This window comes from Salvia hispanica, chromosome 3 (genome assembly GCF_029641045.1).
Source record: "Salvia hispanica isolate PSC_SH4W2 chromosome 3, Shi_PSC_v1, whole genome shotgun sequence".
Taxonomy (NCBI): domain Eukaryota; kingdom Viridiplantae; phylum Streptophyta; class Magnoliopsida; order Lamiales; family Lamiaceae; genus Salvia; species Salvia hispanica.
In genome coordinates this window covers 981,186-1,108,823 of record NC_142694.1, presented here as the reverse complement: position 1 = coordinate 1,108,823, position 127,638 = coordinate 981,186, and the positions used below count along the sequence as shown (strand labels likewise).

At 38.5% G+C, this 127,638-nt stretch overlaps 17 protein-coding genes and 2 pseudogenes across 29 annotated transcripts; 10 read left to right on the top strand and 9 right to left on the bottom strand.

Moving 5' to 3' along the window:
* Nucleotides 1-31,013: 31,013 nt before the first annotated feature.
* LOC148929845 (putative late blight resistance protein homolog R1A-3) lies at nucleotides 31,014-34,356 on the top strand. Of its 3 annotated transcripts, none has more exons than XM_089068641.1 (2): nucleotides 31,014-33,761; nucleotides 34,006-34,356. In XM_089068641.1, exons 1-2 carry the CDS (start codon nucleotides 31,128-31,130, stop codon nucleotides 34,087-34,089), a joined length of 2,718 nt encoding a protein of 905 aa, XP_088924767.1. In that variant the 5' UTR covers nucleotides 31,014-31,127; the 3' UTR covers nucleotides 34,090-34,356. The 3 variants fall into 3 exon arrangements, with proteins under 3 accessions (XP_088924767.1, XP_088924768.1, XP_088924766.1); XM_089068642.1 differs by having other exon boundaries at nucleotides 33,984-34,356; XM_089068640.1 differs by having other exon boundaries at nucleotides 31,015-33,761; nucleotides 34,000-34,356.
* A 394-nt stretch (nucleotides 34,357-34,750) lies between these two features.
* On the bottom strand, nucleotides 34,751-38,458 carry LOC148929844 (putative late blight resistance protein homolog R1B-14). 2 transcript variants are annotated; one of them, XM_089068645.1, is made up of 5 exons: nucleotides 36,250-38,458; nucleotides 35,897-36,132; nucleotides 35,678-35,811; nucleotides 35,271-35,399; nucleotides 34,751-35,156 (listed from the first exon to the last, which is right to left on the bottom strand). In XM_089068645.1, the coding sequence occupies exons 1-3, from the start codon at nucleotides 38,456-38,458 to the stop codon at nucleotides 35,740-35,742; spliced, it is 2,517 nt and encodes an 838-aa protein (XP_088924771.1). In that variant the 3' UTR covers nucleotides 34,751-35,156; nucleotides 35,271-35,399; nucleotides 35,678-35,739. The 2 variants fall into 2 exon arrangements, with proteins under 2 accessions (XP_088924771.1, XP_088924770.1); XM_089068644.1 differs by having other exon boundaries at nucleotides 35,897-38,458.
* On the bottom strand, nucleotides 38,455-41,565 carry LOC148929843 (putative late blight resistance protein homolog R1A-3). The gene is made up of 2 exons (XM_089068643.1): nucleotides 38,794-41,565; nucleotides 38,455-38,708 (listed from the first exon to the last, which is right to left on the bottom strand). Exons 1-2 carry the CDS (start codon nucleotides 41,383-41,385, stop codon nucleotides 38,622-38,624), a joined length of 2,679 nt encoding a protein of 892 aa, XP_088924769.1. The 5' UTR covers nucleotides 41,386-41,565; the 3' UTR covers nucleotides 38,455-38,621.
* A 2,416-nt stretch (nucleotides 41,566-43,981) lies between these two features.
* On the bottom strand, nucleotides 43,982-46,297 carry LOC125210259 (putative late blight resistance protein homolog R1B-14; annotated as a pseudogene).
* Nucleotides 46,298-47,858: 1,561 nt separating this feature from the next.
* LOC125214438 (putative late blight resistance protein homolog R1A-3) lies at nucleotides 47,859-51,122 on the top strand. The gene is made up of 2 exons (XM_089068539.1): nucleotides 47,859-50,501; nucleotides 50,735-51,122. Exons 1-2 carry the CDS (start codon nucleotides 47,859-47,861, stop codon nucleotides 50,870-50,872), a joined length of 2,781 nt encoding a protein of 926 aa, XP_088924665.1. The 3' UTR covers nucleotides 50,873-51,122.
* On the bottom strand, nucleotides 50,991-55,815 carry LOC125214420 (putative late blight resistance protein homolog R1A-3). Its single transcript, XM_089068540.1, has 3 exons — nucleotides 55,585-55,815; nucleotides 51,914-55,514; nucleotides 50,991-51,826 (listed from the first exon to the last, which is right to left on the bottom strand). Exons 2-3 carry the CDS (start codon nucleotides 54,491-54,493, stop codon nucleotides 51,746-51,748), a joined length of 2,661 nt encoding a protein of 886 aa, XP_088924666.1. The 5' UTR covers nucleotides 54,494-55,514; nucleotides 55,585-55,815; the 3' UTR covers nucleotides 50,991-51,745.
* Nucleotides 55,816-55,943: 128 nt separating this feature from the next.
* LOC125214414 (putative late blight resistance protein homolog R1A-3) lies at nucleotides 55,944-60,311 on the bottom strand (annotated as a pseudogene). Its single transcript, XR_016137146.1, has 3 exons — nucleotides 57,660-60,311; nucleotides 56,369-56,922; nucleotides 55,944-56,250 (listed from the first exon to the last, which is right to left on the bottom strand). The product of XR_016137146.1 is annotated as a putative late blight resistance protein homolog R1A-3 (transcript).
* Nucleotides 60,312-61,325: 1,014 nt separating this feature from the next.
* EMB3136 (Ribosomal protein L10 family protein) lies at nucleotides 61,326-62,192 on the top strand. The gene has a single exon (XM_048115426.2). The coding sequence runs from the start codon at nucleotides 61,341-61,343 to the stop codon at nucleotides 62,010-62,012; it is 672 nt and encodes a 223-aa protein (XP_047971383.2). The 5' UTR covers nucleotides 61,326-61,340; the 3' UTR covers nucleotides 62,013-62,192.
* A 1,542-nt stretch (nucleotides 62,193-63,734) lies between these two features.
* On the top strand, nucleotides 63,735-66,458 carry LOC125214282 (protein TONNEAU 1a-like). The gene is made up of 8 exons (XM_048115226.2): nucleotides 63,735-64,020; nucleotides 64,360-64,492; nucleotides 64,823-64,911; nucleotides 64,997-65,119; nucleotides 65,300-65,433; nucleotides 65,525-65,550; nucleotides 65,628-65,784; nucleotides 66,141-66,458. Exons 1-8 carry the CDS (start codon nucleotides 63,934-63,936, stop codon nucleotides 66,175-66,177), a joined length of 786 nt encoding a protein of 261 aa, XP_047971183.1. The 5' UTR covers nucleotides 63,735-63,933; the 3' UTR covers nucleotides 66,178-66,458.
* Nucleotides 66,459-67,469: 1,011 nt separating this feature from the next.
* Nucleotides 67,470-70,123, top strand: LOC125214283 (glutathione transferase GST 23-like). The gene is made up of 3 exons (XM_048115227.2): nucleotides 67,470-67,831; nucleotides 68,717-69,102; nucleotides 69,830-70,123. Exons 1-2 carry the CDS (start codon nucleotides 67,508-67,510, stop codon nucleotides 69,071-69,073), a joined length of 681 nt encoding a protein of 226 aa, XP_047971184.1. The 5' UTR covers nucleotides 67,470-67,507; the 3' UTR covers nucleotides 69,074-69,102; nucleotides 69,830-70,123.
* A 5,126-nt stretch (nucleotides 70,124-75,249) lies between these two features.
* On the top strand, nucleotides 75,250-77,812 carry LOC125214431 (putative adenylate kinase 6, chloroplastic). Its single transcript, XM_048115456.2, has 4 exons — nucleotides 75,250-75,667; nucleotides 76,414-76,554; nucleotides 76,898-77,170; nucleotides 77,366-77,812. Exons 1-4 carry the CDS (start codon nucleotides 75,386-75,388, stop codon nucleotides 77,507-77,509), a joined length of 840 nt encoding a protein of 279 aa, XP_047971413.1. The 5' UTR covers nucleotides 75,250-75,385; the 3' UTR covers nucleotides 77,510-77,812.
* Nucleotides 77,813-77,850: 38 nt separating this feature from the next.
* ELP6 (elongator protein 6) lies at nucleotides 77,851-79,624 on the bottom strand. Its single transcript, XM_048115455.2, has 5 exons — nucleotides 79,286-79,624; nucleotides 79,085-79,157; nucleotides 78,539-78,747; nucleotides 78,309-78,455; nucleotides 77,851-78,201 (listed from the first exon to the last, which is right to left on the bottom strand). Exons 1-5 carry the CDS (start codon nucleotides 79,502-79,504, stop codon nucleotides 78,079-78,081), a joined length of 771 nt encoding a protein of 256 aa, XP_047971412.1. The 5' UTR covers nucleotides 79,505-79,624; the 3' UTR covers nucleotides 77,851-78,078.
* A 4,760-nt stretch (nucleotides 79,625-84,384) lies between these two features.
* Nucleotides 84,385-87,621, top strand: LOC125214288 (putative serine/threonine-protein kinase PBL7). Its single transcript, XM_048115231.2, has 5 exons — nucleotides 84,385-84,643; nucleotides 85,877-86,070; nucleotides 86,162-86,351; nucleotides 86,452-86,843; nucleotides 86,933-87,621. Exons 1-5 carry the CDS (start codon nucleotides 84,559-84,561, stop codon nucleotides 87,197-87,199), a joined length of 1,128 nt encoding a protein of 375 aa, XP_047971188.1. The 5' UTR covers nucleotides 84,385-84,558; the 3' UTR covers nucleotides 87,200-87,621.
* Nucleotides 87,622-88,196: 575 nt separating this feature from the next.
* On the bottom strand, nucleotides 88,197-94,634 carry LOC125214787 (uncharacterized). Its single transcript, XM_048115942.2, has 18 exons — nucleotides 94,339-94,634; nucleotides 93,730-93,799; nucleotides 93,044-93,628; nucleotides 92,818-92,967; nucleotides 92,610-92,723; nucleotides 92,316-92,374; nucleotides 92,069-92,135; nucleotides 91,883-91,934; nucleotides 91,691-91,783; nucleotides 91,433-91,516; nucleotides 90,895-91,283; nucleotides 90,504-90,565; nucleotides 89,976-90,045; nucleotides 89,526-89,606; nucleotides 89,355-89,456; nucleotides 89,073-89,206; nucleotides 88,796-88,883; nucleotides 88,197-88,633 (listed from the first exon to the last, which is right to left on the bottom strand). The coding sequence occupies exons 1-18, from the start codon at nucleotides 94,404-94,406 to the stop codon at nucleotides 88,523-88,525; spliced, it is 2,379 nt and encodes a 792-aa protein (XP_047971899.1). The 5' UTR covers nucleotides 94,407-94,634; the 3' UTR covers nucleotides 88,197-88,522.
* Nucleotides 94,635-97,131: 2,497 nt separating this feature from the next.
* On the top strand, nucleotides 97,132-98,168 carry LOC125214401 (uncharacterized). Its single transcript, XM_048115409.2, has 2 exons — nucleotides 97,132-97,744; nucleotides 97,999-98,168. Exons 1-2 carry the CDS (start codon nucleotides 97,132-97,134, stop codon nucleotides 98,166-98,168), a joined length of 783 nt encoding a protein of 260 aa, XP_047971366.2.
* A 1,517-nt stretch (nucleotides 98,169-99,685) lies between these two features.
* Nucleotides 99,686-102,784, top strand: LOC125215010 (CDP-diacylglycerol--glycerol-3-phosphate 3-phosphatidyltransferase 2-like). The gene is made up of 7 exons (XM_048116286.2): nucleotides 99,686-100,216; nucleotides 100,603-100,700; nucleotides 100,788-100,838; nucleotides 101,093-101,206; nucleotides 101,922-101,978; nucleotides 102,081-102,166; nucleotides 102,259-102,784. The coding sequence occupies exons 1-7, from the start codon at nucleotides 99,790-99,792 to the stop codon at nucleotides 102,377-102,379; spliced, it is 954 nt and encodes a 317-aa protein (XP_047972243.1). The 5' UTR covers nucleotides 99,686-99,789; the 3' UTR covers nucleotides 102,380-102,784.
* Nucleotides 102,785-102,988: 204 nt separating this feature from the next.
* LOC125215009 (putative protein phosphatase 2C 38) lies at nucleotides 102,989-106,091 on the bottom strand. 3 transcript variants are annotated; one of them, XM_048116282.2, is made up of 5 exons: nucleotides 105,969-106,091; nucleotides 105,027-105,509; nucleotides 104,026-104,393; nucleotides 103,533-103,769; nucleotides 102,989-103,451 (listed from the first exon to the last, which is right to left on the bottom strand). In XM_048116282.2, the coding sequence occupies exons 2-5, from the start codon at nucleotides 105,367-105,369 to the stop codon at nucleotides 103,221-103,223; spliced, it is 1,179 nt and encodes a 392-aa protein (XP_047972239.1). In that variant the 5' UTR covers nucleotides 105,370-105,509; nucleotides 105,969-106,091; the 3' UTR covers nucleotides 102,989-103,220. The 3 variants fall into 3 exon arrangements, with proteins under 3 accessions (XP_047972239.1, XP_047972238.1, XP_047972237.1); XM_048116281.2 differs by having other exon boundaries at nucleotides 105,964-106,089; XM_048116280.2 differs by lacking the exon at nucleotides 105,969-106,091 and adding an exon at nucleotides 105,802-105,954.
* Nucleotides 106,092-114,095: 8,004 nt separating this feature from the next.
* LOC125213738 (putative aquaporin PIP2-5) lies at nucleotides 114,096-116,313 on the top strand. The gene is made up of 4 exons (XM_048114447.2): nucleotides 114,096-114,448; nucleotides 114,868-115,163; nucleotides 115,814-115,954; nucleotides 116,039-116,313. The coding sequence occupies exons 1-4, from the start codon at nucleotides 114,160-114,162 to the stop codon at nucleotides 116,162-116,164; spliced, it is 852 nt and encodes a 283-aa protein (XP_047970404.1). The 5' UTR covers nucleotides 114,096-114,159; the 3' UTR covers nucleotides 116,165-116,313.
* A 2,116-nt stretch (nucleotides 116,314-118,429) lies between these two features.
* Nucleotides 118,430-127,373, bottom strand: LOC125216864 (vacuolar protein sorting-associated protein 53 A-like). Of its 7 annotated transcripts, none has more exons than XR_007175477.2 (26): nucleotides 126,881-127,373; nucleotides 126,459-126,553; nucleotides 125,864-125,920; nucleotides 125,560-125,710; nucleotides 125,215-125,285; nucleotides 124,832-124,956; nucleotides 124,321-124,481; nucleotides 124,071-124,212; nucleotides 123,605-123,668; nucleotides 122,971-123,153; nucleotides 122,812-122,853; nucleotides 122,342-122,446; nucleotides 122,203-122,262; nucleotides 121,805-121,882; nucleotides 121,623-121,706; nucleotides 121,447-121,512; nucleotides 120,790-120,867; nucleotides 120,570-120,703; nucleotides 120,400-120,493; nucleotides 120,204-120,281; nucleotides 119,931-119,993; nucleotides 119,779-119,847; nucleotides 119,589-119,684; nucleotides 119,184-119,500; nucleotides 119,035-119,094; nucleotides 118,430-118,724 (listed from the first exon to the last, which is right to left on the bottom strand). XR_007175477.2 is itself a non-coding variant. In XM_048118641.2 (25 exons), exons 1-24 carry the CDS (start codon nucleotides 126,936-126,938, stop codon nucleotides 119,210-119,212), a joined length of 2,445 nt encoding a protein of 814 aa, XP_047974598.1. In that variant the 5' UTR covers nucleotides 126,939-127,373; the 3' UTR covers nucleotides 118,431-118,724; nucleotides 119,184-119,209. The 7 variants fall into 7 exon arrangements, 4 of the variants coding, with proteins under 4 accessions (XP_047974598.1, XP_047974596.1, XP_047974595.1 ...); XR_016137368.1 differs by having other exon boundaries at nucleotides 118,431-118,702; XR_007175475.2 differs by having other exon boundaries at nucleotides 119,035-119,500.
* Between the last annotated feature and the right edge of the window lie 265 nt (nucleotides 127,374-127,638).

The window sequence follows — 127,638 nt, the reverse complement described above, 5'->3', positions numbered from 1 at the left end:
GAGATTTCGAATTTGAGTCCTATTCCAAAAAGGATTTCTTCTGTCTTCTTTATTTAAGTCCTAGTATTCTAGTAAGATCAGCCCACACTGATATTAGAGTACAGTTCGGGAACCAGAGAGAAGATTTGTGGTCTAGTACTTAAAGCTACACGTGGAGAAGTCGCTAGCCATCTTCAATTCTTTGGAGAATTAATTAGGTATTATTCTACTCCGTAGAAAAGCATGTTTTAGGTTTTCAATATTCTTAAAGCATGATTAATTCAAGTTATGAGCATGATACATGTGATAATTACGCGAATAGATTTTGTCTAAATAATCTGCTAAATAGATCTGATTATTATGTGATTTATTTACATGCTCTTCCGCTGCGTGAACCAAGAGTAGGTGTGTCTACTTGATGTCAATCGGTGTCTTCCTGGGTGGGAAGTAGCGATCGATCGGCTGCTCAGCCTCTTTAGAAACCCACGGAGGAGCGGAGTCGACTTTAACGGAAGGATGTCTATTTCCGGCCCCTGCGACAGAACAGGGGTACTAAACACTGTTCACAGATTCGAATCTCTAACCATTGTTGCATTTTATGCGGAGGACGGCTTGAGGGGCAAACCATCCCAAGCGTACGTCCATGCCGAGACCTCCTTTGGCGCCAACCGGACCAGCCTCCCCACCAGCATTACCACCAGCTTACCCGGAGGACGACATGGTTTGTGATTAGTTTGTACGGATTTGTTTATATTTTCCATGGAACGGAGGGTTAACACTAGTATATTAGTATGTTGTTAGGTATTTTGTCCTTTGGAACAGACTGTTAATGTGGGGTATTAGTCGGATGATTATTTACTTTTTTTTTGTCTATTATTGTATGGATTGTTGGATGTTGTAGGCAGCGGCCGAACCACGTAGTAATACTCATAGGCCGGTTATGTATCGAAACCACGTATAGATATTAAGGTAGTAATACTCATATGCCGGTTATGTATCGAAACCTAAAGTTGCAGCGCCCGTTTCCTCTCATAGTTTCTTCTCAACCCTAAAGTGCAGCGCCGATTCCTCTCATAATTTCTTCTCGCGCTTCTCTGCGTCATTCTCTTCTCTCATGGGTTGTTTTACCTCTAAACAAGCTGCTCCTTCTCCTGCTCCTGCCGCTCTAGAATCCTGGGTAAGAACGATTTTCTCACCAATTTTACATTTTCTGCGTGATTATTGATTTAATTTGGTTGTAGGTGTGTCTACTTGATGTCAATCGGTGTCTTCCTGGGTGGGAAGTAGCGATCGATCGGCTGCTCAGCCTCTTTAGAAACCCACGGAGGAGCGGAGTCGACTTTAACGGAAGGATTTCTATTTCCGGCCCCTGCGACAGAACAGGGGTACTAAACACTGTTCACAGATTCGACTCTCTAACCATTGTTGCATTTTATGCGGAGGACGGCTTGAGGGGCAAACCATCCCAAGCGTACGTCCATGCCGAGACCTCCTTTGGCGCCAACCGGACCAGCCTCCCCACCAGCATTACCACCAGCTTACCCGGAGGACGACATGGTTTGTGATTAGTTTGTACGGATTTGTTTATATTTTCCATGGAACGGAGGGTTAACACTAGTATATTAGTATGTTGTTAGGTATTTTGTCCTTTGGAACAGACTGTTAATGTGGGGTATTAGTCGGATGATTATTTACTTTTTTTTTGTCTATTATTGTATGGATTGTTGGATGTTGTAGGCAGCGGCCGAACCACGTAGTAATACTCATAGGCCGGTTATGTATCGAAACCACGTATAGATATTAAGGTAGTAATACTCATATGCCGGTTATGTATCGAAACCTAAAGTTGCAGCGCCCGTTTCCTCTCATAGTTTCTTCTCAACCCTAAAGTGCAGCGCCGATTCCTCTCATAATTTCTTCTCGCGCTTCTCTGCGTCATTCTCTTCTCTCATGGGTTGTTTTACCTCTAAACAAGCTGCTCCTTCTCCTGCTCCTGCTCCTGCCGCTCTAGAATCCTGGGTAAGAACGATTTTCTCACCAATTTTACATTTTCTGCGTGATTATTGATTTAATTTGGTTGTAGGTGTGTCTACTTGATGTCAATCGGAGTCTTCCTGGGTGGGAAGTAGCGATCGATCGGCTGCGCAGCCTCTTTAGAAACCCACGGAGGAGCGGAGTCGACTTTAACGGAAGGATGTCTATTTCCGGCCCCTGCGACAGAACAGGGGTACTAAACACTGTTCACAGATTCGACTCTCTAACCATTGTTGCATTTTATGCGGAGGACGGCTTGAGGGGCAAACCATCCCAAGCGTACGTCCATGCCGAGACCTCCTTTGGCGCCAACCGGACCAGCCTCCCCACCAGCATTACCACCAGCTTACCCGGAGGACGACATGGTTTGTGATTAGTTTGTACGGATTTGTTTATATTTTCCATGGAACGGAGGGTTAACACTAGTATATTAGTATGTTGTTAGGTATTTTGTCCTTTGGAACAGACTGTTAATGTGGGGTATTAGTCGGATGATTATTTACTTTTTTTTGTCTATTATTGTATGGATTGTTGGATGTTGTAGGCAGCGGCCGAACCACGTAGTAATACTCATAGGCCGGTTATGTATCGAAACCACGTATAGATATTAAGGTAGTAATACTCATATGCCGGTTATGTATCGAAACCTAAAGTTGCAGCGCCCGTTTCCTCTCATAGTTTCTTCTCAACCCTAAAGTGCAGCGCCAATTCCTCTCATAATTTCTTCTCGCGCTTCTCTGCGTCATTCTCTTCTCTCATGGGTTGTTTTACCTCTAAACAAGCTGCTCCTTCTCCTGCTCCTGCCGCTCTAGAATCCTGGGTAAGAACGATTTTCTCACCAATTTTACATTTTCTGCGTGATTATTGATTTAATTTGGTTGTAGGTGTGTCTACTTGATGTCAATCGGAGTCTTCCTGGGTGGGAAGTAGCGATCGATCGGCTGCGCAGCCTCTTTAGAAACCCACGGAGGAGCGGAGTCGACTTTAACGGAAGGATGTCTATTTCCGGCCCCTGCGACAGAACAGGGGTACTAAACACTGTTCACAGATTCGACTCTCTAACCATTGTTGCATTTTATGCGGAGGACGGCTTGAGGGGCAAACCATCCCAAGCGTACGTCCATGCCGAGACCTCCTTTGGCGCCAACCGGACCAGCCTCCCCACCAGCATTACCACCAGCTTACCCGGAGGACGACATGGTTTGTGATTAGTTTGTACGGATTTGTTTATATTTTCCATGGAACGGAGGGTTAACACTAGTATATTAGTATGTTGTTAGGTATTTTGTCCTTTGGAACAGACTGTTAATGTGGGGTATTAGTCGGATGATTATTTACTTTTTTTTGTCTATTATTGTATGGATTGTTGGATGTTGTAGGCAGCGGCCGAACCACGTAGTAATACTCATAGGCCGGTTATGTATCGAAACCACGTATAGATATTAAGGTAGTAATACTCATATGCCGGTTATGTATCGAAACCTAAAGTTGCAGCGCCCGTTTCCTCTCATAGTTTCTTCTCAACCCTAAAGTGCAGCGCCGATTCCTCTCATAATTTCTTCTCGCGCTTCTCTGCGTCATTCTCTTCTCTCATGGGTTGTTTTACCTCTAAACAAGCTGCTCCTTCTCCTGCTCCTGCCGCTCTAGAATCCTGGGTAAGAACGATTTTCTCACCAATTTTACATTTTCTGCGTGATTATTGATTTAATTTGGTTGTAGGTGTGTCTACTTGATGTCAATCGGAGTCTTCCTGGGTGGGAAGTAGCGATCGATCGGCTGCGCAGCCTCTTTAGAAACCCACGGAGGAGCGGAGTCGACTTTAACGGAAGGATGTCTATTTCCGGCCCCTGCGACAGAACAGGGGTACTAAACACTGTTCACAGATTCGACTCTCTAACCATTGTTGCATTTTATGCGGAGGACGGCTTGAGGGGCAAACCATCCCAAGCGTACGTCCATGCCGAGACCTCCTTTGGCGCCAACCGGACCAGCCTCCCCACCAGCATTACCACCAGCTTACCCGGAGGACGACATGGTTTGTGATTAGTTTGTACGGATTTGTTTATATTTTCCATGGAACGGAGGGTTAACACTAGTATATTAGTATGTTGTTAGGTATTTTGTCCATTGGAACAGACTGTTAATGTGGGGTATTAGTCGGATGATTATTTACTTTTTTTTGTCTATTATTGTATGGATTGTTGGATGTTGTAGGCAGCGGCCGAACCACGTAGTAATACTCATAGGCCGGTTATGTATCGAAACCACGTATAGATATTAAGGTAGTAATACTCATATGCCGGTTATGTATCGAAACCTAAAGTTGCAGCGCCCGTTTCCTCTCATAGTTTCTTCTCAACCCTAAAGTGCAGCGCCGATTCCTCTCATAATTTCTTCTCGCGCTTCTCTGCGTCATTCTCTTCTCTCATGGGTTGTTTTACCTCTAAACAAGCTGCTCCTTCTCCTGCTCCTGCCGCTCTAGAATCCTGGGTAAGAACGATTTTCTCACCAATTTTACATTTTCTGCGTGATTATTGATTTAATTTGGTTGTAGGTGTGTCTACTTGATGTCAATCGGAGTCTTCCTGGGTGGGAAGTAGCGATCGATCGGCTGCGCAGCCTCTTTAGAAACCCACGGAGGAGCGGAGTCGACTTTAACGGAAGGATGTCTATTTCCGGCCCCTGCGACAGAACAGGGGTACTAAACACTGTTCACAGATTCGACTCTCTAACCATTGTTGCATTTTATGCGGAGGACGGCTTGAGGGGCAAACCATCCCAAGCGTACGTCCATGCCGAGACCTCCTTTGGCGCCAACCGGACCAGCCTCCCCACCAGCATTACCACCAACTTACCCGGAGGACGACATGGTTTGTGATTAGTTTGTACGGATTTGTTTATATTTTCCATGGAACGGAGGGTTAACACTAGTATATTAGTATGTTGTTAGGTATTTTGTCCTTTGGAACAGACTGTTAATGTGGGGTATTAGTCGGATGATTATTTACTTTTTTTTTGTCTATTATTGTATGGATTGTTGGATGTTGTAGGCAGCGGCCGAACCACGTAGTAATACTCATAGGCCGGTTATGTATCGAAACCACGTATAGATATTAAGGTAGTAATACTCATATGCCGGTTATGTATCGAAACCTAAAGTTGCAGCGCCCGTTTCCTCTCATAGTTTCTTCTCAACCCTAAAGTGCAGCGCCGATTCCTCTCATAATTTCTTCTCGCGCTTCTCTGCGTCATTCTCTTCTCTCATGGGTTGTTTTACCTCTAAACAAGCTGCTCCTTCTCCTGCTCCTGCCGCTCTAGAATCCTGGGTAAGAACGATTTTCTCACCAATTTTACATTTTCTGCGTGATTATTGATTTAATTTGGTTGTAGGTGTGTCTACTTGATGTCAATCGGAGTCTTCCTGGGTGGGAAGCAGCGATCGATCGGCTGCGCAGCCTCTTTAGAAACCCACGGAGGAGCGGAGTCGACTTTAACGGAAGGATGTCTATTTCCGGCCCCTGCGACAGAACAGGGGTACTAAACACTGTTCACAGATTCGACTCTCTAACCATTGTTGCATTTTATGCGGAGGACGGCTTGAGGGGCAAACCATCCCAAGCGTACGTCCATGCCGAGACCTCCTTTGGCGCCAACCGGACCAGCCTCCCCACCAGCATTACCACCAGCTTACCCGGAGGACGACATGGTTTGTGATTAGTTTGTACGGATTTGTTTATATTTTCCATGGAACGGAGGGTTAACACTAGTATATTAGTATGTTGTTAGGTATTTTGTCCTTTGGAACAGACTGTTAATGTGGGGTATTAGTCGGATGATTATTTACTTTTTTTTTGTCTATTATTGTATGGATTGTTGGATGTTGTAGGCAGCGGCCGAACCACGTAGTAATACTCATAGGCCGGTTATGTATCGAAACCACGTATAGATATTAAGGTAGTAATACTCATATGCCGGTTATGTATCGAAACCTAAAGTTGCAGCGCCCGTTTCCTCTCATAGTTTCTTCTCAACCCTAAAGTGCAGCGCCGATTCCTCTCATAATTTCTTCTCGCGCTTCTCTGCGTCATTCTCTTCTCTCATGGGTTGTTTTACCTCTAAACAAGCTGCTCATGCTCCTGCTCCTGCTCCTGCCGCTTTAGAATCCTGGGTAAGAATGATTTTCTCACCAATTTTACATTTTCTGCGTGATTATTGATTTAATTTGGTTGTAGGTGTGTCTACTTGATGTCAATCGGTGTCTTCCTGGGTGGGAAGTAGCGATCGATCGGCTGCTCAGCCTCTTTAGAAACCCACAGAGGAGCGGAGTCGACTTTAACGGAAGGATGTCTATTTCCGGCCCCTGCGACAGAACAGGGGTACTAAACACTGTTCACAGATTCGACTCTCTAACCATTGTTGCATTTTATGCGGAGGACGGCTTGAGGGGCAAACCATCCCAAGCGTACGTCCATGCCGAGACCTCCTTTGGCGCCAACCGGACCAGCCTCCCCACCAGCATTACCACCAGCTTACCCGGAGGACGACATGGTTTGTGATTAGTTTGTACGGATTTGTTTATATTTTCCATGGAACGGAGGGTTAACACTAGTATATTAGTATGTTGTTAGGTATTTTGCCCTTTGGAACAGACTGTTAATGTGGGGTATTAGTCGGATGATTATTTACCTTTTTTTTGTCTATTATTGTATGGATTGTTGGATGTTGTAGGCAGCGGCCGAACCACGTAGTAATACTCATAGGCCGGTTATGTATCGAAACCACGTATAGATATTAAGGTAGTAATACTCATATGCCGGTTATGTATCGAAACCTAAAGTTGCAGCGCCCGTTTCCTCTCATAGTTTCTTCTCAACCCTAAAGTGCAGCGCCGATTCCTCTCATAATTTCTTCTCGCGCTTCTCTGCGTCATTCTCTTCTCTCATGGGTTGTTTTACCTCTAAACAAGCTGCTCCTTCTCCTGCTCCTGCTCCTGCCGCTCTAGAATCCTTGGTAAGAACGATTTTCTCACCAATTTTACATTTTCTGCGTGATTATTGATTTAATTTGGTTGTAGGTGTGTCTACTTGATGTCAATCGGAGTCTTCCTGGGTGGGAAGTAGCGATCGATCGGCTGCGCAGCCTCTTTAGAAACCCACGGAGGAGCGGAGTCGACTTTAACGGAAGGATGTCTATTTCCGGCCCCTGCGACAGAACAGGGGTACTAAACACTGTTCACAGATTCGACTCTCTAACCATTGTTGCATTTTATGCGGAGGACGGCTTGAGGGGCAAACCATCCCAAGCGTACGTCCATGCCGAGACCTCCTTTGGCGCCAACCGGACCAGCCTCCCCACCAGCATTACCACCAGCTTACCCGGAGGACGACATGGTTTGTGATTAGTTTGTACGGATTTGTTTATATTTTCCATGGAACGGAGGGTTAACACTAGTATATTAGTATGTTGTTAGGTATTTTGTCCTTTGGAACAGACTGTTAATGTGGGGTATTAGTCGGATGATTATTTACTTTTTTTTTGTCTATTATTGTATGGATTGTTGGATGTTGTAGGCAGCGGCCGAACCACGTAGTAATACTCATAGGCCGGTTATGTATCGAAACCACGTATAGATATTAAGGTAGTAATACTCATATGCCGGTTATGTATCGAAACCTAAAGTTGCAGCGCCCGTTTCCTCTCATAGTTTCTTCTCAACCCTAAAGTGCAGCGCCGATTCCTCTCATAATTTCTTCTCGCGCTTCTCTGCGTCATTCTCTTCTCTCATGGGTTGTTTTACCTCTAAACAAGCTGCTCATGCTCCTGCTCCTGCTCCTGCCGCTTTAGAATCCTGGGTAAGAATGATTTTCTCACCAATTTTACATTTTCTGCGTGATTATTGATTTAATTTGGTTGTAGGTGTGTCTACTTGATGTCAATCGGAGTCTTCCTGGGTGGGAAGTAGCGAACGATCGGCTGCGCAGCCTCTTTAGAAACCCACGGAGGAGCGGAGTCGACTTTAACGGAAGGATGTCTATTTCCGGCCCCTGCGACAGAACAGGGGTACTAAACACTGTTCACAGATTCGACTCTCTAACCATTGTTGCATTTTATGCGGAGGACGGCTTGAGGGGCAAACCATCCCAAGCGTACGTCCATGCCGAGACCTCCTTTGGCGCCAACCGGACCAGCCTCCCCACCAGCATTACCACCAGCTTACCCGGAGGACGACATGGTTTGTGATTAGTTTGTACGGATTCGTTTATATTTTCCATGGAACGGAGGGTTAACACTAGTATATTAGTATGTTGTTAGGTATTTTGTCCTTTGGAACAGACTGTTAATGTGGGGTATTAGTCGGATGATTATTTACTTTTTTTTGTCTATTATTGTATGGATTGTTGGATGTTGTAGGCAGCGGCCGAACCATGTAGTAATACTCATAGGCCGGTTATGTATCGAAACCACGTAGAGATATTAAGGTAGTAATACTCATATGCCGGTTATGTATCGAAACCTAAAGTTGCAGCGCCCGTTTCCTCTCATAGTTTCTTCTCAACCCTAAAGTGCAGCGCCGATTCCTCTCATAATTTCTTCTCGCGCTTCTCTGCGTCATTCTCTTCTCTCATGGGTTGTTTTACCTCTAAACAAGCTGCTCCTTCTCCTGCTCCTGCCGCTCTAGAATCCTGGGTAAGAACGATTTTCTCACCAATTTTACATTTTCTGCGTGATTATTGATTTAATTTGGTTGTAGGTGTGTCTACTTGATGTCAATCGGAGTCTTCCTGGGTGGGAAGCAGCGATCGATCGGCTGCGCAGCCTCTTTAGAAACCCACGGAGGAGCGGAGTCGACTTTAACGGAAGGATGTCTATTTCCGGCCCCTGCGACAGAACAGGGGTACTAAACACTGTTCACAGATTCGACTCTCTAACCATTGTTGCATTTTATGCGGAGGACGGCTTGAGGGGCAAACCATCCCAAGCGTACGTCCATGCCGAGACCTCCTTTGGCGCCAACCGGACCAGCCTCCCCACCAGCATTACCACCAGCTTACCCGGAGGACGACATGGTTTGTGATTAGTTTGTACGGATTTGTTTATATTTTCCATGGAACGGAGGGTTAACACTAGTATATTAGTATGTTGTTAGGTATTTTGTCCTTTGGAACAGACTGTTAATGTGGGGTATTAGTCGGATGATTATTTACTTTTTTTTTGTCTATTATTGTATGGATTGTTGGATGTTGTAGGCAGCGGCCGAACCACGTAGTAATACTCATAGGCCGGTTATGTATCGAAACCACGTATAGATATTAAGGTAGTAATACTCATATGCCGGTTATGTATCGAAACCTAAAGTTGCAGCGCCCGTTTCCTCTCATAGTTTCTTCTCAACCCTAAAGTGCAGCGCCGATTCCTCTCATAATTTCTTCTCGCGCTTCTCTGCGTCATTCTCTTCTCTCATGGGTTGTTTTACCTCTAAACAAGCTGCTCCTTCTCCTGCTCCTGCCGCTCTAGAATCCTGGGTAAGAACGATTTTCTCACCAATTTTACATTTTCTGCGTGATTATTGATTTAATTTGGTTGTAGGTGTGTCTACTTGATGTCAATCGGAGTCTTCCTGGGTGGGAAGCAGCGATCGATCGGCTGCGCAGCCTCTTTAGAAACCCACGGAGGAGCGGAGTCGACTTTAACGGAAGGATGTCTATTTCCGGCCCCTGCGACAGAACAGGGGTACTAAACACTGTTCACAGATTCGACTCTCTAACCATTGTTGCATTTTATGCGGAGGACGGCTTGAGGGGCAAACCATCCCAAGCGTACGTCCATGCCGAGACCTCCTTTGGCGCCAACCGGACCAGCCTCCCCACCAGCATTACCACCAGCTTACCCGGAGGACGACATGGTTTGTGATTAGTTTGTACGGATTTGTTTATATTTTCCATGGAACGGAGGGTTAACACTAGTATATTAGTATGTTGTTAGGTATTTTGTCCTTTGGAACAGACTGTTAATGTGGGGTATTAGTCGGATGATTATTTACTTTTTTTTTGTCTATTATTGTATGGATTGTTGGATGTTGTAGGCAGCGGCCGAACCACGTAGTAATACTCATAGGCCGGTTATGTATCGAAACCACGTATAGATATTAAGGTAGTAATACTCATATGCCGGTTATGTATCGAAACCTAAAGTTGCAGCGCCCGTTTCCTCTCATAGTTTCTTCTCAACCCTAAAGTGCAGCGCCGATTCCTCTCATAATTTCTTCTCGCGCTTCTCTGCGTCATTCTCTTCTCTCATGGGTTGTTTTACCTCTAAACAAGCTGCTCCTTCTCCTGCTCCTGCCGCTCTAGAATCCTGGGTAAGAACGATTTTCTCACCAATTTTACATTTTCTGCGTGATTATTGATTTAATTTGGTTGTAGGTGTGTCTACTTGATGTCAATCGGAGTCTTCCTGGGTGGGAAGCAGCGATCGATCGGCTGCGCAGCCTCTTTAGAAACCCACGGAGGAGCGGAGTCGACTTTAACGGAAGGATGTCTATTTCCGGCCCCTGCGACAGAACAGGGGTACTAAACACTGTTCACAGATTCGACTCTCTAACCATTGTTGCATTTTATGCGGAGGACGGCTTGAGGGGCAAACCATCCCAAGCGTACGTCCATGCCGAGACCTCCTTTGGCGCCAACCGGACCAGCCTCCCCACTAGCATTACCACCAGCTTACCCGGAGGACGACATGGTTTGTGATTAGTTTGTACGGATTTGTTTATATTTTCCATGGTACGGAGGGTTAACACTAGTATATTAGTATGTTGTTAGGTATTTTGTCCTTTGGAACAGACTGTTAATGTGGGGTATTAGTCGGATGATTATTTACTTTTTTTTTGTCTATTATTGTATGGATTGTTGGATGTTGAAGGCAGCGGCCGAACCACGTAGTAATACTCATAGGCCGGTTATGTATCGAAACCACGTAGAGATATTAAGGTAGTAATACTCATAGGCCGGTTATGTATCGAAACCTAAAGTTGCAGCGCCCGTTTCCTCTCATAGTTTCTTCTCAACCCTAAAGTGCAGCGCCGATTCCTCTCATAATTTCTTCTCGCGCTTCTCTGCGTCATTCTCTTCTCTCATGGGTTGTTTTACCTCTAAACAAGCTGCTCATGCTCCTGCTCCTGCTCCTGTCGCTCTAGAATCCTGGGTAAGAATGATTTTCTCACCAATTTTACATTTTCTGCGTGATTATTGATTTAATTTGGTTGTAGGTGTGTCTACTTGATGTCAATCGGTGTCTTCCTGGGTGGGAAGTAGCGATCGATCGGCTGCGCAGCCTCTTTAGAAACCCACGGAGGAGCGGAGTCGACTTTAACGGAAGGATGTCTATTTCCGGCCCCTGCGACAGAACAGGGGTACTAAACACTGTTCACAGATTCGACTCTCTAACCATTGTTGCATTTTATGCGGAGGACGGCTTGAGGGGCAAACCATCCCAAGCGTACGTCCATGCCGAGACCTCCTTTGGCGCCAACCGGACCAGCCTCCCCACCAGCATTACCACCAGCTTACCCGGAGGACGACATGGTTTGTGATTAGTTTGTACGGATTTGTTTATATTTTCCATGGAACGGAGGGTTAACACTAGTATATTAGTATGTTGTTAGGTATTTTGTCCTTTGGAACAGACTATTAATGTGGGGTATTAGTCGGATGATTATTTACTTTTTTTTTGTCTATTATTGTATGGATTGTTGGATGTTGAAGGCAGCGGCCGAACCACGTAGTAATACTCATAGGCCGGTTATGTATCGAAACCACGTAGAGATATTAAGGTAGTAATACTCATAGGCCGGTTATGTATCGAAACCTAAAGTTGCAGCGCCCGTTTCCTCTCATAGTTTCTTCTCAACCCTAAAGTGCAGCGCCGATTCCTCTCATAATTTCTTCTCGCGCTTCTCTGCGTCATTCTCTTCTCTCATGGGTTGTTTTACCTCTAAACAAGCTGCTCCTTCTCCTGCTCCTGCTCCTGCCGCTCTAGAATCCTGGGTAAGAACGATTTTCTCACCAATTTTACATTTTCTGCGTGATTATTGATTTAATTTGGTTGTAGGTGTGTCTACTTGATGTCAATCGGTGTCTTCCTGGGTGGGAAGTAGCGATCGATCGGCTGCGCAGCCTCTTTAGAAACCCACGGAGGAGCGGAGTCGACTTTAACGGAAGGATGTCTATTTCCGGCCCCTGCGACAGAACAGGGGTACTAAACACTGTTCACAGATTCGACTCTCTAACCATTGTTGCATTTTATGCGGAGGACGGCTTGAGGGGCAAACCATCCCAAGCGTACGTCCATGCCGAGACCTCCTTTGGCGCCAACCGGACCAGCCTCCCCACCAGCATTACCACCAGCTTACCCGGAGGACGACATGGTTTGTGATTAGTTTGTACGGATTTGTTTATATTTTCCATGGAACTGAGGGTTAACACTAGTATATTAGTATGTTGTTAGGTATTTTGTCCTTTGGAACAGACTGTTAATGTGGGGTATTAGTCGGATGATTATTTACTTTTTTTTTGTCTATTATTGTATGGATTGTTGGATGTTGAAGGCAGCGGCCGAACCACGTAGTAATACTCATAGGCCGGTTATGTATCGAAACCACGTAGAGATATTAAGGTAGTAATACTCATAGGCCGGTTATGTATCGAAACCTAAAGTTGCAGCGCCCGTTTCCTCTCATAGTTTCTTCTCAACCCTAAAGTGCAGCGCCGATTCCTCTCATAATTTCTTCTCGCGCTTCTCTGCGTCATTCTCTTCTCTCATGGGTTGTTTTACCTCTAAACAAGCTGCTCATGCTCCTGCTCCTGCTCCTGCCGCTCTAGAATCCTGGGTAAGAATGATTTTCTCACCAATTTTACATTTTCTGCGTGATTATTGATTTAATTTGGTTGTAGGTGTGTCTACTTGATGTCAATCGGTGTCTTCCTGGGTGGGAAGTAGCGATCGATCGGCTGCGCAGCCTCTTTAGAAACCCACGGAGGAGCGGAGTCGACTTTAACGGAAGGATGTCTATTTCCGGCCCCTGCGACAGAACAGGGGTACTAAACACTGTTCACAGATTCGACTCTCTAACCATTGTTGCATTTTATGCGGAGGACGGCTTGAGGGGCAAACCATCCCAAGCGTACGTCCATGCCGAGACCTCCTTTGGCGCCAACCGGACCAGCCTCCCCACCCACATTACCACCAGCTTACCCGGAGGACGACATGGTTTGTGATTAGTTTGTACTGATTTGTTTATATTTTCCATGGAACGGAGGGTTAACACTAGTATATTAGTATGTTGTTAGGTATTTTGTCCTTTGGAACAGACTGTTAATGTGGGGTATTAGTCGGATGATTATTTACTTTTTTTTTGTCTATTATTGTATGGATTGTTGGATGTTGTAGGCAGCGGCCGAACCACGTAGTAATACTCATAGGCCGGTTATGTATCGAAACCACGTATAGATATTAAGGTAGTAATACTCATATGCCGGTTATGTATCGAAACCTAAAGTTGCAGCGCCCGTTTCCTCTCATAGTTTCTTCTCAACCCTAAAGTGCAGCGCCGATTCCTCTCATAATTTCTTCTCGCGCTTCTCTGCGTCATTCTCTTCTCTCATGGGTTGTTTTACCTCTAAACAAGCTGCTCCTTCTCCTGCTCTTGCCGCTCTAGAATCCTGGGTAAGAACGATTTTCCCACCAATTTTACATTTTCTGCGTGATTATTGATTTAATTTGGTTGTAGGTGTGTCTACTTGATGTCAATCGGAGTCTTCCTGGGTGGGAAGTAGCGATCGATCGGCTGCGCAGCCTCTTTAGAAACCCACGGAGGAGCGGAGTCGACTTTAACGGAAGGATGTCTATTACCGGCCCCTGCGACAGAACAGGGGTACTAAACACTGTTCACAGATTCGACTCTCTAACCATTGTTGCATTTTATGCGGAGGACGGCTTGAGGGGCAAACCATCCCAAGCGTACGTCCATGCCGAGACCTCCTTTGGCGCCAACCGGACCAGCCTCCCCACCAGCATTACCACCAGCTTACCCGGAGGACGACATGGTTTGTGATTAGTTTGTACGGATTTGTTTATATTTTCCATGGAACGGAGGGTTAACACTAGTATATTAGTATGTTGTTAGGTATTTTGTCCTTTGGAACAGACTATTAATGTGGGGTATTAGTCGGATGATTATTTACTTTTTTTTTGTCTATTATTGTATGGATTGTTGGATGTTGAAGGCAGCGGCCGAACCACGTAGTAATACTCATAGGCCGGTTATGTATCGAAACCACGTAGAGATATTAAGGTAGTAATACTCATAGGCCGGTTATGTATCGAAACCTAAAGTTGCAGCGCCCGTTTCCTCTCATAGTTTCTTCTCAACCCTAAAGTGCAGCGCCGATTCCTCTCATAATTTCTTCTCGCGCTTCTCTGCGTCATTCTCTTCTCTCATGGGTTGTTTTACCTCTAAACAAGCTGCTCATGCTCCTGCTCCTGCCGCTCTAGAATCCTGGGTAAGAATGATTTTCTCACCAATTTTACATTTTCTGCGTGATTATTGATTTAATTTGGTTGTAGGTGTGTCTACTTGATGTCAATCGGTGTCTTCCTGGGTGGGAAGTAGCGATCGATCGGCTGCTCAGCCTCTTTAGAAACCCACGGAGGAGCGGAGTCGACTTTAACGGAAGGATGTCTATTTCCGGCCCCTGCGACAGAACAGGGGTACTAAACACTGTTCACAGATTCGACTCTCTAACCATTGTTGCATTTTATGCGGAGGACGGCTTGAGGGGCAAACCATCCCAAGCGTACGTCCATGCCAAGACCTCCTTTGGCGCCAACCGGACCAGCCTCCCCACCAGCATTACCACCAGCTTACCCGGAGGACGACATGGTTTGTGATTAGTTTGTACGGATTTGTTTATATTTTCCATGGAACGGAGGGTTAACACTAGTATATTAGTATGTTGTTAGGTATTTTGTCCTTTGGAACAGACTGTTAATGTGGGGTATTAGTCGGATGATTATTTACTTTTTTTTTGTCTATTATTGTATGGATTGTTGGATGTTGTAGGCAGAGGCCGAACCACGTAGTAATACTCATAGGCCGGTTATGTATCGAAACCACGTATAGATATTAAGGTAGTAATACTCATATGCCGGTTATGTATCGAAACCTAAAGTTGCAGCGCCCGTTTCCTCTCATAGTTTCTTCTCAACCCTAAAGTGCAGCGCCGATTCCTCTCATAATTTCTTCTCGCGCTTCTCTGCGTCATTCTCTTCTCTCATGGGTTGTTTTACCTCTAAACAAGCTGCTCCTTCTCCTGCTCCTGCCGCTCTAGAATCCTGGGTAAGAACGATTTTCTCACCAATTTTACATTTTCTGCGTGATTATTGATTTAATTTGGTTGTAGGTGTGTCTACTTGATGTCAATCGGAGTCTTCCTGGGTGGGAAGTAGCGATCGATCGGCTGCGCAGCCTCTTTAGAAACCCACGGAGGAGCGGAGTCGACTTTAACGGAAGGATGTCTATTTCCGGCCCCTGCGACAGAACAGGGGTACTAAACACTGTTCACAGATTCGACTCTCTAACCATTGTTGCATTTTATGCGGAGGACGGCTTGAGGGGCAAACCATCCCAAGCGTACGTCCATGCCGAGACCTCCTTTGGCGCCAACCGGACCAGCCTCCCCACCAGCATTACCACCAGCTTACCCGGAGGACGACATGGTTTGTGATTAGTTTGTACGGATTTGTTTATATTTTCCATGGAACGGAGGGTTAACACTAGTATATTAGTATGTTGTTAGGTATTTTGTCCTTTGGAACAGACTGTTAATGTGGGGTATTAGTCGGATGATTATTTACTTTTTTTTTGTCTATTATTGTATGGATTGTTGGATATTGAAGGCAGCGGCCGAACCACGTAGTAATACTCATAGGCCGGTTATGTATCGAAACCACGTAGAGATATTAAGGTAGTAATACTCATAGGCCGGTTATGTATCGAAACCTAAAGTTGCAGCGCCCGTTTCCTCTCATAGTTTCTTCTCAACCCTAAAGTGCAGCGCCGATTCCTCTCATAATTTCTTCTCGCGCTTCTCTGCGTCATTCTCTTCTCTCATGGGTTGTTTTACCTCTAAACAAGCTGCTCATGCTCCTGCTCCTGCCGCTCTAGAATCCTGGGTAAGAATGATTTTCTCACCAATTTTACATTTTCTGCGTGATTATTGATTTAATTTGGTTGTAGGTGTGTCTACTTGATGTCAATCGGTGTCTTCCTGGGTGGGAAGTAGCGATCGATCGGCTGCTCAGCCTCTTTAGAAACCCACGGAGGAGCGGAGTCGACTTTAACGGAAGGATGTCTATTTCCGGCCCCTGCGACAGAACAGGGGTACTAAACACTGTTCACAGATTCGACTCTCTAACCATTGTTGCATTTTATGCGGAGGACGGCTTGAGGGGCAAACCATCCCAAGCGTACGTCCATGCCGAGACCTCCTTTGGCGCCAACCGGACCAGCCTCCCCACCAGCATTACCACCAGCTTACCCGGAGGACGACATGGTTTGTGATTAGTTTGTACGGATTTGTTTATATTTTCCATGGAACGGAGGGTTAACACTAGTATATTAGTATGTTGTTAGGTATTTTGTCCTTTGGAACAGACTGTTAATGTGGGGTATTAGTCGGATGATTATTTACTTTTTTTTTGTCTATTATTGTATGGATTGTTGGATGTTGTAGGCAGCGGCCGAACCACGTAGTAATACTCATAGGCCGGTTATGTATCGAAACCACGTATAGATATTAAGGTAGTAATACTCATATGCCGGTTATGTATCGAAACCTAAAGTTGCAGCGCCCGTTTCCTCTCATAGTTTCTTCTCAACCCTAAAGTGCAGCGCCGATTCCTCTCATAATTTCTTCTCGCGCTTCTCTGCGTCATTCTCTTCTCTCATGGGTTGTTTTACCTCTAAACAAGCTGCTCCTTCTCCTGCTCCTGCCGCTCTAGAATCCTGGGTAAGAACGATTTTCTCACCAATTTTACATTTTCTGCGTGATTATTGATTTAATTTGGTTGTAGGTGTGTCTACTTGATGTCAATCGGAGTCTTCCTGGGTGGGAAGTAGCGATCGATCGGCTGCGCAGCCTCTTTAGAAACCCACGGAGGAGCGGAGTCGACTTTAACGGAAGGATGTCTATTTCCGGCCCCTGCGACAGAACAGGGGTACTAAACACTGTTCACAGATTCGACTCTCTAACCATTGTTGCATTTTATGCGGAGGACGGCTTGAGGGGCAAACCATCCCAAGCGTACGTCCATGCCGAGACCTCCTTTGGCGCCAACCGGACCAGCCTCCCCACTAGCATTACCACCAGCTTACCCGGAGGACGACATGGTTTGTGATTAGTTTGTACGGATTTGTTTATATTTTCCATGGTACGGAGGGTTAACACTAGTATATTAGTATGTTGTTAGGTATTTTGTCCTTTGGAACAGACTGTTAATGTGGGGTATTAGTCGGATGATTATTTACTTTTTTTTTGTCTATTATTGTATGGATTGTTGGATGTTGAAGGCAGCGGCCGAACCACGTAGTAATACTCATAGGCCGGTTATGTATCGAAACCACGTAGAGATATTAAGGTAGTAATACTCATAGGCCGGTTATGTATCGAAACCTAAAGTTGCAGCGCCCGTTTCCTCTCATAGTTTCTTCTCAACCCTAAAGTGCAGCGCCGATTCCTCTCATAATTTCTTCTCGCGCTTCTCTGCGTCATTCTCTTCTCTCATGGGTTGTTTTACCTCTAAACAAGCTGCTCATGCTCCTGCTCCTGCTCCTGCCGCTCTAGATTCCTGGGTAAGAATGATTTTCTCACCAATTTTACATTTTCTGCGTGATTATTGATTTAATTTGGTTGTAGGTGTGTCTACTTGATGTCAATCGGTGTCTTCCTGGGTGGGAAGTAGCGATCGATCGGCTGCGCAGCCTCTTTAGAAACCCACGGAGGAGCGGAGTCGACTTTAACGGAAGGATGTCTATTTCCGGCCCCTGCGACAGAACAGGGGTACTAAACACTGTTCACAGATTCGACTCTCTAACCATTGTTGCATTTTATGCGGAGGACGGCTTGAGGGGCAAACCATCCCAAGCGTACGTCCATGCCGAGACCTCCTTTGGCGCCAACCGGACCAGCCTCCCCACCAGCATTACCACCAGCTTACCCGGAGGACGACATGGTTTGTGATTAGTTTGTACGGATTTGTTTATATTTTCCATGGAACGGAGGGTTAACACTAGTATATTAGTATGTTGTTAGGTATTTTGTCCTTTGGAACAGACTGTTAATGTGGGGTATTAGTCGGATGATTATTTACTTTTTTTTTGTCTATTATTGTATGGATTGTTGGATGTTGAAGGCAGCGGCCGAACCACGTAGTAATACTCATAGGCCGGTTATGTATCGAAACCACGTAGAGATATTAAGGTAGTAATACTCATATGCCGGTTATGTATGGAAACCTAAAGTTGCAGCGCCCGTTTCCTCTCATAGTTTCTTCTCAACCCTAAAGTGCAGCGCCGATTCCTCTCATAATTTCTTCTCGCGCTTCTCTGCGTCATTCTCTTCTCTCATGGGTTGTTTTACCTCTAAACAAGCTGCTCCTTCTCCTGCTCCTGCCGCTCTAGAATCCTGGGTAAGAATGATTTTCTCACCAATTTTACATTTTCTGCGTGATTATTGATTTAATTTGGTTGTAGGTGTGTCTACTTGATGTCAATCGGAGTCTTCCTGGGTGGGAAGTAGCGATCGATCGGCTGCGCAGCCTCTTTAGAAACCCACGGAGGAGCGGAGTCGACTTTAACGGAAGGATGTCTATTTCCGGCCCCTGCGACAGAACAGGGGTACTAAACACTGTTCACAGATTCGACTCTCTAACCATTGTTGCATTTTATGCGGAGGACGGCTTGAGGGGCAAACCATCCCAAGCGTACGTCCATGCCGAGACCTCCTTTGGCGCCAACCGGACCAGCCTCCCCACCAGCATTACCACCAGCTTACCCGGAGGACGACATGGTTTGTGATTAGTTTGTACGGATTTGTTTATATTTTCCATGGAACGGAGGGTTAACACTAGTATATTAGTATGTTGTTAGGTATTTTGTCCTTTGGAACAGACTGTTAATGTGGGGTATTAGTCGGATGATTATTTACTTTTTTTTTGTCTATTATTGTATGGATTGTTGGATGTTGTAGGCAGCGGCCGAACCACGTAGTAATACTCATAGGCCGGTTATGTATCGAAACCACGTATAGATATTAAGGTAGTAATACTCATATGCCGGTTATGTATCGAAACCTAAAGTTGCAGCGCCCGTTTCCTCTCATAGTTTCTTCTCAACCCTAAAGTGCAGCGCCGATTCCTCTCATAATTTCTTCTCGCGCTTCTCTGCGTCATTCTCTTCTCTCATGGGTTGTTTTACCTCTAAACAAGCTGCTCCTTCTCCTGCTCCTGCCGCTCTAGAATCCTGGGTAAGAACGATTTTCTCACCAATTTTACATTTTCTGCGTGATTATTGATTTAATTTGGTTGTAGGTGTGTCTACTTGATGTCAATCGGAGTCTTCCTGGGTGGGAAGTAGCGATCGATCGGCTGCGCAGCCTCTTTAGAAACCCACGGAGGAGCGGAGTCGACTTTAACGGAAGGATGTCTATTTCCGGCCCCTGCGACAGAACAGGGGTACTAAACACTGTTCACAGATTCGACTCTCTAACCATTGTTGCATTTTATGCGGAGGACGGCTTGAGGGGCAAACCATCCCAAGCGTACGTCCATGCCGAGACCTCCTTTGGCGCCAACCGGACCAGCCTCCCCACTAGCATTACCACCAGCTTACCCGGAGGACGACATGGTTTGTGATTAGTTTGTACGGATTTGTTTATATTTTCCATGGTACGGAGGGTTAACACTAGTATATTAGTATGTTGTTAGGTATTTTGTCCTTTGGAACAGACTGTTAATGTGGGGTATTAGTCGGATGATTATTTACTTTTTTTTTGTCTATTATTGTATGGATTGTTGGATGTTGAAGGCAGCGGCCGAACCACGTAGTAATACTCATAGGCCGGTTATGTATCGAAACCACGTAGAGATATTAAGGTAGTAATACTCATAGGCCGGTTATGTATCGAAACCTAAAGTTGCAGCGCCCGTTTCCTCTCATAGTTTCTTCTCAACCCTAAAGTGCAGCGCCGATTCCTCTCATAATTTCTTCTCGCGCTTCTCTGCGTCATTCTCTTCTCTCATGGGTTGTTTTACCTCTAAACAAGCTGCTCATGCTCCTGCTCCTGCTCCTGCCGCTCTAGATTCCTGGGTAAGAATGATTTTCTCACCAATTTTACATTTTCTGCGTGATTATTGATTTAATTTGGTTGTAGGTGTGTCTACTTGATGTCAATCGGTGTCTTCCTGGGTGGGAAGTAGCGATCGATCGGCTGCGCAGCCTCTTTAGAAACCCACGGAGGAGCGGAGTCGACTTTAACGGAAGGATGTCTATTTCCGGCCCCTGCGACAGAACAGGGGTACTAAACACTGTTCACAGATTCGACTCTCTAACCATTGTTGCATTTTATGCGGAGGACGGCTTGAGGGGCAAACCATCCCAAGCGTACGTCCATGCCGAGACCTCCTTTGGCGCCAACCGGACCAGCCTCCCCACCAGCATTACCACCAGCTTACCCGGAGGACGACATGGTTTGTGATTAGTTTGTACGGATTTGTTTATATTTTCCATGGAACGGAGGGTTAACACTAGTATATTAGTATGTTGTTAGGTATTTTGTCCTTTGGAACAGACTGTTAATGTGGGGTATTAGTCGGATGATTATTTACTTTTTTTTTGTCTATTATTGTATGGATTGTTGGATGTTGAAGGCAGCGGCCGAACCACGTAGTAATACTCATAGGCCGGTTATGTATCGAAACCACGTAGAGATATTAAGGTAGTAATACTCATATGCCGGTTATGTATGGAAACCTAAAGTTGCAGCGCCCGTTTCCTCTCATAGTTTCTTCTCAACCCTAAAGTGCAGCGCCGATTCCTCTCATAATTTCTTCTCGCGCTTCTCTGCGTCATTCTCTTCTCTCATGGGTTGTTTTACCTCTAAACAAGCTGCTCCTTCTCCTGCTCCTGCCGCTCTAGAATCCTGGGTAAGAATGATTTTCTCACCAATTTTACATTTTCTGCGTGATTATTGATTTAATTTGGTTGTAGGTGTGTCTACTTGATGTCAATCGGAGTCTTCCTGGGTGGGAAGTAGCGATCGATCGGCTGCGCAGCCTCTTTAGAAACCCACGGAGGAGCGGAGTCGACTTTAACGGAAGGATGTCTATTTCCGGCCCCTGCGACAGAACAGGGGTACTAAACACTGTTCACAGATTCGACTCTCTAACCATTGTTGCATTTTATGCGGAGGACGGCTTGAGGGGCAAACCATCCCAAGCGTACGTCCATGCCGAGACCTCCTTTGGCGCCAACCGGACCAGCCTCCCCACCAGCATTACCACCAGCTTACCCGGAGGACGACATGGTTTGTGATTAGTTTGTACGGATTTGTTTATATTTTCCATGGAACTGAGGGTTAACACTAGTATATTAGTATGTTGTTAGGTATTTTGTCCTTTGGAACAGACTGTTAATGTGGGGTATTAGTCGGATGATTATTTACTTTTTTTTTGTCTATTATTGTATGGATTGTTGGATGTTGAAGGCGGCGGCCGAACCACGTAGTAATACTCATAGGCCGGTTATGTATCGAAACCACGTAGAGATATTAAGGTAGTAATACTCATATGCCGGTTATGTATCGAAACCTAAAGTTGCAGCGCCCGTTTCCTCTCATAGTTTCTTCTCAACCCTAAAGTGCAGCGCCGATTCCTCTCATAATTTCTTCTCGCGCTTCTCTGCGTCATTCTCTTCTCTCATGGGTTGTTTTACCTCTAAACAAGCTGCTCCTTCTCCTGCTCCTGCCGCTCTAGAATCCTGGGTAAGAATGATTTTCTCACCAATTTTACATTTTCTGCGTGATTATTGATTTAATTTGGTTGTAGGTGTGTCTACTTGATGTCAATCGGAGTCTTCCTGGGTGGGAAGTAGCGATCGATCGGCTGCGCAGCCTCTTTAGAAACCCACGGAGGAGCGGAGTCGACTTTAACGGAAGGATGTCTATTTCCGGCCCCTGCGACAGAACAGGGGTACTAAACACTGTTCACAGATTCGACTCTCTAACCATTGTTGCATTTTATGCGGAGGACGGCTTGAGGGGCAAACCATCCCAAGCGTACGTCCATGCCGAGACCTCCTTTGGCGCCAACCGGACCAGCCTCCCCACCAGCATTACCACCAGCTTACCCGGAGGACGACATGGTTTGTGATTAGTTTGTACGGATTTGTTTATATTTTCCATGGAACTGAGGGTTAACACTAGTATATTAGTATGTTGTTAGGTATTTTGTCCTTTGGAACAGACTGTTAATGTGGGGTATTAGTCGGATGATTATTTACTTTTTTTTTGTCTATTATTGTATGGATTGTTGGATGTTGAAGGCGGCGGCCGAACCACGTAGTAATACTCATAGGCCGGTTATGTATCGAAACCACGTAGAGATATTAAGGTAGTAATACTCATATGCCGGTTATGTATCGAAACCTAAAGTTGCAGCGCCCGTTTCCTCTCATAGTTTCTTCTCAACCCTAAAGTGCAGCGCCGATTCCTCTCATAATTTCTTCTCGCGCTTCTCTGCGTCATTCTCTTCTCTCATGGGTTGTTTTACCTCTAAACAAGCTGCTCCTTCTCCTGCTCCTGCCGCTCTAGAATCCTGGGTAAGAATGATTTTCTCACCAATTTTACATTTTCTGCGTGATTATTGATTTAATTTGGTTGTAGGTGTGTCTACTTGATGTCAATCGGAGTCTTCCTGGGTGGGAAGTAGCGATCGATCGGCTGCGCAGCCTCTTTAGAAACCCACGGAGGAGCGGAGTCGACTTTAACGGAAGGATGTCTATTTCCGGCCCCTGCGACAGAACAGGGGTACTAAACACTGTTCACAGATTCGACTCTCTAACCATTGTTGCATTTTATGCGGAGGACGGCTTGAGGGGCAAACCATCCCAAGCGTACGTCCATGCCGAGACCTCCTTTGGCGCCAACCGGACCAGCCTCCCCACCAGCATTACCACCAGCTTACCCGGAGGACGACATGGTTTGTGATTAGTTTGTACGGATTTGTTTATATTTTCCATGGAACGGAGGGTTAACACTAGTATATTAGTATGTTGTTAGGTATTTTGTCCTTTGGAACAGACTGTTAATGTGGGGTATTAGTCGGATGATTATTTACTTTTTTTTGTCTATTATTGTATGGATTGTTGGATGTTGTAGGCAGCGGCCGAACCACGTAGTAATACTCATAGGCCGGTTATGTATCGAAACCACGTAGAGATATTAAGGTAGTAATACTCATATGCCGGTTATGTATCGAAACCTAAAGTTGCAGCGCCCGTTTCCTCTCATAGTTTCTTCTCAACCCTAAAGTGCAGCGCCGATTCCTCTCATAATTTCTTCTCGCGCTTCTCTGCGTCATTCTCTTCTCTCATGGGTTGTTTTACCTCTAAACAAGCTGCTCCTTCTCCTGCTCCTGCCGCTCTAGAATCCTGGGTAAGAACGATTTTCTCACCAATTTTACATTTTCTGCGTGATTATTGATTTAATTTGGTTGTAGGTGTGTCTACTTGATGTCAATCGGAGTCTTCCTGGGTGGGAAGTAGCGATCGATCGGCTGCTCAGCCTCTTTAGAAACCCACGGAGGAGCGGAGTCGACTTTAACGGAAGGATGTCTATTTCCGGCCCCTGCGACAGAACAGGGGTACTAAACACTGTTCACAGATTCGACTCTCTAACCATTGTTGCATTTTATGCGGAGGACGGCTTGAGGGGCAAACCATCCCAAGCGTACGTCCATGCCGAGACCTCCTTTGGCGCCAACCGGACCAGCCTCCCCACCAGCATTACCACCAGCTTACCCGGAGGACGACATGGTTTGTGATTAGTTTGTACGGATTTGTTTATATTTTCCATGGAACTGAGGGTTAACACTAGTATATTAGTATGTTGTTAGGTATTTTGTCCTTTGGAACAGACTGTTAATGTGGGGTATTAGTCGGATGATTATTTACTTTTTTTTTGTCTATTATTGTATGGATTGTTGGATGTTGAAGGCAGCGGCCGAACCACGTAGTAATACTCATAGGCCGGTTATGTATCGAAACCACGTAGAGATATTAAGGTAGTAATACTCATATGCCGGTTATGTATCGAAACCTAAAGTTGCAGCGCCCGTTTCCTCTCATAGTTTCTTCTCAACCCTAAAGTGCAGCGCCGATTCCTCTCATAATTTCTTCTCGCGCTTCTCTGCGTCATTCTCTTCTCTCATGGGTTGTTTTACCTCTAAACAAGCTGCTCCTTCTCCTGCTCCTGCCGCTCTAGAATCCTGGGTAAGAACGATTTTCTCACCAATTTTACATTTTCTGCGTGATTATTGATTTAATTTGGTTGTAGGTGTGTCTACTTGATGTCAATCGGAGTCTTCCTGGGTGGGAAGTAGCGATCGATCGGCTGCGCAGCCTCTTTAGAAACCCACGGAGGAGCGGAGTCGACTTTAACGGAAGGATGTCTATTTCCGGCCCCTGCGACAGAACAGGGGTACTAAACACTGTGTTCACAGATTCGACTCTCTAACCATTGTTGCATTTTATGCGGAGGACGGCTTGAGGGGCAAACCATCCCAAGCGTACGTCCATGCCGAGACCTCCTTTGGCGCCAACCGGACCAGCCTCCCCACCAGCTTACCCGGAGGACGACATGGTTTGTGATTAGTTTGTACGGATTTGTTTATATTTTCCATGGAACGGAGGGTTAACAGTAGTATATTAGTATGTTGTTAGGTATTTTGTCCTTTGGAACAGAATGTTAATGTGGGGTATTAGTCGGATGATTATTTACTTTTTTTTTTTGTCTATTATTGTATGGATTGTTGGATGTTGAAGGCAGCGGCCGAACCACGTAGTGCCATGCCCCCGCGCCAGCGGGGGCATGGCCGGCACCTAACCCAGAAACCCCTTGCACGGTCCTCTTCCGACCAGTCTCCGCCCCCGAGCTTGAGGCCTTGAACGAGCCCTCACTGCACCTAACCCAGAAATTCTGAAATTGAAACCACCTAACCCAGAAACCGCCAAGTTTTGGGCCAATAATTTGATTGTTGGGCTTTCTTTTACTTTTAGATTGTTTGGTTATGAACGAACATATTATAAGTAGATGATCAGATTTTTTCACAATAGAATAATTAAACATAAATCAAAATTTTAAGATTTTTAACCAATTTTTCAAAATTGCAAAAAGAACAAGAATTTGACTAACTTCTTTCTTGCAATTTTCCGCTTAAATTATCGTCTAAAACTGACGTGGGAGCTAACACGTAAATTAATATCGTGAAACATGAAGTTTTTAAATAGTGTAAAATTGGTGAGGGTTAATTGTCAAAAATGAAAGAAGACTACTTTTATAAATGAGCTAAAATTAAATAATAGAACTAGTAAATTATAATTGATAAAAGGATGGAACATAAATTATTGAGTAAAAGCCAAAATTGGTGTTGAACATTTGATCATTTTGCGATTTTGATCATAAACTTTATCTTTTGAATTTTTTGGTCCTGAATATTTCAAATCGGATCACAATTGATCCTAGACTAACTGTTCCGTTAAAACCTAATGGTCAACGGGTTTAATCCCAATTTTGACCAAATTAGACTTTTAATTATGATTTTTTACTCCTAATTAATTCCTTAATTATTTTAGTGTATTTATTTAAAATTAGAAATATATATTATTGCCAATCCTCACTCATTTCATTTCATTTGTAGGAAAGCTGAAAGTAGAATTAAATCTCTCACGTGACTATAGAAGAGGTAAACAAAACCAGAAATTTAAAAAAAAAAAAAAAAAAAAATTGATTTTTGCATCAAACAAAAGAAGTGATTTTTCACAACAAGAGAGGGAGAGGGAAAGGGGGGCACATCACAACACATGGAGCAAAACTGAACACAAATAAAGAAATGATCTTCTTTTCATGTTTTCCTATTGCATCCAACAAAACTCACAAGCACAGAGCCCTATAGACCTCAAAAACATTGTCCATGAAAAGCAACTGTAAAATATGATATGTTAATTTCAGGAGAAAGCATGCCTCAACTTCATATTGTATTTTCTGTTATGGCCTCATTTGGATGTTATTTGATGGACCTGCAAAACACATGATTCATCCAATAATGTCACCCCATGTTTCTTTTGCAAATACCAGCTCCATGTAACATCATTATACAGATAAATGTTCAACATTTATTCTTACAGATAATTTAATTGTGATCCTATCTTTGAGCGTGGTGGATTCTTTGTTACTTGCGTAACGTTTTACTATTATGTTAATTGTTTTAATAAAGTTTATTGCAAAATTATGTTGGATGTGAAAGCACAATGGGGATAAATACCAAAAGAAGTGGACTTTAACAGCTCCTTATAACAAAAATGAGAAATTATTACGAAACAATTCATAATTGAAATATTTTAGGAAATAAAAGCCCATACGAGTCGAAACAGAGATGAAAACAGTCCAGGCTAGAAAAAGTTTCTTTTAAAGACCTAGGAATAAGCCCACGACTAATATATTAGGCTTAGTTGTTTGACCAAACTTTTTAAGAAACTACCTCAAACCTATCAATTCTAAAAACTCAAACCTTGTTATGAGAAAACTAAAAAATTAATCTGAATTTGGACTTCATTGTGATTTTTAGTCCAAACTAAAATAATTACAATTTACATTTAGAATATGATGTGTATTAATTCTCATTATTCACTAATTAACATGTGTCATAATTTTCAAACAATTTAAGTGGTTTACATCTTTTAGGTAACTGAATATGGAAAATTCACCTTCAAATATCTAAACTACAAAAAAATCAAAGTATATTACTATATTTGTAATAAAGTGAAAATTCGAACTATTCCAATAATTTAAAAAATCAGAATTAAAAGTGTAATTTGATCAAAATTGAGATTAAATCCGTTAACAGTTAGTTTTTAACGGAACAGTTAGTCCAGGACCAATTGTGATCCAATTTGAAATGTTCAAGACCAAAAAATCCAAAAGATAAAATTTAGAACAAAAATCGTAAAAGGACCACATGTACGGGACCAATTTTGGCCTTTAAACTAAATTATTACTCCCTCCGTCCAACAAAAGATGTCACACTTTCCTTTTTAGTTTGTTCCACAAAAGATGTCACATTTCCATTTTTGGAAAAAGTTCTCTCTCACATTAATATAAAAATTATATATTCTCTCTCCATCTACACACAAAACAAAACCTCATAAAATCTCGTGTCATCCCACAAATATGACATCTTTTGTGGAACGGAGGGGGTACAACAATGGCAAATTCTATAAATTTCGCCGACATAATCTTGATAGGATGTTTGTGCTACCAAAATCAAATTTGAATTCACATAAAATTTTAGTAGCTTAAGCTTAAAAAAGACAAAGTTTAGGAAGTAAAAAAGAGGTTTACCGCGGCTGCTACTGAATTGAATTCGTACAAGAGGTGAAAGATTATTGTATGTATGTATTGATATTTATTATTGTAATTTAGGAAAATTGTAATAACGTTTTTGGAAGGAAACCGATAGAAAGTTTAGGAGATTCTAATTTTATTCTTTATTCATTATTTCTTACCAAAGTATTATACATATAGAGTGATATAGATACAAATATATGAAAATAAAAAATCAAATGAAATCCTACCAAAAATAAATAATAAAGTGACGGCCAAAGAAGAAATTTATACATAGAATTAGGATAATGGAGTAATAACAAAAATATGAGTTTCAAATAAAATTATTATTCTAATCATATTTGTAACATAGGCACCAAATAATTAGAACAATAAAACAATAAAGAAGGGAAAAGAAAGGTCCAATCAAACATGCCCACTTTTACTGACTAGTTTTCTTTAATATTTAAGTTTGCAAGAATTTCTTTTGGGAGTTAATGAAAGTGTTGCCTCCTTCATTGTCTAATTAATTGTTTGTGTTGAACGTGTATATATAATACATATGATTGTAATTAACTTGAAAACATATGGTTCGAGTAAGAATTTGAATTGAAATCAAATCCCCCTTACATTTTTTTCCTATTATGTTAGTATTATTGTAGTCATATTTGCCCATAATTAAGGAAATAAGAATCGCAGATACGAAAACGAAAATTAAATTGTAAAGAATAGAGATATAAAAGAGAATGGATTTTATTTCTCTATTTTATGAATCTCACCTTTTCGTGTATTTATAATGTAAGTAAAGATTCTTATTCCATATAATAATTAAGAATAAGGGATATTTGAAATTTCTACATGTAATAACAAGTCTAGAAAGTTCACATATACTTGAGGACATTGTTCCAAGTTTGCCTCCACACCTAATGGGCTTTTAAACCCTAATCGCACATTTTTTTTTCTATGATTATTAAACAGTAAAAAATAAATGCAAATTGTAAGAAATTGTAGGATTTTGAAACATTATTGTGCTCTAAAAGAAACATGGAAGATGAAGATAACAAAAGAAGTACGAGCTGAAAAATGAGCAACAAATATTTTCTAGATAGTGAAAATAATTGATTATGTAAATCCAATGTCTTTAGTGTCCTCAATTTTTTTTTTCATAGTTGTCTTTGATACTAAAAAAAGGTAATAATCCAAAAATCTAGAAATATAATAAATAATACCTAAAAATTTAAATAAATACAAAAAAAAAATACAAACCAACAATACAATAATATTCATATATGGATAACAGTGATGCCAAGTGTAGTAGGTCGGACTAGTTTATGTTAATAATTTTTTAACACAAAAATAGGTGTTCTAACTTTAGCAATTTTTTTAAAAAAATTGAGTTTTAAAATTGAATTCCATTTTTCCTTTTTTTGGCTAAAAAATATTCAATGGAATTTCCAATACTAATTGATCTTGTTGTGACTTTTTGGTTTATAATGGAACAACTAATAAATTATTCACAAACAGGTTAAAATTGTATGTTAAATGAATTGTTACATAAATTTGTTATAAAGTTAAATTTCTATCATATGAAATGATATTGTATTTGTATAAGTTCTTTAGGAAATTAAAATCAAACTTATCATGTCCTACTCATTGTAGTTAGTTCATCAAAAATGGATTGGAGAAATAATTGTAGATTCAAAGTATCACAGCTTATACATTTTATATACTTCAGAAAACAGAGCTGGCAAATCTAACACTATTTAAATCTAAAAATTACTCGATGTTTCAAATCATTTAATTTTAATTCAAAATTAATTCAATTAAATTTATTAGTATATTAAATTATAAAAAATAAAAAAGAATTATAATCTAGTTTCCAGTTAGGAACCGATCGGTTCCGGTTCCGAACCAGAACCTATTTTATTTAAAAAGTTAGAACCGATACCGAAACCGGTTTTTTCGGTTCCGATTCCTCAATTAACCGGTCGGTTCTGGTTCCGATTCTAGTTAACCGAGAACCGGGGGACCGTTTAAGCACCCATACAAACAACCATGACATGTATGTGATCACTTGAGTTATTGTTTGATTTAGGAGCCTTTAAATATTGCATTCTTTTTTCTGTGTTTAATTTGGTGTTATATGGGCTTTTATATCATACAAATTGTCCAAAATCATTAGACAAACCAATTGTAAGAAATTGAAGGGCTAGGACTTAAATTAGAGGAGTGTTGTGCTCTAATATTCACACAAGAAATCGAAACATTTTTGTATTCTAAACATGGAAGATTAAAATGTATGGTAAAGAATTGAAAATGTTAAAATACATGTTGCAGGGCCTTGCTTCTTGTTTAAAATGGCTCAATGTCAAAAGCCCAAGCCCAAGCCCAAGTAGTTTTATAACCATTCTTTAAAATGATAATTATTCAAGCCTTCAAATCTGTTAAACACAACGAAATATTTCCACATGACTCACTCTGCATACAGTGAGCTCATTAGCCTTCTTCTCCATCTTCACAATCTCCCCAATCTCCGCATACAAATTACTCCCTCCGTCCGTAAGAGTCCCATTCATGGGCGACACAAATTTTAAGAAATGTTAAGAAAGTGGGTGGAAAAAAGTTAGTGGAATAGGGATCCCACTTATATATATTAGTTTTAAATGAAATGGGAGTGGAATGAGTTAGTGGAAGGTGGGACCCTATTACCATTTATGGTAAAAGTGAACTGGGACTCTTATTCGCGAACGGACTAAAATGGAAAAACGGGACTCTTATTCGCGGATGGAGGGAATACAATCTAAGGCTTCATTGATCTCACCTGTTTGTGAATAGCCAGTGATAAGCATCGTATATATACTACTCCCTCCGTCCCGCTTAAGATGATACGTTTTTCTTTTTTGTTTGTCCCAACTAAGATGACACATTTCTTGTTTTGGTAACTTTCTCTCTCCAATTAATATACTCAGCCACTTTTTCTCACTCCTGTTAAAATATTCATCTTTCGTTATCTCTCTACTTTAATACTTACATCCACCTTCTCTCTCCAATTAAACACTTTAACCAATAATTTCTAAAATCCCGTGCCGGCTAAGCAATGTGTCATCTTAGCCGTAACGGATGGAGTAGTATATTAGATGTCATATCCTGTTCAGTCATTTCACCGAACACTTTGCGTGCACTCTCCATATCAGTACCAACGACGGACGGAGGTGGACCCCACCATCGATCCAACGGAAATCCCTTTCCTTTCGGTAGGTGAATGCATTTTATTTTACACAAATAGCAAGTCTTCCACTAATACCAAAGTCTTCTGTGACTCACTCACAACCACAATCCTATCACTTTCCTCCCCTTCTCTCACATCTCTAAAATACCAAATCGAGCTCCGGCCATCGCCCAGTAATGGCAGCTTATGCCGCTCTTGCTTCCCTTGCTCAAACTACAACTCTTTATGCAGAGCATGCCAAGTCTCAGTTCTCTATGGATGCAAAACAAAAACTTGGATCCATTCACGACTATGCAATCATGTTGCTTACCTTACTCGAAGATTATTCAGAGAGATCCAGCCGTTGGGAGGGCAAGCTGAGGGATTTAGCTCATGAAGCTGAAGACATTATCGAACAGTATATGTCCCAGCTGCCGTATAACAGATGGATTAAGCCATCAGATCGGAAATTTGAAGACCAGCTGAGTAATGTGACTCAAAAATTAGGTTTCATGGCTGGAGATCTGATGGAAAATCGACCTGCTCACTCTCCTCTTGATGTCTCATCATCATCATCATCATCATCATCAAGAGCTGCATTTGCTGGAAAAAGTAAGGTCGTTGGTTTAGATGGCGATGTGATAGCGGTGAAGGAGCGACTGTGTGGGATGTCATCAAAACGAGAAGTCATCTCCATACTGGGAATGGGTGGTATTGGTAAGACCACTCTGGCTAAAACTCTTTACAACGATTCAGTTATCATGTATCATTTTGATATTCGTGTTTGGACCACAATATCACAAGATTACAGTAGGTCTAAAGTCCTTTTAGGTATTCTAGATTCAATAAATTTGATGGAACAACGATTGTGCTCAAATGATAAATATGATATGGAATTTGAAGAAGAGCAAATGGGTAGTGACGAGACAGATGATTTTACAAAAGTGTACCAAAAGTTAAAGGGCAGGAGGTATTTGATTGTAATGGATGATGTTTGGAGCTCAAAGATTTGGGATGATGTGAGGAACATATTACCGGATGATAATAATGGAAGTCGAATCGTGATAACCACAAGGCTAGCAGATGTAGCTGCTTATCCGGACTCCACTTGTGCTCCTTATGAGATGAGGTTCATGAATGGTTCTGAAAGTTGGGATTTGCTTAAGGAAAGGGTGTTTGCAAACAGCGATTGTCCACCTGAATTGGAAGATGTTGGGAAAAAGATTGCGAGAAGTTGTGGAGGACTACCCCTTGCTGTTGTCTTGGTTGCTGGAATCTTGTCTGAAGTTAACAATGATCCATCTTCTTGGGATGATATTTCCAAAAATGTAAACCCAATTGTTGGTCAGGAGCTGGAGGGGATACTATCTTTGAGTTACAAGCACTTGTCTCATCATTTGAGGCCGTGTTTTCTGTTCATGGCAATGTTTTCTGAAGATGAAAATATCCGTGCTTCAAGGCTTATTAGATTATGGTTAGCAGAGGGCTTCTTGAAGCATCACAGTGGAAACAGTAAAAGCATAGAAGAAGAGGCAGAGGAGTATTTGGAGGATCTAGTCAAGAGAAATCTTGTAATTGTAACTAGTAAGAAGAGTGATGGTAAAATCAAGTCTTGCAGCCTCCATGATATGGTTCGAGACTTGTGCATAAGGAAAGCTCATGATGAGAAGTTTCTTTGTGTTATCCATGATCATGTTGTTCCACAAAGCATGATAAATGATCGACGCATCGGTTTGAGGCTTTCCAGTATAGCTGACATTTGGTGCCCAACCGCCCATTCCATGCTATGCTTCGAAATCCAGGGTTTCCCTAGCTCGCCAAACTTTCTAAGACGTTTTAGAGCCCTTAGGATATTGGATGCTGGGAACAAAGCATCCGAAGAGCTCCCTTCCCAAGTATTTGAGTTGTTTCATTTAAGATATCTTACTTTAATTTGTACTTCTCATGTTTCCTCAGCCATAATTAATCTTGTGAATCTTCAAACCTTAATCATTCTTCCACCTTCTAACATGCGTTCAACCTTTCACAATGACAATCCTAGAATCAAGTATAAAAGGAAAAGATATGGGTTACCTGATTCACATGTATCTAAAATCTCTCTGCCATTAGAGATTTGGAGGATGCGTCAATTAAGGAATCTTATTTGCCATGGTCCTTTTATCCTACCTCATCCCCCAGATAGATCAAACCTTCCTCTAGAAAATATAGAAACCCTTGCCTGCATAAAAGATCTTGTGTGGACTGAAAGGATCTTGGAAATGATTCCAAATGTCAAAAGATTGGGACTTGTATACGAAATTTATGGAAGGTATCAACTTCACCTTCTCAAGCATCTGCATCAACTTCAAAAGTTGACACTATATGGGATTTGCGGTTTTCCTTGGATGGCACATAACCTACTTACTTTGCCAAGGACACTTAAAAAGTTAACCTTGCAGGGTGGTGTATTTCCTTTTGAAGATATGAGTATTATTGGTTCATTGCCTAATCTACAAGTGTTTAAGCTAAGAGATCAACCATTTGGTGAAACGTGGGAAACAACTGACGGAGAATTTCCTCAGCTGAGGTATTTGCTAATTGAGAAATCAGTTCTCCAGCACTGGATAACTCAGAGCAATCACTTTCCTAGGCTGAAGCACTTAGTGCTTGGTTATTGTGAGAATTTAAGGGAGATTCCACAATGTATAGGAGAAATACCAACACTGGAATTGATTGAAGTGGATCTTGGTAACAAGTCTCTTGTTGAGTCAGCGAAGCAGATAGCTGAGGATCAACAGAGCTATGGAAATTATGATCTTCATGTTCATGCCTTCTATTTCAGTCTTGATGAGGTTAGATATCTATCTAGCCTTGGATAATTAATACTAATTCTTATGTATATATGAATGTGACTAGGATTTAAGCTATACAAATAACTTATCAAAATAAATCTAGTATTCGAAGCAGTTCCGTCATGTCATTTTGTAAGTTGATGACTTGGTCAGAATAATTTTATGTGGAACCGATGTGGATTCATATCATATTTCCTATAACCAACAATTGAAATTTAGTAGTATAATCTTATTGTAGCTGCAGCAGAGGGCGCAGGCGCAGCGGTCGAGTGAGATGTTGCAGAAGCTCCGGGAGACGCTGCAGGAGGAGTGGGAGCAGCAGCAGTAGTGGCAGAAGCTTTTGTGGAGACATACAAGGTTGGCCTAGAAAATTTGGATTTGCAGACATAAATGGAACTGAAGCTCTTCTATTTGTAGCTTTTGTTTCTCCCTTGGTTGGATTTCTACACAAATCCTCTTTCTAAATACATAAGTAAACATTATTATGAGTGTATATTTGTTTGGATTATTACTAGGATTTGACAATAATGACTGATTTGGTTATGTATGGCTTCGACATCTTATGATATTTAGGCAGGTGGATGATTGTCATTAATTCTTTTGCCTAAATGTCTGTCTTTTAGCAAAGTGATGACTTTTTGTATTTTATGCTGAGAAAAATAGAGGCAAATGTATAAACTGAGTAACAAAATACTAAGGGGTTTTTTGGTTTTGTAATAATGTGCTGATAGACACTTCTATCTGCACACTGCAACTGTTTGTTTTTCATGTTTCCGTTTGTTGTAGTAGCATACGGCATGTTTTCTGCAGAGGTGGATCAAGCCCTTGATGGTTAGCTGGTCAATCCGACTCGCAAAATTTGATAGGTGTGCATCGTGATTTTGAGTGTTTTTATCCGCGAATCAACATTATCTTTTTTTCTGGTTTTGATTTTTTTTTTTTTATTTCACCCTTTACTCCAATCTGTAAATTGTTTCTGATGAGGGAAATCAACCAAAGTATTTTTGCGTGGACATACAATGCATTACAAACGTATGATCATTACACTTCAACTAGATCACACACATCTACCACTAGATCGGGTTTGTAGTCGCTACAAGAATAAATGAAGAACCATTATTAATACCTTTCAAGAAGTTGAGTAACATCCAACTGCTAGTCATTTGGTGTATGCTGCAGCATAGAGTGGTGCAAGTTTGTTCCGAATAGTCCTACACCTATGCCTCGGCCACTACTTTCGAGAAACAACAATTGGTGCCCAGTGTACAATGTTATCGAACAACAAATAATTCGAAACCATAACGAAACAGAGAAGGCCAACTTGTTCTATTTTTCCAAGCAAGTCCCTGCAGATTTCCGGCACTCACTTGTGGCACAACATTGCCTTCTTTAAAGCTGCAAACGAAATGAACCATTATCGGACATACAGTGCACTACAGACATATGATCATTACATCTCAAGTATTTATCAAGCCGAAATTCGAGGATACTGAAAAGATTACCAATTACCTCTTTGGTTGGTTGTAGTCATGATAGATTTCCTTGAGGTTCAAAACCAAATCCTCATTTTTGATAAGAATGTGGTACAAAAATCAAATCTCAGATAAGATTATCAGAGAATACCTTCATAGCGAATTCCTGCAAAATAATTAGAAAACATAGCAAAACTGTATAAGGCCAAATGAATCACTAAAAAAGTTCAACTATATTTAACTCTCTTTAAGATTATAACTGAAGCTAAATTCAAGTAGGAAAATGAAAACAACACACTTCCCGCCCAACCAATAGGTCGAATTTAATTATGATCAAACTGCTAGCCTTTGGTGTATGCTGCAGCATAGGGCCAACATGTTTGAATTTCATCGTCATATAAGTGATTACCGTGGCAAAATATGTGACCAGTTTCTCATCCATACCTTTTAAGCAAACAACGCAGCTTCCTCGTATATTTAAGCCAAAGCGCCTACCAATACTATCCTCAGCTTTCTACAATGCTCCATGAATCATCTTGGCTTGGATTTGCAGCCTTCTTCTTGTAGAAACCGCTAATCTGCAAAGTATTAATACACGAAAGATAAACACAGATCCCACCAATAAGCATACATATATAATTCAAGAATGGCCAAAACTCTGACCTCATGAATATGGGTTACACGAATATGAAGACTATAATTCCCATAGCTCTCTTGATCCTCCTTTATCTTCTTGGCTGAACTCACAAGTGACCAATTATGGTAATCCACTTCAATCAGTTCAAGTGTCGGAATCTCTCCTATACCTTCCGGAATCTCCCTAAACATATGGAAAGAATGAAGCACTAGGCACTTGAGTCTGGGGAAGTGGCTGCTATCAGTTATCCATTGCTGCAGCCCTGAATTATCAATAAGCAAATATCTTAGATCAGGAAATTCTCCATCAACTGTTTCCCAAGTTTGTCCTCTGCAAGCGTCATCTCGTAGCTTAAGCACTTGAAGATTAGGCAACGAACCTATCACACTCATATCTTTCCAAGGGAGTCCTACACCCGCCAGGGTCAACTTCTTTAGTGTGCTAGGGAGATTAGGACTTTGCCTCTGCCGATTAAATCCACGATGACCATGTATTTCCAACTTTTCAAGTTTATCCAGATGCTTGAGGAGATTGAGGTGAAACTTTGTATTAGTTTCATACATAAGTCCCAATATTTTGATGTTTGGAATCATCTGCAAGATGGTTTCATTCCATACAAGATTCTTGATGTATGAAAGAGTTTGGAGATTTTCGAGAGGAGGATTTGATCCATCTGGGAGATGTGGTAGAGTATAAGGCTGGTGGAGTAAAAGGTGCCTTAACTGAGGCATCCTCCAGATTTCCAATGGTAGTGAGAAACAAGACGAACCTCGCCAGTATCTTCTGCTAATATAATAGGTTTGATCAATGAGAGAGGTTGGATGGATGATCAAGGTTTGAAGATTCGTGAGATCACATATGGCTGATGGAATAGAATAACAAGTTAAAGCAAAGTATCTTAAGTGAAATAACTCGAATACCTCTAAAGGGAGTGAAACAGAGTTTTCACTCACGGCATCCAATACCCTAAGCAATCTATGGCATCGTAAAAAGGATGTTGAATAAGGAAAGTTCGGAAGATATAAGTACAGAATGGTGCGGGTGGTTGGAGCCCAAATGCTATTCATATGAGACCTCCCAAAAGTGATATGTTGCTCATTCATGAAACTGGTGTGCCTCTCATTTGTAACGCCTTGTCCAATAGCACGATCATCGAGCACACGAATAAACTTCTCATCGTGAGCTTTCCTTATGCACAAGTCTCGTACCATATCATGGAGGCCGCAACACTTGATTTTCCCATCACTCTTCTTACTAGACACAGTTACAAGATTTCTCTTGACTAGATCTTCCAAATACTCCTCCGCCTCCTCTTCCAAGCTTTTACTACATCCATTTTGATGCTTCAAGAAGCCACAAGCTAACCATATTCTAATAAGCCTTGAAGCACTGATACTTTCATCCTCAGGAAACATTGCCATAAAAAGAAAACACAGCCTCAAATGATGAGACAAGTGAGTATAACTCAATGATAGTATGCCTTCCAACTCTTGACCAACAATTGGATTCACCTTTTTAGAAATTTCCTCCCAAGAAGATGGATTTTTATTAACTTCAGATAGGAATCCAGCAACCAGGACAACAGCAAGGGGTTGTCCCCCACAACTTTTTGCAATCGTTTTCCCAACATCTTCCAATTCAGGTAGGCAATCGCTGTTTGCAAACACCTTTCCCTTAAGCAAATCCCAACTTTGAGAATCATTCATGAACCTCATCTCATGAGGAGCACTAGTGCAGTTAGGATAAACGCCTAGATCCGCTAGCCTTGTGGTTAGCATGATTCGACTTCCATTACCATCATCCGGAAATACATTCCTTACATCATCCCAAACCTTTGTGCTCCACACATCATCCATTACCACGAGATACCTCCTACCCTTCAAGTTTTTATACACTCTCTCTTTCAAAATCGAAATATCATGTTCTTCTATCAATTTCATCGAATTAACAAGACCTAAAAGAACTTTTCGTGCACTGCAATCTTGCGATATTGTAAGCCAAACACGAATATCGAAATGATACATGATCACTGAATCGTCATAAACAGTTCTAGCCAGAGTGGTCTTACCGATTCCACCCATCCCCAAAATGGGCACAACTTTGAGTTTGGATGAAAGCCCACAAAGCCGATCCTTCATCACCATCACATCTTCATTCAAACCAATCACCACACCATCGCCAGTAGCTGCAATCCTTGATGCTGCTGCTGCTGATGATGATGATGAGAGGGAAAGAGATGAGTAAGGAGGTCGCTCTTCCATCACATCTCCAGCAATTAAACCGAATTTTTCGGTTACAATTCTGAGCTCCTCATCAAATTTCAAGCTTGATATTTTCACCCTTCCGTAAAAAGACTGCCTCCACATAAATTGTTCGATGATATCTTCAGCTCCATGAGCTAAATCCCTAAGCTTTCCTTCCCAACGGCTGGCTCTCTCTGGATAATCTTCAAGAAAGGAAAGCAAGACGATGGCATACTCCTCATATACTTTCAATTTTTCAAGTTGATTGAGATGGTTTAGGAGATTTGAGGTGAGACTCTGTATTGGTTTCATACACAAGTCCCAATTTTTGATGTTTGGAATCATTTGTAAGATGTTTTCATTCCATACAAGATTCTTGATGTATGAAAGACTATATACATGTCACCATATTATATATACAACCGACTAGTTTACCACAAGTCTGAATTTCAGCGATACCCTTTGAGTAGACAACGCAGTTCCTTGTAAATTTGAGCTGAAGGGCCTACTAATCCTCACCTTTCCTCAACACTCCATGAATCATTTTGGCTTTGATGGCCCCTCTTCTATTGGTGTGTAGTGAATCCCTTCGTATCTGCAAAGCATTGATACACCAATATAAACACAAAGCCACTAATAAGCATACATATATATAATTCAAGAATGGCCAAAACTCTGACCTCATGTGAATGGGTTACACAAACATGAAGACCATAATTTCCATAGCTCTCTTGATCCTCCTTTATCTGCTTGGCTGACTTCACAACTGATCCATTACGGTGATCCACTTCAATCAGTTCAAGTGTCGGAATTTCTCTTATACCTTCCGGAATCTCCCTCAACTTTCGACAAGAACGAAGCACTAGGCACTTGAGTCTAGGGAAGTGGCTTCTCTCAGTTATCCATCGTTGGAGCTCTGATATCTCAATGAGCAAGTATTCTAGATTAGGAAATCCTCCGTCAACTGTTGCCCAAGTTTCTCCCCAACAAGCGTGATCTCGTAGCTTAAGCACTTGAAGATTAGGCAACGAACCAATAACACTAGTAATATCTTCCCAAGGGAGTCCCCCACCCACCAGGGTCAACTTCCTCAGTGTGCTAGGGAAATTAGGATTTTGCCTTTGCCAAGAAAAGCCGCGATAACCATGTACCTTCAACTTTTCAAGCTGATCCAGATGTTTGAGGAGATTGAGGTGAGACTCTGTACTGGTTACGTACACAAGTCCCAATCTTTTGACGTTTGGAATCATCTGCAAGATGTTTTCATTCCATACAAGATTCTTGATGTATGAAAGAGTATGGAGATTTTCTAGAGGATTTGAATCATTTGGGGGATGAGGTAGAGTGTAAGGCTGATAGAGTAAAATATGCCTTAACTGAGGCATCCTCCAAATTTCCAATGGTAATGAGATATGAGATGATGGATCACAATCACTTAGCCAGTATCTTTTCCAACTATAAAAGGTTGGAGCAATGAGAGAGGTTGGAAGGATGATCAAGGTTTGAAGATTCATGAGATTACATATGGCTGATAGAATTAAAGAACAAGTTAAAGCAAGATATCTTAAATGAAACAGCTCATATACTTCTGAAGGGATTGAAATAGAGTTTTCACTCACGGCATCAAATATCCTAAGGGATTTATAGCATCGTAAAAAGGATGTCACACTAGGAAAGTTCAGAAGATGGAAGTATAAAATGGTGTGGATGGTTCGACTCCAAATGTCATTCTTATGAAACTGCTGAAATGTAATACGTTGCTCATTTATGAAACTTATGTGTCTCCCATTTGTGACGCCTTGTCGAACAACACTATCACTGAGAACACAAACAAACCTCTCATCGTGGGCTTTCTTTATGCACAAGTCTCGTACCATATCATGGAGGCCGCAACACTTGATTTTCCCATCACTCTTCTTACTAGTCACAATTACAAGATTTCTTCTGACTAGATCCTCCAAATACTCCTCTGCCTCCTCTTCCACACCTCTATTTTCATGCTTCAAGAAGCCTGAAGCCAACCATAATCTAATAAGCCTTGAAGCACCGATACTTTCATCTTCAGGAAACATTGCCATAAACAGAAAACACGGCCTCAAATGATGAGACAAGTGAGTGTAACTCAAAGATAGTATCTCCTCCAACTCCTGACCAACAATTGGATTTAATACATTTGTGGAAATTTCATCCCAAGAAGATAGATTCTTATCAACTCCAGACAAGAATCCCGCAACGAGGACAACAGCAAGGGGTAGTCCCCCGCAACTTCTTGCAATCTTTTTCCCAACTTCTTCCAATTCAGGTGGGCAATCGCTGTCTACAAACACCTTTCCCTTGAGCAAATCCCAACTTTGAGAACCATTCATGAACCTCATCTCATGAGGAGCACTAGAGGAGTCGGGATAAACGGCTACATCCGCTAGCCTTGTGGTTAACACGATTCGACTTCCATTACCATCATCCGGAAATACATTCCTCACATCATCCCAAACTTTTGCGCTCCACACATCATCCATTACCACGAGATACCTCCTACCCTTCAAGTGTCTATACACTTCCACTGCCAACACTGAAACATCAACCATCTCCCCAGACATGTGTTCATGAATCAATTTCATGGAATGTGCAAGGCCTAAAAGAACTTTCAGTGCACTGTAATCTTGCGATATTGTAAGCCAAACACGAATATCAAAATGATACATGATAACTGAATCGTCATAAACAGTTCTAGCCAGAGTGGTCTTACCGATCCCACCCATCCCCAAAATGGATACAACTTCGAGTTTGGATGTGAGCCCACAAAGCCGATCCTTTATCACCATCACATCTTCACTCAAACCAATCGCCACACCATCGCCAGTAGCTGCAATCCTTGATGCTGCTGCTGTTGCTGCTGATGATGATGAGAGGGAAAGAGATGAGTAAGCAGGCCGCTCTTCCATCACATCTCCGGCAATTAAACAGAATTTCTCCGTAACATTTCTGAGCTCCTCTTCAAAATTCAAGCTTGATATTTTCGCCCTTTCATAAAACGACAGCCTCCACAAAAATTGGTCGATGATATCTTCAGCTTCATGAGCTAAATCCCTAAGCTTTCCTTCCCAACGGCTGGCTCTCTCTGGATAATCTTCGAGGAAGGAGAGCAAGAAGATGGCATACTCGTGGATGGATCCAATTTTCTCTTTTGCATCGATAGAGAAGTGAGATTTGGCATGATTTGAACTACGATTGATAGTTTGGGCAAGCGAAGCAAGAGCGGCATAAGCTGCCATACTCAGCAACAGGCCGATTTTCAGAGAGAGCTGAGTCTGAAATTTTTGGAAAGTAATTTGTTGAAAGATTAGGTATGAATTATGATGATATTGATGGGGTTCTGACTTCTGATCATCTACAGTTTCAAACTACTTTGAAAATTGGGAAAAAAAAAAAAAAAAAATCAACAAACAAAGAGTATCAGAGATCTTAGAGCACTCCCAATGGCGTCGGCGAAAACTCGGCGACTTTTCGCCGAAAATCGCCGAGTTTTCGCCGACCAATGAAAGGAATTCGGCGAAAAATCGGCGATTTTTCTCCCGATTTAACGCCATCCGGCGATTCATCGCCGAAAAATCGCCGAATCATCGCCGCCCACTGTGGGCGCGATTCGGCGATAATTCGACGTTTTTTTATTTTTAACGGCTAAATTTGTAAAAATGAAATGTTGAGTTAGGGAGAAATAAGGGAGAAATAAGGGAGAAACCATTGGAGCAGTTGGCTAAAAGTTGGCTAAAAACTGGGGATAAATTATGGTGCTGATGTGGCGCTGATGTGGCAGAAATAAGGGAGAAATAAGGGAGTTTTAAGGGAACCCATTGGGAATGCTCTTAGACAAAAATTAGATGGTCCCCAAGATTTTCAACTGGCATGTGTGCAAATATTGGTGGGAGTTGAGAACCAAAATCTTACATTGACAGTTGGGGGTTTGACTTATGTGCTAAAGTTTATCTATGACCTTTATAATTTGACTAATGGTAGTTCCCTAAGCTTCGGTATTTTGTTTCTCTGTTTATACATTTGGATCCATTTTTCTCAGCATTAAATACTAAAATCACCACTTAGCTAATAAATCAAAATGAAACTATAGCCAAAGGCATGTCACAAATAAAACATCCACCTAAATCATACAAAATAAAATGTCGAAGCCAGGATACATACTAAATGAGTTCCTTGCATAAAAACCAGTAAAACCAACCATACATGCATATCTCATAAGAATAGACACTTCCTCAATTCCTCCGAAAAACATTCGCAGGAAATTTGACAGCCTGCTGCATACCACACACACCCTCATTTTCGTCTCTGACCACATCTAGTGTTTCGTCAGTTTCCTAGAATCCGCGATGGAGTGTGGAACTATCCTATTTTTACCATGGGACTAGCATGAGAAAATTGCACCATAACTTACTTGAGTATGGAAGGATAACCACAAACCTTTCCACCTCTTCAGCTACTTATTGTTTGGTCAACTGGAGCAAAGAACGCTAGAATAAAGGAAAAGGAAGAGTTATTTGGTAGAGCATTCAGTTCAAATGAAATACTATTACACGAAAGCATCAATTTCTGCTTTCCTGTAATGAAGAAAATCGAGTATTTCAGATTTTTTGTTTCAAAACAGAATTATGGCTTAAATGCTATTCAAGAATCTGTTTAGAACTCTAACCTTGTAGATCTTGCAATGAATTTAAAGAGTATATACTTACTTCCTGCATATGAACCCTAACTTTCATCTCTGACCGCATCCGGAGTTTTGTCAGTTTCCTTTGCCGCATTAGAACTAGCAATGAATTTCCTATTTTTACCATGGACTAACATGAGAAAATTGCACCAGAAACTTACTTGAGTGTGGAAGAATAATCACAAACCTTTCTAGCTCTCTAGCGTCTTGGAAATAAGAATCCTGGAAAAAGAAAACGGAAGAATTATTCAGTAGATGTAGATCATTCAGTTCAAAATAAAATATTACTACACCAAAGCATTTGTTCTAAAGTAGAATTTAATCTCTTATTCCAATATTATGTAGGACACATAGCGAAGTGATGATTTTTATTGTATAATGGAGGCAAATATATAAACTGAGTAATGTGCTGCTGATAGACACTTTATCTGCAGACTACAACTATTTGTTTTTCACGTTTCCGTTTCCATTTTGTCTCATCGATACCTGTTGAGCATGCAACACAGTTTCCTCTTATATTTAAGCCGAAGCGCCTACCAATACTATCCTCATATACTTTCAGTTTTTCAAGTTGATTGGGATGGTTTAGGAGATTTGAGGTGAGACTCTGTATTGGTTTCATACAGAAATCCCAATTTTTGATGTTTGGAATCATTTGCAACATGTTTTCATTCCATACAAGATTCTTGATGTATGAAAGACTATATACATGTCACCATATTATATATACAACCTACTAGTTTGCCACAAGTCTGAATTTCAGCGATACCCTTTGAGTAGACAACGCAGTTTCCTTGTAAATTTGAGCTGAAGGGCCTACCAATCGTCACCTTTCCTCAACAACACATGAATCATTTTGGCTTTGATGGCCCCTCTTCTATTGGTGTGAAGTGAACTCCTTCGAATCTGCAAAACGTTAATACACCAAGATAAACACAAAGCCACTAGTTAGCATCCATATACTGCATATTATTCAAGAATGGCCAAAACTCTGACCTCATGTGAATGGGCTACACAAACATGAAGACCATAATTTCCATAGCTCTCTTGATCCTCGTTTATCTGTTTGGCTGACTTCACAAGTGATATATTACGGTGATCCACTTCAACCAGTTCAAGTGTCGGAATTTCTCCTATACCTTCCAGAATCTCCCTCAACTTTTGACAAGAACGAGCACTAGGCACTTGAGTCCAGGGAAGTGGCTTCTCTCAGTTATCCAGCGTTGGAGCTCTGATATCTCAATAAACAAGTACTCTAGATTAGGAAATCCTCCATCAACTGTTCCCATGTTTGGCCTCTGCAAGCGTGATCTCATAGCTTAAGCACTTGAAGATTAGGCAACGAACCAATAACACTAGTACTATCTTCCCAAGGGAGTCCCCCACCCACCAGGGTCAACTTCCTCAGTGTGCTAGGGAAATTAGGATTTTGCCTTTGCCAAGAAAAGCCGCGATAACCATGTACCTTCAACTTTTTCAAGTTGGTCCAGATGTTTGAGGAGATTGAGGTGAGACGCTGTACTAGTTACATACACAAGTCCCAATCTTTTGACGTTTGGAATCATCTGCAAGATGTATTCGTTCCATACAAGATTCTTGATGTATGAAAGAGTATGGAGATTTTCTAGAGAAGGATTTGAATCATTTGGGGGATGAGGTAGAGTGTAAGGCTGATAGAGTAAAATATGCCTTAACTGAGGCATCCTCCAAATTTCCAATGGTAATGAGAAATGAGATGATGGATCACAATCACTTAGCCAGTATCTTTTCCAACTATAAAATGTTGGAGCAATGAGAGAGGTTGGAAGGATGGTCAAGGTTTGAAGATTCATGAGATTACATATGGCTGATGGAATAAAAGAACAAGTTAAAGCAAGCTAACCTTGAATGTCTACACCAAAGCTTCAGCTGCTATGTTGCCGCTGCAGCTTCCTCAAAATCTACAATAAGATTATAATAAATTTCAATTATTGGTTATGGAAATACAAGCTAGAATATGATACAAAAAAGGTTAGATATAGCTCTAACCTCAAGAAGATTAAAATTGATGACACAAACATGAAGATCATAATTTCCATAGCTCTGTTGATCCTCAGCTATCTGCTTTGCTGACTCCCCAAGAGACTCGATACTAGAATCCACTACAATCGATTTCAGTGTCGGTATTTCTCCTATATCTTGTGGAATCTCGCTTAAATTCTGACAAAAACGAAGCACTAGGCGCTGCAGTCTTGGAAAGTGACTGCTCTCAGTTATCCAATGATGGAGACCTGATCTCTCAATTAGCAAATATTTCAGCTGAGGAAATTCTCCATCAGCTGTTTCCCATGTTTCACCAAAGGTTTGATCTATTAGCTTCAACACTTGCAGATTAGGCAATGAACCAATAATACTCATATCTTCCCAAGGAAATTTGCCACCCTGCAAGGTTAACTTCTTAAGTGTCCTGGGTAAAGCAAATAGGTTGTACCCCATCCAAGAAAAACCGCAAAGCCCGTATAGTTCCAACTTTTGAAGTTGATGCAGATGTTTGAGAAGATGGAGGTTACACCTTTGATCCATTTGGTACACAAGACCCAATCTTTTGACATTTGGAATCATTTGCAAGATCTTTTCAGTCCATACAAAATCTTTTATGTAGGTAAGAGTTTGGATATTTTCCAAAGGAAGGTTTGATCCATAGGGGGGATGAGGTAGGATACAAGGAATATAGAAAATAAGATGCCTTAATTGAGGCATCCTCCAAATCTCCAATGGAAGAGAGAAATAAGTATTAGCTGTCCAATGTCTCTTCCATCTGAAAATGGTTTGATGCCTTATAAAGTCTGGGAACATGTCGGGAGTTGGAAGAATGAGTAAGGTTTGAAGATTCATAAGATTAGATATGGCAGGGGGAACACTAGAAGAACAAATTAGAGTAAGATATCTTAAATGAAACAACTCAAATACTTGGGACGGGAGCTCTACAGATGTTTCGCTCACAGCATCCAATATCCTAAGTGATCTAAAACGTCGTAGAAAGGTTGGAAAGCTAGGGAAACGCTTGAGCTGGAAGCATAGCATGGTATGGGTTGGACACAAAATGTCATCAAAATCAGAAAGCCTCAAACTGATGCGCCGCTCATTTTTTATGCTGTCTGGAATAACACGACCATGGATACAAGAAGAAACTTCTCATCATGAGCCTTCCTTATGCATAAGTCTCGTACCATATCATGGAGGCTGCAAAATTTTATTTTCCCATCACTCTTCTTACTAGTCAGAGTTGCAAGATTTCTCTTGACTAGATCCTCCAAATACTCCTCTGCTTCCTCTTCCAAGCTTTTATTGCATCCATGTTGATGCTTCAAGAAGCCCTCAGCTAACCATAATCTAATAAGCCTTGAAGCACGGATATTTTCATCTTCAGGAAACACTGCCATAAGCAGAAAACACGGCCTCAAATGATGAGGCAAGTGAGTGTAACTCAAAGATAGTATCTCCTCCAACTCTTGACCAACAATTGGATTCACATTTTCGGAAATTTCCTCCCAGGAAGATGGATGCTTATCAACTTCAGACAGGAATCCAGCAACCAAGACAACAGCTGCAACTCTTGAAGCTGATGATGATGAGAGAGAAAGAGATGAGTAAGCAGGCTGCTCCTCCATCACATCTCCAGCAATTAAACAGATTTTTTCCGTTTCATTGCAGAGCTCCTCTTCAAAATTCAATCTTGATGATAGTTCCATAAAAATATAAATATTTAGGAATCTAGGACAATGCAAAATTTAATACCACACAGGTAAAATAAGAGAAAAAAAGAAAAAAAAAATAATTATAATAATATTAGTGCAAAATGAGACTTACTTTGTTAAAGAAAATTACCAAAAATGAAGAAAATGTCATTATCTTTTATATTTAAATACGAGTATAAGAAAATGATTACGATGAAATGGTCTTTGGACTGAAAAATTGATGCTATGTTCTAATTTCCAAGTGTAACAATTTTCTCCTGCACATATGAATTTATATAGCATTATTTAAGGTGTTCAGTAAATAAAGAATAAAATATAGAGAGTAACAATCATATTTTAAAAATAATTTATTTTGAATAAAGCATTCAAAACAGAAAAATGTACTTTGAATGAATCGATATGGAGTAATTGATAAATTTACCCAGACACAAGAGTGTATTCCATTTTATGTTTATTTTAATCATTAAATTAATAAAATAGGAAATAAAATAATCTACTGATTGAGTAGGGCGAATCAGATTATTTGGCTCATGTTATTTAAATGAAATTTATTTTTAAGTTCACTATACTCCCTCCGTCCTGCTTAAGATGACACATTTTCCTTTTTAGTTTGTCCCATGACACATTTCCTTTTTTAGTAACTTCATCTCTCCAATTAATACACTCAATCAATTTTTCTCACTCCTATTAAAATATTTATATTTTTTTATCTCTCTACTTTAATACTTACATTCACTTCATCTCTCTCCAATTAAATACTTTAATCAATAACTTCTAAAATCTCGTGCCGCTTAAGCAATGTGTCATCTTAGTCGGGACGAAGGGAGTAGGTAGCTACCCTAACACACATTTTTAGTCTACATCATCACATTGCAATTCAAAATGTATGGTAAAATACGTTTGGGCCTTTGCCCCTTGTATAAAAAAGGCTCAATGTCAAAAGCCCAAGCCCAATTAGTTTTATAACTACTCATCCAAACAGATAAACACAACACCATTAATCTCTCTTCTTCTCCATCTTCACCATGTCCTATCCTGTTCAGTCATTTCACCGAACACTTTGCGTGCACTCTCAATACGGACGGAGGTGGGGTCGCGCGGGGTCGGCCGACCCCACCGTCGATCCAATGGAAAATCCCCTTCCTTTCATTAATTTAATGCATCATATTCTACCTTGTTTTACACAAATACTAGCAAGTCTTCCACTAATACCAAAGTCTTCCATGACTCACAATCCTATCACTTTCACTCACATCTCTAAAATAACAAATCGAGCTCCGGCAATCGCCCAGCAATGGCAGCTTATGCCGCTCTTGTCTCCCTTGCTCATACCACGACTCGCTACACAAATCATGCCAAGTCTCAGTTCTCTATCGATGCAGAGCAAAAAATTGGATCAATTCACGACTATGCTATCATGTTGCTTACCTTCCTCGAAGATTATTCAGAGAGATCCAACCGTTGGGAGGGCAAGCTGAGGGATTTAGCTCATGAAGCTGAAGACTTTATCGAACAGTATATGTCCGAGCTGTCATATAACAGATGGATTAAGTCATCCGAGTTGAATTTTGAAGACCAGCTGAGTGATGTAACTCAAAAATTAGGTTTGATGGTTGGAGATCTGATGGAAAATCGACCTGCTCACTCGCCTCTTGATGTCCCATCATCATCATCAAGAGTTGCACCGGCTGGAAAAAGTAGGGTGATTGGTTTAGATGGCGATGTGATAGCAGTGAAGGAGCGGCTATGTGGGATGTCATCAAAACGACAAGTCATCCCCATACTGGGAATGGGTGGTATTGGTAAGACCACTCTTGCTAAAACTATTTACGATGATCCACTTATCGTAGAGTATTTTCATATTCGTGTTTGGATCACAATATCACAAGATTTCAATTGGCCTAAAGTCCTTTTAGGTGTTCTAGATTCAATTAACTTGATGGAACAACAATTGTGCTTAGATGATAAAGATTCAAAGGAATTTGGGGAAGAGCAAATGGGTAGGGGTAGTAGGGGTAGAGAGGAGACAGCTGATTTTACAAAAGTGTACAAAAAGTTAAAGGGCAGGAGATATTTGATTGTAATGGATGATGTTTGGAGCTCAAAGATTTGGGATGAAGTGAGGAACGCATTACCGGATGATAATAATGGAAGTCGAATCGTGTTAACCACAAGGTTACCGGATGTAGCTGTTTATCCGGACTCCACTTGTGCTCCTCATGAGATGAGGTTCATGAACGGTTCTGAAAGTTGGGATTTGCTTAAGGGAAGGGTGTTTGCAAACAGCGATTGTCCACCTGAATTGGAAGATGTTGGGAAAAAGATTGCGAGAAGTTGTGGGGGACTACCCCTTGCTGTTGTCTTGGTTGCTGGAATCTTGTCTGAAGTTAACAATGATCCTTCTCCTTGGGAGGAAATTGCTGAAAATGTAAATCCAATTGTTGGTCAGGAGTTGGAGGAGATACTATCTTTGAGTTACATGCACTTGTCTCATCATTTGAGGTCTTGTTTTCTCTTCATGGCAATGTTTCCTGAAGATGAAAATATCCGTGCTTCAAGGCTTATTAGATTATGGGTAGCTGAGGGTTTCTTGAAGCATCATAGTGGATATAGTGAAAGCATAGAAGAAGAGGCAGAGGAGTATTTGGAGGATCTAGTCAAGAGAAATCTTGTAATTGTAAATAGTAAGAAGAGTGATGGAAAAATCAAGTGTTGCGGCCTCCATGATATGGTTCGAGACTTGTGCATAAGGAAAGCGCATGATGAGAAGTTTCTTCATGTTATCCATGGTCATGTCATTCCACAAAGCATGATAAATGAGCGACGCATCAGTTTGAGGCTTTCTAGTATAGCTGACATCTGGTGCCCAACCGCCCATTCCATACTATGCTTCGAACTCCAGAGTTTCCCAAGCTCACCAACCTTTCTAAGACGTTTCAGATTGCTTAGGATATTGGACGCAGTGAGCCAAAGATCAAAAGAACTCCCTTCCCAAGTATTTGAGCTGTATCATTTAAAATATCTTACTTTAGTTTGTTCTTATAATGTTCCCTCACCAATATCTGATCTTGTGAATCTTCAAACCTTAATCATTCTTCCAACTTCAGACATGCCTTCAGCCTCTACCAAGCCTAAAATAATTTATGCAAGGAAAATACATGGAGATTGGGAGGATGTCTCAACTAAGGTATCTTATTTCTATCTGCCATTGGAGATTTGGAGGATGTCTCAATTAAGGCATCTTATTTCCCATTGTCCTTGTATCCTACCTCATCTCCCAGATGGATCAAACCTTCCTCTAGAAAATATCCAAACTCTTGCCTACATAAAAGATGTTGTGTGGACTGAAAAGATCTTGCAAATGATTCCAAATGTCAAAAGATTGGGACTTGTGTACCAAATTTATAGAAGGTGTGACCTCCACTTTCTCAAGCATCTCCATCACCTTCAAAAGTTGGAACTATTTGGGCCTCGCAGTTGTTTTTGGGTGGGGAAGTACAACCTACTTACTTTACCTAGGACACTTAAAAAGTTAACCTTGCAGGGTGGTAAATTTCCTTTTGAAGATATGAGCATTATTGGTTCATTGCCTAATCTGCAAGTGTTTAAGCTAAGAGATCAACCATTTAGTAAAACGTGGGAAACAACTGATGGAGAGTTTCCTCAGCTGAGATATTTGCTAATTGAGAAATCAGGTCTCCAGACCTGGATAACTGAGAGCAGTCACTTTCCGAGACTGAAGCACTTAGTGCTTCGTTTTTGTGAGAGTTTAAGGGAGATTCCACAAGGTATAGTAGAAATACCGACACTAGAATTGATTGAAGTGGATTCTAGTAACAAGTCTATTGTGGAGTCAGCGAAGCAGATAGCTGCGGATCAACAGAGCTATGGAAATTATGATCTTCATGTTCGTGCCTCCTATTTCAGTCTTAATGAGGTTAGATATCTATCTAGCCTAGGATAATTAGTACTACTAATTCTTATGTATATAATAACCTGTCAAAATAAATCCCATATCCGAGGCAGTTCCTCCATGTCATCTTGTAACTTGATGACTTGGCCAGAAATATATTACTAAGTCACTTTTATGTGGAACCGATGTGGGTTCATATCATATTCAATCGTGTTTCCCATAACCAATAATTGAAATTTATTTTAATCTTATTGTAGATTATAAAGAAGGAGCGGGAGCAGCGGTGGAGGGAGCGGGAGCGGGAGCAGCAGCAAAGGCAGCGTGCGGCTGCAGAAGCAGAAGCTTCTGTAGAGACACACAAGGTTGGCCTAGAAGATTTGGATTCGCACACATAAATTGAACTGAAGCTCTTCTATTTGTAGCCTTTGTTTCTCCCTCGGTTGGATTTCAACACAAATGCCTCTTTCTAAATAGTACTTAAGTACACATTATTATGAGTGTAACAGTTCTTGGTTATTTTTTATTGATTTGCATTATTAGCTTGGTATATTTGTTTGGAATATTACTTGGACTTGACAATGACTGATTTGCTATGTATGGTTGGATCTGTTTTACTAATGTATACAAGGAACTCTTATTTTTGTATTTAAGTGTTTAGCCTGGCTTGGACATCTTATGATATTTAGGCAGTAATTTGCCATTAACTCTTTTGCCTAAATGCCTGTCTTTTAATGGAGAGTTTACCCTGATCCACTGTGGAATAGGTTATCTTTTCTACTAACATAGCGAAGTGATGATTTTTTTGAATTTATGCTGAGAAAAATGGAGGCAAATATATAAACTGAGTAATGTGCTGCTGATAGACACTTTATCTGCAGACTACAACTATTTCGTTTTAATGTGTCCGTTTCCGTTTTGTCTCATCGATACCTTTTGAGTAAACAGCACAGTTTCCTCATATATTCAAGCCGAAGCGCCTACCAATACTATCCTCGTATACTTTCAATTTTTCAAGTTGATTGGGATGGTTTAGGAGATTTGAGGTGAGACTTTGTATTGGTTTCATACACAAGTCCCAATTTTTTATGTTTGGAATCATTTGCAAGATGTTTTCATTCATACAAGATTCTTGATGTATGAAAGACTATATACATGTCACCATATTATATATACAAGTGACTAGTTTACCACAAGTCCGAATCTCAGCGATACCCTTTGAGTAGACAACGCAGTTTCCTTGTAAATTTGAGCTGAAGGCCTACCAATCCTCACCTTTCCTTCAACACTCCATGAATCATTTTGGCTTGGATGGACCCTCTTCTATTGGTGTAAAGTGAATTCCTTCGAATCTGCAAAGCATTAATACACCAAGATAAACACAAAGCCACTAATAAGCATCCAAATATATATAATTCAAGAACGGCCAAAACTCTGACCTCATGTGAATGGGTTATAAAAACATGAAGACCATAATTTCCATAGCTCTCTTGATCTTCCTTTATCTGTTTGGCAGACTTCACAAGTGATATATTACGGTGATCCACTTCAATCAGTTCAAGTGTCGGAATTTCTCCTATACCTTCCGGAATCTCCCTCAAATTTCGACAAGAACGAAGCACTAGGCACTTGAGTCTGGGGAAGTGGCTTCTCTCACTTATCCAGTGTTGGAGCTCTGATATCTCAATAAGAAAGTATTCTAGATTAGGAAATCCTCCATCAACTGTTTCCCATGTTTGTCCTCTGCAAGCGTGATCTCGTAGCTTAAGCACTTGAAGATTAGGCAACGAACCAATAATACTAGTAATATCTTCCCAAGGGAGTCCCCCACCCACCAGGGTCAACTTCTTCAGTGTGCTAGGGAAATTAGGATTTTGCCTTTGCCAAGAAAAGCCGCGATAACCATGTAGCTTCAACTTTTCAAGCTGATCCAGATTTTTGAGGAGATTGAGGTGAGACTCTGTACTGGTTGCGTACACGAGTCCCAATCTTTTGACGTTTGGAATCATCTGCAAGATGTTTTCGTTCCATACAAGATTCTTGATGTATGAAAGAGTGTGGAGATTTTCTAGAGGAGGATTTGAGCCATTTGGGGGATGAGGTAGAGTGTAAGGCTGATAGAGTAAAATATGCCTTAACTGAGGCATCCTCCAAATTTCCAATGGTAATGAGATATGAGATGATGGATCACAATCACTTAGCCAGTATCTTTTCCAACTATAAAAGGTTGGAGCAATGAGAGAGGTTGGAAGGATGATCAAGGTTTGAAGATTCATGAGACTACATATGGCTGATGGAATAAAAGAACAAGTTAAAGCAAGATATCTTAACTGAAACAGCTCGAATACCTCTGAAGGGATTGAAATTGAGTTTTCACTCACGGCATCAAGTATCCTAAGCAATTTATAGCATCGTAGAAAGGATGTCGCATTAGGAAAGTTCAGAAGATGGAAGTATAAAATGGTGCGGATGGTTCGACTCCAAATGTGATTCTTATGAAACTGCTGAAATGTAATATGTTGCTCATTTATGAAACTTATGTGCCTCCCATTTGTGACGCCTTGTCGAACAACACTATCACTGAGGACACAAACAAACCTCTCATCGTGGGCTTTCTTTATGCACAAGTCTCGTACCATATCATGGAGGCCGCAACACTTGATTTTCCCATCACTCTTCTTACTAGTCACAATTACAAGATTTCTTCTGACTAGTTCCTCCAAATACTCCTCTGCCTCCTCTTCCACACCTCTATTTTCATGCTTCAAGAAGCCTGAAGCCAACCATAATCTAATAAGCCTTGAAGCACTGATACTCTCATCTTCAGGAAACATTGCCATAAACAGAAAACACGGCCTCAGATGATGAGACAAGTGAGTGTAACTCAAAGATAGTATCTCCTCCAACTCCTGACCAACAATTGGATTTAATACATTTGTGGAAATTTCATCCCAAGAAGATAGATTCTTATCAACTCCAGACAAGAATCCTGCAACGAGGACAACAGCAAGGGGTAGTCCCCCACAACTTCTTGCAATCTTTTTCCCAACTTCTTCCAATTCAGGTGGGCAATTGCTGTCTACAAACACCTTTCCCTTGAGCAAATCCCAACTTTGAGAACCATTCATGAACCTCATCTCATGAGGAGCACTAGAGGAGTCGGGATAAACGGCTACATCCCCTAGCCTTGTGGTTAACACGATTCGACTTCCGTTGCCATCATCCGGAAATACATTCCTCACATCATCCCAAACCTTTGCGCTCCACACATCATCCATTACCACGAGATACCTCCTACCCTTCAAGTGTCTATACACTTCCACTGCCAACACTGAGACATCAACCATCTCCCCAGACATGTGTTCATGAATCAGTTTCATGGAATGTGCAAGGCCTAAAAGAACTTTCCGTGCACTATAATCGTGCGATATTGTAAGCCAAACACGAAGATCGAAATGATACATGATCACTGAATCATCATAAACAGTTCTAGCCAGAGTGGTCTTACCGATTCCACCCATCCCCAAAATGGACACAACTTCGAGTTTCGATGAAAGCCCACAAAGCCGATCCTTTATCGCCATCACATCTTCATTCAAACCAATCGCCACACCGTTGCCAATAGCTGCAACTCTTGATGCTGATGATGATGAGAGGGAAATAGATGGAGAAAAAGTTTGCTCATCCATCACATCTCCAAGAAATAACCGGAATTTCTCCGTTACGTCTCTGAGAGCTTCTTCAAAATTCAAGCTTGATAGTTTCTTCCTTCCATAATACGATTGCTTCCACGTAAAATGTTCGATGATATCTTCAGCTTCACGAGCTAAATCCCTCAGCTTGTCTTCCCAAGGGTTGGATTTATCTGGATAATCTTTGAGGAAGGTAAGCAAGATGAGGACATACTCATTGATCGATGTAATTTTGTGATTTGCATCGATAGAGAAGCGAGATATGGCGTGATTTGAATTGAGAGCTGTGGTTTGAGCAAGGGAAGCAAGAGCGGCATAAGCTGCCATAACTGTTGGGAGAGATAAAGAGGAAGACAGAGGATTGTGAGAGTTTGAAGAACAGAGGTTATTTCTTTCATCTCCATTTTTAAGAACAGAGGATTGTGTGTTTTCAGTTTCAAGTGTATTTTATTCACTACACTATATAATATTGTGCCACGTGTTAGATTGGGGCTCATGTTTTCTAAATGGAATTTATTTTTAATTACTCAATTATTGAGGCGGCTAAATATACCGTTTTGTTTGACTGTAAGAGATCCTACGTTATTTACTATCCCTCCGTCCCATAAAGATTGTCCAATTTTTCATTTTCATTTGTTCCATAATATTTATTTTATTTTACTTTTTATCATTTTTAGTAGTGGACCTCATATCACACTAACTCATTCTTACTCACACATTATTATAAAATTAATATATAAAAATAGGGTTTAACTAACTTTTTTTAACTCACTTTTCATTACATTTTTTTAAATTCGTGCCGAGTCAAAATGGGACTATCTTCGTGCGACGGAGGAAGTACTATCTATTACTACCAGTAATAGTGTAACATAGAAAAATAGAGAAAAGTGAAACACTATGAATTATGATTATGACTACTGATTTTTTTTCCTAATTTGTTTCTATTTTATTTTTTCCATTTTTATTTATTGATTTTGTTTTTTTACTATTATTATGTCTAGTTATATATACACTTTCAATATCTTGGGTCTCTCTCTCTCTCTCTCTCAGAGACAAACACACACACAAAAAGAGTTCAATTAAAAGACAAACCTTTAGACAAAAAGAGTTCAAATGCAAATTACATACAGAACATCCACCTGAATATCATAAAATGTCCAACCCAAGTTAAATTACTACTACTTGACACAAATAATAAGAGTTCCTTGCATAAAAATCAGTAACACAAGAGCTGCACAAATCCAATCATGCATATCCAAATATTCTAATAATGCCAACCTTGAATGTCTAAACAAGAGCTTCCGCCTGCCTGCCGCAACTGATGCTGCAGCAACCGCTCCCTCAAAGTCTACAATAAGATTACAATTAATTTCAATTATTGGTTATGGAAAAACAAAAAGGCTAGATATAGCTCTAACCTCGAAAAAAGCATATTTTTTGACACGAACATGAAGATCATAATATTTCCATAGCTCTGTTGATCCTCAGCTATCTGCTTTGCTGACTCCCCGAGAGACTCGAAACTAGAATCCACTTCAATCAATTCCAGTGTCGGTATTTCTCCTATACCTTGTGGAATCTCCCTTAAATTCCAACAGTAACTAAGCACAGTATCCTCTCCAACTCTTGAGCAACAGTTGGATTAATTACATTTTCGGAAATTTCCTCCCAAGAAGATGGATTCTTATCAACTTCAGATAGAACCCAGCAACCAGGACAACAGCAAGGGGCAGCCCCCCACAACTTCTAGCGATCCTTTTCCCAACATCTTCCAATTCAGGTGGGCAATCGCTATCTGCAAACACCATTCCATTAAGCAAATCCCAACTTTGAGAATCATTCATGAACCTTATCTCATGAGGAGCACTACTCACGTCAGGATAAACGGCTACATCCTCTAGCATTGTGGTTAACATCATCCGGAAATAGAGACCTTACATCATTCCAAACCTTTGTGCTCCACACATCATCCATTACAATAAGGTACCTCGTACCCTTCAAGTTTTTATACACTTTCTCTGCCAATATTGAAACTTCATCCATCTCTAATCTAGACACATGTTCTTCCATCGGTTTCATCAAATCTACAAGACTTAAAAGAACTTTCTGTGCATTGTAATCTTGAGATATTGTAAGCCAAACACGAATATCAAAATGATACATGATTATCGTCAAAAATAGTTCTGGCCAGAGTGGTCTTACCAATGCCACCCATTCCCAAAATGGGTATGACTTGGAGTTTGGATGATAGCCCCTGACAAAGCCGATCCATTATTTCCATCACATCTCCATCTAAATCAACCACCATTGTTGGCAGTAGGTGCGACTCTTGATGCTGATGAGGGAGAAAGAGATGAGTAAGCAGGCTGCTCGTCCATCACATCTCCAGTAATCAAACAGAATTTTTCCGTTTCATTGCAGAGCTCCTCTTCAAATTTCAATCTTGATGATATTGATTGTTCGATAATAGCTTCAAGTTTACGAGCAACGTCCCTCAGCTTGCCTTCCTAACAGTTGGCTCTCTCTGGATAATCTTCTAGGAATGTTAGCAAGAAGATGGCATACTCGTGGATGGATAAATGCTTCCTTTTGCATTGATAGAGAAGTGAAATATGGCATGATTTGTATCAAGAGCTGTAGTTCGAGCAAGGGAAGCAAGAGCGGAATAAGCTGCCATCTCATGTGGAGGGAGTTGGTGATGCTGATTCTCCCTCTGATTCTTCCTCTGATTCTTGGAAAATCAAAAGGTCCTAGAACTGAAAAAAGGTGATACTCATACATTCAGTAAATAGAGAATAAAGAATAAAGTATAGAAAGTAATAGTGATTTTTTTTAAAATAATTTATTTTGAATAAAGCATCCTGAAAAGGAAGTGTAAATGGAGTAATTGATTGATTCACCAAGAAACAAGAGTGTTTTCCATTCTAAGTTTATTGTAATCATTATAAACTAATTAAGTGGACCGAGTCATATTAATCACCATAGGCAAACAGTTTTTCAACTGTTTGCCGATTTAGATTATTTGGCTCATGTTATTTAAATTAAATTTGTTTTTAAGTTCTCAATAATTTAGGTAGCAATCAACGGATGAGGGATACAGGTACCCCTCTCACACAGGTCACAACTTATAATACTATTTCAGTAATTTACTGAAAAATTATAGCCACGATGAAAAAGACGGGTAGCCAATATTTCAGTGATTTGAGAAATTATAGCCACGATGACAAAGGCGGGTAGCCCTTCCAAAACTCATATATATAAAGGCAACTACTAAAATCAAATACTAAAATAAGCATATTTATGATTGATATGATTGTACCTGTATCGCTCAAATACTAAAATAAAAAATCATATCAATTACTGTATATGATTTTTCATTATTTTTCATATTTGGGAAACCGAATGGGTTCGTATTAATACACTAAGATAAACACAGCTCCCACCAATAAGCACATTTTCATATATATAATTCAAGAATGGCCAAAACTCTGACCTCACGAGAATGGGTTACACGAACATGAAGATCATAATTTCCATAGCTCTCTTGATCCTCCTTTATCTGCTTCGCTGACTCCACAAGAAACTGGTTACTAGAATCCACTTCAATCACTTCAAGTGTTGGAATCTCTCCTATACATCCCGGAATCTCCCTTAACATCTGGCAATGACGAAGCACGAGGTACTTGAGTCTGGGGAAGTGGCTGCTCTCAGTTATCCATTGCTGGAGCACTGATCCAACAATTAGCAAATATCTTAGATCAGGAAATTCTCCATCAACTGTTTCCCAAGTTTCACCTCTGCAAGCGTGATTTCGTAGTTTGAGCACTTGAAGATTAGGCAACGAACCAATCACACTCATATCTTTCCAAGGGAGACCCCCACCCACCAGGGTCAACTTCTTCAGTGTGCTAGGAAAATTAACACTATTCCTCCAATAATTTGTGTAACCAGCTGTTTTCACCTTGAAAAGTTTATCCAGACGTCTGATCTCAAATGTGTAACCAGTTTCTATTACCAACTTTTCAAGTTTATCCAGACGTCTGAGGAGATCGAGGTTAAACTCTACATCGATATCATACACAAGTCCCAACCTTTTGACGTTTGGAATCATCAACAAGACGTTTTCATTCCATACAAGATTCAAGATGTATGAAAGAGTTTGGAGATTTTCTAGAGGAGGATTTGATCCATCTGGGGGATGCGGTAGAGTAACAGCGTGGTGGAGTAAAACGTGCCTTAACTGAGGCATCCTCCAAATTTCCAGTGGCAGTGGGGAATGAGACCATGCATTAGTCTCACCTACCCAGTATCTTCTGTGATCATTGGCTGAAGCAAACCGAGAGGTTGGAAGGATGATCAAGGTTTGAAGATTCATGAGATTAGATATGGTTGATGGAATAGAAGAACAAGTTAAAGCTAGATATCTTAAATCAAACAAATCAAATACCTCTGAAGGGAGTGAAGTAGAGTTTTCACTCATGGCCTCAAATATCCTAAGAAATTTATGGTTTCGTAGAAAGGATGTCACACAAGGAAAGTTCTTAAGATGGAAGTATAGAATGGTGTGGATGGTTGGAGCCCAAATGTTAATCATATCAGAATGCCCAGGAGTAATGTGTTGCCCATTTATGAAACTAATGTGCCTCTCATTTATGGTGCCCTGTCGAACAACTCTATCACTGAGAACACGAATAAACCTCTCATCGTGGGCTTTCCTTATGCAAAACTCTCGTACCATATCATGGAGGCCGCAACACTTTATTTTTCCATTACTCTTCTTACTGTTAGTCACAATAACAAGATTTCTCTTGACTAGATCCTCCAAATACTCCTCCGCCTCCTCTTCCAAGCTTTCCATTTTGATGCATCAAGAAGCCCTCAGCTAACCATAATCTAATAAGCCTTGAAGCACGGATATTTTCATCTTCAGGAAACATTGCCATAAACAGAAAACATGGCCTCAAACGATGAGACAAGTGCTTATAACTTAAAGATAGTATCTCCTCCAACTCTTTACCAACAATTGGATTTAATACATTTTTGGAAATTTCCTCCCAGGAAGATGGATTTTTATCAACACCAGACAGGAATCCAGCAACCAGGACAACAGCAAGCGGTAGTCCCCCACAACTTCTTGCAATCCTTTTCCCAACATCTTCCAATTCAGGTGGGCAATTTCTGTCTTCAAATACTTTTCCCTTGAGCAAATCCCAACTTTGAGAATCATTCATGAAGCTCATCTCATGAGGAGCACTACTCGAGTCAGGATAAACGGCTGGATCTGCTACTCTTGTGGTTAACATGATTCGACTTCCATTAGCATCATCCGGAAATACACTCCTTACATCATCCCAAACCTTTGTGCTCCACACATCATCCATTACAGCAAGATACCTCCTACCCATCAAGTTTTTATACACTTTCTCTTTCCAAGTTGAAATAGGAGTATCATTCATCTCTAATGCAGACATGTCTTTTTCTATCAATTTCATCGAATCTACAAGCCCTAAAAGAACTTTCTGTTCACTGTAATCTTGCGATATTGTAAGCCAAACACGAATATCAAAATGATGCATGATTAATGGATCGTCATAAACGGTTCTAGCCAGAGTGGTCTTACCGATTCCACCCATCCCCAAAATGGGAACAACTTCGAGTTTGGATGAGAGCCCACAAAGGCGATCCTTTATCCCCATCACATCTTCATTCAAACCAATCGCCACACCATCGCCAGTAGCTGCAATCCTTGCTGCTGATGATGATGATGATGAGAGGGAAAGAGATGAGTAAGCAGGTCGCTCTTCCATCACATCTCCGGCAAGTAAACAGAATTTCTCCGTAACATTACTCAACTCCTCTTCAAATTTCAAGCTTGATATTTTCGCCCTTTCATAAAACGACAGCCTCCACAAAAATTGCTCGATGATATCTTCAGCTTCATGAGCTAAATCCCTAAGCTTTCCTTCCCAACGGCTGGCTCTCTCTGGATAATCTTCGAGGAAGGTGAGCAAGAAGACGGCATACTCGAGGATGGATCCAATTTTCTCTTTTGCACCGGTAAAAAAGTGAAATTTGGCATGATTTGTATCAACTGTAGTTTGAGCAAGGGAAGCAAGAGCTGCATAAGCTGCCATATTCAAAGAGAGAAGAGACAAGAATCGATTTTGCAAATAAAAAATGGTTAAATTATTTGTAGGCATATCAAATTGGGTACCCGCGGATACCCGATCCGAAATTTTCGGGTACCCGACCCGAATTTTATTTCGGATACCCGGATACCCGACTCGGGTATCCAGTCCCAAAAAATCGGGTATCCAGTCCCAATTGTGATTTTGATATTTTTTTATTTTTTAAAAAAATTAACTATAAACTTTTAGAATTTATTTAATATTATTTAATTCAAATTTTATACAATGTTGAAGTACTAATATTCAAGTAAAAATAACTACAAACTTTTAGAAATACAAAATTCTTATAGTAGCTCGAATTTAAGATAAAATAACTAATTCTTGTAGTAGTTCGAATTTAAAAGAAAATAACTACAAACTTTGAAAAATACAAAATTCATAAGTCATACATATTAACATCTTTCATTCATCTACAATAAGTCAATAACCATCAAAATTCATAAATTCAAACATTCATCCTTTATAAATATCGCAATTCAATAATTCATAAAAATCAAGATCTAACAATAATATCATCAAAAAATTCAAAATTATAAATATCACGAGTCAATGAGATAATTAAAAAAGTAAATTACATATCTTATATGCTAACTATTGAGTATTAATTAAATTATAGTTAAGAAATTATATTACATTTAATTATAATAAAAATATATTTTATTAATTTTAGAAAATAAATCGGATAATTCGAGTATACCCGATCGGATATCGGATAATCCGTTACCCGATAATCCAAAATTCTCACTATCCGATCCCAAATCCGATACCCGAAAAATCGAGTTTCGGGTATCCAATTATCCGACTTTTTCGGGTTTGGATATCGGGTATCCATTCTAACTTAAATATGAGAAAATTAATTAAATCAGAAGGAAGAACAGAGGTGAAATCCCAAGAGTACCCCTCACCACTGCAACTGAGATAAGGAGACTTCACTCTATCCATTTCCCTCACTCTTCTTCTCCACCATTTCTCAATTCCCCCCAAAAATGGAAGCTACTCTCTTCACCCTCCCCTCCTCCTCCCTCTCCCTCAAATCCCACTTCCGCAACCCCTTCCTCACCACCACCCACCTCCCCCAAGCCCTCCGCCCCCAATCGCCGCCCCTCCCCAAAATCCACGCCGCAATCAGCCGCACCAAGAAGGAAGAGACCGTCGAGAAGGTCAAGCAAGAGCTCGATTCCTGCCACCTAATCGCCGCCATCAGCTACAAAGGCCTCACCGTCTCCCAATTCCAAGAGCTCCGCACCCAATTGCCCGAAACCACCAAGCTCCTCGTCGCCAAAAATACCCTAGTTTACAAGGCAATCGAGGGCACCAAGTGGGCGGCGCTGAAGCCCTGCATGAAGGGCATGAACGCGTGGCTCTTCGTCCACAGCGAGGAGATCCCGGCCGCGCTGAAGCCGTACCGGACCTTCCAGAGGGAGAAGAAATTGGAGGATAACGACTTCACCGGCGCGGTTTTCGAGGGGAAATTCTACGGGCCCGGTGAGTTCAAGGCGCTCGAGAATTTGCCCACGAGAGCGGAGGTTTATGCCCAGATTTTGGGGTCGATAAAGGGGCCGGCTTCGGCGGTGGTCGGGACGATTCAGGCGCCGGCGAGGGATTTGGTATTAACATTGAAAGCTTATTGCAAGAAATTGGAGGAGGAAGGCCAATGATGGTAATGTAATGGTTTTTTTGTGGGGGGGTTTTGGTTAAAGGGGAATTGTAGCATAATTTGTTTGTATAATTGATGATACATTTGATGGTATTTTGCTTGTTTGAGGTATTATGCGAAATGTGTATGTGATTTTTGGAGATTAGCTATGCTGTATAATGTCAAAAGGTTTGAACTGTTATAGCGTTCGTGTTGCTTTTCTTTGTGATTAGTATGCTGTATGATGTCGAACGATTTGAGCTGTTAGAGTGTTCGATTTAGAACCAATGTTTTATAATGTCGAAACTAGTAGTAATGTTTTATAATGTCGAAACTAATGTAGAATTAATGCTCGAGCTCCATTGGTTCTCCTGTTTTCTTCTGTGAACTTAGCAGCAAGTGTAGTATTGCATAACCATTGTTCTCGCAGAATCTAGCTCTCTTGGTCTCTAAAGTGTAAAGGTTTAGGCGTAGAGAATTCTTTCCTTAGTATACAACATTGCCTAACTCTTTTAGTTCACGTTTACTTAATGATGAACCCCTGTAGTTGTTTGAGTCCTGTGCTGCATTGGCTGAGATCGGGTGAACTTGGTTCGTTTTTCTGCTCTCTATGGCTTAAATGCCTTCCAGATTTTGCATTAATTATCACATTGAGATGTCTGTCTAAGTCTTGGCATCTCTTTTCGAGGGAGGTGCAGAAATTATACATAGGAACGAGCTCAAGAGTTGAGTGTCATCCTGAGTAAACGTAGAAATGTTCATTCTGCAATCTGGGATTATGTTTACCTCATTGGCTGATTAGAATCTTCTGAGCATTTCTGAGCTTGATTTGTAACTTCTTGACGTTAAAAAGTTTATCTCCACCATTCCCATTCACCCTATATACTTCGTCCCGGCTGTGGATCGTGTTCTTGGCCGTTTTTTTTTTCCTGATCCAAGAGCACATTTTTAGTTTCATTAGTTTACTTGTATTACTCATTAGCATTAGCTTACCCTTGTTCTATTGAGTCTGAATCTATAAACTTTCTTGATTCTACCATACTGTTTGATCTTAAACATTGAAGTTCTCTGTTTCTTGATTCTACCGTACTGTTTGATCTTAATTCTTGAAGTTCTCTGTTTCTTACCTCATTCATGGAATTCACCTTTTCTACTAGAAAAAATCACAATCACAGGTGTTTTATTTATAATCGGTTTGTGGGAGTTTCATCGATTACGAGATGGTTTAAGATCCTTGTTGATCCGTTGTAAAGAGGGTGCAACGTCTATGTCAAGATTTTGAGTCCCTTGTGATCAAGTACTTACATTTAGATGAGAATTTTGCAGTTGATTTTTTGTCGTATTATGTCTATACGTAGACAACACGATCGGCTTCCTTGTATCCGGGATTTGTTGCCTATGATAAAGAAAAAAAGGAGTTAAACGATAACTTAAACAACACAATTTTATTAACAACCGATTCAAGTCCAACAACCATAACAATTAAGCTTTGCTTAATGTGATTTCTTAACCATAAATAAACCATTTATGCAAACATTAATTTGGCGTAAATTTATGATAACCCATTTTCTCAATACCCAAAATGCTTGCACAAAAAAGAGAGAAAAAATTAAATTGAAGCTACACAAAGCAAGTGAAAATCGTAGCCACTCCTTTGCCATAACGCGCGGTTTTATGCATTACAAACAAAAGTCGCATTTTTCTCTTCGTTATAAAGCGCGATTTCACACGATTTGACCTACGGTGAAACTTCACCGAACCGGATAGAAAGTTCGCGATTTGTGAATCAAGCACTCTTTATCTTCAACACTTGCACAAATCCATCAGCATTTGCACTTATAGCTTCAAATTCAGCAAAATCAAGACCGAATAAGCTTGAAGAATAGCTTGGCGCCTTCATTGCTTGAGCTCGGGAGAAGGTGGGCGGAGAATTGGGGGAGAAAATGGACGATTATACTCGAGAAATGATGGATTTGAAAACCCTAGTTACGCGTACTCTCGAGAAGAAAGGCGTTCTCGCCAAGATCCGTGTGAGCATTGCCGCTCTCCTTTTGTGTTTATGATTTTTCCTTCCTTTGCCATTTCTGATTTTTTAAATCGCGTGTTAGGGATTTGAATTGCTTGGGCGATCGGGTAAGTTTGAGTGAATTATCGAAGAAAAGTTGTCATTTTGGGTGATTTATGAAAGAAATTGAGTGTAATTGTTGGTTTTTCTGTTGCATGTTATGCTTCTAGATGCTTAATTATGCATTAGGCACTGCATTATGAGCATTTGGTGCATGATTGCATTTCGTATAAGTTTCTTTGTGCACCTATCATGAAAGATTTTGGACTCCCTTGTGAAAGTTCTGTGTTTTCTGGTTTGTTAGGCTGAGCTGAGAGCTAGTGTATTTGAAGCGATCGAAGAAGAGGATAGAGTAATAGAGAAAGACAATGGGCTCCCTCCCGCTCTTCTGGGTAGTTGCAACGATCGTGCAAAGCAGCTCCACAACTCTCCTTCTGGTACATCTTAACATAAAAATGTTCCCTTTCCTTCCGTTGTCATGTACTGATGTATATCCCATCCCTTTGCGGTAGGTTGAAAATATGTACTACTTTGAAATAGAAATCTATAACTATAAGTAAAGTCCTCCCATTTGATGAACTTATGTTTACCTAGAGGCCGAGTATGGCTCTAATAGTGACTCATCTTTTTACTTTGAACGTAAGTACATCACATGTTCAACAGCGTTTAAAGTTTCGTGGGCATTATTTCTCGCATAGGTGCATTTGTAATTTCTGATGCTGTTCTGAGATTTGTGATATAAATCTTGTATTATCTTGTAATTGCAGGAAGACTTCTAACTGCGTTGATATGTGAATATCTAGATTGGGCTCAATTAAACCATACCTTGAAAGTTTACTTACCAGAGTGCAACTTGGTACTGTCCTGGCATATTTTTGCTTGTACTCTTGTTGTGTTGTGAGCTTTGTTTATACAAATTTTTGAACTTTTTTCTGTTTCAGCCAAAGGATTCGTGGAAATCAGAATTAAGAGACTTTAGCAGCAAAAATGGATACGACCTTAATCGCAATGGAGACAGCGGACCTTTGCTTTTGGACGTTCTTGAGGGATTCTTGAAGTATGAGGTATGATGGAATCTGTTTCTTATGATTTTTATATAAGCAAAGTAGCAAACTGAAAATCCTACAAATGCTCTATCCATTGGCTGAAGATATTAACTAGAGGTGTTAGCTTGCAGTTGTTGTGGTAATGTAGCTGATGAGTGTTGCTGATTGTAATCTCAATTTTAATATGTGCTGTTGCAGAATTTGTCCCAAGGAAGGGGAAACAACAGGAGATCGACTAACCCAGATACCGACTCTCTATCAAACATTGATCCTAGAAACCCGAGGAGGACTTCACCAGCATCTGCAGCTGGCGGTTTACCTCCATTAGTAAGGTTTGTTGTGAATAAATAATTTCACTGCCACACTTTTTTGTAACTTAATTTGAAGTTTCATTTCATAACATCTTCTTTGTGCTCATTTCAGGGGTCTTCCTTCTTCACAAGCGTCCGGTAAGTAGCTAAAGTATCTGAACTCAGTTCTGCAAAACCATATAATGTGATGCACCTTCTAACTCTCCAATTTTTAGATCGTCGAGCTGGGTCATCTACATCTGGCTATAGGAAAGAAGAATACAGTTGGAGATATGATAACGATGAACTCCCAGATGATGTACACCGAGCCTCAGCTGCACTAGAAAATCTGCAGTTGGATAGAAAAGCTCGAAATTTAACCAGCTCATGGAGGTTTGTTTCTGAACGTTGACCTTATGTCTCTTTACACCATCCTAAAGATCCTTGAATTGGGTTTTGAAATTTTACTACTACTATAGTGTTTACTTTCTACTGGATCCTGCTAGTGTTTCACTCTCGTGTAGTGCCAATGGAATCCTTAGGTTACAACATACAAAAAATCGATAAATGTAGTACCCGTAGCAGTCTTGTATGCAATAACATTTTCTAAACCCTCAGCCTTATTATTCAAGAGAATTGGGCCTTCAAAACAGAACATGTTAACACATACAATTGAGCCTTCTCATCCATTGATTTTATTGTGTGTTACTGCTATGGAATACGAGATTGATTCATTCATTTGGTGGCAGGCATGCTGGTGATGGAATGTCGGATGAAACCAGCTGAACAAACCACATAGCTGCTCGATCTTTGACATAGTCCTTTTACGTTTTTTGCTGCTCCAACAATGTAACAAGGTGATTCTATGTAAGATCAATATGTGTATTTTGTTCTTTCTTTTCCTGTTACCATAAAAATCTTAATCCTAAGTCTGGTTTCTTCTTATTACACTTCTTTCCCTTGTCCCTCTTCGTCGTTAATATTGTTAGTCTCATGATTATGATCATGTAGGGTGTGCTAATTGTATAACTGATTATTGTTTAAGCTAATGTAAGGCCTATTTCTAAGTTGCTCTTAGCTAATGTATAGGACGGTTTTTGGCCATGCTGATCGACTGCTTTGGTCAACAAAAATCCACCCTTCTTGTTGAAACTTGAATCTTAGGAATCTTTGGGAAACTGTGTACATGTACTGTAGTAAACCATTGATTGTGCGACACGTGCTAGTCGGACCGACCATTTTCCATGAAATTTTGTGGGTCCGAACTTTCACGCATCGCACAATCAGCGTGTGATAATTCTCGGTTTAAGGTTCTCTGGTCATTGCTATAAATAATTGAGTGTATCTACTAGAGTATATATGCAGTGGAGTTTTTAAAAAATTACATACTAATAAATTTGAAACTTTGCTCAGTTCATGTTATCAAGCACATGGGTGTGCTCGCAGGTGCTTGCCGTATTTCTTAAAGCCTCTTGAAAATACCGAGCACATAGGTGTGCTCGATGGAGGTTCTCGCTACATCCAAACACATGGAAGGTGGTAGCCTTACCGAGCACTTTGGTGCTCGGTAAATAGCCTTTTTTGTAGTGAAAGAAAAACTTTCATGCAAATGAAATATAATTATTTTTATAAGACGAACCAAAATAGAAAAAAAAAGATTATTTTTATAGGATGGAGGGAATAGTAAATAACCTAATAATAACTTACATATGTACTACTATGCTTTTAGTTATAACAAATAAATTTCATTAAAATTATAAATCAACTTTATTTAATTATCGCCATTAATATCCATTACTACTGCTTTTCTTAACTATTCAAATTTACAATTACAATTCATTGTATTAGAAGTACTATATATAATTTTCAGAATACTTAAAAGTTAGCACATCAAAATTTTCGTATCTATAGTGTTTTCGTGTTGCTCATTTTCTTCTAATGGGGACAAAAATAGGTAGTGGGACATGTTTGATTATACATGTGTGGCGAAGAAAAGATCACGCGTCGCCCAATCAACAAGTTGGACTAAATATCAAGGAATAGTCCTCTTCATTTTTCTCTAAATATCAACATCTCCACTTGTATAAATTCATAATTTTGATTTCTTACCTCTTTAATGGAAGAAATACCAAACAAACTGAGGCTGTATGGAACTGAGGCAAGCCCTTATGTTCGTAGAGTAATATGGGCTCTCAAAATTAAAGGTATTGAGTATGACTTTGTCCAAGAAGATCTTTCCAACAAGAGTCCTTCCCTTCTACGCTACAATCCCATCAACAAGACGGTTCCGGTGCTCGTCCACGCCGGAAAGGCCATCGCAGAGTCGGTTGTGATACTCGAATACATCGAGGAAACATGGCCCGACCCTACACCCTTGCTCCCCGAACATCCTTACGAGAGAGCCATGGCTCGTTTCTGGATCGCCTACGGAGATCAAAAGGTAAATCAGGCTCCACTAAAAAAAATTTATTCCCTCCGTCCACAAATAGTATGAACTATTTCCTTTTTCGTCCGTTCCTGAAAAATATATACTTTCTAATTCTAGAAATTCAAACAACATATTAACCCCTACACATCATTTTATTTATAACTTATATCATTATCATAACAACTTATTTCATTACAATAATATGAACCTCACTCTCCACTAACATTATTTTCACTACTCTTTCTCTCTCTTACTTTTCTCCTTATTTATTAAAACTCGTGCCGAACCCATTGTTCATACTCTTTGGAAATGGAGGGAGTATCATTTAAGGACACATAAATTGAGACATTATGACTAGTGTTTTGAACTTTTTTTAAAATAACCATCATTAAGGACACAAAAGAAAGCATCCCTAAATTGAGGACAAATTATCAACAATAAGGACATTTTAGTTGGGACATCAATAATAAGGATACTTTATGAAGCATTGATGGTATAGTTAGACACACAAATTAACGTCCTTACTACAATTAATTAAAAAGCATCATTAGCCATTTTTTTGTTGTAGTGCTCATCTCTTTTCTTGTTTTGGTTTGGAGAGAATTGTGATACTCCCTCCGTTCGCCATTAGGAGTCCCATTCATGGGCGGCACGAGTTTTAATAAATGTTAAGAAAAGTGAGTGGAAAAAAATCAGTGGAATAGGGGTCCCACTTGTTTATATTAGTTTTAAATGAAATGTGAGTGTAATGAGTTAGTGGAAGGTGTGACCCTATTACCATTTATGGCATAAGTGAACTGGGACTCCTATTCGCGAACGGACTAAAATGGAAAAATGGGACTCCTATTCGCGGACAGAGGGAGTACGTTGTAATCTCTTTCTTGATCATGCACGCAGCAACATCACGTATTTCACAGCTTCCTTGCGTGCTCGGAGGAGGGTAAAGAGAAGGCGGCGAAAGACCTGATGGAAATGTTGAAGATCGTTCAAGATGAGGCTTTAGGAGATCAAAAGTTCTTTGGTGGTAACACGCTTAGTTTGGTGGACTTGTGTTACGGTTGGCTTACCTCGTTGAAGTACGTGGAACGAGTCGTGGGCGTGCGGGTGCTGGAGCCCACGACTCTTCCAAAGCTGCACCGGTGGATGCAGGATTTCTCGGAAGAGCCTCTGGTTAAGGAGAATCTTCCAGACTTGGAGGCGAAGTTGCCAGAGCTCGAAACCTTAAGGAAGCATCTTATGTCGACAAACAAGTGATGGGAGTCTTGGATAACACTTCAAGAGTCGTAAGTAATTGTTTTCTATAATTCTTAAATCTTGCTCTATGTCTTGCATATTTCATTTATTTTGATAATAAACACTACTTAGATCCAAACACACACTAAGCATATTTCGAATGAACAAGTGGTGCAACCAAAATAAATCAACAATATCAAGTAATCAAGGCAAGAATCAATCAAATTGATATCATCCATAATTAGAGTTGAATTAAGAAAGGAAAAGATAAAAAATTTATAATGTTTGATTGTATTCCATATGCTCCCTCTTGTCTTGTAATAGGAGATCTATTTGGTTATGGCACAGATTTTAAGAAATATAAAGAAAAGTGGGTTGAATAAGTTAGTAGAATATGAGTCTCACTTATATTATGGAGTTATAAAAAAATGTGAGTGGAATGTGAAACCTACTTACCATTTATGGTAAAAGTGAAATATGACTCTTATTGTGGATGAGCCGAAATGGCAAAACGTGACTCTTATTGTGGAATAGAGGGAGTATATAATAGGAACTAGTCCTATATATATATTTGATGTAATAGTGTAGAATCATTCAAGCATGTTACAATATAGTCTTTACCGTTCCGATCATGCATTAGTCTTTTATATTTCGCATTAAACCAAAAAAAAAAAAAAAAACCCACCAAAACTATGAAGGGAGCCTATATCCCGATTTGTGGTGGATATATTTCAGTAAAAAAAAAAACAATCTAGTTCAAATCTTGGATCTTTGCAGGTTAGAGGTAGTTACCTTTCCAGAAATCCACAACAAACCAACCCCTCAAGATCTAAATATCAACCATCTGACGACATCTTGCTATCTCCCGGAAGTGCACTGATCTCCTCACCTATTTGAAGGCTGATACGAATATATCTTCAGAATATCCACATATCTTTATTATTCTATATATTATTGATTTAGCATATCTTTCCTATTATCTTGATAATTGAGTTAGGTTATTTCTATTATAAATAGGAGTGTTTGTTATTCCTTTCAATCAATGAAGAAATATTATAAACTTATTTTCCATTTTAGCGATTTACTTATATGTTCATCTTTGTTCTTGGTTTGATCGACGGGCCCTCTGAAATTCGATGCGGTTATGATTGAGGACAATAAAGCCAATGATGGTGGTGATCAACCCATGGATGCTGCTTATCAGTCTATTAAATATGGAGAAGACACTCCTAATTTTATTATTTTTCATGTAAGATAAAAATGACTTTGAAATTTCAACTTTCAACTTACAAGAGAATTTTATTTTATTGAAAATTTGTTCCCTCTTCTGGGAACATCCCTTTTTCTATTAAGTACTACCTTCGTCCACGAAAATTTGTCCCACTATTTCATTTCCGTCCGTCCTAAAATTTGTTCCGTTTCACTTTTACCATTTTTGGTAGTGGACCCCATATTCCACTAACTCATTCCTACTCACATTTTATTATAAAACTAATACTTTAAAAGTAGGACTCACATCCCACCAACTTTTTCAATTCACTTTCCATTAGATTTCTTAAAACCCGTGCCCGGTCAAACCGGGACGAATTTTCGTGGACGGAGGTAGTATCAAAAGTGTGAGCTTTTAACAAAAAGATTAATCTTTTTTAATTTAGGCGTGCAATTATTCTAGGAATAAAGGAAAAGAATATTCTACCTTTTTCTATTAGATGTGTAAATATTCTACCAATGAGATTAGTTTAGAGGAAAAAGACATTTATTTCCAATTGGTAGCGCAAACATCCTATCAAGATTATGTCAGCCGAAATTTATAGAATATGTCATTGTTGTAATAATTTATTTTCCATCCTTTTATAATTAACAAGTATTACCACCACCCGTGGCACGGGTCATACGATAATTTTCATTTATTGAATACTCCTAATTTGAAATAGTTAAACAGAACTAAGAAAGTAATATCATTATATACACTTTAAAGGAAATGTATTACAAATATGATTAATAATTTTACTGTACAAATAATTATATCTATAAATATTCATTACAACAATTTAATTACACACAATAAATTTGATTTACAAATCAATAAAATTAAAAAAATATACCTTTAAAGTCTAAAATATAGTAAGTATTATTATAATGACTAAACTACTTCGGCACAATCCGAAAGGAATAAAAAAAATTGCTACTCCCTCAACCACTTATCATCTTTTTCCTCCAATTTTAACATGCATTACATCGATAAAATCGCCACATGCTACAACACTCAGGATCTAAGCTGAATTAGGCACAACCAGAACCACGCTCCACCAGATACATAGAAAATATACAAATTACACGGAAATGGCTTCCGACTTCCAATTCCTTAAAAAATTTGGGGAATCAACAAAACAAAATGATTCTGACACAAATTCGGAGCCGGATTTGAAAAATGCAGCTGCACACGACCAAAATTAGCTGAAGATTATGCTGCAATTCAACATGCACATTTACGCAGACAGATTAACGGAATACTACCTGTGAATCGACGATTCACTGCGCAACGAACGCCGGAGGGAAATGGAAATCAGTATCCAGAAATCCAGAAATGCAAATTCGTTCGGTTGAGATAGAGAAAATTGAGTAGGAGAGAGATGGGGGATTAATAATGAGTCAAAGGAGCAGTGAGAGGCTTTGGAGTTCACGAGAGCACAGTGAATCACTGATAACAGAGCACTCAGAAAAGTGAGAGAAAGGTGTGATTTATGATGCACCATTGTAGTGCACCATGTTGTTCTCCGGTAATGGTCGTAGGACGGCTCGGGCCAAAAGCTGTTCTCAGCTTAAGCGTACGTATAGGACGGCTGGCCCCTCAAGCCGTCCTCAGCGTAAAATGCCGTAATGTGTAGGGTGTCGAATCTGCCGGCACACTCTAGTACTGCACTTCTGTCACAGGGGCCAGATATTGCCACCTTACCATAGGAATCGATTCCACTTCTCCTAGGGTTTCTAAAATGGCTGAGCAGACTATCAATGGCAATTTCTCATCCCGGAAGCCTCTTATTGATATCAACCATACAAACCTATAGCCAAATAAAATCAATAATCACGCAGAAAATGTAAAATTGTTGAGAAAACTGTTCTTATCAATTTTACATGTTTTGTGCGTGATTACTGATTTTATTTAGTTGTAGGTTTGTAAGGTTGATAACAATAAGAAGATTCCGGGATGGGAAATTGTCATTGATCGTCTGCTCAGCAATTTTAGAAACCTTAGGAGGACTAGAATTGATTCCTACGGTACGGTGGCAATATCTAGGCCCTGCGACAGAAGTGAAGTCCTCAAGTGTGCCGGCAGATTCGACACCCTACTCATTACAACATTTTACGCTGAGGACAGCTTGAGGGGCCAACCGTCGTATACGTACGCTTACACTTAGAACAGCCTTTGGCCCGAGCCGTCCTACGACCATTACCCGGAGAATGTGCACTACAACATGCCCTTCCATGAATATGGAGCCTTCCATTACTAAGTCGTCATCTAAACCCTAAGCCGCAACGCATAAGGCGTCCTCCAGCACGCTTCAACGACTATGTTGGTAGTTAGTTATGTATCTAGTTAGTCAATCAGTTACTAATGTAATAGGTTAGTGAGTCGAGCGTATTTATAAGCTCTATCTCGGGTTTTCTTTGTGGTTCTTTCCCGAGAGATAGGAGGTCGAACCGCCCTAGGGTCCTAGACTATAAAAAGGGAAACTTGTCAACGTAGCGTATCTATTATGAATGATAAGCTTATTCCCACAATTATCTTTTCTTATTTTCTCTCTCAAAGTTCAATCAACTGTCTTACGGAGAAGACCTCTGCACACAGTCCGTATTTGGGTCGTCGAGTTCTATCTTCGTTGATCCAGCTCTCTGATACGATCACCATCGTATCAGGCGGGGTCCGGACTTTCACTTATTGCACAATCAATGCGGGAGAATTCCCAGTTTAAGGTTCTCTGCTCATTAATAACTACTCCCTCCGTCCACGAATAGGAGTCTCATTTCTATCCGGCACGGGTTTTAAGAAATGTTAAGAAAAGTGAGTGGAAGAAAGTTAGTGGAATAGGGTCCCACTTGTATATAATAGTTTTAAATGATATGTGAGTGGAATGAGTTGGTGGAATGTGGGGTCTTTTTACTATTTAAGGTAATTATGTACCGGGACTCCTATTTGTGGACGGACCAAAATGGAAAAACGGGACTCCTATTCGTGGACGGAGGGAGTAACTACTACTCTTAAATGGAGTATTTGAAAAGTTACATTAATTTTGCTCAGTTCATATGGTAGATTACCCAATGAGTTGAATTGAGAAGTTGATGAGACTTTCATTTATTGTTTTAAATATGTTTACTTTGTTCCATTGTGAATAATCAAGGGAGTAATATAAAAATAAAGAATGACTTCTAAAGGTCAAATTCCATTTTATAAAGAAAATTTTGTTTAGAATTGAAAATCTGCTTCCCCTTCAAGTTGCCCAACAATCGAGAATATCCCTTTTTTTCTATTAGTAGTGTTGATTGTCTCTATTAAAATATGAGCTTTAAACAAAAGGATTAAGTCTCTTTTAATTACGAGTGCAATTATTCTAGGAATCGAGGAAACGAATGTTCTCTTCTTTTTTTTCCTATTAGAAGTGTAATTATTCTATCAATGAGATTGGTCTTAGAGAAAAAGACATTCTATTTTCAATTGGTAGCATAAAAATCCAATAAAGATTATAAATATATAGAATATCTGTATTAAAATATAAATTCAAAATTTTTCATGATGTAATAAATCATATTCAATCCATTTATAATTGATAGTTCTATTTTTTATTTTAGTTCAAACATAAAATTAGTCTTTGAGTCTGAAAGGTATAGGACAAATCTCCCATATAAAATTTGTTCAAATTTATCAATTAAATAATACCGTTTTTCTATAAATAAATAACATTGTTTAATTCAACGACCAAGACAGGTAATACTTCCTTCGTCCCGTTTAAAATGACACGTTTTCTTTTTTAATTTGTCCCAGCTAAAACTTTCTCTCTCTAATTAATAAGTACTACACTATTTTTTTCCCTCTTATTAGAATATTCATCTTTCTTTCTATCTCTATTTTAATACTTACACCCACATTTTCTCTCCTCAATTAAACACTTTAACCAATAACTCCTAAAATTTTATACCGGCTAAGGAATATGTCATTTTAGCCGGTACGGAGAGAGTATTAGACAAGCCTCCAATATCAAATTACAAAATGAGCAAAAACTTTCAAAATGGGTAATCGAGACAAAATCTAAATTCCAATGATTTTTATATAATTTTCAATATTTTGGATGATACCAAAATTTGAGAAAACTACTGATTTTCTGATAAATTGACATTATTTAGAAAATCAAAAATAAAATACTACATGAAATTATAACAAATTTAGGGGTGAGCATTTGGGTTTCGGTTCGGTTTTTTTGCCAAAATCGAACCAAACCCGAAAAACCGAATTTAGTTCAAAATTCAAACTGAATCGAACCGAAAAATCGAAAACTGAAAAACCGACAACCGAACTTCAAAAACCGAACAAAACTGAAAAACCAAAATTTTCAAAAAAACCGAAAAACCCAAAAAAATAGTATATATTAATATTTATATAATTTAATTTATTTTATATATACTAATAGAATATAAATATGTATAATATAAATTAAGGTTTGTGTTAAAATGACAACCCCTCTTAAAATGACAACGTGACACCGCTTATACAGCAATATTATAAACCATACACAACAATATTACAAACACTACACAGCAATCTATAGATTGTTGTATAGTGTGTCGGATATTGTTGTTCAAGAAAAATTGTTGTTTAAAGACCAGCACATTGCTGCCCGTCTTTTTCCAGATTTTTTTTTGCCACGTGGCAGCTTATTATTCGTCCACGGGTACAAATGATTCACTAGAAATGATGGTATGGTGTTATTTTAAGAGGTGGTGGCACCCTAACATGCCCCTATAAATTAATAAAATATATATAATAAATTAATAAATTAATTCCGGTTCGGTTCCGTTCGAATATTCGATTTTCGGTTTTTTTTCTCACACGAAACAAATTAACAAAAAATATCCTATTCAAAAAGGCAATAATTAAAAAGCACGTGTTTTTCTGAAAATCGCCCGTGCCTCAATTTCGGTCGCTTTCCATCGTCAACCTCACCTCCGTCTCCCCAACTCCAATCATCCATCCCTCTCTCTCTAAATCGCACCGCATAATTCGTTGCTGAATTTTCTACCAACGCGTGATTTCTCTCTCTCCTTCCTTCTCAATCTTCGATGGCGGTATTGAGCCGCCTTATTTGGAGACGAGCCGCTTCAGCTCGAAGTTTCTGCGCGAAATCGGACCGACAATTACTCGCATCGCCTCTCTCTTCTGCGCTGCCCGCCGATGATTCCACGGGCAAGGGGAGGAACGTGCAGTGGGCGTTCCTCGGCTGCCCGGGCGTCGGCAAGGGCACCTACGCCGCCCGCCTCTCCAAGCTCCTCGGCGTTCCTCACATCGCCACCGGTGATCTCGTCCGCCACGAGCTCTCTTCCTCTGGCCCCCTCTCCTCTCAGGTCGATTGAATTAATTCAGTATGCACTGACTCCGATTGTCGATTGAATTGATTCAGTTATGATCGAATTGTAGAGTTTTTGAGGTTTTATTGTTAAGAAATTGAGGTCTCTCTGTCTCTATCTCTCTCTGGTTGTCAATTGGAGTAATTCAGCATGCACTGATCAAAATGTTTAGGATTTGAGGTCTATCTATGTATCTCCGATTGTCAATTGAATAATTCAGTATTCACTGATCCAATTGTTTAGAATTTTGAGGTTTTATTGGATTAATTCAGCTTGCACTGATCAAATTCTTCAGGATTTGAGGTTTTCTTTGTTAAGGATTTGAGTCTCTCTATCCAATTGGATTAGTTTAGTTTGAAATGGTCAAATTTTCTTAGTTTGTGCAGCTTCTCATTGGTGGTGAATATTGTTGCTTTTTTTTAAAGAAAAATTAGTGCTATTCTCTACTGTGTGATTTGATTTTGAGCAAAGGCTTATTCTTTGATACAGATTATGATAATTAAGCTTGTAAAACGTTAATTAAGACAATCATATGATGATTAGATTCTTTTGTTAGCTCAAAGGATATAATTTAAGCATGCTAAAGTGGATTATTGTCATTTCATATGAATAATTTCAGATGGAATTGGCTTGTGGGAATCCATCTTCAATGCATTAATGTCTTATTTGGAATTGTATTATAATTCTTGTGCTTTGATATCTGTTTTTCTCTGTTGCTGTACTAGTTTGCTTTCCTTGTGCAGCTTGCAGAGATTGTTAACCAGGGGAGGTTGATCTCGGATGAGATTATCATAGACCTCCTTTCTAAGCGTCTAGAAGAAGCTCAATCTAAGGGTCAAATGGGGTTTATTCTTGATGGCTTTCCTCGGACTGTAAGACAGGCGGTAAGCAATAGCTTTTGATAGGTTCGAGCAGAAAAAGTTACATTCTTGTGTGTTTTAATGAGTCTGCTAGCTTGATTGGCTCAGCGTTTTTGAAAGCTTTTATGAAACACGCCGTGTTGTGATCACTTATTGACTCTAAAAATCGCTTAGCATGTGTAGTATTTTCTTCATTGGCATCGTATCCACTTTCAAATTGATCAATGTCTACACTTATTCATAGTATCAATGTATCCCCTCTCCATGTGGAACTTGAAATTCTTTCTCATCATAAATGGAATGCTGCAATTAGAGGAGCTGCAAACTCTCTGTCATTATATGTTTCCTGAATGCTTTGTTGATACAGGAAATTCTGGAAGACGTAACAGATATTGATTTGGTAATCAATCTAAAACTACGAGAGGAAGCATTAATTGCAAAATGCCTCGGGAGAAGAACTTGCAGTGAGTGTGGAGGGAACTATAATGTTGCCTGCATTGACATCAAGGGAGAAAATGGAAATCCAAGAATGTACATGCCTCCCCTACCTCCTCCTCCACAATGTGAATCGAAACTGATCACACGTTCTGATGACAACGAAGAAGTTGTCAAAGAACGCCTGCGAGTATATAACGAACAGGTAATTTCCATACTCTCTTGACGACTTGATTGCCATGTCACGGACTCGATAGGTATTTAAGACATTATATATGGTATGCATCCAACTGTAGACACGTAGCTGCTTAGTGGGAAGTGGGATACCTCTTGATAAATGACTATTTGATCGCTCTATAATGAATTTGATTTTATGTGAATACTCTTAATCTTGATTCAGAGTCGACCTGTGGAGGACTTTTATCGCCTACGTGGAAGACTGTTGGAGTTTGATCTTCCTGGGGGAATCCCAGAATCCTGGACCAAGCTTCTTCATGTTCTAAATCTTGATGATCATGAAGATAAAAGAACAGCTGCAGCCTGATCCCTGCTACGGCCAAGGCAGTTTCTCTACTGTTAGCAAACTCATTCTTCGCATGTGTTCTTCACATGCATATTTAGTATCAGTCGAAACTTATATATACGTAGTTTACATAGTCGCAGAAGGCTTCAAGTGTAGTTTATTCTTTCAAGAACATTCTAAAGTGGCTTAGCTACTTGGTAATGGATTAATAACGTTATAATTATTTTTCACAGTTTTGTATTTGTTGATATATAAGAGAGCTGCCAATCTATGTAAGTTACTACTACTTGCTAGTTATAATTCTATGTTGATTTTTTTGTTTTCTTTTCTAGATGTTATTCTCCTCAACAGAATGCCCTATATATCATCAAAACTGATACTCAAATCCAGTGACAGATCAAATTACAATACAATTTGAAAATGTGGCTGTAGTTTAACAGATCTTGACCCGTTAGACGGGTAACAAACAATGAGATCTCATCATATGGAGCTTGTCAAAGGACAAAATAGACTTCAGTATCGCAATAAAGCTCGATTCTTGACTTCAATATTCGCAGCAAAACTCAATTCTTGAAGCTCGTTTGTCGATTTCAAGTCTTACTCCCGGGATAGAAATATTCGACGCTGTTATCCTTTATCCTGAACTGGAAATTATGAATCCTGCTTCTTGATTTGCCAGAGTCAACTTGAAGATTTCTGTTGGTAACAGTCAACTATCAACAAACAAAAGAGTAATCAGAAAAATATCCAAAGAGAGCATATTCAGTAATCTACATAAATGGAGTAGTTAAAATATGACTCTTGTCTTCAACAATTATACCTGTCCATGAACATCTTTCGCCAAACCAGTAGCCAAAGGTTCGACCTTTATCACTATATCCGCCAAGTACTCCAATTGTAAAAGAAGGTTAGGTTGATCCACTGTCGAATACACATCTCCGTGGTTAAGAGCAATAAGCGAACAACCCTGTCCGAATCATATGTAGTAAGAACATCTTCATAAAGCTGGGAGCAAAAAAGCGAAACAGAGAATTGCAAATGGAAACTCACAAACTGAGCTGTTAAACTGCAGCAGTAGCGCAGAAAATCAAGAACAAGGTCAGATGAGCCATTGGCATCCACTTCCATAAGAGAGACATCATCTATCACTACAGTGATGTGATGTCTGGCTTCGTGTGATCGAGAAACCTCTACTGCTTTCTGAACTTCTCCATACAAGGCAATGAGTATATCCTCGCTAGTCTTTCCTCGATTCCTATCTAACAATATCATACAATTAGTTTACACCAAATACTTTATCCAGTCGCTCATTCACAAAGAGATGCCACTACACTACTAAGGGGATGATAAAACATATGATCGAGTACTCAAAGGATTAGATAATCAAATGCTATACTATCTATTTATCCTATCAGTGAAAGTAAACGGCCCCTAATCGTTGAGAAACACATTCAACATAAAATTGGAGTGCTCCACATTCAAAATGTCCAGCAATAAGTTATCACTAATTTAGCATTTGTAATTCTAAACATCAGAAACCAACAAGCTAAGACAATAAAAAGCCCTAAAACTCGATTTTCGACATAGAATCCTCACCTAGATGATCCAATGCAAGCATGTCAAAGAACAGCAATCTCTTATTATCTCTTTGAACACTCAGATTGCAGCCCTGTAACAACAAGCAACCTCCTCTTCACAACTTTGGATTCAACCATGGTAATTAAAAAAAATCCGAGCCTAATAACACAAGCGGAAATTACAATTTTCACTAAGAAGCAGCAGGGGAGGGAAGGTTACCATTTTGCGGAGAACGCGATCGTAGTGAGAGAAAGGGTGAGAGAAGGAGAGAAACACGACGGCGTCGGAAGAGTGAGAGTGGAGAGCTCGCTTGAGCAAGTGGTGCACCACGAAAGCTCCGCTGGTCTCCACGCAGTCCTCCACCAGAATCATCCTTCCGCCGCCGGATGTGCCGCCAAGTGACTCGTCGAGAAGGTTAGGCGGCGGAGCATTCGCCATTACTGCGCGAATTGAATGGTAATTTCTCTGGCTTCTTCGGTAGTTGATTATGCAGTAATTTGGGGGTTTTGGATTTTTCAAATTAGGGTTTGGATTGAAGTCAGAGCATTTTCTGTAATTAATAAGGCTCTCTTCTATTTTGAATGCTTTATTCATTTTCTTAAATATCTCAATTGGGGCAAAACAATATTGTTTTCCTCATTTTAATCAATTTCAAAATTTTCCTTCTTAATTTGCATTTTTTACGTCTTAATTTTAAGATTTACTCTATCCATCACGATGTCAAAGGGGTTAAAACTTTATTGCACTAATTCATAATGCCATCTCATTAAATAAGCACCTTATAATCGTGAAAATAAGTTTTATAAAAAAATATAAACTGCATTAAAATTATAACCTAACTCGCATAGTTTAAAAGTTATGGAATAATAAAGTTTCTTTCACTTCATGATTAGTATAGTAGTAATGTAGTATATCTATATTTCGATTACACACTGATCCATTGATTCCATTCAAATTATCAAGCCTAACTTTTATTTATTTTTTTACAATTTGTGTAATTTATAAAAGACTTATTACCAGATCAATAATATGGTGACATGTGTTACATTAAAATTAAATTGTGTCCTCCAACAAATTAAATGAGCTATTATTTTATGCACATTACATTTCCTTTTTCATACAAATATTCATTTTCTAGCATTTTCGGTTGTGACCAATTGTGGATAAATATAGTCTAAATAGGGTTAGGGAAAATTAATGAAACAAACTGTATCTGGACAAGAGGAATGGATGAGCAAATTTATGAAAAAAGGTACTTATTAAATTGGAGTACAAAGTTTGGTGCAGATGTGTCCAATTTATATTTTAATGATTAAAGTAATAAATACCTCACATGAATTGCTAATATAAATTAAGCTACAATCTGAAAAAGTACTAACAGTGCAGCAATACTAATTATACTATTTCTGTCTCACTTCATTTTTGTGCCAAAACTCCCAACCCTAATTTTTATATAGCTTCTCTTGTGAAGGATAATTTTTTTAAACTCTTAAACTTTTTGTCAAATTTTTATTTTTATAGTAGCTTGTAAAAATTGATTTATTCAATCAGCATAATGTTAATTATTATGATTATTAAATCAATCAATATTGATTTATTCTGGTCCTGTAACAATAATATTAATTCAATCAATCAATATTCTTGCGTCAACATAACTTGAGGATTACCTATGTATCTTTATGGGGCGTCAACCAAAATGATGTCACATTGTAGACAACGATACAACGTCATATTATGTTGACTTTCGGTTTATTTATATTAAAAAATAATGAGATGAAATAGAGAATACGATAAATGAGAAATGAGATTTGAGACGGAGATGAGTACGACAAATGAAATTATTAAATTTGGTGGCAATGTGACGTTATCTTATTTGATGTTCGATAGTGCCGCGTAAGTCATCAGAATAAATCAATAATTTATATAATTTACAAACAAATTTTAAAATTGATCTACAAAACTAGAAATTGATGAAAATTTATAAACAAATACCCCTCTTATAAATAATTTATAACTATAAGTAATTCATAGCTATAAGCAATAGGAGTACTAATTTGCTATTAGAAAAAATATGAAAAATATACAAACTATCAAGAAAATCACTTTCAACAATTTCCTAGTTGCTGTTCCAGCCAACATTTGGACATTTCCCAACACCACCATTTAATACAAAAATAGCATATTTCAACTTAGACTATAGGCTTACTCACAAAAATCTAAAAATTGAGAGCATATGCCAGTCTGTCATAAAATGTTCAATGCATTTGGATTAATTGGGTAGCATAAACAGTCTAAATAGATTAACATAAATATTAATTAAAAAGTCTATCAGAAAACAGTCCAAAATTTAATTTGATGGTATGTTTCATATTATATGTTTGACTTCTGTATGAAGTCTATATATATAAGATGTGTAAGCATGTAAATGAAATGAACAGGATGTGAAACTATATATTGTACTTAGCACTATTTCTTTTTGTCTTTTAATAAAGCTAGCCTTGCAATCATTGACATAGTTAAATTTAATAATTTGTGATAATTTATCAAATAGTAGTATCAGATTATACTGTTAGCACAAGAAAAAGTGGAAAACTATAATTTGCATCAAAATATGTGTTTTAACTTTTTCTCCAAATTATATTTGTACCTTTATAAATCTCTCCATGGTTAACTTTCTTCTACAGTTTCTTATCTAATTTTCTCATATGAGTTAAATGCTACTGTAATTTTTAGACATACTACTTAATAAAGGATGGTGTCCAAATTTTCCTTACTCGTCCGAACAAGTATGCGAAGACCTACCTAAAACTAAAAGATGGTTGGGATACAAATAAAATTTAACCGGTGAGTTATGGCTTTTCATCTTTGGTGTGGATGTTTGGTACTTTGCTGTAGTTTTTGGTTTGTCGTGTGTTTCTTTTGGGCTGGCTTTGTTTGCGGTGGTTATAGGTTCTGATTGGTATGATGTTTTGTGGCGTTTCTTTGCTTTTGGGGAGTTTTAGATTTTGTTCAAGTTTTGTACTCCTTTGCTCACCGTGTCGGGATATTTAAATAAAATTGGGATATTTAAATATTCAAAAAATGAATCTACATAGAACTGTATATGTAGTGTTTAAAATGAATAATATTTGTTATAATTACTCTTAATATTGTTATAGAATCATGTTGTGATAAAAGTTGTATTTGAAAGAAAATGAAAGTTTAATACCGATGTTCACATAATTTAAATATCCATGTCATAAATCTTTATAACAAGGTTGCCAAAATTCTTGTAAATTGTAGTAGTACTCTATTTTTTTAATTAAATATTTGAAGTAGATATGTCAAACAATTGGTCTTAAGCACCTGGAATCTCTCACCAAAGTAAGCGGCGAAATATTTTAACAAGACCACAAAATATGGCTTTAGGCTTTGTTTCTTTACCCTCCTTTCTTTAATCCAACTATATAATATATTTGAAAAAATGCAGAGTCTTAAACATTTAATTAAAGTCAAAATATATGCTCCACCGCCAATTATAAAGACTGTAAAACTACAACAAATTCAAAATTTGGAATTTAATTCTATTTTTCATCCATTATTTATTGCCAGAAACAATCGTCGTATCACCGTTGTCTCTCTATTCTATCAATGACGTTTTATATTACAATGACCATATGAGTTATATTTCTTACATGTCAACATGTGTAATTATAAATGTACATACGTAATAGATGTACTATGGTATCAACTACATTCAATTAAATTAACTACTTAAGCTTCTATTGAGTTCAAAAAATTGTGTAATATATGCAAAAGTCTTAATTGTAAAATTTATGAGCTAGGAGAGAAAATTTGTGTTTATGAAGAATGATGACCACCCAAAATAGGAGATGACTAATTATGTAGACAATTGTAAATTTAAAAAAATAAGAATAAAAACTGTGGACGAAATGAGTATGATATAATTGTAACTGATATACAATAATTTTAATAAAAAAAACACGGTTTTGACCATAATATTATTCAGAAATTATATATCATCGTGTATGTCGTCATTGCATACAAAAATGTTGGCCTAAAAAGTATCCCATATATATTTAAATTTTAAATGTCAATTTTTTTCTCATTGAATTAGGATGAATGAAATCATTATTCTATTTCCAAATTTATTTCACTAGTTCATGTAGAATAATTGTTCTTATAATATTGCATAATATAATTGCAATTATATTTAAAAATTGAAATACAAGACAAAAAGAATAATATGTGCACCATTTGGCATTAAAACTGTTGGTGGCAAAAGACAACCCTGCCCTCACCATTTGGCTGGAAACAGAAGATATGTGGAGGACATAACTGTCCTTTCAGTTGTATTACCCTTGCCAGCCCACTGAGTGATATGGAGTACTTGGTACTGATAAATTTTCTGAATTAAATAAATAAAAAGCCCCTTTGTTTTCAGAGTATTTAGGATTTGTGCCCTGAAATTTTATGTTATTACAACTTATGCACAAGATGAAAAGAGTGAAAAGAATTTAGATAAGAGTATTCTCCGGTGGCAGACTTCCCACTAGGACTTCCACTAAGACTTTCTACAAAAACTTTCTGTCACGTCATCACTAGAACTTCTCATTCCACTGAAACATCACTAGGACTTTCCCTGCACTAGGACTTCCCACTAGGACTTCCCGTAATTAAATTCACAATTATTCAATTTACGGAATTAAAATTTCGACACGAGCCGTATTTATAGAGTTTAAAAAAAATTGAATTTTAACTCAGACGTCCGACCGTGACGTCCGACTGACGCCACAATGGCGGACGTCCGGTCGAACGTCGCGCGGATATCCGAGGATATCCGACGTCCTCACGGGACGTCCATGTCCGGCCTTTTCCTTCACAATGCTCTAACCTGTATTTTTCTTGATTCATGCCCTAAAATTATTTGAACTAAAAAATGTTTATAATCTTTTATACTACAATCATTTTATCTAGTACCAGTAGTATTTTATATCGGTGACAATTTATCGTAAATATTTTGATTATTTATATTTGCTGGTTGGGTTGAGAAAAATGAGTAGTGTTAAAATTCATAGTTTTTACTACCGATTTTTAAAGTTACGATACGAACTAGAATTTGACATAAATTTATTACTCCACTTTTCTGGTAATTTACTCTACGAAAACAAAAAACAAAATGTGTACCAAATGTCAATTTTGAAGAGTCTATGGGCTGGTTAAGAATAAGGCAAGATAAAGGGGACCAACAAAGCAAAAATAAACCAAGGGCGAAAAGGCATAAACTAAAAGACCCTTGTCTGAATTCTAACTTCACTCTCTCTCTCTCCCTCCCTCCCTCCCTCAAATCGCGTTTGGTGTCCCTTTCTTGGCCCCCCACTCCTTCTCGACTTCTCAATTTCTCCCCTTTTTCTTTTTCTCCTTTTCGCAGCTGTTAATTCTCATCTAGAGCTCGCATTATAGTGAGAGGGAGAGAGGGAGAGAGCTGAGAAATGGGGTGGTTCCTTTGTTCTGGAAAATCGAAGAAGAGAGTGAAGAAAGAACATGATAAGAAGTGTGATGATCAGATCCCTTCAGGTACAGATGTTTGTACAAGTGGATTTTAGAGGAAATTTATTTGGGATTTTGTTCATTTGGTGTGTCAGAATTCTGGTTTCTCTTTATCCCCTTTATTTTTAATTGGTGTGTTTGAAATTTTTTATTTGATTGTGGGGTTTTTTATTTTTCAGCATTTTTCATGTAAAAAAATGTGCCAGGTTCGATCGTATTGGAAGGATTTTGGGGTTATGCAATTTCTTGATCCAACTTTTTTGGTGGAAAGAGCTTTTTTTAGTGCCTTTGATTGTATTTTGATGGGGTTTATGTGAGCTTTAGTTTTCCCCCCTTTTTGGGTGGGTTATATAATGAGTAAGTAGGTTTGTAGCTTTATGAGAGAATTAGGCTAATTATGATTAGTAATTTATGTGTAAAGATTGAATCTTTGATTGTTTTGATGGGGTTTATGTGAGTTTTAGTTTTACCATTTTTTGGAGGTATGTAAGGAGCTAAGTAGGTTTGTAGCTTTATGGGAAAATTAGGCTAATTGTGAATTGGTAATTTCTGTGTAAATGTTGAATCTTTACTTATATTGAGTGATAATATAAGCTTGTTGAGTTGTATTTTTCTGGTGTCTATGGTTTTGATGGTTTGAGTCATTCTCTCTCTTCATTGGGTAGCTCTTGACTCTTGTGTAAGTTGATCAACCTGTCAAAGTATCGAAATTACTAGCTTAGCTCATGTTAAAATTTCTGGATTATGTCTATGTAGTTGCCTCTCGAATGGCGTAGTTGGATTGACTTGAGATCAGTTGTGATGAGCCTGGAAGTTACGGAGTCTTTGTTGTTCCTTCATGATTTATCATGTGTGACTTTAGTACATAATTTAGTCATTATTCATTTTGGTCACTCTTTGAAGTTACAATTGTCGTTGTGGGCGGATATAGTTGCAGTGAGGTTTACGATTCTGTTATGATTTATTTTGGTTGCCCTTTCCACTTCTTAAGCTCTAGAGGGTATTGAATCAGTTGTGTTGATTGTCGAAGGTTATATCCGTTTCAGTTGCATTATAGTGTCTCTACAACGTTGAATTGTGTTACAGACTTACTAATGTACTTAATAACTAGGATGCGTTGATTTTGAATTTCGAAACCTGTTGTTGCATTCACATGTATTGTATGTTGTTAATACTTCTCCGGCTGTTCATATCATTTAGTTCGCTGTATGTCCTTGCGTTTTCATATTGATATTGACTCTTTATGTTACCTTATGGCAGAAAAACTTAAGGCGAATCCATTGTTTGATGTAAAGAAGGAACCTTCTAAAGATGGAGGGTCTGGTCACATTGCTGCTCACACGTTTACCTTCCGTGAGTTGGCCACTGCTGCCAAAAACTTTAGACCAGATTGTCTTTTAGGCGAAGGTGGATTTGGTAGAGTGTATAAAGGACGACTAGAAAGCACCAACCAGGTTATTCTTTCATCAGTCGAATCGACTAATTTATGTTTATTTCGTTGCAACATTTTCAAATGACACGAATCCTCTGTGCTGTGTTCTGTAGGTCGTGGCTATAAAGCAACTTGACCGCAATGGTTTGCAAGGAAACAGGGAATTTCTTGTTGAGGTCTTGATGTTAAGTCTACTTCATCACCCGAACTTAGTGAACTTGATCGGATACTGTGCTGATGGAGATCAGAGGCTCTTGGTATATGAATTCATGCCATTAGGATCGTTGGAAGACCATCTACACGGTATGCGTTACAAATTCTTTAAAACTAGATGTGCACGTTTTACACGATACACGAAATATCTATTTTATTTGTGCCTAAAGCTAATGTGTCGTATGTGCAGACCTTCCACCAGATAAGAAACGTCTAGATTGGAATACGAGAATGAAAATAGCTGCCGGGGCAGCAAAGGGTTTGGAGTATTTGCACGATAAAGCAAACCCGCCTGTTATATATCGAGATCTAAAGTGTTCAAATATCTTACTCGACGAAGATTATCATCCCAAGTTGTCTGATTTTGGGTTGGCCAAATTAGGCCCTGTTGGTGACAAGACACATGTGTCCACTAGAGTGATGGGAACCTACGGTTATTGTGCACCGGAATACGCCATGACGGGACAGCTCACTTTAAAATCCGATGTCTATAGTTTTGGAGTCGTCCTTCTCGAAATCATTACAGGGAGAAAGGCCATTGACAATTCAAGAGCTGCTGGTGAACACAATCTTGTTGCTTGGGTAAGACATTTCTCCGCCATCTCGTTTTTACTATATAACGGAGAAACGCATCAACTGACTATGTGAGTCCCCGTGCTTCCCTTTTGCAGGCTCGGCCTCTATTTAAAGACCGTAGGAAGTTCTCACAAATGGCCGATCCCACGCTCCAAGGCCAGTATCCGGCGAGGGGACTGTACCAAGCTCTCGCCGTCGCAGCAATGTGTGTACAGGAGCAACCAAATATGCGGCCTCTAATGGCGGATGTGGTGACGGCCTTGACTTATCTTGCTTCGCAGAAATATGACCCCGAGACTCAGCCCGTGCAGAGGCCGAGCTCGAGCTCCTCGACTCCAAGAATGCGAAGAGAGTCGCGATGATAAGCTGCTCAAGATTCCTATGCCATGAAGAAAGGTTTGTATGAACCAATGTGAGCCCCCCCTTGAGAATGGATGAGTATAGTGAAGTTTTCGATCCTCTCGATTATCGGAAGCTGCATCTCGAAGGGTGCTGTTACGGAGTTTGGATTCGTCTAGAGGTGTCGTTGGTCGTCGTCTTTAGTTATGGAGAAGAAGGTGGTGAAGCTCCCCACCCAAACCATGTTGTTTTTGTGAAGATTTTCCCTTTTATTGTATGTAGGCTTTTCTTGATCCTTTGGTTTTCGTTCTCTCTTCTTTTTGCCTAATTCCTCTTTTTCAGACCTATCTCTAATGTGTACTTGAAGATTTCAGGAATTTGAGATGAGAGATCTTGTAATTTAAATATGTTAATACGAATGGGTATAAACATCATATTGCTTGAATTATTTGTTAGCATTTTTTATTTCCAAAAAGAAGTATTTGCTTGTAAATTCTTAATTTTTTTGCCGAATTTTGGTTCTACATATAGCTATAAAAATTGTGTTTACTATTTTTTGAACTATTGATTTGTTGCAAGTCTATAACTAATCAAAATTTTGTAGTGAAACACTTGTGTTTGTAGTACTAAAATTTAGTTGTATATTTCTCGTTTCTTGCTCCTAATCTAATCTCATTCTTTCTTAATAGACTCTAATCAACAATGAAACTATTTAATTTTGTATAATATGATGTCGTTTCACTATCAATGATATAACATCGTCTTAGTTGAGATCTGATAGTCCCACGTAATCTCAACCATCAAATGACGAAAATCTTACTTAGTTGAAAAATTAGAACAAATCAATAGTTCGGTAATTTATACTCCGAAAGCTGATATGAATATCGAGAATCTAGTGAAAGTTTAAGAATTTATAGACAAATAACCCTCCGAAAAGAAACAAATCCAAGTCCACATTCCTTACCTAAGTTATACTATGTCAAAACATGGCAATGCACTAAAAGTGATCAAAGAAGCAAATTTTGAGAATGCACAACTTTGTACATAAATTTCCATTGGTAAAGGATATGTATGCAAGAGCAACCATTCATTGTGAAGATGTTTGTACAAAAATATTATGCTATAAATTTTATCAAACCTCTAAAACCCATGTCCTTGTCTCATAGTATTTCTTCACTCACCAAGCAAATTATTGTCAAATGAATCAAGAAACAAAAATTTAACCTTCATGACTTCTCCTTTGATCGTTTACCATACAAAAATCGAAACTCTACATGCCTCGAGATGGTAGCTTGAACGATGGGAAGACATATCGAGATTCGAGATATACAATTGCCTCAGATCCCTTAGACCTTTTTCTCCACCTCATGGCCATTGGTGTCATCCTGTTTGAGGCTCGAATTCTCACCCTCGTGCGATTTCTCTTCATTTGGCTCCTCGGCCCCCGTTGGCTTCTCCTGCACATTCATTTTTTTGGGTTAAGAGTACTCTAAACATGCTTTCTATGTGCAGATTACTTAACACGAATCCGAATAGTAGAAAACACATCAACAATCACCAAATGAAGAGCATTGAGCTCTATATCACCGTAAGCATGGAAAGGGGATTGCATTACTCACCTTGTTCCTGTCCCGCCATCTAGAAAGCAAACTCGTCTTTCTTGCTTGAATCTCGGGTGAGTGATCCTGATTACTTAGCGGCGTGGATCTACAAAGAAAATATGGTGGATCACTAAGGTTCCCTATTTACGGAAAAGGGAATTTGAAATATAGAAGAGTGTGGAATAGGCCAAGAATGGATCAAGAAACAAGCAATTATGATGTATAAAAGGAAATATCTGGATTTGAAAAGAAAATATCATTCAACTCGATGATGTATTTCGAAGAAGTAGGTTACCGAGGAGAACGCGGAGAACGCTGTGCTTTGCTTTGAACAGACTGGTACTGCAAGGTGGCCTCGAGCATGGACTCCGCCAAGACTGCTCTCTTTTCCATCTCAGCCAGGGTTGCAGATGCTTCTTCGTACTTGTCCTGCACGTGGTGGTCACAAACGCGATGAGATCTCCACTAGTAGAATGAATACCAAGATTATATACTGATCGTATGTTTTAAGCTTCGTTGCACAGAAACAATGAAGAAGACACGGAGCTACAACTATTATGGAAAAAGAGCGAGAAACCTGAAGCATTTGAGCAGCATATCTCTGGGCAGCAGCATCTTGCTCGGCAAACATGCGGGCATCTTCTGTGACCTTCTGTTCTTGTTCTACCCTCATTAAAATCTGTAAAGGAAAAAATTACGGTAAAAGAAAAAACGAGAGAGGGAGAGAGAGAGTTTAGCAATAATTTACCTGAAGCATGGCATTCTCTTGTTCCTGCTTATCTGCAAGGGCTTGCCGAATTTCAGAGATTTCGAGCTCTAACTGCTCAACCTACAACCACATACCAAAGGCCAGTCATCAGGTTGGAAGGTTTAAACAAAATTTTATGACTGAAGCAATATCAGGCGGATTGCTTATAATCTAGATAAAATGATTAAAAAGAGGCCCTGCTGATTTAACATCGAATACATCCTCGTAGGTTTATAAAAACAATCAAATCCTAAGCCTCTCTATGTATAATCTTCCTGCAACATAATTGATGGATGGAGAATGGAGATGATATAATTTATATTTCTCAAGGAAATTATTAACTAAATTAGGGCGGAACTGGACTAGCTAGCATGCAATACTTCACAAAAGAAGAACAGTGTTACAGAAATAAAACTCGATATCTGAGCACACATCAAGCTTCTTATATACCCTTGCACTAAGCTGCCGCCGGTTGTCCTGTTTGACCATCTCCATTAGCGCTGTTTCAAGCTCCTCTGCTCTGTAAGAATAGATTAAAGACCGCGCATCAGCTATACGAAGAGCACATGGACCGGTAAACATAACAATTAAAAGAAAATGACTTGGGAACATCAGAAGTGACATTCTTTTGAAGACCATCAAGCAGATCATCCTCCGGATGAACGCAAATCCGATCGAATGGATTAAAGATCTCATGAGAACATCTCATAATATAACAAGAAAATTCACTGTTAGGAACATCAGAGAGGACAGCACACACAAATATAAGAAATTAAGTGTCGGGCGACAAATAAAATCAAGAGACGAACGCATAATTCATTGAGCCCAAAAATCCATTTTGGTACTATTAGTCACAACATAGCCATATGTTTTATTTGCAAAGATGAATTACAAGGCAAGACCACTAGACGATTATGTAGAAACAAAATTTAATGGAGTGAAATGATCAATTGTCCTCGGAAAAGAGTCATCTATTACCTTAGCTCAGAAGATCTTTTTTCCTCAAGCAGGTTGCACAACTCAACCTTAAGCCACACCACCTGAATTCAGCCAATGCAAACAGGAGATATGATGTTAAGACTCTTTGATACAAAGATAAAAATAATATCTTAGAGGTGCATCATAAAGGGATTAGAGATAATTGTAGATTATTTAGATGAAGCAACTCTTTATGCATTCAATGATGACCACCAGATAATAGTCATTGCGTTAGTTAAACCTCTTTAACTAATTCGAGCATTCTTATGAAAAAATGGTCGGACTGACAACGAGAGGACGACAAACAAAAACAGAACCAGTTGAACAATTAGACAAGATAGGTGGGGCAGTAAGCAACAGTATATAGAGTCAAATATGTAGAAAATGATACCTGCTCTTTGAGATCTTTTACGGGATCTCTCTCTTCATCCCCATCGACTAATGAAGAGTCCAAATGCGAAATATCACCATTCATCTGCATATCCCTTTGTTCTAGTTCATCACCGCCTATAAAACCTGGGTCCTTTTTGAAACTATACAACTTAGAAGCTAGACCCTGGGAAAGCTTCCAAGCTTTAATGTCCTTTGATCTTTCCTCCAATGAAACCTTCACAGATGGTCGATGTTTAGCTCTTAGTTCTTCAAGTCGTGTTTCCTGAACATTTTGATAAGCCATACAAGCTGTTAAGACAAGTTGACTGCTATCAAAAGTGGAACCGGCGAGTGATTGAAGCAGTGTGACTGCATCTCCGGCATCCTTGGTTGTAACCAATGCGGGTCCTAGACAAAACTGAACAACAATAAGACTCATCGGGTAAAGGGATCAAGAAACTATTTAATTTAAAATGCTCACAAGTTTATAAAAGGATAACTTCCACGTTTTGATTTTCTATTAAATAAACCGGTCAAAAATTGTAACTAGGATGTACCATATAACTCCATCAAAGCAAGTGTAGTCCGGAATAGCATAACACGGTTCCCTTCAAAGAGTAGCACATCCCAGACTCTTAGCACTGAAGGCACATTTAATATCCGACATCAGATTTATTAATTTATACTTTATAGAGGAGAATCATATATCTCACAGCAAGAGACAGAGTGCAAAGTTTTTTAAGAGGGCCGACTAAACCATATCTAAAGGAAAAATAAATTTACACCAATGCTTCAAGATTGATATAAGAACTGACCGCTTTCCCATGGAAGCATATTCATAAATATTGTGAGGAACCATGGCCCGGTGACCCATGCCACCTCCACCCCCAGGTAATCAAGATGGTTTACTGCAGCACAAACAAGAAGATAATGAGGAGCAGAAACAATGCGGAAAGAAAGTCCTCTAGCGAAACATATAATGAAAACTAATTTAAAAAGGGACTAACCCAATTTTGGAAATTTTTCGCGCACTAAGTCCTCAAGAACTAGTTGGTCAACCTGCCAAGAGAAGACACAAGGAAGTTTAATTATATTATGCCATTTGACCATGATCCGCTAAAAATAAAACAGATTGGCTGGCTCAGCTCCTTACTCATACAAAGTAAGAATTTTACCAAAGCTAACAAGAGTACCTGTGATTCCAGCATTTCTTCTGAATAGTACCCATCAAAATAGTCGTCTAGGACCCCCACTAAAGTCCTGTGGAAGTCAAACAATTTCTTATATTTCTGCCTAATCCAATACGAAGTAGTAGTATTGAACAAGCACCAAAAAATATTCATTTTAGGCAGCGATTCTCAAGCAAAATGCAGCATTTTAACTACTCCGTCAATTGTTAGGTATGCAAAAAATATAATAGCTATAAACATCTCAACTAACCAAAATGCATTCTCCTCTGGCATCAAAAGCAATAACAAGCCTGCGAAGAAATTCATGGCCTGCATAGATCAGAAATAAAATCAGATGTGACAAATGATAATAGCTTGACCTTGGAGATATAGGCAATTAGTGATATCTGAATGATTTAACCAAATGTGATTGCATATTAGCAAGACTAGTGCAAATTGCTTGGTTTTATCCAAAGCATGACACATTGTGAAAGCAATCAAGCCAGGGAATTTGAAGTGGCTAAGCGGTCACAGATTTCTTTTGTTCATAATACAAGAATAATACCTGGCAATATCCAACAGATGGATTATGACGTGCATAGGCAGTAAGCACACGTCTTAAAGCATTTCTACCATCCTCATCTAGAGCAGGATGACCAGGAAAAGTCCGAGGTAAGTCCTGTTACAAAATTGAATTTCTAATAGTTATATCTAGCAAAAAAATGATACTCTATATAGTAGTAGTACTCTATAGGTAGAGATTAATTGCCAACCTTCTCAATTTGGGCTCTCCATTTCTCAGGTATACCTACAGGCACTAGATCTGACTCATTATTGTCGTCCTCATCAGTCTCAGGAGACAGTAATTTGTGATAGTAATCATCTACTCGGCGTGCTCTAAGACCAACAAAAGCTTGCCAGAGCTGTAATTCCAAGAGAAACGAATAAATAAAAAAGTGTGAAAACTGTCACAATAGAGTTCAATTAGGCGCAATCTACCTCTCCCCTCAGATCCATAGGAACCCCTCCTTGAACAAGACATTCCAGTTCTTCCTTCCATGGAGGCAAAGACTCTGAATTAGTTGCATGGCCATCGAGCGGTGAGTCCAAAGCAGGACTGTTTTCTGATGAAAGGGATTCTAGATTGGTGTCTGATTCAGATCTCTCCAAATCATAAAACTCTTCATCAGAGTCATCTTCCGATGCTCCTTTTCCAGGTCTAGCCTCTTCAATGGCAGATAGTTTCTTTTTCATACCAGATACTGGCTCATTTTTCATGAAATTTACTTTTTTCACACGGGCACTCATCAAATCCTCTATGGCTCGAAGAGAAGGTCTGATTTCTGCCCATGTTCTGACCTGATGACCTTTGTTTCCAGTTTCAGACTGTGCATCTTTGTTCTCTTCACTCAGATTTTCAGGCTTCCTGCCATTTGCATCTTTAGCTTCAGCTCCATCTTTTGAACTATCCTCAGCGGTTGATTCATCGTTTGACTTAGCAACAATGCTGTCACCAGACTGAGTAGACTCACACTGCCTTCGTAGAAAGTCCTTCCATCTCTTCGATCTCTCCTCCTCTTCTTCCTAAAAGCAGAACAGATAAAAAAAACTCAAGTTTTCAGTAGAAAATACGAAAAATATTGAGCTGCAAAATCGAGTTCAATTGTCAGAGAGGATCAGCAGACCTTGTATATATTTGCATATTCTCTAAATCTCTGAAGATGCTGAGGTCTCACTGCGAACCCATAAGCATCCCTGTTGCTCGAAAGAATATCAAGGAACCGAGTCATTAACTAAATTGAGTTTCTTATGAAGAGAATCCGGACAACTAGAGTAACCCCTTTCACTCAATCCTATTCTACGACACCATGAATTAGCCTCCAATGATGCTTATTCGAAACCTAAAACGGCATTAACCATTACAACATACAAGCATTTTGTAAACTTACCTATTCAATTAATTACACATCCACCAACCTCAAGCATTTCACTTTGATAACAATCTCTTCAATTCACAAACACTCAATCAACAAACACCATCTCTAATCTCTGTGATTTATCCAAAACTATACCATTTCATCTCTACACATTCATCCATCATCCCCAAACATGATTCCTTCATCTGTTGATGATACAAACCCCCCCAGATCGTAAACCAATACACACATTTCCTCAATCATAAAGCGGCAGATCAAAAAGACAGCACCGACACACACACACACACACACGCACAAAAGAGCTACTCCAAATTCAGTCCAAGAAACCAAAACGAGGGCTAGAAATCCGCCCAATACCTCTTGTGATCAAGCGAAATCGCCGGAGCTGGGGCCGCCGCCGCTCCTCCTCCTCCTCCAATCGTCATTGCCGAATTCCCAAAAAAAGAAACCTTTTTTCCCACTTCCACTTTTCTGGGTCCTAGATTTTCTCTCACCCCGATTGATCCGCCGCGGATTGAGGTGTGGAATTGATAAATGAGAAATGGGTCGTCTTGTTTTCTTGTTTCTTGGCTATAGATATAGCCCGTCAGCCTCAGTCATCGCAGCAGCAGCTTCCACACTCGAACTACTGATTTACTATGTGGGTGTCGGGGGTGGGTGGGTGGGGTGGGGTAGGGGTAGTGGGGTGGGGTGGTGGTTATTATCACATGGAAAGCGCGAGTTTACCGTCGAATGAGAAATCTAAACATGTGAAGAAGGGTGTTGTTTCTTAGCACGGAATTCCATAGAAAAAAATTCTGCAAATTGAGTGAATTTGAAGAAGGTAAACTGTAAATTGGAGTTGACAATTTAGGCTTCAATTTTTTGGATATGTTTGAAAATTCTACTTCCTCCGTCCCTCAAATTTTAACACGGTTTGACCCGACACGAGTTTTAAGAAATGTAATGAAAAATGTGTTGAAAAAGTGGCGTGTTGAAAAAGTTGGTGGGATGAGGGTCCTACTTTTAAAGTATTAGTTTTATAATAAAATGTGAGTAGAAATGAATTAATGGAATATGAGGTTCACTGCCAAAAATAGTAAAAAGTGAAGTGTGTCAAATTTTTAGGAACGGACCGAAATGATAAATTGTGTCAAAATTTGATGGAAGGAGGTAGTAATTTTTTGTTCTTGGATTATTATAAAAGTAAATCTAAATTAAATGCCAAATGGTAATCATCACTTATGTTAACTTGTAAAATTTTACTGATATAAAATCCTCATTTATAAAAATTATCAATTATTCCTTAATCGTCAAATTGAGATTAATATGATAACAAAATGAATATATGTGATTATTATTCTAATTTAATTAGTCATGAGATTGACTATAAAATAATAAAATATTACTATCTCCGTCCCCCAAATTTTTACACAGTTTACTATTTCAGTCCGTCCCTAAAAATTTGACATCCACTGGCTCATTCCTACTCACATTTTATTATAAAACTAATACTTTAAAAGTAGGACTTACATCCCACTAATTTTTTTAACTCATTTTTCATTATATTTCTTAAAACCCATCTTGGGTCAAAGTGTGTCAAAATTTAGAAGTCAGAGGTAGTATAATTTTAATAATAATTATCAATAAATTGGCTATGAATGCCTTGAATTCAAATTAGGATAAAAAATTATAGATGGAATGTCTCACACGGTATTTTTGCAATAAATGTACAACTATACGTAATGTAATAATGTATTAGTGTTATTGTAAAGATTGTATTTGCAATGTGATATTATTACCTCTTATAGGAAAAATATATTCAATGCTTGTACTTTATTTGGTAAGGATAATCCATATTCTCATGACATAAAATAAAATGTTTGACATTCCTCATTTGCTAAGGCATGGGAGGAGGAGGCAATAGCACTTATAAGGATTGGTGATACCTTATAGACATGATTAATGTGCCATCTAACTTCTAAAATCATCTACTATTATATGTAGATATCTAGCTCTCAATTTATATTGGCTATATTATCATGATATATAAGTTCAATCCTTGTAAAGTGAGTGCTCAACTCTTGGACTTTTTTGTAAAGGGAACAAAAAGAGAAAAACTTTAATTTTAAATTTTATGACAAGACAATAAAGGTGGTGAATAATTATAGTCAATTATTTGTAGATACATGTAGGCCACTGAATCACTGCAGATTAATTTGTCTAAAAAATTATCCAAAGTTATAGATTATTGGGATACATTTTTTTTGGTGGAAAGAATAGCCCTCATTTATATTTCCTACCAAACTTTATAGCCATATAGTACTATAATTCAATCCACAGTCATACAACTTTTTAATCAGTGAAGAAGTCATTATTAATTTATTTTGACTATGAAGCTCATGCCAACGTAAACAATTTTTAATTTTCGGTGTTAGCATTGTCGAAAATGAGTACTAAGAGAGATCTACAATATTCTTTTTCAATAATTTTTCTACGCACATGGTGAAATTTAAGATAAATTATAAATAAATGAATTAAAGATGAAATATTTTTATAAGTTAGTATTATTTATTATAATCGACAGCCTATAAAATAATAAACTTTTATAGATAATAATAGTAGTAGAAAATATACAACCTAGAAAAAACACAAAATATAAAATTAACATAAAGAAATAGCAAAAAGTAGAAAATTATTCAAAAACACAAAAATAAAAAAATAAAAACTAAAAAAGGTTTAGTGAAAAATTGAAACATAAAGAAAAATACAACGCAAAACAGAAGACTATAAAAGAACACATTGAAGAAGATAAAATAACCAAAAAAGTTCTACAAAATATTAATTGAAAGCCGTTGAGAGTATCAATAACGCAGCTGGGCCGGGCCGCAACTCGCGAGTCCCGGCCCGTTTTTAGCGTTGGAGGAATTTGAGGACGCAGTTGCGTCCCCGGGCCGCTCCCGAGGCCCGTCCCGGCCTAGCGTTAATCGTCATGGGCCGTGCCGCGTTGAGTCCCGGCCCGGCGTTATTTGGGGTTCGGGCCGGGCCGGGACGCAAATTCAATAATTTTTTTTTTTTAATTCGAAAATTTATATATAATATACCACTCTTCCATCCATTTTCAAATTACTTCAACTTCATTTCTCTCACTCTCACAATAAAATTCGAAAAATGCCTCCTCGGCGTGAAGGTCAACGAGCAATCGAAGCTCAAATGGCTCGAATGTTAGAGACGGCGATGCCTGCAATCCAAGAAGAAATCAACAACGAGGTGGAACGCTATCAAGCTGCTATCCAAGCGTGGAACGAGCAACACGACCGGGTACCGCGTACTCGGATGTATATCCACCGAGACCGTGAACAAGCTGGTTTGCGGCTTTTCATGGATTATTTCTCTGCAGATCCTCGATGGAGTGATCAGATGTTCCGTCGCCGGTTCCGGATGCGGAGGCATGTGTTCCTGCGCATTGTCAACGCAGTTGTGGCTCGTGACGCGTACTTTATGCAAACCTTCGATGCTGTCGGGCGGCAAAGTATATCGACTTTGCAGAAATGCACATCCGCCCTCCGCCAACTCGCTTACAGAACAACTGCAGATATGTTTGATGAGTACCTCCATGTGAGCGAGCATACTGGACGCGCTTGCCTAGCCAAATTCTGTCGGGCAGTGATCGAAGCATTCAAGGACACATACTTGAGAAAGCCAACGTCCGACGATGTTCGCAGATTGGTGCGAATGCACGAGGAGACCCACGGCTTCCCGGGGATGCTGGGCAACATCGACTGTATGCACTGGCAGTGGAAGAATTGTCCAATGGCTTGGAGATGAGCATTCATTAGCGGGCACAAGGGCACACATCCAACGATTGTGTTGGAGGTCGTTGCCGACCAACGGTTGTGGATCTGGCATGCCTACTTTGGAGTCGCTGGGTCGAACAATGACCTCAATGTGTTGAACGGGTCTCCATTGTTCAACGACTTGTGTGCCGGGCGAGCGCCTACCGTAGTGTTCACGACCAACCACCGTCGGTTCTGGTAGACGGGATCTACCCTAGATGGCCCGTGTTCGTGAAGACCATCACATCTCCGACTACGGATAGGAGGAAGTTGTTTGCCAAAAAGCAAGAGGCGGCTCGGAAAGATGTGGAGCGCGCATTTGGAGTTCTCCAATCACGTTGGGCTATAGTGAAGGGAGCGGCCCGTGGTTGACACCGTCCGCTAATCGCCGACATCATGTATGCATGTATCATAATGCAAAACATGATCGTTGAGGACGAGGGGGACAACGCCACTTTCTGGAGCGACGATCCGCTCGCCAGCGCCAGCAGTAGTGTCACCGATCCGGCCGTGCAAGGTGTTCCTCCCGACGTGCGCAATGTCATGGCCCGTTCAGCGGCGATGCGCCAAGAAGATCAACACACACGCCTCCAAGCGGATCTAATTGAAGAAATTTGGAACCGCAATTGACTTATGTTTTAAATTTTTTTTCGAATTTTTAAATTTCAATGTTGTAATTTTCTATTTTCCAACTGGACAATGAATTTTCCCGGTTTTAATTGTTCAACGTATTCTATTTTACGATTAAAATATGTTGTGAATAGTGCAAATGAATAGTTGTGGCCTGAGTTGTGGCCCGAGTTGTGGCCTGCGGTGTTAATGGAGTTGTGGCCTGCAACCCCTAATTTGAGGGAATGATGACGTGGAGGGGACTTGCGGCCCAATCCGGGCCAGGGTTAAGGATAAGGCCCATTTTTTGTATTGTCAACTTTATTTATAATTACAACCAAACTCTTTAGCAGTGATTGGACCATAGTCTTTATTTATTAAGAGCATCCACATCTGCTCTTAAATAAGAGCATGGAGATGGGCTAAGACCCATTTTTACTTCTTATCCTCAGGCAAGAGCACAACACATATATCCGTGCTCTTCCGCAAAAATAAGCTTAAGGGTCCAACTATTTTATTATTCAATTTAAATACTTCAATTACTAAAAACATTTCTACAATATAAAAATACATTAAAATATAAAAATTACACAATTAAATATTTAAAAATATAAATAACATAATTAAAATCGTAAAAAATAAAAATACATAATTCAAATGTGAATTTTGGTGCAAAAAAATTGAAAGATAAATTAAAAGTGTGTAGAAAACGGATATAATTTATTGAGAAGTGGGAAAATATTTTTTTATATAAAAATGATTTTTTAAATTAAATTTGAATTTTTAAAAAAAATTACAAAAAAAAACCAAAATTACCGTTGGCCAATCGCGTGCTGCCACGTCAGCCTGCTCAGGGGCACGGACATGCTCTTATTTAAGAGCACCGCCTTGCCTCTGGTAAGGACGGACGGCTCGCAGTGGCGGACAAACGGACTAGAGCCCGCTGCGGATGCTCTAACAATTCAGTCCACGACTACACAAAACAATTAAGAGAAAAAACATTACCTTAAACTAAAATTGGCTCTTCAAATTTTTTAACTTTGTGGCTAATTATAATCTTATAATAGAAAAACGAGTATAAATATCAATAAAATATTTATAAATAACCTCACACATGACATTCTCGAGTGTATCTATAAATATAATCAAATCTAACATGTATTGTTTTTTATTCATATATTCAATTCTAAATAGACCCTAATAGAAGAACTATTGATAAATCCAAAAATAAATGTGACACCAAATTTCCTAACATGTAATACGTGTAGGGGAAAAATTAGGTCATTTAGCAGTGACCACGCAAAATCGTTCGTCTTCACCACTGCTAACCTACGCCTCCCGCGCTAACTTGCGCCTTCCGTGACAATTTAACTCCGCCCACACTATGCCTGGCGCCCTCAAATTCACCAATTCCGTTATCCTACGCCCCCACCAACCCTATACATTTCTCTCCCCCTCCTCCGCCACCACCACCGGCCAATCGACGGCAGCTATCCGGCCGAATCAATCCGCCGGCTGGTGGCGCAGGACGATCGCATTCTCGCATCCGACGCGCCGTGGAATCGCTTCGCGGAGTGGCCGGGAACGTCTCCGATTATCATCGGATTCTCGAAACGGAGAAGTAGGTGGAAATCTGTCTTTCAATTCGGATACTAATTTCAATTCCAAAATGTGCGCCACCGCCAATGGCAAGGCCGGGAGCCAGTCCGACGTGGCGCAGAAGCTAACCGGAAAGCCAGCGGCGAAGCTGCTTACGTTGCCTACGATTTTGACGATTGGACGCGTCGCCGCGGTGCCGCTCCTTGTAGGCAGTACGTATCGGATAATTTCACATCGTAAATTGATTATTGATTACGAACGTCTTTTGGAAACCTCGATAGTTTAATCTCGAATTATGCGATTTTGAATATGATTGAGCACAATGTGTTAGGCTACTTTTGCAGAATTGATTGTATTCTGATTTTATAATTGTGCTTGAAGGTTTGTTCATCTCAATGATGACAATGCAGTCTATTTGCTATCGTTAATCTAGCTGTAATTTCTACGTAGAAATGCATAACCAGTTTTAGATTATTTTTAGTGATTGGTGGCGTAGGCGTAAATGTGGTTCTGAGTGTGCTTTCTATCTATTTTATAGTTGCTGTTTGTTGTGTTTTATGGAAGTCATGAGATTGACATTTTACTTTCAATTGATTAGCATTTTATGTTGAGAGCTGGTGGGGACCTGCTGTTACAACCGGTATTTTTATCGCAGCAGCCTTTACAGATTGGCTCGATGGATACCTTGCTCGAAAGGTGTGGTCTTTGAGTCATCTTGTTATGCTTCTTGTTATTTTTTAAGTATATATTTTCCCTCTTGCTGATGAAATTTTTGTTTGATAGATGGATTTGGGAACTCCGTTTGGTGCGTTTCTGGATCCAGTGGCAGATAAGGTAACTCTAAGAGCAACTGGACTCACTTGGCAGAAAAGCAAGTCTTAATATGTAGGAGTACTATAAATTTTTAAAAAAATTCTTCAAATGTCAAAAATTGAAAATTTACATTTTTCAGAGGTAAAGCTCTGGTACTTCTTCCAAGAGTACACTTTAACCTATGAAAATGCGCATATCTTGCTGTAAAAGTATCATGCTCTATTTATTATTTGTGGACTGCATATTCATTTTCTTTGTTTGTAAAACGAATGCAGCTTATGGTTGCTGCCACATTGATCTTGTTGTGTACCAGACCTTTTGAAGCTGGTGGGTTAGGGCATGCACCATGGTTATTAACTATACCCGCTATTGCTATAATTGGCAGAGAGGTAAGAGCTTAATACTTTCTTCTTACAGTAGCAAATGTATGCCTTTTTAGCATATTCCATACACATGATATAGCTACTACAGCCATAATAATTCAACTTCTCTCTCTCTCTCTCGTTAATGATATGCATTGTGCCTAGAAAGTAGAAGTAGAAGAGGAAGTGGAGATTAGAAATGGAGTGGAAAGTTTAAGTTTTTATCCTTCTAATCCCATGATATTTGGTATAGTTGCAAGGAACAATGAATTAATTCTCTTTGAAATAGAAAATGATGCGTGCTTATTTTTATCCCCTGCAACACTATAATATAATGACTTTCTGAAAATTGATGGATATGCTTTAGAATAGTGTCATAATGACATATTTAATCTTCATATGGGGAGAAAACATTCAGCTACCAGCTTGAAATGTGTATGGATATCTATGTATTGTACATGTAGCAGTAGCATACAACCAAGAAGAGATATCCCTCTCCATTCCTTTTTTTTGTATTTACTATTTAGATATCATTAAGTGAGTTCGATGAGGCTATAACTGATTTTGACTTTAAAAATCTTGTTTTCTTCACTTTTTTTTGGTGCTAAAGAGAGCCGTAGCCCTTTTTGTTTTCTTCACTTTCAATTTTGCACTGGGGATCCTCTTTTTCAAAGCATAAATACTTGTCCATGTTTCGATTTGGTTGGTTCTTGCATTTACATTTTATTATGTCTACATGTAGATTACTATGTCTGCTGTTAGGGAATGGGCTGCTGCTCAGGACAAAAAGCTTCTTCAGGTTTTAACTGATGGAATTGAATTGTTACTAAAATTGATACTTACAAACTGGTGAATTATGGAATCCACAAACTCATACGGATTCATTGCTGAACCTTTTTAGGCTGTTGCAGTCAATAATTTGGGGAAGTGGAAAACTGCCTCACAGATGATTGCATTAACCATCCTCTTGGCTGCCAGAGACGGCAGGTTCAGTTTTCTTCTTTTCCTTCATATAATCCAGCTTTGTTCATTTGAAATCTATTTTTTGAAAGTAATATTCCGCCTTCTTATTTCTGCAGTATCGTTGGAGCCAAAATGTTTGCTTATTCAGGGGTTTTCTTGCTATATATTTCAGCATGGCTTGCCTTATGGTCATTGGTTGTGTACATGAGTAAGATATGGAAAGTTCTTCTGCAGTAACTCCCCGTAGCAGTTTTTATCACAGCAATTATAACGAAGATAGGAGCGAGGACATCCTCACCCATAAAGAAGTGCTGCTCCGTTTGAGATTCTTTAGCATCTTCTGAGTTATACCCCAGGAAAGTCTTCTAGTTATCCAAAATATACGAGACAGAATAATGCTCGTTGCCCTAGTCACCTCTCATCACCGATGCAACGAGCGACCAGCAGTAGATGGCATTCCCACATCTTGCTCAGGCAGTCTTTTATTTTGTTTTAAAGTCACTGCATTAGCAGCTTGTGACTGATTTAGCCTAGTAGTGCCAGAATGCTCGTTAAAAGAGTTAGGATACAATAAAATTTTATGTACTACTACTATTATACTTATTTGTTATTAAATGTTCCATATAGTTGGTATGATAAAATCATGAAGCATTATCATGATGCTGTTTATCTATACTAAGCAGGTTGTTCAAGGAGTTATTTTGGGTAAAAGATGATTTTTATAATTTTTGCTTTGTTAATAAGTTAGATGTCACTTTATGAATAAAACATTATCTAATCTCTCTTTTTTAAAACATGCAATTACCTTTTTTCTATCTGAATACATTTAACAACTTTACCTTCATATAATACAGAAAAAGGTTCTCATTCAAGGAACTTTTTATTATAATATCATCCTAAACAAAAATTTATTCGACATAATACTGAATAATAATTTTCTCGTTACATCCCTAGTAATTCCTCTTGTTTCTTATCCTGCAAAATTTGTGTTTCATATGCCAGCCCTATACATCTATCAAATATCTTTCTTCTGATGAAACTTGTCAAAAACAAAACATGTTTATACCACCAATCTAGTCTACGAGTCGGCATCTCCGGGCGCTACCCCGCTTCCTTTCACCAAAAGAACGGGCCGCTGAAACGAGCTCTGGCTGATCAAATGTGAGTCGAGGAAGAGGACTATTACAGAGATGTCGTCATGGAAATGTCTCCTCACGCCCCTGTCGATCTTTTTCAGGTCTGAATATCTCATCTCTCTCTTCTTCGCGGCAACCTTGAGCGCGGCTTTTACTAGCCTCTTGGCAATGCCCTGAGATGGGTAGGGACTACGCCCGTTAGCAAAACTTACTCGAGGAAGAAAAATGTGCTTTTGTCAGTGTATGAACTGTACGTTGCGTGGAGAGTGGTGGACAATGTTGGCTGCGTCTTGATTGCTGAGGTGTTCCCATAGACCATCCGAGGCGTATATGAGAAACTGATCTCCGTGTTGAAGTTTGTGTACGTGTATTGATGGCTCGGCCAACAGGATTGACTTCTCAAAAGGGTCTGCAATCCTGAATTTTGCTATCAAAGGCGGTTTGTTGAACTCTGCTGTCTTCAAGTAGGCGTCGCCTATCGATCTGGAAATCTAGGACAGATCGAGGAGACGAAACACGGAGTTAGGGAAGAATTGCACTGCAAAGAAAGAAGAGGAAAACAATAGCTTTCAAGATAATGATGCACTCGTTATGGATAGATTCTTGCTCGATTTTGTGATATTTTTTGCAAGTCCATAAACTGGATCATACTGTCATTTACACAAGACTCCCCCGGGTTTTTTTTTCGGTCCTTTACTCGATCAAATGGAAAAATAGTAAAGAGATCTCACTGAAACAAGAGTTTACCTGAATAACACCCTTCACTCGCCAAACATTGTGCTTAAGAACGACAATCTTTGGATCATCGGGATGCAATGAGCGCAGCTCCTCCCGGACAGATTCAACACTGGCGTTGTGTTCGTCTGATAATTGAACGGCTTTGACCTGTTTACCAGACTTTTCTACTGTTGCTAACACCACCCTAGAATCTCCAGCATTTGCAGTGCATACCATCCCGTCACATACTACGCCTACTAAGCAACACGAACCCACAGAGGCGATCTGTGGTTTGACTTCCCATTGCTTCTTCACCATAGAAAGAAATTGTTCTTCTGTTGCTAAGTATGCATTTTTTATAACATCTGCCGACATCTCTCGACTCTCGAATGTAAATCCTGCATTAAATTGCTGTAAAGTGAGTAAACCACGAGTTTTAGCAAGTTTTCGATGAAAGGGACTTTAAACAACAGGTCAAGATCTGTTCCAGAAAAAGAAAGTAACAAATTAACAACAGATCACGAAAGCCTATATCTCATAAAAAATCATTTTAACCATTGAATTTACTTGTTCTTTATACAAATATAATACATGGACAGAGTTCAGTTAATGCACTGTATGATATTCAAATAAAACTATCTAGTACTACACGAAAAGATCGACAGAAGCAGCTCACACACTACACACTCTTCTAAATTTTAACAAGATGTTAGGAAAGAGTTCTAAAACAGTTATCTAAGGTATATCTCATTAAGCTACTTATAATCAAATATTGTTTCACAGCTTCTGTTCAATCATTAAACATAGGTTTTTCACAACAAAATACATTTTTCACGAATTCTTTGTAGAATTAGTGTCGACGACCTACCAGAAGCGCATAACTTTATCGAAAAGAAAGTCCAGCACATTCCACTGTAAAAGAAAGTAACATTAACTAGAAGTCCAAAAAGTGTCTAAGCATAAAAAACATCACAAACACAAAATGGCACGTTGAAAGACTACAAAACCAACAAGGAGGCAAAGGTTCATACTCTTCATATTTTCCAATAGATGGTTGTTTATAAACCGGGAAGCTTCAGGGCCAGCATGCCCGTCGTAGATTCCAACAAATGTCCCTCGAGGGCCAGCCTCCATGTAACTCATCGGTCCCGACTCTACTTGGCATTGATCCTCTAGTACATTGTTTGCTTGGATAACCGCCATTGACAATTCCCCGTACATATGTAGTCCTATATCTCTGTACCACCACAGCTTGTCCACCCGACCACTAGGATCGCCCACTTTATTGCTGCAATTCTCCCCTTGCCTCAACACCGAGGGCCGCCAACAAGGGGTGACATACTTTCTCCATGAATTTGTCACCATTATACCCATAGATACAATTTATCACGGAACAATTTGACCTCTTTCCCTTCACCAGACCAACCCTTTGCCCCAATATTTTCCTTTTTTCATGTATACAATCAGACATATGAATCCTGCCCTAAGCCAATTCAAATGTAAGCACCATCAATCTGTATTGTGCCAAAAGAAACTGAGTAAATAAACAAAAACAGCCAAGATGAGGCCAAAAGGTAGTAAATTCACACTACAATGAAACAAAAAAGAAACTTTAAGTACATAACAAAACACAAAAAAAAAACTAAATTAAGGATGAAGATAAAAGCATACAGCAATGGAACCAAAAAAAAAACTATGTACTGTTGTTGCACATAAACAACATAACATAAGCTACATCCAACAAACAATCAATTTGAACTCTCAAATCACAACAACAAAAACTAACTTTGAAAAACATAACCATACCAAAAAGCTATAGCTAAACAGACCCATCTCAACATTGAATTGGATTCAATCAAATTACAAAAGGGGTGGCCAAAAATTGCTTCTTTTGCACATATATTAACAAACAATGGCACAAGATTGGATCAAGAGATGGAAAATGTAGAGAGATAACGAAATTCGTACAATACATTAGTAGAAGTGATCAAATATTCCAATGGAGCCAGTTTCTGGGTTGGGTTTTTGGGTATTTTCATTTGTCAATTTATATGAATTTATAGGTGTTTTTTTCATTCATGGATGGAGTGTTAGGGGGTTCTGACTTTGACCAAGAACACACCTTTCTTTTAGGCAATTTTATCTCATCCCTTCCCTAATTTAATTTACTAAAATAGTAGTCCTATTTCTTGAAATATTCACTGCCAAATTCTTATTATTGCTTCATGGACAAGAAAATAAGCTATTAGTCTATAACTGTAGTATTTTTGTATTTATATATTATGAATATGAATATTCATCTATACAACTCCATTTAATCGTTTCTGAATAATCTGTCTGTTTCTTTTTAGTATTGAATTAGAAATATAATATTTAATAAATTATCTCGATATTCATATATTTGTACATAGAAATATTCATCTATTCAGTATCAATTGATCTCAAAATAAAACCAATTTTTTTATCAGTTTAATAAAATGCCAAAACTGGTCTTGAACATATGCTCATTTTATGATTTTGGTTCTATACTTTATCTTTTGAATTTTTGGATCCTGAATATTTCAACTCTGATCACAATTGGTCCTACACTAACAGTTCCATCAATTTTTAAAAGATTTTAACCCGATTTTTATCGATTTTCATGGTTTTTACTCTATTTATTATTATTAACTTCCTTTGCAATTCTTGAGCAGTGTATTTGTCGACATGGGCCATTCTCGTTTGGTAGCATTCAAAAGCCCAATGGACTTAAGTAGACAACTTATTTAAAGATCCAAATATCTCAGTAGCCCAATGGTAAAATCTATCTATGGAGGCCCAATTACTTAGTTATAGCTATCGGACCAATTAATAAGGCTTTTATCTATGAAGTGAACTATTTAGACCAAAGTTAGTCAATATTATAATAGTCACCTAACCATAATATGAGATTAATTCCTTGAAGTAACTTTCACAAAATTTTGAACGTTGTAATTTGCAAAATATATATATAAGTGGTTGTGAAAGCAGAATTTAGAAAAATTGTGTGATGTAATTTAGGATATACGCTTTGTTATTCCTAGCAATCATCTTTAAATAAAATTACTAAGCTACCTATATTTTTTAAATGCTTAATAAGTACTCCTACAAAATACATGACATATATTTTGATTGACTTACTCTCATGAAATGGCAATGGTTTACTAATGTGTAATACTTTTTTATAGAATTATTTATATACTTCATGGAAATATTTTGTAGGATTTGTCACCGACATATATAACTAACACTAGATCTCGATTTCTTAAATTGGAGAAATACCTTTATTTAATTTGTGTTGGTCCCATGGCTTCCATTTGGTGGAATGGTGTATATATCTTCACCACAGGCGAAAAACGTGGTTCACGTTTTTCAAACCTTAGCCTAATTTGGATGGGGTGTTAGTGCATGTCGGAAAAGAACATATATACTTGCACTAAATTAGGTGGACTTGCAAAATTTAATGTTAGATCCAAGGTATTCACATAACTTGGCCTACATATGATTGCACTTTTTAAATAGAGTTTAAATGCAATTAATTCATATTGAGTCGTTTGGTTACATGTACCTTTACAATTGAAATGTCATACAACGATTGATTGAGAAATAGCATCATAAACTTATGGTAACCTTTTTATGCAACAAAACTATAGAGCTAGCTTCTAACATTTAAGTGAGAGTGCTCCACAATGCATACCGAAAATGGGAGCGGGATCCAAAAATTGCGGTATGGTCGCAGAGGGGACGAGATCGGGTGCGGTGAATGTTCGAGACTAGCTATGCTTTGGTGGCGGTTCGGTGCAGCCTTGCAGTCTGCTGGGTCCAGTGACTATTTCATTAAGGATCTAAAGCCGCTTCATTCCCAAAGGCAGGAATCAATCCTCTGACCATTTGGTTAAGGATGGACGAGTCTCATGCCACTCTCGACCATACCCCTTGGATTTATAAATTAAACTTTGAATACTGTTGGAAGAAATCACGGAAGATACACAAAGATTAGGACATCAATTAAAATGATCTCAAATTAATTGTAAATTATTCTTTCCTGATTTGTAGCTAGGATCAATCATACCATATGAAAATGATCATCAGCCTATTTAGGCGTGTATTCTCCTCGTAATGAAACACACTTGAATGAATATATAAAATAAATATCAAACAAATACAATGCTAACTTGATAATGTAATAACTTTAAAAAGTTATATATTTGGGATTTGAAACTAGGTTCCATTAAAAATCACAATAGAAACATGTTGAAATTTTAATTGGCAAGCCTCATTCATGTCACAAGGCATGCACAGAATGTGGACGGCTTTATGAGTCAAGGGCCGGTGCTGACATGCAATGACTCATTTTATTTTTTTGTCGTTTTGAAAAATATAAAAGAAAGTATAAATTCGACAAATAAAATGTCACCCACTTTCTTACACAGTATATGAACCAAAAAGTTTTGAATCTAAAAGGTTCATTTTTTTAACTTTTAATTTGATTTATTAGTAGATAATAATCAAGTTGTTGTAATATACTAATATCCTTGAAGAACAAGCTCAAGATTAATATTGAGTCTAGCAATAACTTTGTCTTATTTCTTTGGTTTTTCTCTACAAAAGTAATTCTTCATCAACATGTTTGGTAAATTTAGCAAACAATTTAAAAGAGTCGCAGGTTATACAGTTATATATACTGCTCCAACCATTTTAGTAGCTCATTTTTTTTATAATGAATTTATTTTATTTTTCTTTGCAATTTTTAATTTTTAATATTGGAATATTATGTTAGTATAGCAAAGTCAATAATTCGAACACTATCTAACATTTACCACAACCAATAAAAAAAATTAAGTAACCTAACATTAGTTCAACCAAAAACATAAAATGCAATAATTTATTAGCTCTTTCAAAGAAGTATATACTGGCAAACGCCTCTTACGTAATGAAATCTAACAAGTAGTAGACAAAAAACATGAAGATTCCCAAAATAAGAGTAAACACTTTTCAAAAGTGTGCATTTATTTAACAACCTATTTGGGTGAACCCCATGTAGCTCCCACCTTAACATCTCACATGATCTATCAAATTACGTGATGACAAGTACGAATGCAGAGAAAAATATTACTCCCTCCGTTCCATAGTAATGGAGGCGTTTCTTTTCGGCACGGAGATTAAGAAAAATTGTGTTAGGTGAGTTAAATAAAGGAAGAATAAAGTGGAAAATGAAAAAAGGTACAGAGATGAAGAGAGAAAAAAGTAGTAAGAGAGAGTAAAGTATGTGTTGAAAAATGTGTTGACTTTTACTAAAAAGGGAAATGACTCTATTACTATGGAACGGAGGGAGTAATAAACACTAAATAATTAAATTTTATTAAAAAAACAATTTTTATGTAATTTAGATAATTGATATGGTCATACTATAAGTTAAGATCACCTCGAATATGCAATCTCATATCTGTATATTCTCATAATTTGTATTTTCAAGTGTGTTTCGATTCATTCATGTAATCTTTCACTTTATAATTAAGAATCGCAAGCTAAATCAAGTACTGAAAGATAATTCCGGTTAACTTTTTATCTAACCCGAGTCAAAAATACACTACAAATTAAAATACTAGCTAGGGTTTGTCAATTTTTGGCTCTACTGGTGGCTATATATATACATCAAAAGTGCAAAACTATGCACTCAAATAACTACTCTATATTACAATCGGAGTTGCTAGACTCAAGTGGACTCGATTTATTCATAAATATAAGTTAGAAATACATGAGATGTCACAAGAATGGTGAGAGAAATTTAATTGGAATTTAGTTGTGACCACTCAAGAAAAAGGTGAGTGTGGGATGCTATATGTCACGCTTTGTTTGTCATGTAATCATCTCTTGGGCATCATTACTTGATTAGATAATCTCTTGTACAATCATCTTCCACCACATTATTCCCATCATCTTATTATGGAAAAATATACTACTCCATCAATTACCATCTTTCCAACCACACATTTTGGACATATATATGTCGGGATTTAATTAGATATATAAGGTTTTGTTTTAACTCCACTTTCTAATTGCTTACAAATTATAATTATGGTTTATATGATAGTATTTTTTTGCGTCCGACCCTGAAACTACGAATGCATGAGTCTAGGGGCGGAGCCAGGATTTGACGTAAGGAGGAGCAAAAGTATATTTGTAAACATATTTTATAGTAATGAGGAGGAGCATTTAAAGGAGAATATCGTATAAATTTTCAAATTTAGAAAAAAATACCACTGGTATAAACTTTTGAGGAGGGGCAAATGCCCCACCAACTATATACATAGATCCACCCCTGCATGAGTCGAATACAGTCGCTTGCCACGTATTGAACTATATGCTCATGCAATAATCACAAGTGCAACGAGCCAACGACAACTTATTTGTTGCGTGACTCTCACTCGCTTTTTTAGGCTCTGAGTTTTGTTTTTATATACTATAAAAAATTAATCACGAGTACAATCAATTTAAGCATAGATTGCGAATTACAAATTCTCAGAAATGCTACTTTTATTGTTTCCCTACATACATTAATTAATTAATTAAAATGTGACCGTTGGTCTTTAGAAAAGCTTAATAACTCAAAGAAAAAGTTAGTGTCATTATTGTCCTTTTTCTGATAGTTTGGTGGAAGTAAAAGCAAACCATGTCCACTTAAAACTAATCATTTTTGTAGTAATAGTGTTACTTAGGCAACACTACTTGTCTAAAATATCATGCCTAATAATTCCATGGTTTCATCTTTAGCACAAAGGGGGATGGCATGATCAATTTTATTTCATTTCTGATTTACTACCCCCGTCTACAAAAATTCGTCCCGATTTGATCGTGCACAGGTTTTAAGAAATGTAATGGAAAGTGAGTTGAAAAAGTTTGTGGGTCCTACTTTTATATATTAGTTTTATAATAAAATGTGAATTGGAATGAGTTAGTGGAATATGCAGTCCACCACCAAAAATGGTAAAAGTGAAATGAGACAAATTTTTGGGGGATGGACGGAAATGGAAAAATAGGACAAATTTTCGTGGACGGAGGTAGTATATTTTATAGTGTTAATGTTTTGTTTTTATAAAATTCAAAATATGGATTTTCAATGCAAATATTTCACTATCAAACATAAAAGGAAAATTAAAAGGAGAAAAATGGAGAAGAACATAGAATTTGGGCTTTGGCCCACAAAGTCTAACCGCCAATTGAATACAAGCCTTACATAAAAGCCCACGTGGTAGCCGAGGAAGTGGTTTTCTGCCCTCCACGTGTCCCTTGATTTTGTTAACACTGAAAACTAAAGCTCTCATGTTACTATCTTTGATACTACAATATTTTGACTTAATTATATTAAATTCTACATTTATTTTAATTATGTCGAACCGTATATATTCTACTTAAAAAAAAATTGGCCTACTTAATTTTCGATTTGTATAAGGATGTAAATGAGTTTGAGCTACTTCGATCTTGATTTAGCTTGATAAAATAAAATTAAATATAACTAGTTGGCATGTATATAGTTTCTAGAACTAACTTTTAGTATAACAAAATATTGAGCTTGGTCACATACAAAATCTCTTGGAGGAGAGTCGGGAAAAGCATTTGGCGGAGGTTTATTTCGTGATGAGTTCGGAATATGGAAGTTTGGGTTTGTTGTCAACATTGGAGTGTGCTCTATTTTGACAGCTGAAGTTTGGTGCTTATTCTATGAATTACAGTTGGCTAAGTCCCGAGGAATTAGAAAGCTAGAAGTGGAGAGTGATAGCCTTGTCGGAGTCGCTATGATTCTTGGAAATTTTGATATCTCTGTCATTTGTCGCTCCATTGTACACAAGGTACGAGAACTACTCCAAAATTTTGAATCTGTTGTGGTTCATCATGTGCACAGAGAAGGTAACTTTGCAGCTGATTTTTTGTCGCACTATGCATATAGCTTTTCTAAAGGAGTTCATGTTCTAGAAAATCCACCGGTGGATATTAGCAGTTGGTTGCTTCATGATAGATTAGATGTTTCTTATATTCGTTAGTTTCTCTTTTCGGGTCTTGCCCGCATTTATGTAACAAAAAAAAGACAAAAATAAATGCTCTATTTGTAGAAGAAAATCAGCAAATAAACATAAGAAAAACATAAACAAAAAGCACTACACGACATTATCTTCTAACCATATTCATCAAGAGATATATAATAACCACGAACAGCAAAAAAACTATAAAAATTATAAAATGAAATCATAGACCTAGCCATTTTGTTGGAATTTAAATGTGTTATATTGGTTGGCATTACTCATTATAACCCCCTATATGATGATCAAATTCGTAAAAGAATCTCCAGATAGATCATGAATAAAAAATAAAAAAATGTGTTGTTATATTGGTTGTCATTACTCATTAGCTTGAAAACATAATAAAATAATTTAAAAAACTAATATCCATTCTTATGCCTTGCAAGTAACATGCAGCAAATCATACGTCTAAATAAAAATAATGATCATGCATAAGTACAATTCATTGTATTATCTAAAAAAATTAATTGTTTTATTTTGAAGGAATGATTGTTTGAATTTGATCATACTCATCAAATAATTTAACACCTTTTAAGTAGTGTAGAATATTCAAGAAAACAAATTATTGGGCAGAATGAAATCGATTTGAGATCATCATAATATTTTTATATGATCTTTGGGGTCCACTTTATGATGTCTTTTTTTCTTACCATGTGCCCATGTATTTGGAAAAGAAGAATAGAAACGTTTAATTTCACAAACCACACATCACTACTTTTGACATTATTGTAGTAGTGACAAAAAAAAATAGTCTAATTACAAAATTAAAATGTTTGTGTCAATTCCTTTAGTTGAAAAATCACAAGGAATTATGTATTACTTGCTGGATTCTTCGAGCTAGAATTCAAGAAGAAATTCCAAGTTAAGAATCTTACAGAATTCAAAAATGAAAATGAAATTAAAGAATACCTTGGAATTCAAATTCATAAGGGATTTACTTGTCTATGTATTGTCCCATTCGATCTGTTAGGTCCCTACTTAACCTTGACGGTTCTGCCACGATGTCCTTAAAGCCTATACGCAATGGATAGACTCCTGTAACCATGACATATTTGTTTGCTTGAACATAATTTCTTTCCAAAAGAAAGTAAATGGTTAATTCCACAAAACAAATATGACACTTTTAATTAGGGGTGTCAAAATGAATATTGGGTATTGGATACCCAATATCCAAACCCGAAATATCGGATAATTGGATATCCGATATCTGATTTTTTGAGTTTCGGGATCGGATCGGGTAGGGGATTTTTGGATTATTACCCGATACCCGATCGGGTATACCCAAATTACCCGAATTACCCGATTTTCTAATTTTATTTGAAAATTTAATAAATTATTCATTTATTCTGTTATTTTAAATTTAAATAATTAAATTTTAGTAGTTTTTTTCCTCTTAACTTCGAACTACTTCAAGTTTGTATCAAAATTCGAACTACAAGTTGTATTTCTAAAAGTTAGTAGTTAGTTTTCTTAAATAAAATAAAATAAAAATTCAAAATTAGGACTGGATACCCGAGTCGGGTATTCGAATACCCGAAATAATTTTTGGATCAGGTATCGAATATTAAATTTTGAGAATTTCGGGATCGGATACTTGAAATTTTTGGATCGGGTATCCGCAGGTACCCGATTTGACATACCTACTTTTAATAATGTAAACGACGTTATTTTGTGTGCTAAAAATCTCACCCAAATTTCTCCCAATTTCAAATCACTATATAAAGTTCATAACTTTCATGATCAGATTTAAACTTGTGGTAAATATTATTATTTTTTTTTGGCAAAATTTGTAATCTTATTCAAAAGTAGCCGTTAAATAGAAAACCGTGGAAGGTGGTGGGCCACAGTCTCGTGGGTCGGTGAAAACGAAACCCAACCCTCTAATAACCATGGACGGCCCAATCCCTAATTAATCCCATCTTAATCACTCTCAATTACCGTTAATCACCCCCCAATCCCACACCTCATTTCTTCCATAAATACCCCCACTCCCCTCTCTCTCTCTCACTACACTTCTTCACATCTCTCTCACTCTCTCTCTCTGCATCTCTCTCTCTCTCTCGACGCAATGACGAAGGAGGTGGCGGAGCACGGCTCCTACGGGGCGAAGGACTACCACGATCCGCCGCCGGCGCCGCTGATCGACGCGGAGGAGCTGACGAAGTGGTCGTTCTACCGGGCTCTGATTGCGGAGTTCATCGCGACTCTGCTCTTCCTCTACATCACCGTGCTCACCGTGATCGGGTACAAGAGCCAGTCGGCGGCGGACGAGTGCGGCGGAGTCGGAATTCTCGGCATTGCGTGGGCGTTCGGAGGCATGATTTTCATCCTCGTCTACTGCACCGCTGGAATCTCCGGTGAGTCAGTTCTCAGCTCGATTTGAGCTTTTTAGAGTGCTTCGATCTGGAAATGCCGTGGAATTTTGTTTTTTGAATTTTAGGTATTTTGTTTTGTTTCAATTTGGTACTCAATTTTGTTCATCTTAGCTGCATGGAACAGGGGAATATTTTCTGGCGTTGGAAAGTTGGATAAGGTTTTACTCTTTTTTAAAAAGTAAAAATAAAATTACACAAAAATTTCCTCGATCTGTTGAAGAAAATTATGCAAACAATCGAAAAATCTGATAAAATGTTAATTTTGCTCTTATATTTAAATTCTGCATAAATTTTCACTATGTTAATTCCTATTTTGTCCAGTTTTACTATATATAAAAACCTCTTGTTTTTAATGAATTGGAATCGATTTTTCTTATGCTGTGATGGTGTTGTTGTTGCAGGAGGTCACATTAACCCGGCCGTGACATTCGGGCTTCTGTTGGCCCGAAAAGTGTCTCTGATTCGGGCCGTGATGTACATGGTGGCTCAATGCTTGGGCGCCATTTGCGGAGTCGGGCTGGTGAAGGCCTTCCAAAGCTCCTACTACAAAAAATACGGAGGCGGCGCCAACGAGCTCAGCGACGGCTACAGCACTGGAGTCGGGCTCGGAGCTGAGATCATCGGCACCTTCGTCCTCGTCTACACCGTCTTCTCCGCCACCGATCCCAAGAGGAGCGCCAGAGACTCCCACGTTCCGGTCAGTCTCTATTTCATTGCTAATTGCTAGTATTACAATGTTGAGTTTACATGAAAAATCTAATTCTTTATTAGTATATGAGATAATGAGAAACTAGTATTCTAAATTTAGTGATCATTGTATATAGTATGGAGTATAATTTAAGGAACACTCCAACATTATTGAATGCCTACCTTTTTTGTAGCTAAGTCCAACCTTTTTCTAATGTGCTTCTGAGTCAGCAAATGTGGATGCCGTTGCAAGAACATGTGGTGGTTACACTTTCAAGAAATCTATAATGATAAAGAGGATTTGGAATTTATTACCATACTTTGAACTTTAGGAATTTAGGCATAGGAAAGATTCCCCCAACAAAATACTACTAATATTAAAATAATGACACTATTGCATGATTGCCACCGTGGATTTTCCTCATTACTAAGGAAAAACACAATAAAAATTAAATTTTTTTGTGACATGGGATATGAAACCCATGTAATATAGTAGTTCTTTTCCAAGATTTGTGGGAACTTGATATTGCGTCATTTTTAATTGTCTTTGGGAGACTTTGAATTCAATAAAAGGGACTCTATTTTAGTCATTCATTTAACTTAGATAGGGATGAAATAAACTCATTCATGACATTATCTTGATTCTTGAATACATACTAGGTCTTGGCGCCTCTTCCTATCGGATTCGCAGTCTTCATGGTTCATCTCGCCACGATCCCGATCACCGGCACCGGCATCAACCCGGCTAGGAGTCTCGGAGCCGCAGTGATATACAACAAGGACAAGGCTTGGGATGATCAAGTAACAAACTTTCTTCATCAACTCCAAATACTATACTTCTTGAAATAATTTTTAAAATTGCTTATTTTTTTGATTGATTTGCAGTGGATATTCTGGGTTGGACCCTTCATTGGTGCAGCCATTGCAGCTTTCTACCATCAGTTCATATTGAGGGCAGGAGCAGCCAAGGCACTTGGCTCATTCAGGAGCAGTGCTTCCCACCATGTTTGATTGTTTTTAATTTTCTATGATGAAATTGTCAGAAAAAAAAGGAGAGAATTGTTGTCTGTTTTTCATTTTATTTATCATGAGCAGAAATGGAACAAGAGAAATATTTATCATTTTCTTGTGAATTATTAATAAGATATCCCTTTTCCTTATATGCTTGTTTTTTGTGTATGGGATTCCTCATGCTTTCCTCCATCATCTAGTTCATTCTTGAAAGTCCATTTGTCTTTTATTGATGCAATCTTATATATGTATATGTATTCAAAATATTCCAAATGCCATACATATACTATCAATTCCACCAATATTCCACTTACAAAGTAAGTATGTTACTTTAAGGATTGAAAAATGTAAGAAGAAAAAGCTTTAAATGTAAGTTGCAAACATGGCACAAGCTTACACTTTTCAGCTCTAACGTGGAAAACCTTAACGTTTATAATTATGTGGAAATTCAACAGAATTTATGTACTCCACCTAGAGTTGAAAAATATCGTTTTAAGTTTTGGTGAATGCCATTAAAACAATGCTATTCAACTCTATGTGAATTACTCATTCTATTTATGATATGCTTATAGTGTCTTGTTTTGATTTGGTAAGGTATCTAAAAAATATAAGGGTCCTTTCGGTACCGAAGTTCTGAATTCCGCGATACCGAACGCATGCTGAAGGAAAATTAGTGAAATATATGTGTCACTTTTATATATTGATTTATAATGGATCCTTGGTGTAATAATTTAGTTGAATGAGTTTCTCATATTTAAAATGAAAATTTTAATTTATGCAGTGTTAAAATAGTAAAATAGATACTCCCTCCGTTCCACAGTAATAGATGCATTTCATTTTTTGCACTCGTTTTGAAAAAATGATAATAAATAGTTAAAACGGTGAGAGAGTAAAGTAATAGAAAGAATAATGTAGAGAAGAGTCTTATCTACAATATTCTCTCTCTTACTTTATTTTTTCTCCACTTTAACTATTTATAATTATTTTTTCAAAATAAGAGCCAAAATAAAATGTCTCTATTACTATGGAACGGGGGGAGTATTTTAAAGCAGGGAGTATGAGATTTCCACAAAATATTTTTTGTATAATTCGAGAACCGCAATTATTTTACGACTTCTTCCTGCACTCTCGCTATTTTATGTCTGACTTAGATAACATATTTGTATTTGCTTGCGTTTTTTTATGTCTGACTTAGATAGCAATTTATCTTATCAATATAAAGCTTTTAATATACTATTTAATTGAATATTATATGTAGTTCTGCATTAGCTCACCAAATATAATAGTCGAGAACCTTTGCTTACACAACATTTTTTTAAATAGTTTTCTTCAATTCCCATGCAACAATATTACGTACTTTGATGTACTTTGTCTCTTAATGACAGTTGCCACCTAACATATCTTACCTCTAGCAAAAAAACGGCAATTAGTACAAGATCCAATGTAGTAATAATTTACAAACACATTTTGAAATTCAATTTTCCATAAATATCACTAGATTTACATAGGTAGAGATGATACTAGCTAGTTGTCATTATCATACTGTTGTTTTGCAGTTTGTTAGCAATTTAATTAATCTTGCTTACGATGATATCTTACTAATATTAGATAAGTACGATAATTACATAGCATGCCAAATTTGAAACAGTAACACATTCAATTTGACTATTACCACTTGGTCACTATTATTATGGAAAAATCAACCAAATCTATTACAGCCAACCATTTTTTCACTTGGTTCATTAAATCCAACGACGTGCATTTTTCTCAACTCACAATACACACTACCAACCACTTATTAAAATCATAGCTCCAAAGCCTTATGTGCCTTTCCCTTTCCTTTTAGAGGAGGATATGGATATCGACCTCCTCCTCCGCTACAACGAGGATGTGGATATCCAATTCCACCTCCACTATTGCCTATCGGAACCTTCTGAATATGGATATGGATATCGACCTCCGCAGCCGCGTTTTAATCTATGAATATTAGTATAAGGGTTTATTGCCGTTAAATATATCAACCTGAAATTTTGAAAATCTAACCGTTGGGGACTACTACAAACGCTTCTTGAAACACTTCTTCCTATTATATTTATATTTATGAAAATTGCATAAATTAAGCCTTTACTATTGCATGATTGCCACCGTGGATTTTCTTCATTACTAAGGAAAAACCCAATAAAAATAAAAATATTGGTGGGAACTTGATATTGTGTATTCAAAATATTCCAAATGGAATATACTACTATATTATCAATTCAATAATATTATTGATTCCACCAATATTCCACTTTCAAAGTATGAGTATCACTTTTAGGGTTAATTGTAACTAAATAGTGGTAAACAAACCGAGGGAGTTCCAAATGTGACCTACTCTTGAAAAATGTATGACTTAGAATGCGCCATGTGGACGGGTGCATGTCCCATCAGAACGAGCTCAGTCCGAAATGGAGGGCTCCTCGGCGGGACGAGGTGCCTGCAACGGCAACCTGTCGACCACCCGTCCCGGTAGGACGGGAAAACCCATCGGGAAGGGTGCTGTTGCAGATGCTCCAAGTCACTATTATAATTGAAAATCAGCCAATTCTACTATAGCCAACCATTTTCATTTAGTACATTAAACCAAACGAAGTGCGTCAGTCTCAACTCACAATACACGCCACCAATCATTTATTAAAACTATTGCACAATTATATTTGATTCCAACACCTCATACTCCATCCGTCCTCTAAAAATAGAAACTTTTGAAACGACACGGATGTGTAATTTGCAACATTATTATTAGAGGTGTAGAGGCTTATTTACTTTGCAAGTTATGTAAAGAAAAGAATTTATATATGGAATTTACGTGTATTTATTTTGCAACTTACAATTTTTAACGGGCTCTCGAAACGACTTCAGGCCCGAGCCTTATTCATGTAATAATAAAACTGCAAACCAATCAATTTAATACTGTAGTTAAGATCTAATCACCCTGATTAATGTCATTAATACTCGAGAAAAAGGGACGAATCCTAACCAGAGTAGGGCGAATTCTGTATCCGGTCATCCAATGAAAAGTTTTCTCAGAGGTCCATCTTTGCGATCTTTGGTAGTTGACTCGGTTAATGCAAGGATTCTGCGGATTCCAGTTGTGGCAGCACCTCTCCCTAGTGCAGCAGCCCTTGCCAACTCTTCCTTCAGTGGAATGATTCCAGCAGGTGTAGGTAGAATAGGTGCCACCGTAGAGCTAGGTGCAGATGGAACAACGGCTGCCTTGATGGATTGTTGATACGTCCCTGCCCCACGCTTCTTGTAATCATCTAGTATGCTTTGCTGGTCAGTCCGTTTGAGGCCCTGAAAATTGATTTGGAACTTTTAGTCAAAGATGAACACAAAAGAAACACGAATTCATGATTTTAGAGACGGGGAAACAGCAAGCAACCTTAAGATCCAGAATTCGCTGGAACTCTGAAGGAGTACCCTCGGGCAGTAGAGCACAATATGTATCAGCCACAGAGTCGATAGGGGACAATATGACCTGTGGATCATTTAAAGAGCATTTAACTAAGGAATGGTGTTTAAGAGTGCTTCATTAAGCCACCACAAAGTCCCGTGTCAATGGATAATCTTACTTTCAGCAGTGCTTCAGCTTTGCTCATTTCACGGCTTACAAATTTTGAGTAGCCGCCAGCAGCAGATACCTGCTCAGGGATACAGAAGGGGCAGGTTAAAAATGAAGGCACGGGATAAGAACCTCAAGAATGAAGAGTTGTCGTTATCTTGCCTGTTTTCCACGGGAAGGAATTTCCAGAAGGATTGTTTTGACAGCTTGTGTATCCAGCAGCATCTGATTATGCATAAAACAATATGTCCAGAGAGATTAAAAGCTAAGTTCAATTTCACCAAAAAGAGTTCTTTGATTTCTTATATGGTTAAACAAATGAAAATCATTGAAATAATTATCATTCAGAAAAAAAGGCCTTCTTGTCAATAAAAATCATCCAACCAGGAAAACTCACACAAACAATATTACAAACAGAGTAAATAGAATAAGTACTTGTTGTGCTCCTGTTTCGGAGATTTGCTTGCATTTGAAGATGTTGAGATAGAAGCGCGGACCAAGAGATGATGCAAGCTGCAGAGGTTAGAGAGGATTAGCTTTGGAACATGACTGCTGTAGAAGAATATCTTTCAAGTATTATCCTCCAATGAAAGTGCAAGATACAAAGTCAATTCAGGAATTACTCGTTTACCTTATCGAGGAAGAACTGGAAATATATAGGAGAAAGAAGCCTTCCAAGTACAGGAATGCTTGAAGTAAGAATTGTATTTATGCCATTTACATATCTGCAGGAATTAGACGCAAGTAAACATATGAAAAACTAACTATGTCAGCAATCATATATTCATCAAGGCATCTTACTCCGATTGGTCACCAACACTTTCAAGTGTGCCCCAAGGAACACGTGTCATTGCAGCCATTTCATAGTCGAACTTTGTTTCTATACCATGCACAAGAGTTATCAGCGCTTTTGTTATGACTGCTGAGAACTCATCCTACAAAATACAGCAAAACCATGAGAAAGGGGACTGGGATCGCAAGGCATAAACAGTGAGACGAGGCATGTGAAGGTATTATTCACCTGTACTTCAGACATGTCGATGCTATCAGCATATTGAGGATCAACTATTTTGGATACATTTTCAGCTAATTCACCTGACTGATAATAATGTGTGAAAGAAAGAACTCAGTTTTGGATAAAAGAAAGATATATAAATAAGAAGCGAATGACAGAACTCAGACATGTTAAGTTCATCAGATACAAAGCCCTTCATTAACCACCCATTAGAGTCATATGTGGTACTTGTATTTGACAAAGTAATGTGGTTTGCATTAAATTGAATTACGAATTATTGCTGGAACTTCTCATTTTTCAAGTGAAGGTTTGAAAGCGACAGAAGCTGCTGCTACTTTGCTAGAAACTTGCAATAATAGCATTAGAGTATCGTTCTTCTATTAAAACAACAGATTTCACAACCCAAAGTTCTTCAATATTACCTTGTTTAATTGAAAATCTTTGTTTGCATGAATTTTTTTTATTGATAAAAAGAAAAAGTCAAGGTAGAAGAATATCCAAAGGTCACGGCTCTAAAATAATAACAAGCAGGCTAGACTTCTTCGCAACATTCTACATTAAATCCGCCATTTTAATCTTCCGCGTCCTTAAACTTATTGGCTTATTGCATCCAAGTACTTAATCAATTTGCTTTGCGGATAAATAAGTCATTTCAAAACTAACCGTCTTGTGACAATATTCAGCTGTATTGACTATATAGCAGATCAAGCGTTCATCCTTGTCAGATGTCTGTGATAAAAGGTTGGTCAGTTGAACACAACAAAGATCGCGCTCAAATAAACATTAGAAAGATGTGAAAACACATACACACACCAAAAGAAGATTCAATAAACAGGTACCTTTGTAGCTACATGTCCGGTGCCACCCTTTGGCAATCTTAAGAAAAGCTTTGTAGCATATGCTTTAAGAATTCTTTGGAATACCTATTTAGAGGAAAATGGAGTTGGAGTATGAGTAACCTATATTCTTTTTACTAAAAATATCCTTATCATTTAGGCATCGGATTGTGAAGCCAACAAACCTTGAATAAATTAAACAATGTCTGCTTTTTTGTCAGAGCACTGCATCTCTTTAACGTCCTTCTGATGATCAAAAACACCTTCATGATACAGTGAATAAGGATTAAGGATCAACCAAGATTCAATAAGTTGAGTAAATGCAATAATATGCAAAAGCATGAGAGACGTGTAAAAGAAAAATAAATTATTCTGGTTTTCATGAAGACTGCTATATTTTGCATATAATGTTACATTTTAGTTGTTATTTCATGGAATAAGTAGTAAATGAGAATTCAAAATGAACAAGGCAGAAGCATTCAGTAAGGGATTAGGAAAGATGCATTATGTATATGTATCTTTTATTTTACTAAATTCGAATAATAACCTCAACAATTCATTTCAAGGTCTCTTTATATATTACCTGCATACTGCTAGATAAAATATTAGTTTGACTTCCCTCTTCAGTTTCCCATGTTTCTTCCTGAAGTATAAGATGCAATTACATGTTAGTCAAGGAGAAAAGCATCGGAGTACCTACAAACAATCATAATGACCCAAACCTGGACAAGTTTCTCCAAATGCTCCATAAGAGTTCTTTCCTCCAGTTCAACATAGACCGCCAAGTAAGGTTCAAAGCACGATGAAATGATCCCTCTAAAATTGAACTGCAAGATAAATAAATAGCATTCAAGGTAATGCTTGATAAGTTTCCATATTCATCAAGTGAAACTCCCATAAGAGTGTCCACAGTGGGAGGGCCGCGGCCCTTGGCCTGGAGTCGGCCCAGACGCACCTTCATGCACGTTATACGTTACAAGAAACTGAAAATTAAGTCAATCCTAAAAACTGCCACGTAATTAAGCACAAAAGGCAAGACCAGAATCTTTTTGTTTGCCGACTCAATAAATGAGGCAACCATTTGAAGTAAGCAAATCAAAACAAGACGTATGAGGGGAAAAGCTTGTTTCAGATCATAAAACAAAAACTCGTATGTAGTGACTTGTAAGAAAATCCAGACAAGAAAAGTTACCCCAGCATCAGGCACAGACAGATCTTTGTGGCCATCTTGATCCTGGTTAGAGAAATAACTAAGTTAGGCAGGAGTAACATGATGGGAGATATCAGTTTTTGATCATTAGAATATATCGACTAACGGACAAAGTCAAGAAATCATAAAATTCATCCATGCCTCATTCTCATTTCCATGATGTGCTGCAAGCCTTTTCTCATACTTCTTTCGAATGTCTGAAATATTCTGACTGCTACTCTCAGCTGTATCTTCCCCAGTGTCACTTCCTAATTCTTTGCTGCGACTTCCATCACCGAATTTCTCTGCTAATTCTTCCTCAAACTCCAAAGTCCGTTGTAAAGCCTACAAGCACCCATAAGTAGAAACATCACTTAGCAACTCCTAGGAAGATGCATAGCTTAAAACTAAATGTTTTTCACCCATACATCAATATATCAGAAACTTAATGGAGTACATAGCCAAAACTTTTGGAATTTCTTTTCGTGAGCAACGAGAAAGGAAAAACCAATCCTTTAAGGTGTATGAGTGACTAAGTATCTAAGTTGATAGTAGAACATATTTGGTTTCATAATAAGAAATGTCCTTGCGAAGCTGATAATTGAACGATTTAGGGATGAAGGGAACATAACATATTATCTAGCATAACAGGCAAAAGCAGAAGGAAAGCATGATTAACGGATCACAAAATAGAATATATATATTGTAGATACAGCAATAGAATATATGTTATATTCTAGAGCACTTCTACAGCATGGTAGCACTTCAGAAAACTAGGTACAAAAAAGGAGCTTACCAGCAACAATGTTCCAACATCTGGTTTTTCTTTGAGATTATCGAGGATGTCCACCAATTGTGTCCTGTTAACACCACAAAGAACTTCATCATGATGTAATATAAGTCATGAAGTTATGATAAATCCATTTTTAGCAATGTTACTTCAATGAATATAACCAAAAATATGGTAACTGCGACATTTTGAAGAGACACCCACTGGAGTGTCTCCACTAGAAACAGAATGGCAGATCCAAAGAGAAACAACAAAAGAGGTCATACATGGTTATAAAATCAAGATTATAATTATGCTATGCTACTATATATTCAAACTGAAAACATTAAAAATGATTACTCCATGTCCTTTAATGTCAATTCCATTGGCCAAACAAGGATGTAAACCTAGGAGAACAATTTAGCTACAGGCAAGGTGGAACCTCAAATCATATGTTTGACATGTGAGTTCAAAAGAGAGGGAAGTCACCAACCTCGTCAACTTGCAGAACTGGATGCAAAGCAGATAAGGGACATGCCATGACAAGGGGAAAAGTTTCCAAATCTCCTCATTGGTTCTTAGGCGGCGCTTGATCCAAGCATATCGTCTTTCTGTTTTATCCAACTTCGCCAATTCTGCCAAATATAGCATATACCCAAGTTTCAAGTTCTAACTTATCAAAGTCAACTTCATGAAAAATCAGAAGGCAATAACAAAAACCAAAATAAAGAAATAAGACAAACCTGCTCCCTCAAAAATTTGCTGATATGAAGTAAGCTCTCTACTACAGAAGTTCTTTACTAACTCTTCCCTAACTGATGGTTCAAGGGCATCAACAACTAGGCATGCGTCAGATAGTTGCTGCAGTAAATAAGATTCCTCTGTCTCTTTTCCTGTACCTAAGCTGTACAAAATTACAGGAGAAAAAGGTTGAAAAGTAAGTCAACGCACAGAAAATTGTAATCCAGATGTAATGAAACTCAACTCAAGAGTATGATTAAAAAATCAACTATAAACAAGACATCTTCTATAGATTGTTTGACATGCATTCACAAAAACAAAAAAGGTGATTCTAATTATCTTTTCCTAGCTTTCTAAATCTACCTAAACCCTGCCAACAGAAAAGAGCAAGGAGAAGAAGAGAGTCATAACCCAAGAATATGTCAAGCAACTTCATAAAATCATTAAACGGCAACTGTAACACATAAAAGTCATTTTGCTCGGGTCGATATTCAGACTTCAGGATTTACACACCTAGAGAAATCTGAGAACACATGAGACTTCAAAATTTGTTTGATACTCTTGAACTTCTCTCGTAGCTCCGCAATCTTCTGAAAATCTCTATAAGCCTCAAAATGACTGCATAACTGGTTGACAGCCTGAAATGCATACCCAACCCATGAAATTATGCGAAAGAAAATTCAGGACAGCTGTGATTATTTCGACATCCCACAGCAAATATTCATATACCTCAAAGTAATGTGATTGAACGTATTAGCATAATTTCTGTAACATGATGCACAGTGTATCTAATGCAAGAAACAAATAGTTCAACTCAGAGCTGCGACCAATGTAGCTCAAAAAATATATAAATGTAAACAAAGAAAGGCTGCTAGCAAGTGCACACCATGTAATACCTCAAGCTGTGCAGCTGCCTCCTTGTATTGTCTTTTAGAAGCCATAGCTTGAAGTTGTTCTACAGCAGATACTGTCAACAAGAGAAAAGGCAGCATGAAACTATGAAGTGAAACTATTGAAATACTGATAACAAATAGAATGGTCGTAACAAAACATTTTAACCAAATATATTTTCAACATGAATAACAAAATAGCACATGTATGAGTAAGATGATGAAGTTCAGTAATTGAGCTTGAAGACTAAACACAACAAGATTAGAAGGACTACAAATCAAACCCAAGTGAAACTAGACTGAATGGAGAGTCAAACTCCTCTCCAAGATAATCATGACTAAAAACCTCACCTAGCATAGTAAGACGATGAAGGGCAGTAATCGTAGTAGTTATATGCTTCTTTGCAAAATCCAGTTTCTTGATGTCACGGCATATTTCCTGAACCATTGTTTCACTTTGCTCTGCTTTAGTTTTTATTTCTTGCATTTTGTACAAGAGTTCCTAAGTTCAAAATATAAAATCTAATTAGTCAACGGCACCATGAGAGAAACAAAACTTTTGAGAAATATAATAAGCAAACAGAGGATGGTATTTGTGCTAAAAAATCAAAATTCTTCCATGCCAATTAACTAACTAATAAGGGAAGGGACAAACCTGAACAGCACGAGTAGCTGCTGCAAGGTCCTCCTTGGCCTTGCTCCCTGAATTACTCTATAAAAAATATAGACATCATAACGTGTTAATACATTCAGATTTTTTACAAGAAAAATTGTATGTTCTTGATAAGCACGAGTGAAAGTGCGTAAAGTTTCGACAACATGTGACCAGGATTACATGTATACCACACAAAGCACACAAGTTACTAACAAGAGGCCCTCTTCCAGTTTCATGTTACTATAGATAAAACTAAGAAAAAAAAAATTCCATAGACACCGAGCATTCATTCATTAACTAACTGAGAATTTATTACTAGCTTCATTGACTTAACAATTTAACTACTACTAGTTACAAAAATCTGGTCTTGAGTGAGCTTTCTTTCCCCACCCAAGCCATAAATCTTGTGATCCCTATTCTCCATTTACTTAATCACACCCCAACTCACCCAACTGATTCCATATATTCCAGTCCAAGCATGTGAGAATTGAGATGAAACCTCTAAAATCAAAGATCCATTTACAGTCTACGAATGCCATTTCTACCAATTTATCAGCAATAAAATAACTGCGTATCAATTAGCGATTATACCAACCTGCTGACGAACAGCAGACAAAATCTCGGCATCCACTCTCCGGATTTCACTGTGTATTTTCTGCATAAGGGGCTCAACACCAGATAGAGAGGCCTCTGCATAACAACCAGCTTCCACATGATCAACAACTGAACTAAATTCATAAGGCATCATCTAGAAGTTCAAGCCCCAACAGCACAGGCAGACTCAACCTATTATTCTAAACAACCTTTCCAGATAAACAATTTCTTCATAAGTTGAACATTCCTCTGCTAAATGCATAGATAAAATTAGCACAACGATACAAACTGGAACTAACACTTCCTGACATTATAATTCCCCCTCATGAATCAAATTCTTAGAAATCCTTCCAACAGCTGACGCCAAACCAAAAAAATAATAAAAAAATAACAGAAACAGATACAGAGAAAGATGTGTCTAACCAGTGGGGAACATCTGATTGATGTAATCCAAAGCGCCCTGCTTGTCAGGTGACGCCATTTTTCGCGATCAAAAACTAACGAAGATCGTAATCCAGCAACCAATTACTCACAAACGCTTCAAACTAATCGAACGGATCTGATCTGAATCATGCATCCGAACCGCTGCTTTACTGAATTCGAAACAAAAATGCCGTGAAAATCACATCTGATGGAAAATGATGCTACATGGCCAGCCACTAATCTCCTGCGATTCCGGCAATCAAACTGTTTTCCGATCAAAATTGGAGCTGGAAATGTGCAATTGAATGAATTAACGATCCTTTTTTCCGATTAGTAGCTGCTAAACATGAAAAAAACTCGGATCTCCCAGCGTCAATTCGCATGCTGCAATGAGCAAACGGCCGATTCTCTGCCAATCTCAACTACCATATAGCTATAATTATCAATCAAAATAGAAACTTTGAGAGAGAAACATAATCCATTAATTTAAATTTATTTTGTTTTAATTTAACTAATAATGTAACACATTGTTCTTATTTTACTATCTATTTCTCCTAATTTTTTAGGTTTGTTTATTGTTGCTACTTTAATTTTCTGTGGTTGCTAAAATTGACAAAATTTTGTTACAAATTGCAATTTTTCCATCGTAGTCGACGAGATGTTCAAATTTTTTTTATGTGAGGAACATAAGAATTTGTGATATAAGTACTATACAAATCAAGATTTATTTTATACTATAACTTATAAAATTATTTATA

Excerpts from the sequence above, each read along its gene's own strand:
- LOC148929845 (XM_089068640.1), top strand. The coding sequence starts at position 31,128 with ATGGCAGCTTATGCCGCTCTTGCTTCCCTTGCTCAAACTACAACTCTT. Across the intron at positions 33,762-33,999 it reads TCTATTTCAGTCTTGATGAG|CTGCAGCAGAGGGCGCAGGC; the intron begins GTTAGATATCTA and ends ATCTTATTGTAG.
- LOC148929844 (XM_089068644.1), bottom strand. The coding sequence starts at position 38,458 with ATGATTCCAAACATCAAAAATTGGGACTTGTGTATGAAACCAATACAG. Across the intron at positions 35,812-35,896 it reads GTGTAACCCATATTCATGAG|ATTAGCGGTTTCTACAAGAA; the intron begins GTCAGAGTTTTG and ends AATACTTTGCAG.
- LOC148929843 (XM_089068643.1), bottom strand. The coding sequence starts at position 41,385 with ATGGCAGCTTATGCCGCTCTTGCTTCGCTTGCCCAAACTATCAATCGT. Across the intron at positions 38,709-38,793 it reads GTGTAACCCATTCACATGAG|ATACGAAGGGATTCACTACA; the intron begins GTCAGAGTTTTG and ends AATGCTTTGCAG.
- LOC125214438 (XM_089068539.1), top strand. The coding sequence starts at position 47,859 with ATGGCAGCTTATGCCGCTCTTGTCTCCCTTGCTCATACCACGACTCGC. Across the intron at positions 50,502-50,734 it reads CCTATTTCAGTCTTAATGAG|ATTATAAAGAAGGAGCGGGA; the intron begins GTTAGATATCTA and ends ATCTTATTGTAG.
- LOC125214420 (XM_089068540.1), bottom strand. The coding sequence starts at position 54,493 with ATGGCAGCTTATGCCGCTCTTGCTTCCCTTGCTCAAACCACAGCTCTC. Across the intron at positions 51,827-51,913 it reads TTATAACCCATTCACATGAG|ATTCGAAGGAATTCACTTTA; the intron begins GTCAGAGTTTTG and ends AATGCTTTGCAG.
- EMB3136 (XM_048115426.2), top strand. The coding sequence starts at position 61,341 with ATGGAAGCTACTCTCTTCACCCTCCCCTCCTCCTCCCTCTCCCTCAAA.
- LOC125214282 (XM_048115226.2), top strand. The coding sequence starts at position 63,934 with ATGGACGATTATACTCGAGAAATGATGGATTTGAAAACCCTAGTTACG. Across the intron at positions 64,021-64,359 it reads GCGTTCTCGCCAAGATCCGT|GCTGAGCTGAGAGCTAGTGT; the intron begins GTGAGCATTGCC and ends CTGGTTTGTTAG. Across the intron at positions 65,551-65,627 it reads TCCTTCTTCACAAGCGTCCG|ATCGTCGAGCTGGGTCATCT; the intron begins GTAAGTAGCTAA and ends TCCAATTTTTAG.
- LOC125214283 (XM_048115227.2), top strand. The coding sequence starts at position 67,508 with ATGGAAGAAATACCAAACAAACTGAGGCTGTATGGAACTGAGGCAAGC. Across the intron at positions 67,832-68,716 it reads TCGCCTACGGAGATCAAAAG|CAACATCACGTATTTCACAG; the intron begins GTAAATCAGGCT and ends TCATGCACGCAG.
- LOC125214431 (XM_048115456.2), top strand. The coding sequence starts at position 75,386 with ATGGCGGTATTGAGCCGCCTTATTTGGAGACGAGCCGCTTCAGCTCGA. Across the intron at positions 75,668-76,413 it reads CTGGCCCCCTCTCCTCTCAG|CTTGCAGAGATTGTTAACCA; the intron begins GTCGATTGAATT and ends TTCCTTGTGCAG. Across the intron at positions 76,555-76,897 it reads CTCGGACTGTAAGACAGGCG|GAAATTCTGGAAGACGTAAC; the intron begins GTAAGCAATAGC and ends TTGTTGATACAG.
- ELP6 (XM_048115455.2), bottom strand. The coding sequence starts at position 79,504 with ATGGCGAATGCTCCGCCGCCTAACCTTCTCGACGAGTCACTTGGCGGC. Across the intron at positions 78,748-79,084 it reads GCTTGCATTGGATCATCTAG|ATAGGAATCGAGGAAAGACT; the intron begins GTGAGGATTCTA and ends TGATATTGTTAG. Across the intron at positions 78,202-78,308 it reads CGAAAGATGTTCATGGACAG|TTGACTGTTACCAACAGAAA; the intron begins GTATAATTGTTG and ends GTTTGTTGATAG.
- LOC125214288 (XM_048115231.2), top strand. The coding sequence starts at position 84,559 with ATGGGGTGGTTCCTTTGTTCTGGAAAATCGAAGAAGAGAGTGAAGAAA. Across the intron at positions 86,071-86,161 it reads GACTAGAAAGCACCAACCAG|GTCGTGGCTATAAAGCAACT; the intron begins GTTATTCTTTCA and ends TGTGTTCTGTAG. Across the intron at positions 86,844-86,932 it reads AACACAATCTTGTTGCTTGG|GCTCGGCCTCTATTTAAAGA; the intron begins GTAAGACATTTC and ends TCCCTTTTGCAG.
- LOC125214787 (XM_048115942.2), bottom strand. The coding sequence starts at position 94,406 with ATGACGATTGGAGGAGGAGGAGGAGCGGCGGCGGCCCCAGCTCCGGCG. Across the intron at positions 91,517-91,690 it reads TATGCTTCCATGGGAAAGCG|TGCTAAGAGTCTGGGATGTG; the intron begins GTCAGTTCTTAT and ends ATGTGCCTTCAG. Across the intron at positions 90,566-90,894 it reads TAAAAGATCTCAAAGAGCAG|GTGGTGTGGCTTAAGGTTGA; the intron begins GTATCATTTTCT and ends GGCTGAATTCAG.
- LOC125214401 (XM_048115409.2), top strand. The coding sequence starts at position 97,132 with ATGCCTCCTCGGCGTGAAGGTCAACGAGCAATCGAAGCTCAAATGGCT. Across the intron at positions 97,745-97,998 it reads GATGCTGGGCAACATCGACT|ACGGGATCTACCCTAGATGG; the intron begins GTATGCACTGGC and ends CGGTTCTGGTAG.
- LOC125215010 (XM_048116286.2), top strand. The coding sequence starts at position 99,790 with ATGCCTGGCGCCCTCAAATTCACCAATTCCGTTATCCTACGCCCCCAC. Across the intron at positions 100,217-100,602 it reads GGTGCCGCTCCTTGTAGGCA|CATTTTATGTTGAGAGCTGG; the intron begins GTACGTATCGGA and ends TCAATTGATTAG. Across the intron at positions 100,839-101,092 it reads TGGATCCAGTGGCAGATAAG|CTTATGGTTGCTGCCACATT; the intron begins GTAACTCTAAGA and ends AAACGAATGCAG.
- LOC125215009 (XM_048116282.2), bottom strand. The coding sequence starts at position 105,369 with ATGGGTATAATGGTGACAAATTCATGGAGAAAGTATGTCACCCCTTGT. Across the intron at positions 104,394-105,026 it reads TCTATTGGAAAATATGAAGA|GATTTACATTCGAGAGTCGA; the intron begins GTATGAACCTTT and ends AATTTAATGCAG. Across the intron at positions 103,452-103,532 it reads TCCACCACTCTCCACGCAAC|GGCATTGCCAAGAGGCTAGT; the intron begins GTACAGTTCATA and ends TACCCATCTCAG.
- LOC125213738 (XM_048114447.2), top strand. The coding sequence starts at position 114,160 with ATGACGAAGGAGGTGGCGGAGCACGGCTCCTACGGGGCGAAGGACTAC. Across the intron at positions 114,449-114,867 it reads CTGCACCGCTGGAATCTCCG|GAGGTCACATTAACCCGGCC; the intron begins GTGAGTCAGTTC and ends TTGTTGTTGCAG. Across the intron at positions 115,164-115,813 it reads CCAGAGACTCCCACGTTCCG|GTCTTGGCGCCTCTTCCTAT; the intron begins GTCAGTCTCTAT and ends AATACATACTAG.
- LOC125216864 (XM_048118641.2), bottom strand. The coding sequence starts at position 126,938 with ATGGCGTCACCTGACAAGCAGGGCGCTTTGGATTACATCAATCAGATG. Across the intron at positions 125,286-125,559 it reads TCATCGTCTTACTATGCTAG|TATCTGCTGTAGAACAACTT; the intron begins GTGAGGTTTTTA and ends TCTTGTTGACAG. Across the intron at positions 121,513-121,622 it reads CCGGACATGTAGCTACAAAG|ACATCTGACAAGGATGAACG; the intron begins GTACCTGTTTAT and ends CTTTTATCACAG.